General features: G+C 48.5%; 7 protein-coding genes and 2 pseudogenes across 8 annotated transcripts; 7 read left to right on the top strand and 2 right to left on the bottom strand.

Moving 5' to 3' along the window:
- The first annotated feature begins 27057 nt into the window (after positions 1 to 27057).
- Positions 27058 to 44815, top strand: LOC136492216 (malate synthase, glyoxysomal-like; annotated as a pseudogene).
- Positions 44816 to 51871: 7056 nt separating this feature from the next.
- LOC136492215 (protein TORNADO 2-like) lies at positions 51872 to 52572 on the top strand. Its single transcript, XM_066488309.1, has 2 exons — positions 51872 to 52255; positions 52567 to 52572. The coding sequence occupies exons 1-2, from the start codon at positions 51872 to 51874 to the stop codon at positions 52570 to 52572; spliced, it is 390 nt and encodes a 129-aa protein (XP_066344406.1).
- Positions 52573 to 55775: 3203 nt separating this feature from the next.
- LOC136493419 (uncharacterized) lies at positions 55776 to 60056 on the top strand. 2 transcript variants are annotated; one of them, XR_010768356.1, is made up of 5 exons: positions 55776 to 56526; positions 58081 to 58321; positions 59221 to 59297; positions 59475 to 59607; positions 59693 to 60056. XR_010768356.1 is itself a non-coding variant. In XM_066489506.1 (4 exons), exons 1-4 carry the CDS (start codon positions 55825 to 55827, stop codon positions 59768 to 59770), a joined length of 1098 nt encoding a protein of 365 aa, XP_066345603.1. In that variant the 5' UTR covers positions 55776 to 55824; the 3' UTR covers positions 59771 to 60056. The 2 variants fall into 2 exon arrangements, 1 of the variants encoding a protein (XP_066345603.1); XM_066489506.1 differs by lacking the exon at positions 59475 to 59607.
- A 4146-nt stretch (positions 60057 to 64202) lies between these two features.
- Positions 64203 to 99769, top strand: LOC136493417 (uncharacterized; annotated as a pseudogene).
- LOC136494680 (uncharacterized) lies at positions 78855 to 83366 on the top strand. The gene is made up of 9 exons (XM_066490853.1): positions 78855 to 79168; positions 79457 to 79698; positions 79800 to 79953; positions 80043 to 80186; positions 80266 to 80522; positions 80616 to 80828; positions 80905 to 80997; positions 82481 to 82582; positions 82674 to 83366. The coding sequence occupies exons 2-9, from the start codon at positions 79489 to 79491 to the stop codon at positions 83055 to 83057; spliced, it is 1557 nt and encodes a 518-aa protein (XP_066346950.1). The 5' UTR covers positions 78855 to 79168; positions 79457 to 79488; the 3' UTR covers positions 83058 to 83366.
- A 132-nt stretch (positions 99770 to 99901) lies between the features above and the next one.
- LOC136493418 (NAD(P)H-quinone oxidoreductase subunit M, chloroplastic-like) lies at positions 99902 to 100994 on the bottom strand. Its single transcript, XM_066489505.1, has 2 exons — positions 100412 to 100994; positions 99902 to 100221 (listed from the first exon to the last, which is right to left on the bottom strand). Exons 1-2 carry the CDS (start codon positions 100883 to 100885, stop codon positions 100045 to 100047), a joined length of 651 nt encoding a protein of 216 aa, XP_066345602.1. The 5' UTR covers positions 100886 to 100994; the 3' UTR covers positions 99902 to 100044.
- Positions 100995 to 101668: 674 nt separating this feature from the next.
- LOC136494935 (glyoxylase I 4-like) lies at positions 101669 to 102894 on the bottom strand. Its single transcript, XM_066491098.1, has 3 exons — positions 102613 to 102894; positions 102387 to 102504; positions 101669 to 102283 (listed from the first exon to the last, which is right to left on the bottom strand). The coding sequence occupies exons 1-3, from the start codon at positions 102804 to 102806 to the stop codon at positions 102050 to 102052; spliced, it is 546 nt and encodes a 181-aa protein (XP_066347195.1). The 5' UTR covers positions 102807 to 102894; the 3' UTR covers positions 101669 to 102049.
- Positions 102895 to 112275: 9381 nt separating this feature from the next.
- LOC136491221 (kinesin-like protein KIN-7F) lies at positions 112276 to 117425 on the top strand. Its single transcript, XM_066487465.1, is given in 16 exon segments — positions 112276 to 112909; positions 113474 to 113563; positions 113671 to 113771; positions 113873 to 113986; positions 114104 to 114185; positions 114274 to 114341; positions 114451 to 114516; positions 114600 to 114724; positions 114845 to 114899; positions 114902 to 114970; positions 114972 to 115172; positions 115356 to 115463; positions 115546 to 115581; positions 115583 to 116392; positions 116560 to 116876; positions 116950 to 117425. Coding segments are annotated over 16 exon segments (2817 nt in total). The 5' UTR covers positions 112276 to 112659; the 3' UTR covers positions 117275 to 117425.
- Positions 117426 to 125714: 8289 nt separating this feature from the next.
- LOC136493416 (autophagy-related protein 13a-like) lies at positions 125715 to 130395 on the top strand. Its single transcript, XM_066489504.1, has 3 exons — positions 125715 to 127117; positions 128010 to 128143; positions 129717 to 130395. Exons 1-3 carry the CDS (start codon positions 126008 to 126010, stop codon positions 130006 to 130008), a joined length of 1536 nt encoding a protein of 511 aa, XP_066345601.1. The 5' UTR covers positions 125715 to 126007; the 3' UTR covers positions 130009 to 130395.
- The last annotated feature ends 12180 nt before the right edge of the window (positions 130396 to 142575 follow it).

Below are 142575 nucleotides of genomic sequence, written 5' to 3'. Positions count from 1 at the left end.
GAACATAGCCATCACTGATGGTCGGGAGGTCGACGCCAAGGTAGTGAGAGGAGATGACGGCCAACGCCCGCTTGACACCCATGTGCAGCGCCCCTCGGAGCCGCTCGCGCATCTAGCTGCTCAGCGCAATCAAGCGGCTCCCAAGGGAGCTGCCTGACTGAACCCCCTTGACCTCCAAGGCCTCGTAGGCAGAAAGGGCAGCATGTTTCAGCGCCTCGTGCTCCCCAATCTCGGTCTCGAGCACTGTCTGCACCGCGCTGGAAGCCTCGGCGGCCCGAATGATCTCCGCCTCTGACTCTGCACCGTGGAAAATGGAATGAGGTCGAGCGAGAGAAAGAACAACCTAAGTTAGGGATGGAAGCCCATGGAACTCACCCTTGGCCTTCTGCTCCCAGCATCGGGTCTTGGCCTGACAGGCCTCGGCCTTCTCCTTTAACCGCTGGGCCTCGACCTGAGAGGCCTCGACCGCCCTGGAAGCTTCACTTCCCAGCTCTGCGTCATACAAGGAAGTCAGGGAGCGAACATAAGGAAAAGGAAACAAAACAAGGGGACTGGAACTCACCCTCGACCGTCCCCTTCAAAACCACAGCCTCGATTTGCGAGGCCTCAACCGCAGCAAGGGCCTTGTTCAAAGTGCCTTTTGTCAGCCGGTGCGCACTCTCCTCTGCCCCCAGCTGCCCGGCGAGGGCCTTGCCCGAGGCCGTCGCTTCTTTGGCCCGGGACCCAAAGGCATCCAGATCGCTGACCGCGCGGGTAAGCTCCTCCTCCAGCTCCTTGACCCGCGCCGCCAAAGGGGCGAGCTGCGTCTGGGCTGTGGCCGCCTCAACCTTCACGTCGGCATAGCAAAGGCGGAGGTCCTCCACCTCCGCGCTTCGCGCCGACAGAAGCTCGTTACCGTCGACAAGAAGGCCCTTCTGCCGCTGAAGCTGGTCCCAGATGCCCCTCTCCCGCCGGAGAAAGACCGACTTCCTGAGGGACCGGGTCTCGAGCTCCTGAGGAAGCAGAACAGAGGTCGTCGATTGCAACAAAACCGAGAAAAGAACGACGTCACGCAAGAAAGGAAAATGCGAACCTGAGCGACTCTGGGCAGTTCGTCGGCCACCACGGATAAGGCCGTCCGCAGCGACCGCTCCGCCAGCTGGCGGTATTGCTCGAAGGTGCCCCAGCGCCCGCCCTCGGCTGCGTCCTCGAGGGCGAACAGAGGCTCCCCCTCAGGGTCGTCCTGGCTCCGCCACAGTACCCACAGGTTGTCCCACTCGCAAGGCTCGGGTCGCGCCCGCACGAGGGCCGAACTTCCCTCGTCCAAGATCAGCGCCGGCTGTTCCACGGCACCGGCATTCTCGGTGTCGACCACCTCCCGCGCCCGGGAGGTATCGTTAGAAGAGATCGGATAGACCTCCGCCTCCCGGGCGCTCTCTCACAACAACGGCGGCCCCTGAACCAAGGGCGCCACCGAGGCCTCCGCCGCCTTCATCTCCACCTCCTGGATGGACGGCCCCGTCGCCATTACGATGGCCTTGATGGTCTCGGGGGCTCCAGCCTCCGCCATCGTGGCCTCAGAGGATGCAAAAACACTGCCCGTGGCCACTGCGGTCTCGGCAGTCTCGGGCGGCCCGTCCTCCGTCGCCTCAGCCTCAGAGACCCCGGGGGCCTCGGCAACCAAGGGCACGCCGACCCCATCCAACTCGTGAGCCTCGCCCCCGCAGGACAGGAGCGCTCCCTCTCTCGCCGGTGTAGGGGCCGCCTCGGCAGTCCCTCCTTAGGCGGCCAGTTCTTTTAGGTCGACCCTCGCCGACGCCGCGCCGCGGTGGATGGCGGCTTGTGCCTCCGCCACCCAGTGGGCGGAGGAGCCGGGGCTCGCCTTAAGCGCCTTAAGGGGCGCCAAGGGAAGGTCGTCCGCAGGCCGCTTCTGACTAAGGAAAATTAACCTACAGGGTCAGCGCGAGACCAAAAAAGCGAACGGAAGGCACTATGACCCTGCCAAGAATACACTTGCCTTGAATGGGGCAGCAACCGCTTTGCCACGGCAAACCTCATCCGCAGCGGCGGAGGCGGCGGCAGAGGCGTCGCCTCCATATCCATCGGCGCCGGTCGGTCTTCAGCGGACCCCGGCGCCCCTTCAGTCCTCTACAGGGGCGGTGGCATCGCCTCCACCGCCACCTACTCCACCACGGCTGCCGAGCCTACCGGGCTGACGACGCGTTTGCCTAACGCCCGCACCTCGGGCGTGTCGGCCTCGGCCCCAGAGCGAGCAACCGCCGGCCCCGGGTCCGCTTCTCCTCCCCCTCCCAGGGGTGCCGGGCTGCTTGCCGACACCCCGGGCGCCACCTCCACGATGTTAGGAAGGTGGTCCAGGGGACCTCGCCCTCCCTCGCCCTTATCGTTCCTGTCCGAGGCCTCTGTCGACAATGACGTCGACGGGGATTCCTCCAACGGGAGACCATCCTTCCGTTGTTGACGGCGACGCTTATCTAGCTCCTCGCACGCGAGGATGTGCTTCATGCGCTTCGCCGCCTTGGCGTCCTTTCGCCTCTTCTGCGCATTGGCATGAGCGCGGTTGATCGCCCGCCGCCCCGCGTCCTCGGGAACGGGCGACGGAGAGGAGCGCACGTCCCTCATCCCCTGAAGGAACAACAAACGCGCATAAGGGAACAAGGGGTAAGGGGAGACTGAGGAGGCTCAGAGGCTACAACGGCACATGACTTACCAGCGATAGGAACCCCCGCGACGGCCGCATCGCGATAGGGGTCAAGTTGCCACCCCTTAGCTTCGCCTCTACTGTCTCCCCCACCCGACGAAGAATTTCCTCGTCGGAAAGGGCAGAGGAGGACATCCGGGTGCCCTCAATGGGCTCACCCGGCTTCATCTCGAACAGCCGCCGCCGCCGAGCCATCAGCGGCAGCACCCTCCGGCGGTGGAAGGCGGCCACGACCACAGCCACGGTGAGGCCATGGCCCCGTAGCCTCGCTAGCCCCTCCAGGAGCGGCTCCAGCTTGGGCTGGTCGACCTTCGGGACACCCCACTTCCATCTCTCCGAGCAACTCCCCACAATCCGCCCAGTGTAGGGGGGAAGCCCTCCTGTCGTCGTTGTGGAGGTAAAACCAACTCGTGTACCACCGGCGGTTGGAGGACGCGAGTTGGGCCAGGATGTAGAGGTGCAGGCGGTCCTGACGCACTTGGAGAGTGCAGCCTCCGGCCCTCGCCGCCTTCCTCTTACCCGACTGTGCCCATCGGCTTGGTAGTATGCCCCCCCAGAACAGATGGAGCCACAACTCCCAATGGGGAGCGATCCCTAAATACCCCTCGCAGACGGCAACAAAGATAGCCGCCTGAGCGATGGAGTTGGGATTAAAATTGTGGAGCTCCACGCCGTAGTAGTGCGGGAGCGCCCGCATGAACCGGTCCGCCAGGGACAGCCGAGGCCTGCGCTCGTGGAAGGAGACGAAGCTCACGATGTAGCCGTCGTGAGGCCTCGGCTCTGGCTCACCGTACGGAGCAATCCACTCCGGCCTAGTGGGGTCTGTCACCGAGCGGAGGAGTCCACCGTCGACAAGCGACTGGAGCATCTCCTCGGTGACGTCAGATGGATCCTAGGGGTCCACCTCGACAACGACGATGTCGCCGGCCATGGGTGCGAAGGAGGAATTAGGTGCGGCGGTGAGTTTTTTCTCTCCCTCCCATGCTCTCGCTTTTTTCTTGCTTTCTCCCTAGGCTCGCTCTTCTCTCCTCTTCTTCCCGGCACCCGCTGCTCTAGCGACAGCTCGACGGAGGCGGTGCTAATGCAGGCAAGGTAAGACAAGGAGGGGCGAGACTCCTCGGGTATTTATGTAGGGAGGAGGCGAAACAAACGGGCGATGAAATAGGGGAGGTTTTCCCCCCATTCGGCGCAGTTAACCACGAGCCGATTTCGCTGGCCCACGCGCCCACGTCTCCCGCATTAAATGCGAGGACAGTTACGTCCCATCCACCATGTAACGCTCGGCCACTACTGGCAGCAGGCGTCGTTTCGACTCCCCATGAAACCGCCTCAAAAGGCGCGCCACCCGTGCCGAGCCAATAGGGAAGATATTCCCTGCGGCCTATTCCTTTCGTATGAAGGAACCGGGCTCTGAACCTATTACGATCCAGGGGTTCGAAGGCTGGGCCCCAAAGGGTTTCGACAGCCGCCCCTAGGATAACAGAGTCAGGGACGACCGCGGGCGAGCCCTATACGGGGCCGAGGCCCAAGCAAGCGAAACGCTTGGGACGCCCAAAGTCGTGTCCGAGACCGGAGGAAAGTCTCCGAATGGGATCCCACCGTAGGGAGGCACCGAGCCACCGAGGCCCAGCGAACGGCCTCGGCACCCACTAGAGACATCCTCTGGTACTCTTGGAGTGTGTCTCTGGACCGCTAGCCGTCCCCTAGCGAACGGGGTTCGGGCCTCCACTCGGACTACCCGATAACAGCTCACCGGAAGTGCCACCGCTCGTGCCCACCGAGGGTAGCGAGGCACATTCCACCCCTCCTTCTGAGCGAAAAGGAAGCGTGAGGGTCGCACAAAAAGTCAGGGGAACCCCCGACGGCCTTCTCGTTTATGCAGAGGCTAGGGGGCTCTTCCTGCAACCTTGCCGAGACCCAGCGACCCCAGCTCGCACTCAAAGGGGCTCGGCAAAACAAACCCTCCTTCTGAGCGAAAAGGAAGCGTGAGGGTCGTACAAAAAGACAGGGGAGCTCCTGACGGCCCTCTCACCCTGTGCAGAGGCTAGGGGGCTCTTCCTGCAAATACGCCGAGACCCCACAACTCGGGCTCGCGCCCAAAAGGGGCCTCGGCAAACAAACCCTCACTGCGCGAGGGGCGTATAAAAAGTCAGGGGAACTCCCGACGGCCCTCTCGCTCCGCGCAGAGGCTAGGGGCTCTTCCTGCAACCTTGCCGAGACCAGAATGGGCTCGGCAAACAAACCCTCCGTCCGAACGAAAAGGATATGTGAGGGGCGGATGAAAAAGTCAGGGGACCCCCGACCGCCCTCTTGCTCCAGGCAGAGGCTCGGGGGCTCCTCCTTGCACCCGAAGACCAAGACAAATGGTCCAAGCCCACGCTAGAGGTTTCATTACAAAACGCGATAAAGGGCACCGAGCCCGTTACGGTCTAGGGGTTCGAAGGCTAGGCCTCCAAGAGGTTTCGACAGTCCGCCCCAGGGCAACAGAGTCAGGGACGACTTCGGGGCGAGCCTACGAATGGCCTAGGCCCGAGCGAACAGTCGCTCGGGGCGTCCTAAGTCGTGTCCAAGACCGGCAGGGAAGTATCCGAATGGGATCCCACCGTAGGGCAGGCACCGAGCCACCGAGGCCCAGCGAACGGCCTCGGCACCCACTAGAGAAACCCTCTGGTACTCTTGGAGTGTGTCTCTGGACCGCTAGCCATCCCCTAGCGAACGGGGCTCGGGCCTTCACTCGGACTACCCGATAACAGCTCACCGGAAGTGTCCACGCTCGCGCCCATCGAGGGTAGCCTGGCACATTCCACCCCTCCTTTCGAGCGAAAGGAAGCAGTGAGGGTCATACCCAAAGTCAGGGGGGCCCCTGACGAACCTCTCGCTCCGTGCGGAGGCTAGAGGGCTTTTTCCTGTAGCCTCGCCGAGACCCCCGCAACCCGAACTTGCGCTTATGGGCTCGGCAAATGCGATAAGAACTACTCGCTCAAACGCGAAAATGGAGAAAGCCCCTGGAGGAGTAACTTCACTCCTCCAGGGGCTCGGGGGCTACACCCTGGCGGGTGCGCTCGCGCGCACCCACCGGAACCTCAAAAAACAAACCCCAATTCCTACGGAGCAGGTATAAACCCAGCCTCGGCAAACCCTCAGGGAGAGTGCACGCACTCCCCCCGAGGCTCGGGGGCTACTGTCGGGTACCTTAGAACGGGGTACCCCAAGCAAACATCAAATGGGTCGCTAAAGTCCCATCTAAAAAATAAAGCTAGAAGGTAAGCCGTGGGCCCCTCACCCGCCACGACCGAGCCCACTGGGTCCTCCTCCTCCTCGCCTCGAGCCTCGAGCAGGAGGTCTCGGCATCCTAACGCAAACTCCACCTCGCGCGAGGCTCTCTAGGGAAGGCCTCGGTAGGGAACGCCGTCTCCGCCTTGCCCGAGGCTCTCCACGGAAGGCCTCGGCAGGGGGTGCATTCTCCGTATCACGCGAGGCATCTCGCGCAAGGCCTCGGCAAGGAGCCCGATCTCCGTCTCGCGTGAGGCCTCATTCTCCGTGTCGCTCGAGGCTAGGTCGTCCACAGCCCATCACCCCCTGCCTCGACCGACCCTTCAGACTGCGCGTCATGTCTCATTAATGCTTCAACCACTCCCGCGATCTCAGCCGGACGATGGCTCAACGCCACAGAATGGCCGACGGGACCCGAGGTCACATCAACGCCATACCGGCCAGGACAGGGCACGGCGGGGATTACCGGCCACTGTGTCCTAACGCTGTGTCCACGATCAGCGCCATACCGGCTGGGACAGGGTACGGCGGGGATTCCCAGCCACTGTGTCCTAACGCTGTACCCACGATCAGCCGCCCACTCGAGGCCTCGGCACTGTACACCAAGGTCTCGGCTATCTTGGGGTTCATGCCTGCCGAGACCCCTCCACCGCGGTGCAGCCTCGGCACCGACCAAGTCTCGGCCTCGCGCACAGTCTGTCCACAGTGGCTTGCACGTTCACCGCCGCACCCACTCCGAGGCAGTCTCGGGGCTCCCATGACGCACAGGATCTGATGGGACGACCACGCCGCCCCAGTGCTCCAAGGACGGACCACTCCGACGACCACGCCACCACAGGAACAGGCTACAGGTCCCGGACACGCCGCCTCTATTCACACGACACCATATAGTTAGCTCATGTACCATCCTTGTCCTCCCTTCAGGCTATAAAAGGAGAGGACTTGGGCCGTTTTAGGGGGAGGAGACCCGGTAACACATTGTAACGCACGCACACATCCCTAGCCGCCTGAGAGCAACGTCTCAAGCGGCCCACACGACACCTTGCCAAGACCTGGGACTAGTTCCCTCTCTCCCCTAGCTTGTAACCCCCTACTACGAGCACTTCGGTGCAAGGAATACAAGATCGACCTCTCAGACTAGACGTAGGGCCTCGATTGCCTAAACCAGTATAAACCTTGTGTCTCTTTGCATCACCATCCGGAATTGGGAGCACGCAGAACAAATTCACTGGTTGGTTGAGGACCCCCCCGGTCCGAAACACCGACAGTGTTGTTACGGTTTCTAAACCTTAAACCGCAAATGAGAATGCATCAATGTGACGTGCATTTTTCTACTGAGCAGAAGCCAACGAACTACCATTTGTTCAACTCAAAGCTTTGTTCCTATGATGGGATTCTGCTACCCATAAAGTAGTATAAATGCCCCATTTGGCACAACTGTTTTTTTACTTTACGAGCATCTTTCTTGGTGAAGCTAAGCTATTTGGAGACCCGTTTACCAAAACAGGTCTCTACATGTAGATTTTCTTAAAACATACTCTCATAGAATCCCACAAAAGCTATTATTTTCAGCTTTGTCCCACTCTATTCCAAAGCTGTGTATTAAAAGAGGTCTTTTCATCAGCCTTGGCTAAAGAGGATAGTATAATTATACAATGTAGGGTTAGGTTTATTGTTTGGTATTCTTTTTTCAATAAGTCATGGTGTCATCATACTATACTCCATTTTCTTTTATACGCAATTGGTGCCTTTTCAGCAAATTTCACCAATCTATAAATTAGTTTGAGTTCTTAGGGTATAAAATCTTTCAAATCCTATATTCAAGGCCTTAAACCTGTTATGGACTTAGGTACAAGAAGGTAAAAATAACCTTGGTTGATTATGTGTCATGCCATCATAGTGCTCATGTGGTCGAAGCAAGAGTCTTAGGGTCCATTTGGTTGTCGGCACAGCTTGCCACACCGTAGGTATGTTTGGTTGCCATATTGTTCAAGCGTGTCGAGAGATCCATGTCACTACCTGTCGATGTTTTGTAAAGTAGACTAGTAAATTTATACGATTGCCGCGCTGCTCTAGAACGACGATGGTAGTATCCAAAAAACACGAGAATTTATACTGGTTCAGGCCAGAGTCCTACGTTCAGTCTCAGAGATGATCGGAGTGCGTGTTCCTCGCTTAAATGCTCTGAAGTTCTTACAATGGGGGTGCAAGAATGGTGGAAGAGGTAGTAGACCTAGAACTAGGAGATGGGCTGCCCAAAAAATGCTTCAGGAGCCCTTCTACCGTGTAAGAATGAGTGAATGAGAGATGGATCCCCAAGATGGGTGCCCTAGCTGCCCTTATATAGAGTTCAGGGCCAGGGCTTGTACAAACCAGTAGGTTCTCCCGACCAAAGTGTCGTGAGCCTGAGGGAGGTTCTAACTAACTTGGCTTGTAAGCTACATTGTCTTGTGGAGGACATTTGGGCATGGTTGTCGTCATGGTCTTGTGGCCATGTCATGGCATGGTGTGATGTGGTGCCATTGTGCCAACCATGGTGGCATTGTAGGCATGGTGGTGGTTCGCTAGCCATCCTGTGCGACGTGGTCTCCGCCATGGTCTTCGTCATCATCTCTTGGTTTTCTGGGCATCGTACGAGAATTGGTAACTGCCCCTAGGTCGTCGGTCGTCTTGTTGGCTGGAGGAGTTGAGGGCCATGATCCCCGATCATTGGGGCATGGCTCTCGCCAGTCTGGATGGCCTCTAAGTCAAGGTGTTCTGGTTGTGGACCCCACCCTATAGCAGGTGAAATCGTACATGCATCTTGTCTGGCTGTATTTGGCCGGTGGTTATCATACTGGTCATCACCGCTGTGCGGTGTTGTCTTGTCTAACCTACATGGCATGGGGATGGCATCTGACCGGACCGAGGTGGTCGCTGTCCCCTCGATCCTTGTGGGGTCAGTGCGGCGTGCTTATCCTTATCAGGGCAGGCACGCTTGGCTAAGCTCAATCTCTTCCTGTTCCTCCTGAGTGTTGGGATGGTGAAGAGGTCACGAATCTTCGTGCAGCAAAGATAGGAGGAAGGGGTCGTGGCTGACCCTGGCCTTGGCGTCTGGCCTGGTTTGCTAGGCTTAGCTGGGCCTTGGTCGTTCGGGCCTTCGCTAGCGGATGTGTCGTGGGTCTCTTGGCCTGCTAACTAATCGGTGCCTTGAGACACCCCGGGGTTATAACCCCGATAGTAGCCCCTGGGCGTTTTTGTGATCACGAAGAGATTGCAAAAGCACTGAGATGCGTGCATATCAAATGCGGGTTCGTAGTTTGCGGCTTGTTTGAGCTTCGTCGCTCGACCTCTTGTGGGCTTGTGCGATCAATGCGGTAGGTGGCCATTGTACTCAACCCCGTCAAGACGCCCTAGCGATGTGGTACATGACTGCAGAGCCCTGCTGTGTTAGTGTGCTATGTACCAGGGTTTGTGACCCAGGCGGGTCTGAGTGGTCTAGTCGGCATTGTACCGGGCCTGCCTTTGAGAAGGTCTCGATTTCCCTGACCTTATGCAGGCATCTAACATTGGTTGTGGCCTCCCATGGTTTGCCATGTGGTGCGGGGGTTTCAGGGTGCTCAGTCCGTTCCTGGCCTACAAATGGAGACCCTTCCATCATTTGAGGCACTCATGGCTGTAACTACAAATCGCTCTCTACTTTCCTACTGAGAGAGTGAGGGAATGGGAGAGAGAAGTTCAAGGAGAGCCATGTGGCTCCCATCATACATCCATCTAGGGGTCATTTGTTGTGGCTGGAGCCAGCATCGCCTCTCTAACAACTAGTGCTAGAAGGGGACTTGCGAGCAGGGGAGGATTGAGGCGGTGTTCAGGCCAACCACAGGCCCTCGTGATTCTTGCGCACCCCCGAATCCATAGGTTTGGGTTCGCTGAAACACGAGCACCAAGGACTACAACCAATTCCTCCTAGAGCTTGTAGGCCACCCTTAGGGGCTACCTAAGGTTTGGGGGAGTCTTGTTGTCCCTTGGTGTCTCCATCATGCCTTCCGAAGCATGATGGTGGTGGCCTATGGGCTTAGTCCTACCCCCTCCCCCCATCCTTTCCTCCCTGCGCCTTTCCGCCCAGAGGTTGTACTTCTACGATAAGGGAGGTGAAGCGATTGATTGTCTTCTTCCTTCCGCTCTTATAACAGGCGCCTCTAGGGACCTCGATGTCGGCGCCTTGGTGGCAGCGCCGTGGCTCAGTACTGTGGCAGAACCACCTGAAATAACATGCTTTCAGAGGCTCTCGTCTTCCACTAGACACTAACCACCATGAAAGTGAGCTACATCGGACAGTTCTGTCGAGCACACCCCAAGGGAGAACTCGAAACAATCCATGTTTTACATCCAGAATCTAATAATGAGTTTGAGCTTACAATACTTAGTTCATTTCATGCAACAAGAGTTCTTGGAAATTGTTTATTACAATACTAGAGTTTAGAGTACGATAATTAAACAACAGAATAAAAATAAACATCTTGCGGAAACGATACAAGGACCCTTCTGTGCCCACCAGAAGAATCTTCCACAGAAGAGCTACTACTCAAGCTCACCTACAACAGGGGTAAAATAAATCTTGAGTACACAATGTACTCGTAAGACTTACCCAACTAGTGGAAATAGTTTCCTGACTCTAAGGATATGATAGGCAATATGGGTTTGTTATTTTCTTTTTGTTTGCGAAAAACATTACTAATAGTTCATCCTTACAGTCAAGTTTTATTAGCAGTCATGATTATTTCATTAGTTAACCATTCTAGGTAAGCACATGTTCTACTTTCAAGCAATGGTTAAGCAATCAGAACCATTTCACCATCTTTCATCTTCCAGTTCTTACTACAGTGCTAGACCATAGCCAAGTTGTACCGTCTCACAGAAACAGCGATTCACGAACCAATGTATCCTAGCTTGATATCCCAAAACACATGCCCCGTTTGTACCCTAGGCACAAAAAGACCAACCCATTCCACTCCGGTCAACGGATCTAGGTCCCCGTCTAAACTTGGACTCTATGCCCCCACACTTAAGACTCGGTCTCAGTATGGTATTTAGACCTCCACCTTTCCCTGCCTCCAATTAGTCGGCCCAAAAAGAGCCAGAACCCACAATAAGAGCGTAACGAGCCTTCCCGCTCCCATAAGCAAATATGTGCTCAGGATAATAAGTCTATGACCTGACTACCATCCACAGCAATGGACAGTCCTTAATCGACACAAACAGAAAAAATAGTGTAACCAAGCTAAGCCCCATTGGCCATGGGACACAACTTGTTACACCCACCAATACTCATACCATATCCCTGCCCTGTCTCCATTTTTTCTTTCATCATTTTATCATGAGAGTAATTATAATAATCACCTAATGTGAGTAACGGCAGGTGACTCACGCTACCAAACACCTAAGCATAGCAGCTACTCTAACCTATACTAGTAGGACTCTTAGGATAGGTATATCTATGCATGTAGTTTCCATAAAATTCTTATAACATAAATGCACATAACATATATAAACAATGATTATCCAAAAATAAGGGGTTATGCACCAGGGCTTGCCTTAGGCAGGCGCGGTGTTAGGTCAGTCAGTGACGGCTCTGGGACCTCCTCCTGCACAAGAATATCCTCCTCATACTCCTCGACTATCTCCTCAAACTCAGGATCACTAGTGGCCATGATCTCTGCCAACTCATTCTCTACATGCTTGCGATGATGATGCAACACTTAGCATTCAAGCAACAGCAACTCTTAACTAAGAATGCGCATACCAAGCTATTAAACTAGCTCTAATGACTAAGATACTAAGCTAACTATCATCTTCATCTAGCAAGGTGTTGGATTCAACTAATAAACACTCAGTTTTGAAATTTAAGGGTATATCCTTATTTCTACTAATGATTTAATGTATATTGAAACAAAGAGCATTTAACTACCCTAATGCTTAGACTATTCTAAGGCTACAAAAATTATAGTGGGCACATAATAATATAATGAAGCTACTATAAAAATTTTAGGACTAAAGCTATCACAAATTTTACCACAAAAATTTCTACAATAATTATCCTAACAATATTAAACATTTTCAAATGGTTTAATAGCTCTTGGTATCAACATGTACATATATGAACTAAATATGCTAACAGATAGAGCACAATTTTAGGAACCTAACAAAATTTGTTTCACAATTTTTGGACACCAACATGATTTTATATCATTTACCAAAGACCAGCTCAAAAATTAAATTAGAAAACTATTTCTAATTCCTTAGGAAAAGAAAAACAAAACCACCCGCGCGGCCCACGCGAAGCTGGCCCATGGCGTAGAAGCCCCCACGTGCGCTGGTGTTTTAGTAGAAAAGCCCCCACGCTTTCTGCTATTAACGCGACCACTATGCGCCCTATTCCTTTAGTCAGCGATTATGCACGAAGGCCCCTGAAGAGACTCATCTTTGCATCGAGGAGGTCACCGAAGCCTCGCGCTTGCCAGCGCAGTGGTGGCCAACACAGAGCCACTATGCTAGCCAATTAGGACCTATGTAGACCTAGCTAGGGGGTCGATGTTCACCTATGGAAAGACACACAACGTTGGGCAGCGGTTAGAAGACCGAAGATGAAGTAGGGCGACTTACCCACATCGGTGGGCAACCTGCGGTGGCGATGACAACATTTTGTTGAGCCATGACGCTAAGGAAGTAGTAGAGGTAGCGGGTGAGCATTAGTGACTCACAAAGGACTTGGCCGAGGCGATGGTTCGGCCGGAGATGCCCTGAGCAAGGCTGGCCACGTACGTGCGGCGAGCTCGGCGACGAGCCGCGGCAGACATGACCGTGTCAGTAGTGTCGGGACAATAGTAGGGGTATGGTTTAGGTGTGCATGGTGAGGAGGGGTTTGAGGTGAGTCTAGCGGTGCAGCCAATTTGGCTCGAGGTGGTCAGGTGGGAGCTACCCTCGGTGATGGGCGGACTTAGCCTTATCGACACGGTGGCAGAGAAAAGCTCCAAAATTGAAGCTCGATCAGGCGCCATTCAAGGTGGGGTGGGGCAGGTAGCTAGGCAGCTGGGTGATGGAGCCAGCGACACGATGAATCGAGCGATGGCAACTCCTCCCTGCTTGTTTTAATGGTGCGGCTCAGTCCACCAAGGCAGCAGCGAAGAGAGAGGGGAGGGGTAGGTTAGAGCTCATCTCGTCCTCACCTTGGCAGGACGCGAGAGGCGTGATCATGAGGCACACACATAGGCACAACAGACAAGGCGTGCGCACGTCTGTGATCGACATGGCATGAGCGACTGCCGTGACCTAATAAGCGAGGCGACAACGGGTATGGTCATGTGCCGATGCCGTGGATACACTAAGCGCGCGCAACAGCGGCAGGGTCATCGGTAGGGCAAATAATGATTCAGAGCCGCAGGGGGGTGCGGATGCAATGGCGAGGTGATAGCAGCACAACGTGGCCATGGTGGCACCAATGGCAGGAGCGTGAGGTAGGACAGCAGGGCGTGGGGCCAGCAGCTCGTTGCGGCCGGCCTCGGCCAAGCCTAGGCGGCTCGATCGACCCAGCGTGGCAGCATAGGGTGACCGCACGGGACACGGCCATGTGCTCGGCGTAGGGTGGCTGCGCGGTGACTATGCGCACGGCGCCAACTGTCCTGAGGCTATGTCGTGCATGAATTCTAAAGCGCCCAAAATGACTAAACGGTTGCTTCAGGAGCCAAACCATCTTCGCATTGCTCAAGATGGCATATGAGACTACCAAATCAAGCTATAACACTACACCACCCCTTAACCCAATCTCTCAAAATAATTTGCTAAATATAGCAATGTCTAGCTGTTGACAAACTTGGAAATTTTCTAAGTTTTTGAGCTGAACTTGATTTCAATTTGTAATTTTATAGGCCAGCAGAAATATTAGCTAGTAATATCATTTTTCGACAACAAGTATTTCACTGTCATCTACAAAGTTTCTCCTTCAAACTTTATTTAAGTATCACACACATGTTCTATAGTATTTTTGCTTAATAAAAATTGGTTTTCAACCATACTTGATATACATGAGCTATTGAATCAACTTTTATTTAGCATTTTTATTGATCATTTTAAGTTAAAAGAAATTGATCTACACACTTTACCACATGCATTAACACACAAACATGATGCTCATGACATGTTTTAGTAAATGATTTCGGGTATAACAGTGAGGGTGTTACAAGTACCTTTTCAAGCAACTCGACTGCTCTTGTACTTCTAGGGATTTAAGCAAAAAGAACGCTCTTTTCTATATGTTTGGATTTCCTTTTGTGCCTGTCGCGAGCCCCTGGGTTGCAGGATCAGGGTCACAACTTTTTGGCTTGATGCGTGGGAACATATCCTCGACCTCTTCTAGCGCGTTCATGAGGTTTTCTGTGATCTTGCGTTGGCTCGTTGGTCTCGGACCTTTTATTTTTTCCACGTGACCGAGCCATGATCACACTTTGGGCCCCATATCGCTTCACACGGAAGACTCTGTTGTGTTACAATATCCATCTGCTTCATCGATCTCTCCCAGAGAGGTCGTACACTTCTAACGGTATGTGAGCCATCGAAGCTAACCTTAGGTCTTTAGACCTAGAGATGCCGGGAGGAGTTTTGGTTGCGGTTTGGCCTTGACCCTTTTAGTGGGTCATGGGGACCTGACTCCTATTTTTCATGGTGTCCTTGTTGACCTTGAGAGGTCGTGATGCCCTATTACAGGCGAGTTTGGTTTCGCCCCGCGTGGGGAGAGGTATGTCCACCGTAACCACGTGGTCAGAGCGGTGCGCCTCGTCAGGGTCAATGGGTAATCCGAGCAGGACCTAATATCCTCCCCATTCGACATGGAGTTTGGTTGTGCCTCATCGAGTGACGTCCCATAAATCATCGGTCATTAAGCCTGTTGGTCCCTGATCGCCTCTGCAGCGTCTAGAGGGCAAGATGCATCCCCCTAAAGGGGTCAACTCGGGTGACTTTGAACCGGACAACTCAAACATAGAGAGAGATGGTCATGTGGCTCCACACCACTGATTAGAGCCATAGGGGCATGTCTCCTCCCTGCCCCTATCCCTTTTGTGGCCTCGAGCCCTTCTAAGGACCAGCCCAAGAGTGGCTTTCCTAAGCACGACACGGGGGCATGGTCGTGGTGGGTCATTCTGCGCACGATCTCAAGGGGCGATTGGCCTCCCCGGTCACCTCATGGAATTATGGTGCCCACTCACAAGCAGTCATGCACCGTGGAACGTGGGTGCGCAAATCGAAATGATATGGAAAAAGTGGGGATGTGCGCTGCTTACTTGGTTCACGCCGCCACATGAGCAACCATCCTTTTGCCTTCCCTTCGATTGCCTCACCAACTCTACGGTGTTTTTCTAAGCGGTTAGTAAATGTGAATGAACGCGCGTGTGCCTTGAATGTCCTTAGTGACTATAAATACGCTTGGAGAGGTACGACGGGGAGGCATTCGCTTTGCGTCGCTTGTTCCACTACTTCCTCGCTCTTGCTCTTGCGCATCTAGAGTTCCTTCCTCGCCAACTGCAACGCACAGTGGCAAATGGCCGTTGGAGGAGTCGTCGGGTGCCAGAAGGGCGCCGCCGCCTCTTTGTCCTTGCCTGCGTGATCAGGGGTATGTGGATTCGGATGATGTTCAAGTTTGAAAGTTCAACCTGTATCGATTGTGCCTGTTTGTAGGGCTGCCTCCCACGCCGCATCTAGAGGGTTCACCAACGCTACTCGTGCCATGACCCCGCCCATAGGAGGGTCACACTCATCATGATAATCGCCGTGAGTTCCGTGAGTTCATCCATGAGGTGGATGAGGCCTACCAGCGCTACTCCAACACCACCTGCAAAGCGAGCTGGCTAGAGCACTGCCTTGACGCCGTTAGGGTGGCCCTCGAGACCTAGGAGAGGGAGACCGCCACCACACGGGCGGCGGCCATCGACGCCTAGGCCCATGCCATGGGTAAGGGTGCTTCTTTGTCTTGTCATCCCACTCGTTGCTTGCCATTCCTGATCTTCTCTGATCCTCCTATCTTCTTTTCATCAGCGTTGGAGGAGCAACTGGTGGCCTCCCGCCATGAGATGGAGGAGGCTCGCCGCTGGGAGGTTCTCCTAATGGAGGACCGTGAATGCGCGGTGGTGGCCAGAATCCAATAGGGAGCCAGCGTCGCCCTCGCCACCCTACTGCTCTACACCGGCCAAGACTTCCGTCTAGTGGCGCTTGGGTTCCTGGACCATGCTAGGCAGGTGGAGCAGGTTGAGCAGGTCGGCGTCTTTGCCACCGCCGTGGCCATCGTCGTGGCCATCGTAAACATGGAGGACATCCTCCATGGTAGTGGCTGGGGACCTTTTTAATGAATAAATTCTATTAGTGTGGATCTCACAGTTCTTTTTCTTTCACGTGCTCGTCGATGATCCGACCACTTGAATGCCGTAGTCGTGTGACCTTGCCCGGGGATTGACCCACAGAGGTTAGCTTAGAGCATCTTTGTTTTCATGACTGAGGTGTCGTGGGGTAGATCTGGCGGCAGCGTGCCTCTAGCCTTCCCCTTTTTGATGGGTCAAGGTGATCTTTCTTCTGGTGAGCGCCAGTGCGTGGTATGTCACGGTGTAGCCCCCACGAGTGGACCGTGTCAACTGGCACGCGTCGATCGACATGGGCCACTTGGGGTCACATGTGTCGTTAGAGTGTCACTTTGACATGCGCTTACTGATGCGTGTTGTGATCTCTGGGCGCATGGATGATTCATTGATCATTATGTACAACCTCTTGGTTGGCTGAGAGTAGCTTTGATGCGAACGCTGAGTTTCTACGCCACTGGTTGTGGCTTTTGTCACCCACGGTGTTCGACGCGGTGAGGCCTGGAGCGCATGACTCATCAAATCGAGGAACACGCTGTGACATGAGCCCTCTGGTGCTCGTTGTTCGTGTCATCCTCGTGCCATGTCATCGCCTGCCTCGTCGCATGCCATGGCCGAGGTTGCAGAGCGTGACCTCCACGTGCTTCCCTACCATGTATGGAAGTCGTGTTCGGGTTCAGCCCCCAGGGGTTAGCACGCGGTTGTCGCGATGTCGTAATTTTCCTATTCATAGAGGTGGGCCTGCTGGAGGTCACCTCATACAGTGATGATCCCATGAGGACCAGGCATCTTGAGCTTCAGGTAAGTGTAGTTGGGGACAACCATGAATTTGGCGTAGCATAGTTGGCCTAGGATGGCGTGATAGGCACCGGGGAAATCCGCTATTTTGAAGGTGAGTGTTTCTATGCGGAAATTGGTTCGACCTCTGAATGTCATGGGTAAGTCGACCTGCCTAAGGGGAATAGCCTGGAGCCCAGGTATGACTCTATGGAACGGAGCACAAGATGGTCATATCACCGCTCATGATAGTCCCATGGCACTATACGTCTCAACATAGAAGAGGTTGAGGCCGCTCCCGCCATCCATGAGGACCTAAGATAGGCGGGTCTTGCTGATGATTGTGTCCACGATGAGAGGGAAGCATCCTGGTTGTGGAATGTGGTCGAGGTGATCCTTTGTGTCGAAAGTGATCATAGTTTCCGACCATTTTAGGAAAACTAGGATAGCTTTGCCTAGGGCGGCCGCATTGACCTTCCTAGCCGTGAGCTTCTACCGGCGTTTGGACTCATATGCCACCGATCCACCAAAGATCATGAGGCACCCTTTTAGGTCAGGATACGCATCCCCCTTCTCCTCATTGCCTGGGGGCCCAAACGGCACGTCTGCGCTGGTTGGCTTGTAATCGCCACTAAAGTAGCGCTTCATGAGGTCACCCTCCTTGAGGGTGTGCTTGACTGGATAGCCGTGATTGTAGCACAACATCTTGACTATCTTATCGAAGTTGATGTGGTTGAGCTTGCCAGTCTTCTACTTATGGACCCTATCGACCGCTGTGACGAACTCGCTGTCACAGTGCCTCCAGCTATCCTTCTTGCCCTTTACCTGTTGACTACGGTCTTTAGCCTCGTCTGTGGGATTAGCTTGAGCGTTACCCTTGTATTTGTAGAAGATAGCATAGATGGCCTCCTCGCCGAAGGCATGGCTTATCGTGAGGTCGAGCAACTCCCGCATCATCTGCGGTTTGCAGCGTCCGAGCTCGTGGACAAGTGCTTTGTTGGTCATGCTAGAGATGAATGCTCCGATCATGTCAGCATCCACGATATCGGGAAGCTCGATGCACTACTTGGAAAAGCGGTGGATGTACTCATGTAGAGTCTCTCCCGCCTTTTGTTTGTAGGCCTCAAAATCCTAGGAGTTTCTAGGGTGCACGTACGTGCCCTGGAAGTTCCCTACGAAGATGTGCTTTAAGTCTGCCCACGAGTGGATGTTGTCCGCTGGGATATGCTCGAGCCATTCTTGGGCGCTTTCCACCAGGTAGAGAGGCAAGTATTGGATGATGAACAGATCATCATCCGCCCTGCCCGCTCGACAGGCGAGGCAGAAGTCTTCCAACCATATGGCGGGGTTGGTGTCCCCAAAGTACTTGATGATACTCGGCGGCGCATGGAAACGCGCCGAGAAAGGCGTCTGCCGTAGGCATCTAGGCTTAGGCTACGTCGAGCGTCCTGAACCCTAGGATGTTGGCCATGATTGTCTAGGTCGCTGTCACCAAAGTGTAGTTGATCTTTGCTTGCCTAGTCTGGCCCAGGGCGCCTAACGCTTTGAGCTAGACGGGCATTGTGGTTTCTAATGTAATGACTATGCGCTGGGGAGGGTTCCCACCTGTGCATCCTACCATCATCACCTAGTCGGACCACGCTTGGCATGTGGGGCCCCTCGGGGGCACCATGTGCTAAGGAGATGTGAATGAGGCTAGCCTCAAGATGCCGCCGCTCCATGGAGCATTGGGCCTACTGCACCGCTATAGTTTCTAGCAGGTCTCGTAGCTCTTGATGGATGCGCTTTCCCTCATCAATTGAGGGTTCGGGGACAATTCGCTTGATCATGGTGGCTGCTGCGACATTCTGGCTGGCTCAAGTGAAGACGAGCGTCTCCCTTTTGCCTGTTGGATTTGATCATACACACGGTGTGCTCGCACCCTCATGCCCTCAGCATCGAGGTGTTGTGGGCTAGGGAATCCGTCGTCGCGGCGCTTGTTGGCCTCATCAGCTTCACAAGCCCTAGCTCATTCTAGGTGCTCTTTGTCTTACTCGGCCTATTGTCTAGGGGTGCGAGGAATCAGATAGGCATCGTCCTCTGTGTCCTCCACCGGCGCCGCCCCATCCTCCGAGAGGTGCAACATGTTGCATTCTCTTAGCGGATGGCAGCTCCCCTCAGAATTAGACTTAGAGTCCGTGTTCTCAAGGGTCACCGGCAGGAGGTCATAGATGGACTCCGGATTCCACTCCATCACCCCACAAACACAGAGGATTCTAGCATCGTCGAACGACCATTGTGCCTAGCGGGCTCCTGCTCAAAGAGTGAGATCGCGTCCCTCATTTCGGGGGGCAGTGTGGTGCTGGGGTCCCAGAATTCAGCCTCTGGCAGCAGGGGCCCGCTTTGGGAGAGTTGGGCAAAAACATTCGCCAACACATAGAAAACACATCGGCTTAGCTCTGGCTCATGATTCGCCATGAGAAATGCGTCGAGTCTGCATGCTAGCGCATTAGAGTCGACGATCACAGGACTGGCTCATGTCGGTTCGTGATCAGGCGTTGAGATATACGATGGAGTCACATTCTCTTTACTGAGTCATAGCCGACCTAGGTGGTCGGCCATGAAGTCTAGGTCCCCAAAGCGCAGAGGTTGGCTAGGGAGAAGACCGTTGACGAGAGCTAGACCATTGATGTCAGCGAACTCAAGGCTTCCAAAGCTGATGCAGCTGCTGGGGGTGCACTAAGAGAAAGTCCAACGTAAGTGTAGGGAGCCATCGCTTCCTTCTCACTAACGAGAGTGCACGACTGCCTCCTACCTGGCGCACCAAATATCGGTGTTTTGTAAATCGGACTAGTAAATTTATACGATTGTCGCGTTGTCTAGGAAGACAATGGTAGCATCCAAAAGACACGAGGATTTATACTTATTCAGGCCAGAGCCCTATGTCCAGTCTGAGAGATGATCGAGTGCATGTTCCTCGCTTGAATGCTCTAAAGTGTAATCACATTTTCCCCTTTTCTGGCTACTGTTTCGAATCTTGGGATGAGATTTTGTTTTAGGGGGTAGAGCAATAACACCCTCAGTGTTATGCCCTAAACAAACTACTAAATCATATCCTGAGCATCATGTTTATGTAATAATGCATGTGATAAAAGGTGTTGATAAATTTCTTGTAGCCTAAAATAACCAATAAAAATGTTAAATAGAAATTTATTCAATAACTCATGTTATGTCAAGTAGGGTGAAAAATCAATTTTTATTGAGCAAAAGTATTATAGAACATGTGTGCGACACCCAAATAAGGTTTGAAGTACAAACTTTGTAGAGGGCAATGCAACTCTTGTTGTAGAAAAATAATATGACTAGCTAGTATTTCTAATGGCTTGGAAATGGAACTTGAAGTCAAATTCAGCTCAAGACTTGGAAGAAATTTTAAGTTTGAAAGTAGTGCGACAATGCCATGTTGGTGAATTAATTCTAGAAAATATAGCTAAAGGTCAATGCTGTGTTTTTGCTCCTTAAGGTAGACTGATGTACCCTTGTTAGCATGGTCGAGGTAGTTTAGATTTAATTGTGTTAGGTTAGTTTTTATACGTGCTTTAAAATTCGTGCTTAGCACGTGTCTGGCCATTCGACCGGGAGTGCATGGTCACCGTGTTCGGTCTATGCCATGGCTACCTCTGGCCACATGCATGCGTTGGCAGGCTGATGGTGGCTGCCCTCAGCCTAGTTGTGGCATGGCCGTGGCTTGGCTACCTTCGACTGCGATGCCTATTGCTGGCCGGTGGCCTCGGCACTCGCCCCTTGGCCGCCACTGCTGCCCTGCTGCGTGGCTACCCCACCTGCTGCCCTCCTTGTCTCGAGCTGCGCCGCTGCTTGTGGCGCTGTCCCACGCCCTCTGACTCAATCGGCCGCTGTAGCATTTGTTCCCAGCCGCACAACCCATCTACCTAGCCTGATTTTGACGTCATACGTGTCTATTGCATCATGGCGCCATGCTACTGCATGCGCATGGCCGCACGTAGGCACACCTTCAGTGACTCTGTCCAAGCGCTAACCAATGCACCACCTATCCCTTGATTGTGTGGTCATATCGCTGCGCTGTTGTGCCTCCTCGGGTCATGGCCGGGCCACCTCTGTCGGGGCCACTTCCCGTGACGTGGCGGTGGTAGTGCACCACTCACCCTTCCCCTTTCTTAATCACTAGCCTGAGGCTTCCTAGTCCAATTCCTCATGTCAGCGAGTAGCAATGGAAATTAGCTAGGTGCCCCGTTCACACCGAGTCCAGTCGTTGTCTGTCGTGGTCGAATTTGGTTTCTCCTCACCGCCGGTCATGCGCGCCACCAAACCGGTAGGTCGGGAGGTAAGGCTTGTAGGAGTGGTAGCAGTTCAATTGCTTGTAACCCTGAGCTTGCCTTGACTCCCTCCATCCAGTGCTCACGCTACTTTGGCTAGGATGCTCGACGATGGTGTGGTGACGTGTCGGTGCCATGCTTGGAGCGCCGCCACGCACTTCGGGCGCGTGTGGCTAGATCACCTCGGCACTCCCCGGTTTCAACCGTCACCGTAGCACGGTCCTCTATGAGATCCTGATGCTTCCCCGCCGTCTCTACCCCTCTATTAGCGCTCTAGGTTGTCGGAACGGCCACGCTACCACCGTGGATAACCGCTCGCCGCTGTGGTTAGTGTTAGTACATCCCGAGCCCCGAACCACCACCTAGTCATGCGCGTTTAGCCATAGATGGTGGTCGACCCCTTATTCTGGTCTTAGCGAGCCTAGGTTGCTTGGCGTAGCTACCCTAGGCCGTCGACCGCCGTGCCAGCGAGCGTGGAGATTCTAGGGACCTGCCCATGGTGAGGACAAAAACAACCGAGGGCTTGGTCGCAAAGCCACTGCCGATAGAAACAGTACACATAGTAGTCGTACTATTACCTCGAAGCTCGAGGGCTTCTCTACAAAACCATCATCGCGCGCGGGCGCCCCTAGCCTTGGGCCATGCTAGGCCACCGCGACGCGCGCGCAGCCACGTCCGCGCTGGGCTATTGGGCCGATTAAGTCGCCACCGGCCCTTTGTCCTTTTTCTAATGCATTTTCTAATTTAGTTTCTAGGGCAAACTTGTAAATTCAATAGAAATTTGTGTAGTTAGCCAAAAATTCTAAAACTAATTTTGTTAGGTTCATAAAATCATGATCTATCTGTTAATATATTTGTTCACATAGTTTTATAATATTCTTAGGAGTTATATAATTAATTTGAGATGCTTAATATTGTTAAGATATAAACTTATTAGAATTTTTGTGATAAATTGGCAATAGTGTTGGATCTATAACTTTCACAGTAAATTCCTAACATTATTAGGTGCTCACTGTAATTTTGTAGCTCCATAATAATTAGTTTGCTATGGTAGCTAAATGAGCCCTAGTTCGAAAATATATATTTAATCAATAAAATATTGAAACACCTTGGGATTTTAAAACTAGAACATTTTCCGGGAAACAATGCCTTATTCGACAACATGGATACGTAGCCTAGCACGTTAGTTATTAGAGTTATCTCGTTAGCTTGGGAGGCGTAATTATATTTCTAAGAGTTTTCGTTGTCGTTGATTATTTACGTCTCTATGTTGCATCCACGTATATCGTAATAGGAACAACGATGGATCATGGAGATGATCGGAGTAGCGGAAAGGATGATGCCTTGATGATCGTGTCACCAAGATGGAATGCTAACTTTTGGTTATATCTTACCCAGGCAAGCCCTGGTGCATAACCTCTAATATTCTGCACTTTATTTTATGCTTGTATATTAAGTTTTGAGGAGTTGAATGAAACTCACTTATATATATATATATATATATATATATATATATATATATATATATATATATATATATATATATATACTTATCCTATGAGTTCTACTAGTATGTCAGGATCGTGTAGATTGCTATGCTATAGGATCCGGTAGAAGTCGAGTGATTACCTATCACTCGCGAGAGATAGGAAATATATTATTCTTGTTATTATATTACTATCACATGGAATATATATGGAGGATAATTGGAGACTGGGCGGGACTATGCTTTGGATTTGGACTTGGTTAGGCAACCGAGCGAGGCTCAGATTGCATTTGTTCGCCTGTGTCGATTAAGGACCGTCTGTTGCTGTGGATGATAGTCAGGTCATAGACTTATTATCCTGAGCACATAATTGCTTATGGGAGCAGGAAGGCTCATTACGCTCTTGTCATGGGTTTCGGCTCTTTCCAGACCGACTGATTGGAGGCGGGGAAAGGTGGAGGTCTAAGCACCATACTGAGACTGGGTCTCAAGTGTGGGGGCTTGGAGTCCAAGTTTAGATGGGGACCTAGACCCCTAAACAGAAGTGCAATGGGTTAGTCTTGCTTGTGCCTGGGGCACAAGCGGGGAGTGTGTTTCGGGGTACCCAGCTGGGATACATTGATTCACGAATCGCCGTTTCTGTGAGACGGTACCAACTTGGCTATGGTCTAGCACCGTAATAAGAACTGGAATATGAAAGATGGTAAAAGGGTTATGATTGCTTACCACCTGCTTAAAAGTAGCACAGGAGCTTACATTGAATGGATAGTTAATGAACTAATGATGACTGCTAAAAAAATTTAATATAAGGACGCACGTTTAGTAATGCGTCCGCAGATGCAATAACTCACTAGCCAAATAAGCCTTGCATATCCCTAGTCTTTTATTTTCCTCCTGTCGGGTAAGTCTTGCTGAGTACAATCGAGCACTCAGGGTTTTATTCCCCTATTGCAGATGATCAGAGGATATATAGAGCTAACTCTTGTGTGTGAAAACCTCCTGGTGGGCTCAGAGATGATTCCTTTTACACTATGACCGTAGTGATTATTTATAACCCTCACTAAAGGTTTTTATAAGAAAAGATATAAAAATTTGCTAGCACCTCTCGTATATAAATGTTCACTATGTTAATACTTCACCATGTCATTAAATTAATCTTTGTTCCTCTGTAACTCTGATAACATTGTTATACTCCGCTATTATAATCAATTAAGGTAATATTATGTTACTGTAATAAAGGGATGTAAGAACTGGCTTAAGAATGTTGTAAGTTTTATTCTCTCATTTATGACCCCGATGGAAAAAGTAGATTTTTGAGTTTTCCCTTGAGGTGTGCTCGATGGAACAACACGATTTAGTGCACTCTCTTGGGTACTTAGTGTCTAATGGAAGACAAGTACTCTTGGAAGGGCATTAGAGTAGGCGGTTCTGCCACGGTTCGCCAGCCGTCCTGTGCGACGTGGTCTCCGCCGTGGTCTTCGTCATCGTCTCTTGGTTTTCTGGGGCGTCGTACGGGAATTGGTAGCTGCCCCTAGGTCATCGATCGTCTTGTTGGCTAGAGGAGTTGAGGGCCACGATCCCGATCGTTGGGGTCGTGGCTCTCGCCGGTCTGGATGGCCTCTAAGTCAAGGTCGTCGTCGTGGACCCCATCCCGTAGCGGGTGGAATTGTACATGCGTCTTGTCAGGCCGTATTTGGCCGGTGGTTATCGTACCGGTCGTCACCGCCCGTGCGATGTTGTCTTGTCTGAGCTGCGTGGCACGGGGATGGTGTTTGACCGGACCGAGGAGATCGTTGTCCCCTCGGTCCTTGCGGGGCTAGTGCGGCGTGCTTATCATTGTCAGGACATGCACGTTTGGCTGGGCTCGACCTCTTCTCGTTCCTCCCGAGGGTTGGGATGATGAAGAGGTCGCGAGCCTTCGTACGGCGAAGATAGGAGGAAGGGGTCGTGGCTGACCCTGGCCTTGGCGTCCGGCCTGGTTCGTTGGGCTTAGTTGAGCCTCGATCATTCGGGCCTTCGCTAGAAGATGTGTCTTGGGTCGCTCGGCCTGCTAACTAATCGGTGCCTTGAGACACCCTGGATTATAACCCCGACACTACCTCTATGCTTTTCTCCGCCAAAGCTCACGAAATGCGTGACATGTTTTTTGCAGCTACATCTTGAGTACGCCAAAGTGGCGGCGTAAGGACCAAACATGCCCAAATTATTCCATAAAAAAACTAGTACATCTAAAATTCAAGAAACATTGCACCCAATCATCAACCCATGTGAGTGTCACGATGACACACGATGACACAACACGTATGCCGCTAGGTTTGTCTAGACATACTTCGACCTACCTAGACACTTGTGACAAGTCTAAGATCTCTAATATGCCATTTGAGAGCTTACTGACCTAAACAAGATTTTAGGACAAATTTAGCAAACCTTGAGTGATATTCCCTCATATCTTTTCAAGACATGAAAGACCAGAACTTCCAACAGTAGTCCATGCGGGTGTTGCACATTGGAGTATATATGGAATCGTATCGGACTCTAAATTGATATACTGTAAAAATATATTTCATAACGAATCTAATAATGCTTATGTAGTATGATAAATATTAGCATTTTTTATATAAATTTGGTCACTTGAGTTTAACACTGATATATAATTGCATCATTTTTTTGATAGTGGGGTGTCAAAGAACAAGAAAAGGGCACAAATTCTCACAAGTGAAAATCAGTGTATTTTTAGGGTCTGTTTGATACAATAACTAGTTACTAATTGAGGCTAAAAATTAGCCTAAATTAGGTATAATTGGCTAACAATTAGTTATTAACTTAATTAAAAAATTAGTTCACCTATTAGCTTTTCTGTTTGGATGCATTAGACCTCATTTTAACTAATTTTTTTTTAACTATCTACCAATTAGCTCATGTACCAAACAGGCTCTTATAGCAGCTATTCCCGTGCCTATTTGTCTATCTATCTATCTTCGTCTTGGAAACGTTCGGAGAAACATTTTCATGGAAAATTCAACAAATCAACGGTAGGGATTAGGGAACACGGGCAGAGTCAGACAAGGAATGACAGACTGAACTGAAGCAGGCAGCCGCACAGTTTTTTCCCAGTCACAGCATCGGATTTAATGTGATCCCGCACACCACGTGATGGCGGTGGCCGGTGCCGGTGGGTGTCCCAAGCTCCATTATAAAGGACGAAGGGCCCATTTGCCCGTGATATGCATGGCATGGGCTTCGAGCCGATGGGTTCACGTTCAGTCCGCGATCCGCGAGGCCTTCGTCGACTGAGGCGTGGACGCGTAGTGGAGGCGGTGGTGGTTGGTGGCGCGGCGGCGGGACATGGCCGGCTGCAACGGCCGCGCGCCCCATGCACGCAGCCGCCGTCACCGTCACATGCGCCTGCGCGTACGTAGCGGCACGGCAGAGCGGAGCCCGCTCCCACACCGTCGCGGGGCACTGCCAGCCATGCCATGACCATGCATGACACCGAAACGAAAAACAAAGAGCCCGGCTTGACAACGGTGGTTTGTCAGGCATTTCGTCTCTCTTTCAGCCGTCCTGCTATTTGTATTTGGAGATTGCAAGAGACGCCCTCTCGGAACCGGATGGCTGCAGGACCGATGCTCCTCGTCAGCAAAACAAGCGCATATCTCGTCTCAGCTGTCGATCCCTGTGACTGTGAGGTGCTGCCGAATGGATCATCTAGATGCTTTGCATGCGCCCCGTCGTTTTCTACGTTGTGGTCGACTGGTCATCGGATCCGATACTCTCCCGAGGTTGCCAAGTTATGGACACTCGCTTTTGTTGCAACTTTGGTGTTGTCTCCATCCAAGTATCCACGCAACAGCTTTGATTCTGGTTCTGATCTGATCCGGTCACCCGAAAGAGCTACTGCATCTGGTTACAGCCTCAACGAGACGGCGTGCTCTGAAGTCTGAGCTGACGACCGTAGACCGGTGCAGGTATGAGATGTTGGTTACATAGGAGGAAAAGCTGGCAGATAAATTGGTAATTTTTAAGTGTGCATTTGGTTCACGGCCACACCTCGCACACACTCCATGCCACGGTTTCGGTGGCTGTTTGGTTGGGTGCCGCGCTTGCGGCATGCCGCGGCGTGACCACATAGCCGTAGTTCATTTCCGGCACCACACCTCGCCAAAAAAGCAGCTTGGCGAGCAAAATGGCCGCCGCAGCATTGGTGCTGCCTCTGCTGGGGTTCGGTGCACTCAGGCACAGGTCAAACGCGCTCTTAGAGAAACTTTAAGGGACTCTTTATATTCTTCATAATTTCTAGGAATCAAGATTTTGATTAAAAAATATCCCTCAATAATTTTTTATTTAGCTTGAAAGGATTAAGTCCAATTTTGGCCTTTCAACAATTGCGTTGGTCTAATTTTAACCATCAACTACAAAACCGTCTAGTACCGGTACCCCAACTGTCAAAACCGTTCACTTTTAGCACCTGGGCGGGGGCAAGCCTGTTTTGACCGACGTTGAGCGGTTTTGACCACGCCTCCGTCTCCACGCTGCACAGCCTGACAAACCGATGTTGAGGCCTCTGTTCTTCCCTGTCAGTTGCTCGAAACCCAGAAGTGCCTGAATAAAGGTTGTAGTTCTAAGTGCAAGCTTGGGGCTAGTAACTTGAACGGGCCAGAGTGCCACAGTGAAATCTAAGAAACACGCACGCCAAAAATCGTGGAACACTCTGTTTCGGCCGGTGTCCGCGGTCACCGCGTCCGGTCGTCGAGGGCCGAGCGCCTACTCGCCCTGCACCGTGCTGCCTCGCCGCGGCCGGATGAGGTCCTCCTCTTTGACGCTGGCGCCCTCGTGCCCCGCGGCGTCGTCAGGGCCGGTACGACCGGGAGTTCGCGTCCATCCTCACCCGCGACGCGCTGGCCTTCATGGTCGGCCTGCAGCGCGAGTTCTGTGGCGTCGTACGCTACGCCATGGAGCAGCGGTGGGAGGCCTAGCAGCGGTACGACGCCGGCGAGCTGCCGCGGTTCGACCCGGCCACGAGGCTCGTGCGCGACGGGGACTGGACGTGCGCGCCCGTGCCGCCGGCCGTGGCCGACCGCACCGTGGAGATCACGGGCCCCGCCGAGCCGTGGAAGATGGTTATCAACGTGCTCAACTCCGGCGCCAAGGTCTTCATGGTAAGCATACACACGTGTGCGAACTTGGCTCTGGCCTGCATACATACGAGTGAATGGATGGATGGATGAAGCACATGTGATGTGTCGACCGTTCTGAGCTGAGACGACGAGAAAAAAACGTGGCAGGCTGACTTTGAGCATGCACTATCGCCGATCGTGGGAGAACCTAATTGTCGGTGTTTCGGACCGGGGGGTCCTTAACCAACTAGTGAATTTGTTCTGCGTGCTCCCAATTCCGGATGGTGATGCAAAGAGACACAAGGTTTATACTGGTTCAGGCAATCGAGGCCCTACGTCCAGTCTGAGAGGTCGATCTTGTATTCCTTGCACCGGAGTGCTCGTAGTAGGGGGTTACAAGCTAGGGGAGAGAGGGAGCTGGTCCCAGGTCTCGGCAAGGTGTCGTGTGGGCCGTCTGAGACGTTGCTCTCAGGTGGCCGGGATGTGTGCGTGTGTGTTACCAGGTGTCCTCTTCCCTAAAACGGCCCAAGTCCTCTCCTTTTATAGCCTGAAGGGAGGACAAGGACGGTACATGAGCTAACGGTATGATGTCATGTGAACAGAGGCGGCGTGTCCGGGCCCTGTAGCCTGTTCCTGTGGCGGCGTGGTCATCGGAGTGGTCCGTCCTTGGAGCACTGGGGCGGCGTGGTCGTCCCATCAGATCCTGTGCGTCGTGGGAGCCCCGGGAATGCCTCGGAGTGGGTGCGGTGGTGAACGTGCAAGCCACTATGGACGGACTGTGTGCGAGGCCGAGACTTGGTCGGTGCCGAGGCTGCAATGCGGTGGAGGGGTCTCGGCAGGCACAAACCCCAAGATAGCCGAGACCTTGGAGTACAGTGCCGAGGCCTCGAGTGGGCGGCTGATCGTGGACACAGCGTTAGGACACAGTGGCCGGTAATCCCCGCCGTACCCTGTCCCAGTCGGTATGGCACTGATCGTGGACACAGCGTTAGGACACAGTGGCTGGTAATCCCCACCGTGCCCTGTCCCGGCCGGTATGGCGCTGATGCAACCTCGGGTCCTATCGGCCATTCTGTGGCGTTGAGCCATCATCCGGCTGAGATTGCGGGAGTGGTTGAAGCATTAATGAGACATGACGCGCTGTCTAGAGGGTTGGTCGAGGCGGGGGGTGACGGGCTGCGGACGACCCGGCCTTGAGCGACACGGAGAACGAGGCCTCGCGCGAGACGGAGATCGGGCTCCTTGCCGAGGCCTCACGCGAGACGCCTCGCGCGATACGGAGAATGCACCCCCTGCCGAGGCCTTCCGCGGAGAGCCTCGGGCGAGGCGGAGACGGCGTTCCCTGCCGAGGCCTTCCCTGGAGAGCCTCGCGCGAGGTGGAGTTTGCGTCAGGATGCCAAGACCTCCTGCTCGAGGCTCGAGGCGAGGAGGAGGAGGACCCAGTGGGCTCGGTCGTGGCGGATGTGGGGCCCATGGCTTACCTTCTAGCTTTATTTTTTAGATGGGACTTTAGCGACCCATTTGATGTTTGCTTGGGGTACCCCGTTCTAAGGTACCCGATAGTAGCCCCCGAGCCTCGGGGGGAGTGCGTGCACTCTCCCTGAGGGTTTGCCGAGGCTGGGTTTATACCTGCTCCATAGGAATTGGGGTTTGTTTTTTGAGGTTCCGGTGGGTGCGCGCGAGCGCACCCGCCGGGTGTAGCCCCCGAGCCCCTGGAGGAGTGAAGTTACTCCTCCAGGGGCTTTCTCCATTTTCGCGTTTGAGCGAGTAGTTCTTATTTCATTTGCCGAGCCCATACGCGCAAGTTCGGGTTGCGGGGGTCTTGGCGAGGCTGCAGGAAAAAGCCCTCTAGCCTCCGCACAAAGCGAGAGGTTCGTCAGGGGCCCCCTGACTTTGGGTATGACCCTCACGCTTCCTTTCGCTCGGAAGGAGGGGTGGAATGTGCCAGGCTACCCTCGATGGGCGCGAGCGTGGACACTTCCGGTGAGCTGTTATCGGGTAGTCCGAGTGGAGGCCCGAGCCCCATTCGCTAGGGGACGGCTAGCGGTCCAGAGATGCACTCCAAGAGTACCAGAGGGTTTCTCTAGTGGGTGCCAAGGCCGTTCGCTGGGCCTCGGTGTCTCGGTGCCTCCCTACGGTGGGATCCCATTCGGATACTTCCCTACCGGTCTCAGACACGACTTAGGACGCCCCGAGCGACTGTTTGCTCAGGCCTGGGCCATTCGTAGGCTTGCCCCGAAGTCATCCCTGACTCTGTTGCCCTGGGGCGGCTGTCGAAACCTCTTGGAGGCCCAGCCTTCGAACCCCTGGACCGTAACGGGCTCAGTGCCCTTTATCGTGTTTTGTAATGAAACCTCTAGCGTGGCTTTGGACCGTTTGTCTTGGTCTTCGGGTGCAAGAGGAGCCCCCGAGCCTCCGCCTAGAGCAAGAGGGCGGTCGGGGGTCTCCTGACTGTTTCATCCGCCCCTCACATATCCTTTTCGTTCGGACAGAGGGTTTGTTTGCTGAGCCTATTCTGGTCTCGGCAAGGTTGCAGGAAGAGCCCCTAGCCTCTGCGCGGAGCGAGAGGGCCGTCAGGAGTTCCCCTGACTTTTTATATGCCCCTCACGCATGAGGGTTTGTTTGCCGAGGCCCCTTTTGGGCGTGAGCCCGAGTTGTGGGGTCTCGGCGTATTTGCAGGAAGAGCCCCCTAGCCTCTGCACAGGGTGAGAGGGCCATCAGGAACTCCCCTGTCTTTTTGTACGACCCTCACGCTTCCTTTTCGCTCGGAAGGAGGGTTTGTTTTGCCGAGACCCTTTGAGTGCGAGCTGGAGTCGCTGGGTCTCGGCAAGGTTGTAGGAAGAGCCCCCTAGCCTCTGCATAAAACGAGAAGGCCGTCGGGGGTTCCCCTGACTTTTTGTGCGACCCTCGCACTTCCTTTTCGCTCGGAAGGAGGGCTGGAATGTGCCTCGCTACCCTCGATGGGCACGAGCGGTGGCACTTCCGGTGAGCTGTTATCGGGTAGTCCGAGTGGAGGCCCGTACCCCATTCGCTAGGGGACGGCTAGCGGTCTAGAGACACACTCCAAGAGTACCAGAGGATGTCTCTAGTGGGTGCTGAGGCCGTTCGCTGGGCCTCAGTGGCTCGGTGCCTCCCTACGGTGGGATCCCATTCGGAGACTTTCCTCCGGTCTCGGACACAACTTTGGGCGTCCCAAGCGTTTCGCTTGCTTGGGCCTCGGCCCCGTATGGGCTCGCCCGCGGTCGTCCTGACTCTGTTATCCTGGGCTGGCTGTCGAAACCCTTTGGGGCCCAGCCTTCAAACCCCTGGATCGTAATAGGTTTAGAGCCCGGTTCCTTCATACGAAAGGAATAGGCCGCAGGGAATATCTTCCCTATTGGCTCGGCACGGGCGGCGCGCCTTTTGAGGCGGTTTCATGGGGAGTCGAAACGACACCTGCTGCCATAGTGGCCGAGCGTGACGTGGTGGATGGGACGTAACCGTCCTCGTATTTAATGCAGGAGACGTGGGCGCGTGGGCCGACGAAATCGGCTCGTGGTTAACAGCGCCGGACGGGGAAAACCTCCCCGATTTTGTCGCCCATTCGTTTCGTCTCCTCCCTGCATAAATACTCGAGGAGTCTCGCCCCTCCTCATCTTACCTTGCCCACATTAGCACCGTCTTCGTCGTGCCGTCGCTAGCGCAGCGGGTGCCGGGAAGAAGAGGAGAGAAGAGCGAGCCTAGGGAGACAGCGAGAAAAAAGCAAGAGCGTGGGAGGGAGAGAAAAAACTCACGGTCACCCTCGATTCCTCCATCGCATCCATGGCTGGCGACATCGTTGTTGTCGAGGTGGACCCCTGGGATCCGTCGGATGTCACTGAGGAGATGCTCCAGTCGCTTGTCGACGGTGGACTCCTCCGCCCAGTGACAGACCCCACTAGGCCAGAGTGGATTGCTCTGTACAGTGAGCCAGAGCTGAGGCCTCGCGATGGCTATGTCGTGAGCTTTGTCTCCTTCCACGAGCGCGGCCTCGGCGTCCCGGCAGACCGGTTCATGCGGGCGCTCCTGCACTACTACGGCGTGGAGCTCCACAATTTTAATCCCAACTCCATCGCTCAGGCGGCTATCTTTGTTGCCGTCTGCGAGGGGTATTTAGGGATCGCTCCCCATTAGGAGTTGTGGCTCCATCTGTTCCGGGCGGGGCATACTACCAAGCTGACGGGCACGTCGGGTAAGAGGAAGGCGGCGAGGGCCGGAGGCTGCACTCTCCAAGTGCGTCAGGACCGCCTGCACCTCTACATCCCGGCCCAACTCGCGTCCTCCAACCGCTTGTGGTACACGAGTTGGTTTTACCTCCGCAACGATGACGGAGGGCTTCCCCCCTACACCGGGCGGATTGTGGGGAGTTGCCTGGAGAAATGGAAGTGGGGTGTCCCGAAGGTCGACCAGCCCAAGCTGGAGCCGCTCCTGGAGGGGCTGGCGAGGCTTCGAGGCCATGGCCTCACCGTGGCTATGGTCGTGGCCACCTTCCACCGCCGGAGGGTGCTGCCGCTGATGGCTCGGCGGCGGCGGCTGTTCGAGATGAAGCCGGGTGAGCCCATTGAGGGCACCCGGATGTCCTCCTCCGCCCTTTCCGACGAGGAAATTCTTCATCGAGTGGGGGAGACGGTAGAGGCGAAGCTGAGGGGCGGCAACTTGACCCCTATCGCGATGCGGCCGTCGCGGGGGTTCCTTTTGCTGGTAAGTCGTGTGCCGCTGTAGCCTCTGAACCTCCTCAGTCTCCCCTTACCCCTTGTTCCCTCATGCTCGTTTGTCGTTCCTTCAGGGGATGAGGGACGTGCGCTCCTCTCCACCGCCTGTTCCCGAGGACGCATGGCAGCGGGCGATCAACCGTGCTCACGCCGATGCGCAGAAGAGGCGAAAGGACGCCAAGGCGGCGAAGCGCACGAAGCACATCCTCGCGCGCGAGGAGCTGGATAAGCGCCGCCATCAACAACAGAAGGATGGTCTCCCGTTGGAGGAATCCCGTCGACGTCGTTGTCGACGGAGGCCTCAGACGGGAACGACAAGGGCGAGGGAGGGCGAGGTCCCCTGGACCACCTTCCTGACGTTGTGGAGGTGGCGCCCGGGGTGTCGGCAAGCAGCCCGACACCCCCAGGAAGGGGAGGAGAAGCGGACCCGAGGCCGGCGGTTGCCCGCTCCGGGGCCGAGGCCGACACGCCCGAGGCGCGGGCGTTAGGCAAACGTGCCGTTAGCCCGGTAGGCTCGGCGGCCGTGGTGGAGCAGGTGGCGGTGGGGGCGACGCCACCGCCCCTACAGAGGACCAAAGGGGCACCGGGGTCCGCTGAAGACCGACCGGCGCCGATGGATACGGAGGCGACGCCTCTGCCGCTGCCTCCGCCACTGCGGATGAGGTTTGCCGTGGCGAAGCGGTTGCCGCCCCGTTCAAGGCAAGTGTATTCTTGGTAGGGTCATAGTGCCTTCCGTTCGCTTTTTTGGTCTTGCGCTGACTCTGTAGGTTAATTTTCCTTAGTCGGAAGCGGCCTACGGACGACCTTCCCTTGGTGCCCCTTAAGGCGCTTAAGGCGAGCCCTGGCTCCTCTGCCTACTGGGTGGTGGAGGCACAAGCCGCCATCCACCGTGGCGCGGCGTCGGCGAGGGTCGACCTGAAAGAACCAGCCGCCTAAGGAGGGGCTATCGAGGCGGCCCCTACACCAACGAGAGAGGGACCGCTCCCATCCCATGGGGGCGAGGCTCACGAGTTGGATGGGGCCGGCGTGCCCTTGGTTGCCGAGGCCCCCAGGGTCTCCAAGGCTGAGGCGACAGAGGACAGGGCGCCCAAGGCCGCCGAGACCGCAGTGGCCGTGGCCGGTGTTTCTACGTCCTCCGAGGCCACAATGGCGGAGGCTGGAGCCCCCGAGATCACCAAGGCCGTCGTAATGGCGACGGGGCCATCCGTCCAGGAGGCAGAGATGAAGGCGGCAGAGGCCTCGGTGGCGCCCTTGGCTCAGGGGCCGCCGTTATTACGAGAGAGTGCCCGGGAGGTGGAGGTCTATCCGATCTCTTCCGACGATACCTCCCGGGCGCGGGAGCTGGTCGACGCCGAGGACGCCGGTGCCGTGGAACAGCCGATGACGAGGGAAGTTTGGCCCTCGTGCGGGCGCGACCCGAGCCTTGCGGGTGGGACCACCCAGGGGTACTGTGGCGGAGCCGGGGCGACCCTGAGGGGGAGCCTCTATTCACCCTCGCCTAGGTTCACGTTTTCTTTTCTCGCGTGACGTCGTTCTTTTCTCGGTTTTGTCGCAATCGATGACCTCTGTTCTGTTTCCTCAGGAGCTCGAGACCCGGTCCCTCGAGAAGTCGGTCTTTCTTCGGCGAGAGAGGGGCATCTGGGACCAGCTTCAGCGGCAGAAGGGCCTTCTTGTTGACGCTAACAAGCTTCAGTCGGCGCGAAGCGCGAAGGTGGAGGACCTCCGCCTTCGCTGTGCCGACACGAAGGTTAAGGCGGCCACGGCCCAGACGCAGCTCGCCCCTTTGGCGGCACGGGTCAAGGAGCTGGAGGAGGAGCTTACCCGCGCGGTCAGCGATCGGGATGCCTTCAGGTCCCAGGCCAAAGAGGCGATGGCCTCGGGCAAGGCCCTCGTCGAGCAGCTGGGGGCAGAGGAGAGTGCGCACTGGCTGACAAAAGGCGCTCTGAACGAGGCCCTTGCTGCGGTTGAGGCCTCGCAAATCGAGGCTATGGTTTTGAAGGGGGCGGTCGAGGGTGAGTTCCAGTCCCCTTGCTTTGTTTCCTTTTCCTTATGTTCGCTCCCTGAATTCCTTGTATGACGCAGAGCTGGGAAGTGAAGCTTCCAGGGCGGCCGAGGCCTCTAGGGTCGAGGCCCAGCGGTTGAAGGAGAAGGCCGAGGCCTGTCAAGCCGAGACCCGATGCTGGGAGCAGAAGGCCAAGGGTGAGTTCCGTGGGCTTCCGTCCCTAACTTGGGTTGTTCTTTCTCTCGCTCGACCTCATTCCATTTTCCGTGGTGCAGAGTTAGAGGCGGAGATCATTCGGGCCGCCGAGGCTTCTAGCGCGGTGCAGACGGTGCTCGAGACCGAGATCGGGGAGCACGAGGCGCTGAAACGTGCTGCCCTTTCTGCCTGCGAGGCGTTGGAGGTCGAGGGGGTTCAGTCAGGCAGCTCCCTTGGGAGCCGCTTGATTGCGCTGAGCAGCCAGATGCGCGAGCGGCTCCAAGGGGCACTGGACACGGGTGTCAAGCGGGCGTTGGCCGTCATCTCCTCTCACTACCTTGGCATCAACCTCCCGGCCATCAGTGATGGCTATGTTCTGCCTGATGATGACGAGGAGGCCGACACGGCGGTTGCGAAGCTGATGGAGGCGGCGGAAGGCCCTGGCACGGCGCTGGCGACGCTCTTCGAAGAGGAAGTGGTTCCTCCCCAACCATCTGCCGATGCTGAAGGCCCTGAGCCTTGATCTGGGCCCCGGGGGCTATGTAAAAATAGAATAGGGGTTATTTTTTGTATCGTAACGCTTGTGGCCGTCGAGGCCTTTATTTTTGAAGTACTTGTGTTTCTTAGTTGTTTTTCTTATGTTTCTGAGCCTCTGCCCTCTATTGCTCCTGATCAGATTTCGTTTGCAAAACACCCCCTTAGGGCCTAAGCCATCCCTTGAGCGAGAGGTAGCGAGGGAGTGCCGTAGCCCAGAGGCGTAGGCCATCTCGTGACTCTACCGGCCTCTTGCTTAGGAAACAGACCTTGGTCCGAGGAGTTTTTACAACTGATTCGTAAGAGCCTGCTAGGGACTTGACGTAGGAATTTTTGCGAAAAACAATTGAAGAATGGTGCGTGGGATCTTGGGGACACCTAGGGGGGTCCCCTATCTAGCCCCCGAGGGAGGCTCGGTTCTACCGAGGCAGAACCGAGTCTCCCTTGCCATGTTACTGTATTGCTGAGGCCTACGATGGGCTCGGGGGGTTTCTCGAAAAGTTAGACCAATTAAAGAACGCTTTTTAATTGTATTTCAAGAAACAACATATACAATGCTTAGAAATTTAGGGATAAAAGCGACGTAGCTGTTCAATGTTCTAGGCATTGGTGAAGACTTCGCCCTTCTCGTTGGCCAGCTTGTAGGTCCTAGGCATCAGCACTTGGGTGATGATGTACGGTCCTTCCCATGGCGGGGTCAGCTTGTGGTGACCCTTGTTGCTCTGTGCTAGCCGCAACACCAGGTCGCCTATCTTCAAGTCTCGGCCTCGGATGCGTCGGGCCTGATAGCGCCGCATGCTCTGCTGGTATTTGGCCGAGTGTAGTAGCGCGACGTCTCGGGCTTCCTCTAGTTGATCAAGGGTGTCCTCTCGGGTGGTGCGGTTACTTTGTTCGTTATAGGCTTGCAGCCTCGGGGAACCATATTCCAAGTTGGTGGGGAGGATGGCCTCGGCCCCATAGACTAGGAAGAAAGGTGTGAATCCCGTGGCTCGGCTTGGAGTGTTCCTCAGTCTCCAGATGACCGACAGGAGTTTGGCGAGCCATTTCTTGCCAAACTTTTTCAACCGGTTGTGAATCCTTGGCTTGAGGCCTTGTAGGATCATGCCGTTGGCACGCTCTACTTGGCCGTTGGTCCTTAGGTGTCCTACGGCCGACCAGGCCACACAGATGTGGTGGTCGTCACAAAACGTCAGAAACTTTTTGCCGGTGAACTGTGTCCCGTTGTCGGTGATGATGGTGTTGGGGACCCCAAACCTGTGGATAATGTCAGTGAAGAACAGCACCGCCTGCTCGGATTTGATTCGATTGATCGGACGAGCCTCGATCCATTTGGAGAACTTGTCGATTGATACTAATAGATGGGTGAAGCCCCCGAGGGCCTTCTGCAGAGGCCCGACCATGTCGAGCCCCCATACGGCGAACGACCACGTGATGGGGATGGTTTGCAGGGCTAGGGCCGGGAGATGTGTCTGCCGGGCATAGTACTGGCATCCTTCGTAGGAGCGTACTAGCTTCATAGCGTCGGCGACTGCCGTCGGCCAGTAGAACCCTTGGCGGAAAGCGTTCCCTATGAGCGTCCGGGGCGCCGCATGGTGTCCGCAGGCGCCTGCGTGTAAGTCCCGAAGCAGGGCTTGGCCCGCCTCGGCACTGATACACCATTGGAGGACACCTGAGGGACTTCACCTGTACAATTCGTCATTGTAGAGGGCATAGGTCTTGGCTCGGCGCGCAAGCCATCGCACTTCGGTTCTGTCGTCAGGAAGCTCCCCCCGATCAAGCCAATCGAGGAACGGGACTCACCAATCTGCATCCTGATCAGTCTGCGGAGGTTCGACGTTGACTTCCATGACCTCGGGCTCGGTCGAGGTGGTCTCGGCAGCAGAGGGGGCGTCGAGCTTTGCCGTGGGTTCCACGGGTGGGCCCTCCTCTATTGCCGAGGTATAGCCAATGGAAGATTTGTGGAGGTCTCTGGCGAAGACGTTCGGGGGGACCGGGGCCCGTGCCGAGGCCATCTTTGCTAGCTCGTCGGCGGCCTCGTTGTATTTCCGCGCGATGTGATTTAGTTCGAGGCCGTCAAACTTGTCTTCTAGGCATCGTACCAACTTGCAGTAGGCCTCCATTTTGGGGTCGAGGCAGTTTGACTCCTTCATCACTTGATCTATGATGAGCCGCGAGTCACCTCGAACGTCGAGGCACCGCGCCCCAAGTTCGATGGCGACTTGTAAGCCGTTGATGAGGGCCTCGTATTCGGCCACGTTGTTGGAGGCGGCAAAATGGAGCCGCACCATGTAGCGCATGTGTACTCCAAGGGGCGAAATGAAGAGCAGACCTGCGCCTACCCCGGTCTTCATCAGGGATCCGTCGAAGTACAGGGTCCAGCACCCCGTCTGAATTTGAGTAGGTGGCAGTTGGGTATCTGTCCATTCAGCCACGAAATCGGCTAAGACCTAAGACTTGATCGCCTTTCGAGGTGCAAAGGTCAAGGTTTCCCCCATAAGCTCGACAGCCCACTTGGCTATCCTGCCTGAGGCCTCCCGGTTATGAACTATCTCGCCCAGGGGGAAAGATGACACCACAGTCACTGGGTGCGACTCGAAGTAGTGACGTAGTTTGCGCCGGGCCAGGACCACGGCGTAGACCAGCTTCTGGATGTGGGGGTAGCATGCTTTGGTCTCGGAGAGCACCTCACTGATGAAATAAACATGTCGTTGGGTGGGCAGATTATGCCCCTCTTCCTGCCTCTCCACCACTACGGCAGCGCTGACCACTTGGGTCGTTGCGGCGACGTAGAGTAAGAGGGTCTCATCTATGGCCAGGGGTATCAGGACGGGAGGATTCGTGAGCAGTGCTTTGAGTCCGTCGAGGGCTTCTTCGGCCTCAGGAGTCCAAGAAAAACGCTCGGATTTTCTCAAGAGTCGGTACAGAGGCAAACCTTTTTTGTCGAGGCGCGAGATGAAGCGGCTCAGGGCCGCAAGGCATCCCATGACCCTCTGTACTCCCTTGAGGTCTCTGATTGGTCCCATGCCGGTTATGGCCGAGACCTTCTCTGGGTTGGCTTCAATGCCGCGTTCTGAGACTATGAATCCCAAGAGCATGCCTCGGGGGACCCCAAACACACACTTCTCGGGATTGAGCTTGATGCCCTTCTCTCTAAGGCATTTGAAGGTTATCCTCAAGTCATCGACGAGACCCTCGGCCTTTCTGGTCTTGACCACGATGTCGTCTACGTAGGCCTCGACGGTCCGCCCAATGTTGTCGCCAAAGACCTGGGTCATGCACCGCTGGTACGTGGCACCTGCGTTTCTGAGGCCGAAGGGCATCGTCACGTAGCAGTACATGCCTGAATGGTGTGATGAAAGAAGTCACGAGCTGGTCGGACTCTTTCATCTTGATTTGATGGTAACCTGAGTACGCATCAAGGAAGGACATGGTCTCGCACCCTGCGGTGGAATCAACGATTTGATCGATTCGAGGTAATGGGAAGGGGACCTTTGGATAGGCTTTGTTCAAACCGGTGTAGTCTACACACATCCTCCATTTCCCATTTTTCTTCTTGACTAACATGGGGTTAGCCAACCACTCTGGATGGGACACTTCCTTGATGAACCTGGCCGCTAAGAGTTTCTGTGTCTCCTCACCGATGGCCCTACGCTTTTCCTCGTCGAAGCGGCGCAGGCATTGCCTCGTGAGTCTAGATCTGGCCCGGATGTCTAGGGCGTGCTCGGCGACCTCCCTTGGTATGCTCGGCATGTTCGAGGGACTCCATGCGAATATGTCGGCGTTCGCACGGAGAAAGTCGACGAGCACAGCTTCCTATTTGATGTTGAGGGTGGCGCTGATCCTCAGCGCTCGGTCGTCGGGGCAGGCGGGGTCGACCGGGATGAGTTTGATGGTTTCCGTGGGCTCGAACGCCCCCGTGCGACGCTTGGAGTTAGGCACCCCGCCACTGAGTTGGTCGAGGTGGGCGATGAGGGTCTCGGCCTCCGCAAGAGCCTTGGCGTACTCGATGCATTCAACGTCGCAGTCGTATGCATGTTCGTACGTGGACTCAATCATGATGACACCGCTAGGGCCTGGCATCTTGAGCATGAGGTAGGTATAGTTGGGACACTGCCATGAACCTGGCGTAGCACGGCCGCCCCAGAATGGCGTGGTAGGCTCCCCTGAACCCGACTACCTCGAAGGTGAGGACTTCCTTGCGGTAGTTGGAGGGGGTGCCGAAGCAGACAGGAAGGTCGATGCGCCCGAGGGGTCGCGTGCGCTTCCCTGGCACGATGCCGTGGAAGGGTGCGACGTCGCCTCGGAGCCTCGACCGGTCGATCTCCAAGAGCTCCAGGGTGTTGGCATAGAGGATGTTGAGGCCGCTGCCTCCGTCCATCAACACCTTGGAGAGTCGGGTGTTGCCGATGATCGGGTCGACAACCAGTGGGTACTGCCTGGGATTCGGAACATGGTCAGGGTGGTCATCTCGATCAAAGGTGATCGCCTCTCAGGACCAGTCGAGGTACTAGGGGGTGGCCACCTTGACCGAGAAGACTTCTCAGCATTCCCTCTTGCGCTGCCACGCCGTGAGGCATGCCAAGGGCCCACCGAAGATCATGACGGCATTGCGTACCTCGGGGAACCTGTCGTCCTTGTCCTCGTCCCGGTCACCGACGCCCTTCTGCTTGGCGTCGTCGTCGGGGAGCCCGAGCCTGGCGTAGTAACACCGCAGCATAGTGCAATCCTCGAGAGCATGCTTGACCGGGCCCTGGTGGTAAGGGCAGGGTTTCTTGAGCATGTCGTCGAAGGGCCTAGGGCCTTTGAAGCCTCGAGGGTTCTTGCGTTCCGCGGCTGCGACCAGATCAGCTTCCAAGACCTGCTTCCCCAGGCGCCCCTTTTTCTTTCTCTTGGGGAGGTGGGAGGCTGAGGCCTCGGGGGCCTCGTCCCTCCGCTTACACCTGGTGTCGGTGTCGGGGAAGATGGCTCCAATAGCTTCTTCACCCGAGGTGAAGCTGGTGGCGATGTCGAGGAGCGCGGCAGCAGAGCGCGGCACGTTTCGACCTAACTCTCAAACCAAGTCCCGACAAGTGGTGTCGGAGAGGAAAGCCTAGACGATCTCTGAGTCGCCGACACTGGGCAACTCGGTGCACTGTTTGGAGAAGCGCTGGATGAAGTCTCGGAGAGACTCGTCCAGCTTCTGGCGACAGCTCTTAAGATCCCAGGAGTTCCTAGGGTGCACGTATGTGCCCTAGAAGTTCCCGACGAAGACCCTAACCAAGTCGCGCCAGTCGTGGATTTGCGAGGGAGGAAGGTGCTCGAGCCAGGCTCGCGCTGAGTCTAACAAGAGCAAGGGGAGGTTGCGGATGATGAGCAGGTCATCGTCCACGCCACCTAGCTGGCAGGCCAGGCGGTAATCGGCAAGCCAGAGTTCAGGGTTGGTTTTGCCGCTGTACTTCGTGAGATTGGCTGGTTGCCGAAACCGGGCGGGGAAAAGAGCAGCGCGGATGGCCCTGCTGAAGACCCGAGGGCCTGGCGGTTTAGGGGAAGGACTGCGGTCCTCCCCGCTGTCGTAGCAACCGCCTCGGTGTGGGTGGTAGCCCCGAGCGGGCCCCTCATTGTCGTGGCGTCATCGCCTGCTGACCACCTCATGGTCTCCCTGTACCTCGCGTCGATTGCCGAGGCGGTCCAGAAGCACGGGGGCCCTGTGGGCTATCGACGCTCGGTCGGGCTCGGGATGAGCTGGGGCTTCCCTGTCCTACTGAGGCGGTGCCGTGGGCAGGTTCGAGGCGCCCTCGTGTCGTCGGGAGGCGGAACTCTCAGCCTGCTGAACCGCGGCGGTCTCTAGGAGATCCCGGAGCTCACCGCGGACCCGCTGCCCCTCCGTGGTAGAAGGCTCGGGCATTGCGTGGACCAGCATTGCCGTAGCTGCGACGTTCTGGCTAGCATGATTGAAGACTGGGGGCTGCTCACTCCCTTCGTCGTCATGGATGCGGTGATACACATCGCGGGCCCTCCATCGGGCTCCCCCGCCTTCGCCGCGACCTCGCTGTTCCTGTTCGAGAGAGTCTTGAAGCTGCTGTAGAAGGAGTTGGTCTTGTTCGACCTTGGCCTAGAGCTCACGGAGCTGTTCTAGGTCTGGGCGCTGAGGTCGCGCAAGAGCGAAGTTCTCATTTCAGTGCGGCTAGCAGGGCGGCGCGTGGAGGTGTGGCGGCGCCCGTACCTGGGCGAAGCGGGGAATGGCTACCTGCCGCCTCGTCCTCCTTCGCCTACCCTCGGCATCCCGAGCCCGACGTGAAAACACTCGTGAGTGGGGTCGTAGGTGCCTTCGTCGTCGGAGTCGGAGTAGCCGAAGCAGTAGTCGCTTGCGGCCAAGAACTGGCGCAAAGCCCTAGGGTCATGGAGTCCAGAGAAATCCACTCTGGGCCATGCCTCGTCCTCATCCGAGGAGTCGGCGTGGGTGCTCAGGTCGAGAGCGAAGCGCTGGCGGCGTTCCGAAGGGATGCTCGTGAGCGGCAGTGTAAGCGTAGGCGTAAGAGGCGGTGGCATTTCTCAACCCAAAGGGGTATGGGGATGGTGCCGTCGCTAGATTCTGCCCCGGTGGGGTCGGTTCTTCAGGGAGTGGTGGAGCGGAGCTTGACGACTAGGCATCGCCGCGTGCCCCAGGCGACTTTCCTTTGTCCAAGCTCAGGCTAGACAGGTCCCCAGCCAGGGACCCTGTGCCAATAGCTGGTCGTAGGATATCGGCGGGGGGTGGCGTGCCACCCCTAGATTCGCGTAGTGTCGGGGTGGCCTTGTTCGTGTCGTGCTTGGCGAGCGTGGCGAGAGCGGCCGCCCGGGCGCCACCTACGCCTGGGCTGCCGGTGCATAACTTCATCGTCGGACGGTGGGGCTCGAGGGGTGAGGAGTACCATGTCATACTTATGCCCTAGAGACATGAACTCTAGGCTCCCGAACCAAACCACAGTGCCGAGACGCAATGGTAGTACGGGGTCTGCCATCCGGAACCTGCTGGGATGATGAAATTGACACACAGACACCCCTACCTGATGCGCCAACTGTCAGTGTTTCAGACCGGGGGGTCCTCAACCAACTAGTGAATTTGTTCTGCGTGCTCCCAATTCCGGATGGTGATGCAAAGAGACACAAGGTTTATACTGGTTCAGGCAATCGAGGCCCTACGTCTAGTCTGAGAGGTCGATCTTGTATTCCTTGCACCGGAGTGCTCATAGTAGGGGGTTACAAGCTAGGGGAGAGAGGGAGCTGGTCCCAGGTCTCGGCAAGGTGTCGTGTGGGCCGTCTGAGACGTTGCTCTCAGGTGGCCGGGATGTGTGCGTGTGTGTTACCAGGTGTCCTCTTCCCTAAAACGGCCCAAGTCCTCTCCTTTTATAGCCTAAAGGGAGGACAAGGACGGTACATGAGCTAACTGTATAATGTCATGTGAACAGAGACGGCGTGTCCGGGCCCTGTAGCCTATTCCTGTGGCGGCGTGGTCATCGGAGTGGTCTGTCCTTGGAGCACTGGGGCGGCGTGGTCGTCCCATCAGATCTTGTGCGTCGTGGGAGCCCCGGGAATGCCTCGGAGTGGGTGCGGTGGTGAACATGCAAGCCACTATGCATGGACTGTGCGCGAGGCCGAGACTTGGTCGGTGCCGAGGCTGCAATGCGGTGGAGGGGTCTCGGCAGGCACGAACCCCAAGATAGCCGAGACCTTAGAGTACAGTGCCGAGGCCTCGAGTGGGCGACTGATCATGGACACAGCGTTAGGACACAGTGGCCGGTAATCCCCGCCGTACCCTGTCCCAGTCGGTATGGCGCTGATCATGGACACAGCGTTAGGACACAGTGGCCGGTAATCCCCGTCGTGCCCTGTCCTGGCCGGTATGGCGCTGATGCGACCTCGGGTCCCGTCGGCCATTCTGTGGCATTGAGCCATCATCTGGCTGAGATTACGGGAGTGGTTGAAGCATTAATGAGACATGACGCGCTGTCTGGAGGGTTGGTCGAGGCGGGGGGTGACGGGCTGCGGACGACCCGGCCTCGAGCGACACGGAGAACGAGGCCTCGCGCGAGACGGAGATCGGGCTCCTTGCCGAGGCCTCGCGTGAGACGCCTCGCGCGATACGGAGAATGCACCCCCTGCCGAGGCCTTCCGCGGAGAGCCTCGGGCGAGGCGGAGACGGCGTTCCCTGCCGAGGCCTTCCCTGGAGAGCCTCGCGCGAGGCGGAGTTTGCGTCAGGATGTCGAGACCTCCTGCTCGAGGCTCGAGGCGAGGAGGAGGAGGACCCAGTGGGCTCGGTCGTGGCAGATGTGGGGCCCATGGCTTACCTTCTAACTTTATTTTTTAGATGGGACTTTAGCGACCCATTTGATGTTTGCTTGGGGTACCCCGTTCTAAGGTACCCGACACTAATGCACGGGCAGGTCAACCTGCGGGACGCCGTGGCTGGCACCATCAGCTTCTGCGACGCGGCGCACGGGCGGGAGTACAAGCTCAACGACCGAACTGCCAAGCTCTTCGTCTGCCCCCGAGGCTGGCACCTCCCCGAGGCGCACATCCTCATTGACGGCGAGCCAGCCATCGGCTGCCTCGTCGACTTCGGCCTCTACTTCTTCCACAACCAAGTTGCCTTCCACGCCGGCCAAGGCGCCGGCTTCGGCCCATTCTTTTACCTGCCCAAGATGGAGCACTCCAGGTACGTGCGTGGCAGTACGTGCCGCACGCCCGGCCCATATGAACACGTGCCTCGGTGGTGCGTGCACGGTGCACCACACATGTACATGTGCGCAACAGTGACGTGACTTACTGGACGCTCGCTCGTCGTCTCCTGCAGGGAAGCGAGGATTTGGAACGGGGTGTTCCAGAGAGTCGAGAAAGCTGCTGGGATCGAGTCGGGGAGCATCCGGGCGATGGTGCTGGTGGAGACGTTGTCGGCGGTCTTCCAGATGAACGAGATCCTGCACGAGCTGCGCGAACACTCGTCGGGGCTCAACGAGGGCGCCAGCGTCAGAGAGGAGGACCTCATCCAGATCGGCAGCGAGCGAAACCTCCACGAGAGCCTCATGATCGTGGACCAATACATGACAGAGGCCATCGCGGCGTGCAAGGCGATGCCGTTGGACGACCTGCTCTCCAGGTTCATGAAGAAGCGCAACGACAATGGCAGGGCGTTCCCAGAGGACGTGCTCCATTGGATAGCGCTCAACTTCATGCTCGCCACGGGCCGGAGAAGCGGCGACTGCAGGGCGAGGCTAGAGCGGTTCAGCCATGGCACGGGCGCGACAGCGGGTCGGCCAGGCGAACTGCTATGACAGCGCGGCGAGGCAGCACGGTGCAGGGCGAGCAGGCGCTCGGCCCTCGATGACCGGACACGGTGACCGTGGACACCGGCCAAAACAGAGTGTTGCACGATTTTTGGCGTGCGTGTTTCTTAGATTTCACTGTGGCACTCTGGCCCGTTCAAGTTACTGGCCCCAAGCTTGCACTTAGAACTACAACCTTCATTCAGGCACTTCTGGGTTTCGAGCAACTGGTAGGGAAGAACAGAGGCCTCAACATCGGTTTGTCACGCTGTGCAGCGTGGAGAGGGAGGCGTGATCAAAACCGCTCAACGTTGGTCAAAGTAGCATTGCCCCCGCCAGGTGCTAAAAGTGAACGGTTTTGACAGTTGGGGTACCAGTATTAAACGATTTTATAGTTGAGAGTTAAAAATAGACCAACACAATAGTTGAGAGGCCCAAATTAGACTTAATCCTTATTCAAATATAGTAATCTTCTATTTCGGATTTTTCGCTAGCCAAAGATAGAAAACAAGAATGACTCTATAGAATATAAACAAGATATAGAAAAAATGTCGAAGAGCAGAAAAATATAGAAAAACTGTTGAGGATGTGTACTCCCTCCATGTCCTAAAGAAAGTCGTTTTGGACATTGACATGGTCTCAAAAACAACTTTGATCACTACTTTTTGCTATAAAATATTTGTAGAATATAGTCAATATATATTTTTATAAAACTATATTTTAAGATGAATCTACTTACATCACTTTTATATTTTTAAACTTAATCTAAAAGAATTTATAAGTTTAGAATATTTAGCTTAAGACAATCTCAAAACAAATTTCTTTAGGAACATAGAGTGAGCACAAGATAACAGTAGTATCGCTAACGTAAGGCTTGAGCTGAGCTGTGTTTTCAGCAATATGTGACGTCTCGAGCCTGGGAGTTGCCATTAATATGTGCTTTATTAATCGAGGCTTAGTTTAGTTCCAAAATAACTTTTCAAAAAGTGTTATAGTACCTATCACATCGAATCTTGTGATACGTGCATGGAACATTAAATGTAGACGAAAAAAACTAATTATACAGTTTGGTGGGAAATTGCGAGACGAACGTTTTGAGTCTAATTAGTCCAAGATTGAACACTAATTGCCAAATAAAAACGAAAGTGCTACAGTAACCAGATTTCAAAATTCCCACGCGCCGAGAGTCTGTCTCTCGTATACGTACGACTGCTACAGCTCTGTTTAGCTGGGTTCCTAGTGAACGACTTTAGTTACTCGTCCAATCTAATCGGCTGAGACTCAGTGTGTCAAGACAACGCGACGGCATGTTTCTATCCTAGGCTGTCTACAGCAACTGTGAGTAATTTGCCCAGAGGTGGTAACAGGACGAAACTGCTCTCGATATGACGGATTACCTGACTCTGACAGACGTGAAGCAAGGAAAAAGATCCATGACGAGGCAAGCCAGTAAAGAATAGTCACCGCCTCACCGCACGAAAGTCATTTTGCGGTCGAAATCGACACGACCGTGCGCAATTTTCGCCGTTCTTGTGATGTGTCACGCAATAATAGCTCGGCAGCTGCATTATCTGCTGGCTTTTGGATGAAAGCTAACCGGACGAAACGATCGGGACGACGCGATGGTGCGCGTGTGATGGTGGGCGGGGGTGACTATCCACTCAACCCGGCCGCGAGATCCGAAACGCTGAGGACGCCCGAAAGGCCACCGAGCTTTTTTCCCCCGGAAACGTCTCTGCCCACTCGGGCAGGTTTCTGACGCTTTGTTGCTCGCAAGGCACGCTATCTCTGTCTTCTTACTAGTGGAGGACGGGTCTACTCCCTTCGTCCAAAAAAAATCTCTTTTTTTTGAGAAATTAAATATTTTAAACTTTAACTAAAATTATATAAAAATATACTAACATTCAGGATACAAAATTAGTATTATTAGATTAGCTATAGAATATATATTTATAATAGATTTATTTAGAGATATAAATGTTAATATTATTTATTATAAAATTGGTTAAATTTAATATAGTTTGACCGGTACGGATCCATGATTACACCAGAAACATAGGCTTGCCGCGCCATACTGGACCTGGCCAGTTCATTTGTCGCGGCGCCCGTTACGTCTTTGAAACAATGAGTATGAGTTACTATGTATGATAATGCCAGTTTTTATATTAAAAAACGAGTAACTTTGTAGTAACAATTATTTTTGCAGAATGTTTTAAATAGATACTAAAAAAAGGTTAATCGATGTGATTCCGACCTTCTAAAAATGATGGATACCATGAATTGCAGCAAAATTGATTGTAATTCAAGTGTTGCGCTCATATTGGGTTGTGTGCCGGTGGATCAATCATGTTTTGTTAGACTAGTATATGTTCATTATGTATCCTAGCAATGCTACTTTATAAGGGTGAATTTATGTGTCGGTGCGAAAAGTGATCAACAAGTAAATATTTGTAATTTTGCCGTGCGTTGTGATCGGATGTGAACTAGCACTTAGTGACATTGGATTTATACCGGTTCAGGCAACGTGCCCTACGTTCAGTTTCAATCGGTCGAAGACTTTATTCCTGAGCCCAGGTGCTCGAAGTTTGCTGTAGGATTACAAACGAGTAGGAATAAGAAGGGGGTGTTAATGACCCGATTGGACTCTGAACCAAAGGGTCGAGAGTGACGGGGGCTCTATCGTGCGCTAAGTATCGGAGCGCATGCTCTGTGTAACTTTAGAGTTCTAGAGCTATTGAGCTATTCGAGTTTTCAGGTCAAGTGCTCTAATCGTCTAGCTTCTCTTTTTTTAGGAGAGACAGAGAGCCAGAATGGCCAGATCCTTTTTTATGAGAGAGCTCATCCCCTTTTATAGTCGAAGGGGATGAGCTCTTACAAGTCAGAGAGAGAATATATACGTGTGCTACCTAGTCTTGTTGCCCATACTATCGGGTACAAGATGGTCGTCGACGCCCACAATACTATTTATGTTCAGATGCATATGGCAGGCTCTACCGTGTTCGCCTGGTTTGGTAAATATCGGCGCCTATAATACTGTTTGGGTTCTGACACATCTCAAAGGTTGCATAGTGCCTTTCTGGCATGGCCTGTTGGCACCATCCTGTAGGTGCGCAGGGTACTAATGGGAACGGGGATTCTAATCTTTCATCAGGTAGAGGTAACTATCGTTGTGGCGGAGAATGACACACCTATCCGGCTTCAGATCAAAAGATCAAATTCTACAATCTTAGCACCACAACTCCTCTGGTTATCAACCGAGACACGGATCCAAAAAATTCAGATCGATTTTGATATATGGAACGTCAAAATCCGAGTTCGTATGCGAAAACTAGACCAGTTTTAAAAATTGGCTCCGAATTAGAGGACAAAACATGAACAATATGCGCAAAATTGGTCATGACAGCAAGGATTTGATGGAAACGATGGGGGAAAACACATGAACTGGACTCTAACACGACCTAACCAGCAACAAGATCTCGACCAGGACACAAACTCAACACGACGGACTCTGAAACCGAAATATGCAAAGGCTATGGCGCGGAAGGTTCTAGGACAGGAAAAAAACATGGCATTGGACTATGGGACGAATGCGAAACACTCAAAACTAGGGGATAAATGTGAACCTGACGGTATACCTTAGCTCTGATTACCACTTAATGAGAACAGGGATCCCGATCTTCCGTCAGGTAGAGGTAACTATCGTTGTGGTGGAGAATGACACACCGATCCGACTTTAGATCGAAAGATCGAACCCTGTAATCTTAGTATCACAACTCCTCTGGTTATCATCCGAGACACGGATCCCGGTTGACCTCACCAAGAAGGCTAATCCCTGCCTACGCAACGAAGAACACAAGCAAGAACAAGAAAGAAAGCAACTAAATTGCAGATGAATGATTAATCTCACGAAGTTGGGGTTTCACAAACCAATGAACGGTGAAACTGTTCTTGACATATTAATCTAAGCAAAACCTCAAAACCTAATGACGGCGGTGGCAATGATTATAAAGGTCTTAGGGTCATCGCCTACCCTGGACACGCCCCTAATGGGCCCAAACACGATACACGGTCCAACGGACCAAAAGACGGTGTCGCAGCACCCTGGCAGATTCTGGATGCTGACTTGTTTTGACGATTCTTGTTGATTATGAACGCCTTTTGACGTGAGACCACTTGGATTGGCTTCCTTATCAAATTATCTTTCCAACCATACGTGGATCGTCGAAAACGGAGTCCGGATGCATCCTGGGTGATCAGTTTAAAGCAGACTGGTCCTGGAGGCCGAGGCAGACTCAAAATTATGTTGAACCGGGCCTCCGGTTTCTGTTGAACGTCCTTGCTGATCATCAATGCCTCCACCTCTTCCTCTAAGTCCCTCATGGCCCTCTTCAATGTTCCTAAGCAAGATAACATCATTAGGTAGTAGTCTATTCTCAAAAGTATAAAAAGGATCGCTTAAGAACGAGCTTACCTCTAAATTGAGTTGACGCATTCGAGCTCGGGTCATTGGACCTTGCATGACGGTTGGAGGATCAGCGGGTACATCCGAAGGAGTGATGTCCTCATCAGGTACGGTCCTCGGTACTGCGGTTTGACTTGAGCGTCTTACCATATCTGCTCCGCCTGATCCCCGGGCCCTCACCGAGCAGGCGTCCCCGGTCGGTCGTTTCCAGTCGGCCCCGACCGTGTCGGTCGGGGAAGAGCTGCAAGCAGAGGTCCGGCGTATCCCCGGTCTCAAAAGGAGGTCAGAGTCGGACTATGTCCCCTCCTTGGCTAGGCCTTCTGGTCGGGGACCAGATCGTTCTCTCGGCCTGTCATTAGGTATTCGGGCCGGCCCGGGAGGCGCGCGTTGTTGCTACGCCGTCTGCTGTGCCGAGTTTTTGCTGGGAAGCGGGTCCATTGGGGACCCCGGATTTATGAACCCGACATTATGGGTCATAGTAGTACGAGTTGCATTGTATCGATTAGATTCTGGCAATTGTAAACTAAGTTTTTCTTTGTTGTGCTTATTGTCTCTTGGTAGAAGTGCAGCATTTGTATTTTTCCGAAGATAAAGGAAAATTGTTCTCTGATTGAGTGAATACTTTTTAATTTTTATCAGAAGCCTTTTGTGTCTTGTGAAGATTTAGGTACGATATAGTTTTTGTTATATTTTCATAGAGAACATGTTATGGATCTTTATCTGGTCTTTTTTTTTCCTGAGAAAGCAAATATTGTAGTCTATGAAATGTGATATATCAGTTAAATGTGTGTAGATTATGAACACATGGCCATATGAAGTGTTCATATGACATAACAACATCATGCAAAGGTAGTGGAAGCATCTTTTTCATTTTTTACATACTTAAATTGATTGTAAACTATTTAGCAAGCATAAATATAGGTAAATCAGTAACTCAGTGAGATATGCACGAATGGAGCTAAATTTTTACCACAGGTCAAGCATCACATGAATAGGCTACCATACAATTTTCATAATAATTGAAGCAAGATAACTACAAATATCAATTTTACACTAAAAAAGCATAGGCAAGTATCTACAGCAAAAAAATTGTACTACAATATGTGATTTTTTGTGTTTACAGCATGGATCTACGGGGCTGAACAAAATTCGTTTTGTCATTTTTGGATTTTTCTACGAATTACTGCACATTTATCAATTTTAGACGATTTAAAGAATAAAAAGAAAGGTAAACCTAACAGGACATACTTTGCACCTAGGTCCCTGTACTTTTCCTTATTCTCATCGTGCTCTGATGTATTGTCAACAACTGTTAATAATATGTATGAGTCAGGAGATTTTGCATGGAGAACCTTGGAAAAGCTTCTAGTCTCTTTTCCTCTTCCACGAGCGTTGAGCAGAGCAGGGGACGGGCCGATTCAGGACGATTCGGTCCGCGTGGTCGCCAGCGACGATGATGGAGGGCTGTGTGGGCAGCGGGGTGCTCGGCCGCACCAGCAGGTGGGCCCAGCCTTGCCGTGGGCGGTTCATGGCCACCGGGCCACGCGCGCAGGCAGCTCAGCAGAGCAGAGCACGCACGCAGGGTGCGGACTACGGACGCCGACGTCGATCTGGACGGGGACGGCCACGACGGCGACGGCTGGCCGGCCAGCGAGCTGCGACGGGCCCGTGCGGTCCCGGGGCCGGCCCTCCCGCCGAGCCACGGCCTACGGCTGCCGGGGATGGCCGGGATCGCCGCGGCGGGGGCGGGGCCGGGGCTAGGGCTGCCTGCCCGACGGCCGATGGGAGCTGCGCGGGACACGTGGCAAGAGAATAAGCCAGAGCCGATGGTGCGGATTTCATAACTAGCATCGAGTGGTGACAGTTCATGGTGCAGCCCTTTCGCCCTGTCCTCAACGGGGGCGATTGGTTCCACCGATCGATGCCTTGCCATCTGACCTTACGTCCACACAAAGCAAACGGGGTCCTCGGATCTCAGCTGCGAGTGTTGTCAGTGTACGTGTTGACGTTTTGTAAGGCGTACGACTGTAGAGTGTTAGAGCATCTCCAAGAATTCTCTAAATATTTCTCCTAAAAAGTCTATGTTTATCAACTTCTAAAAAGATTTTAGGAGAAAAAAAGAAGTTCATATCCAATAGTTCCTAATATTTGACTTCTAAAAAATCAAATACAGATCCCATTTGACTTTTTTTTTTCTATAGTCTTCTTTTTTTCCACGCAAACCTCTTCGTCGCCGCGCATATCCATGCCACCGCCGCCTGCTGCTGCTCTTCTTCCCTTCGCTCCTACTCTTCCATTGCGGCACGCCGCCGCTGCCGCCGCCCAGTCCCAGGTGTGCATTTTGATTTGATGGACTTGGATGAGGATTCTGGTTTCCAACAGTATGTTGCTGTGAAGCTTGATTGGCACGTTCTACTTGATCGATTAATGGCGTGGTGAACAAGTGTTACCACACGGCAACGGGCATGTATAGGCCCTGTATGTATGTGTTGGTACCGTCCGCAAAGGAGGCTGGCCGGCCGGCCACACTTTGTAGTATGTATGTATGTATGTATTGTCGTATTTCATTCTGAGCTGCTAGGACTAGGAGCGGTAGCTAAGCCATGGCGCTCAACTACATGGGCGTCGCCGCCATCAACGTCGTGCCCGCGCTGCTGTCAATCCCCGTGATCGCCGCCGGCATCTGGCTGTCGACGCAGGCCGACAACGCCTGCGTCCAGATCCTCCAGTGGCCAGTGATTGCCCTCGGCGTGGCTGTCCTCGCGGTCGGCCTCGCGGGCTTCGTGGCCGCCTTCTGGCGCCTGCCGTGGCTCCTCCTCGCCAACCTCGTGGCCATGTTTGTCGTCGTCGTGGCGCTGGCCTGCCTCGCCGTCTTCGTCTTCGCGGTGACCATGGGCTCGTCGGGCCACCGGGTGCCGAGCCGGGAGTTCCTCGAGTACGACCTGGACGACTACTCGAACGGCGTTTCCGAGCGTGGCTTCGTCCGCGTAAAGTTACGCGGAAGGAGGAGGAATTTCCTAAGTTCTAAAAGATTAGGAGTTGTTGGAGAGAGTTTTTTTCCCATCTTTCTAAAAAACAAGGATTAGGAGAATGTTTAGGGAACTCTTGAAGATGCTCTTACTGGCTAAGAATGGTCGGGAACTCGGAAATAGGCGAAGGACATAGTACAAGGAACAGTGCCCGAGGTAGGCTTTGGACATAAGAGCGCCGTTCAAACCGGCAACGATCACGCGTGATGAAATACATACATAGCGAGAGTATACATAACAACAAAATAAACGTTTGTGTTACGATACAGAAGTAATTTGAAAAACTTAAAAAACTAAGTATAATAGGGGAAAAGAGAACACAATTAATTAGCATTGGGTCTCTAACCTTCACGGGATCAATCTAATCTTAGGTCTGGAAAAGACCCACGGTAATAATAGAAACAAAGGAGACAATGAAGATAATAAGAAGTCTGATGGCATTTTTTTCTTTTTTTTTGGTGTGTGTGTGTGTGTGGGGGGGGGGGGGGGGGGGGGATGCCATGTTTCTTTTGAGTTTTTTTTTTCTCAAAAGCTGGCTTTCTCCCTTCTGGCTTATGTTTGGTGGCCTTTTGCTATTATTATTTTTAATAAATGCTTAGCTTCTTGGTGCATCAAGCTTTTAGTTCATTTCATCATAAGCAAGCTTTCAGCTTTTGGTTTTAGCTGGCAAAAGCCAGACAAAAGCTCAAACAAGTAGATGCCAATAAAGATTAATTGGAAGGGAGCTAACAAGGAAACCACTAATTATAATAACTAGCTAGTCATAGGGTGTACTATGAGGATGAACCAGATGTTTGGTAGACAACAATAAAATTACAAAAAAGAGATCGAGAAAATAATAGGAAGACTTAATTCTTATTTACATGAGATACAAGGGATTAAATATGGAAGGAGGACAAGAAATCAAAATACAAAGAACATATTATTAACTAATTAGATTATGGAAATCTAATTAAGGAGGCGTACTATGGGAGCCAGGCTGCCAGCCCCGCTTCCCTTCATCGTTGACAAGGACCAAGAGTATCACTGCACTACTATTTTTCTATAGAAAAGAAAAGTCATCAACAGCATTGATCCTAGCCACAAAGTAAACAAAACCATGTGATTTGCCAAGATAAGAATGGACTTCGACCTAAGGATGAATTCACTTAGTACTGGCAGTTTAGGAATGAATGGTCTAAAAACATAATCGGGAATACTAATTTCGGGCGTGCGCCTGCAGTCCCAACGCCCGCACACCCCGAGCCCCCGATGCACCTTATCCTTTCCCCACCCGTACTCTCTTGCTCGCTCGTGCTCTCTCTCTTTCACCGGCAACCGACGCACTCCTCTCCCTCGCCCGCGCCCCAACGCCTCCCCCGCGACCACGCCCGCGCCGGCCATGGCGGATCCGCTGGATACGGCGGCGGCGACGACGACGGTGGAGGTCGATCCGCGCCAGGTAGGCCTCCTCCTCCTCTCTCCTCTCTCTCTTCCTCCAACCCCGGCGAGCTAGGCAAGCTCTCCCTATCATCTCTTTTGAACTTCGATGGGCTATAGAATTGCCGGCCGGGGGAGGCAGGTAGGCCAGGCGGTGGGGATGGTCGATGGGCGGTTTAGGGGAGTTGGCGGCGGCAGGGGCGGTCGGGCCAGGTCGGGACGGGGGAGCTCCGGCCATGGTGTTGGTGGCGGCGGCGAGGGGGGGGGGGGGCAGGGGAAGAAGGTGGCGCCGCGGGCGAGCTAGGGTTTCGATTCTATCAACGCCATGAAATCATATTTGCCTTCCGGGAGAAACCGTGAATTACTTTTAGCCCGGTATAGACGTACTAGCAGAGACGAAAGTACCATGGGCCGGAGAATCATGGTCGTTCGGCCCGGCTTGGGAACTACAGTGTTTCGATTGATTATATGGCCTAAATAAAAACGAGAGCCCATAGGAGTTAAGAAATAAATACATTGTACGACTGTATTGTGTACCGCCATAGATCATAAAGTCACTGAATAGTTTGCGTGACTGTCACATTCACGAGACAAAAATACTTAACATGTAATTGGTCTTCGCAGGCTGCAAACTACCTGGACATCAAGGGGCCTGCTGAACCTGACCTGCCTGAGCGTCACAGACATGATGAAGGGGAAGACTCCAGAGGACAACCGTGAAAAGTTCAAGAACGACTTCACAGCTGAGGAAGTGGAGGAAGTGATGAGGGTGTAACAGTGGACCTTTCGATGACAACAGCAATATCCTATAACCAGGCCAGAGGGGAGGTGCTTGCTCAGGATGTTGAGTTTGGAGCAGGTATAGACTGTCTCGGGTTTGACAAATCTCTTAGAAGGTATAGGTTGGTTTGGTTGGTCGTGAGCAGACTATTTTGCTACTTCGATGTTATTTTTCAACCAAATTTCAGAGCATTTGCTTAAGCAAAAGATGTGGACGATAAATGGAGTGCTGGGTTGTTTCATGTGAGCTATCTCCTTTGAGTAACATTCACCTGGTGTCTGTTTTGACAAGAAATTATGGCACATACATTTGCAGTTGACAGTGGTTTCTTCGGCCTCCCACAAGCATTTTGTTTAGTGGTTGAAGCAAGTTAAGCTGAGCACTAGACCAATTTGGCTTTTCTTGAGCTGTGAGTACATAATGTCGTGGTTGGTTGCTACGGTTTGATCCGAAGTCATCTATCTGTTTGCATAAAAGGTGGGTACATAGAAACGGCTTGAGCTTTTGTAACTTAATCACATAATCTAATAATCTATCATTTTGACAATTTTGTTTAAGTCTGTTAATTGTATGCATTGCTCTAATCTTTAGCTCCCGTAGCAACGCACGGGGACTAAACTAGTGAACTAAAAAAAGAATCATGTTTGTCTTCCGGAGAAACCTGTGAATTACTTTCAGCCCGGCATAGGCGTACTTGCAGAGACAAAAGTACCATGGGCCGGAGAATCATGGTCGTTCGGCCCAGCTTGGGAATTACAGTGTTTCGATTCTGCCACAACTGATTAGGCTATCTCCAACGACAACACCCAACATACAAGACCCATTCATCATTTGGATAGCGCTACAGGCAAAAGGTTCAATACCTATTTGGCATCTTCTTCAACGACAAGACCTAAAAGAGAATCATTTCTGCAAATGAGTTTCCAGGAGAGATGATGACCATATTTAAGTTGTGCCTCTCAGGCAGCCCAAAATAGATCTATACTCTGTTGAATGCTGATTTTAAGTCTCTTGCTATCTATTTTAGATTTATATGTCCATATGATTCATCGTTGGAGACAGTCTTGTGTGGCCGAAAAACAGGAGAGCCCACAGGAGTTACGACACCCAGCCTATGGCCCCGTTCGACTTACTCCATATACAACTTGTTCAGTTTTTTTTTTAACCGAAATAATATTTTTCTCTCACCGTTTTTTTTCAGCCAATTTCAACACATATTCGGCGAGCCGAGGCCTATAAAGCCAGCCGCTCCCAGCTGCCACGAGGCCAGACCGCCGAGATGCGTCGAGCCCACTAAAACCCTCTGCGCCCCCAAGGCCCCCAACCCATGCCGGTCCTCCGCTCCCCGTTCGCCGGGGGCGACCTCCCCGCCGGCGACGCCGACCCGGACTACCTCTATTTCCTCGAGCACATCCGCCTCGACGGCGACTCCTACACCCTCGAGCTCCCGGCCCACGGCGACTCCCCGGCCTCGCTCCTCAAGTACGAGGCCCCGCTCGCCAGCTCCTCCGACGGCGAGTGCGTCTCCGATCCCTCCCCGGGCCGCCTCAGCAGCAACCGCCGCGCGGTGGAGGAGAGGGAATCGTCGGAGTCGGCGTCGTTGGAGACGGCACCCGCGTGGTACGATTCTCTCGACGACGTCGACGAGGACTACCGCCTCTTCCTGCAGCACTCGAGCCTTGTGGATGGCCAATTGGTCCTCGAGATCGGGGGCGTCGTCGTCAACTACGATGAGCCGGTTGCGGCGGGCTCTCTGGGGGAGAAGGATTCGCAGCGGGGGGAAGAAGCGGCCTTTGCTTCGCCGGGGGAAGGGGTCGGTGTTGCCGCGGGGTGCGATGAGGTCGCCTCCGGTGCTCCGGCGACAGTTGTTCCGGAGCAGTACGCGTGCGATTGGCGTGCGAATCCATCGCCACGGCGTGAGGTGAACGATGGCGGAGATGAGGGGCTGTCGGATGCAAACACGCTGAAGGGCGCGTATCGGGAGGCGAGCTCAAGCGATGGCCGTCGTGCAGGACACCCTACTAATTCGGTGAGAAACTCTGATACTTACAATTGCGTGTCGTTGTCAGTTTGGTGTTTGGCTGATATTAAAGCTGGCTGAAACTGATTTGTTATGAGAGAAATAAAAAATTTATACAGTATCTATTATACAGTATCTATTAGCGTAAAGAATTTCCATTTCTGTACATACTTCTCAGCGAACTGTACTGGTTGGTTGGGTGATAGGTGTGACAATGCACCCAATCACTCAAGTTTAAGTCCCGTCGTGGACTGAATCTGGATGTTTATTTCTCTTCTTAATGAAAAACTATAGTTCCTCCTGGGATCTCATTTTTGTCCTCAGCGGACTGTGCCAGGAGCTATATCAGATATTTAGCCCAGTACGTTTCTTTTAACAAATTTTTTTATTATTTTTAACCTTTTTTTAAAAACAAATTTCAAATCTAACGTCGTTGTTTTTTTACTTTCAAATCTAACCCGTTTGGCCATGTCTAAGTTCGTGGCGTGGCACAGCACTGAACGTGACTAAGCACGTACAGTGATTAATATAGAAAGTATCTTCATTTGACACCATGAGATACGATTTTTCCGAGGCGATAAACACTTGTACGTGATTAATACACAGTTGAAACTTTATTTAATTTTTGTGAGTATCTTAATGATGTCAAATTAAAAAACTCAAAACTATAAAGGTGTAGATCTCATTGAGAGCTATAATTTTCATATAGCTAGTATATCATCTGACACTATATATTAGAGGTACGATTTTTCCAAAGCGATCAACACTTGTACGTGATTAATATACTGCTAAAATTTTGTTTAATTTTTTTATGCATATTAATGACCTCAAATTATAAAACTCAAAACAAGAAAATTATAGATCTCGTCGAGTGCTACAACTTTCATATAGAAAATATCTTCATTTGACACCATATAAGGGAGATACGATTTTTCCAAGGCGACAAGCACTTATACGCGATTAATATACTGCTGAAATTTTGTTTAATTTTTTTGAGCATCTTAGTGACCTCAAACTGAAAACATCAAAACTAGGAAGTTGTAGATCTCGTCGAGGGTTACAATTTTCATACAAAAACCATCTTCATCCAAGATCATATGAAAAAGATACAATTTTTCTAAGTTGCACCTTGCCACGTCAGTCTGGTTGGCGCGGCGCTACAGTGCTGCCACGCCAACGGGAGTGGCGCGGCTAAAGATTTCCACGTGGAAATCGTTGTTCGACATGGCAGATCGTGCCACGTCGATGCATGTGGCGCGGCAACATGTTTTGGCCGCGCCACGGACTTAGGCGCGGCCAAAAGGGTTAGATTGAAAATAAAAAAGCAACGGTGTTACATTTGGAATTTGTTTTAGAAAAAAGATTAAAAATAAAAAAAATCCTTTTAAGAATAACGTGCGCCTTTCTCAACTTACTTTCAGAACATGGATCGAAATGTCTCATTCAAGTTGTTTGAAGAAATATATATATATATATCTTGATTTATGTATTCTTCTAAAAGAGATGATGTTTGACATACTTGTTGCATCTGATTTGTGCTTCCTTCCTATTCATCTGACACAGGGGGGGAAAGTAGAAAAGGAAGGTATTATATGGCCTACACATATAACACGAAGGCCAGATTCAGATTTCAAGCGAAGGTTGATCAAGGCTCTTACAAAGCCAGTTGCTCCGAAGGAGTATTATAGATTGTTTGAGACAGTTACTATCCGTACTCCGTTAATGAAGCTGCGGCAGGTCCGCAGTGATACAAAATCATATCCTGCGGAAGAGATGGGCAAATCATATTTGGAGCATTACCCCGGTACAGTTTTGCAGCGCTTGCTTACTGTCTCCATGTTTCTTCTCCCATCACACACTATTTACATTCTTGTTGATGAAAATATTCTAATAAATTTCTCGTATGATGTCCTTTATTGTTCTTGTCTGTGTGACTGTATCACTGCAATTAATGTCCAGTTTTGTCCTCTCCTTGTGACAACTTTGTTATTGTCAATGATATTCAAGCATTTTGTTTGCCTATTCTTTTTTGGTGCATCATATATAGTATGACATCGTTGAATCACTGGTATATGGTTGTGTACATAGTCTTTCTGAGGCACATCTTGATATCCTTGGTTATTCCTTTAGAACTTGTAATGTCAACAGGAGTTAAACGGAAAAAAGACTCAGTTACATAAACGGAAAAAAGACTCAGTTACGGAAGTTAGCTGTTATCATTGGAGGATTCATTTTCAGCGTCAATTACTGAAGCCAATAGTAGCCCATGCACAATATTTCTATAGGTGTTTGATCAATTTGATTTGCCTTATACAACACTACAAATGTCAGACTTGTTTGTTGTTGAACTGAACCCTATAACCGAATAATGGCTCATTTCAGCTAAGCAATTGATTCTTTGGAACTTCGAGTTTATATGATGAGATCATAGTCATAATGGAATGGTAAATAAACACACGAACTAGATTCATTCTCTTGGATAATAATATATTTATTTCCCATGAGAAGGTTTTTCTTACCTTCCGTTTGGTGACTAAACTATTTTTGGGACCACCGTAGTAACACAAGAAGCACCCACAAAGCACTTCTGTAGTTGGTGCTGAGCAATATATTGTTGAGAAAGAGTGCTGTTTATTCTTGAACTGGCCAGATTTGCTTGTAGCTGTAGTAGTTAATGCATTTTCTTTATTTTATTTACGTCAGATGTGGCGGACCAAATTATGAAAAGTGGCAGTCGCAATGGTCTAGCTCTGATGCGGGGGTTTCTCTTCTGGTTGCAGGTATCCTTGTAGTATCTCGTAATTATTTTGGCAGTGCCTGTTGTCTTTATCTTTGTATTTTGTTTGAAGAAAGTTTTCATATATTAAATCCGTATGTTTCCATATCTTTTGTTCAAGCACAAGTGTCGAACCCTAAAGCTGTCATTCTCTATATTAAACTACATATTTTTTGGGTAGAGATTTTCATTTTGTTTTGCTGAGATAGGCATTTTCTTTGCCTGCAAGGCTCCAAGTCAATATAGGCGCCATTCGGTCTGATTAAGCAGACCTGATGTCAACCACACTGGAACCAGTTTTGTTTGCAGCATCAGTACATACTGTCTTCTTATTTCCAGGCTGTTGCATACCTAAGCAGCAATGTGAATCTGCTAACTTTGAGCTTCATTCTTCTGCAGAACAATGTACATGGAGATCAGTTCAAGCCATGGGTAGATGATTCTAAAGAACAGGAGGTTATTTGTTTGGTGGACTGAGCTCACACTGACTAGGTGGCTATATCCTTCGTTTGCTTGATTTAGCCCAATGGTGATAATAACTCTGCGCGTGTGCCGAATTGTCCTCAGCGGAGAATGTATGGATTCCAATATGCGATGGAAACCTCGATCCTGGAATACAGTTCAGCTGTTGAATGAATAAATGGTCCTCATTGAAATAATATATAAACACTCTATCTTATGTCATTATGTGATTACGATCCCTGTAGAGTTTTCCCCAGACTGGAGTTAGGACTCTGTAAATCTGATGAGTTGTTGCACTTGATCTCCCTGTCATTTAGGATGATGAAACCAGGATGCAGAACAGAATGGTTAAAACTGGAGGACCTCGTATGCAGAATTGCAAAAACTCAGTCCAGGGGTGCTTAAAACATGAACATTATCAGTTTATCACACACTTCTTTAGCTACACCAATGCCCCCTTTGTTCTGCCTGTCCCGCCACGCGCAATAGCCAGACGCCACCGTGAGCTGCCGTGCCTGGCTCTCCTATCCTCTCATGAATCTCATCAAAACCAGAAAGACAAACTGATTGAACCTCCAGACCTGCAAGATCCGTGAGTTTTAACCTCCTGACAACAACAGAAGAATTTTTAATACATGAGCCTTTTCTTTTACCACTACATAAGACTAAGATTATGCTAACACGAATGGTGTACTTTTTTTGTTCTAAATTATATTTTATTTTAGCTCTATCTGAAGTCAAATTTGAAATCGAAGTTCTGGTCTTAAAATTCCGTTTGAAGATCTTATATTTTGAAATTTAAATTTTTTGAATTGCTCAAACGAACTCGGATAGAGAAATGAACAATATGAAAATTGTAGATCTCGATCAAATCTACAATTTTGTTTTAGTTGAAATCATTTATGGTCCCAAAAATATGTTTGAAGTTCTTATATTTTGAAATTCAATTTTTTCAATGAACACGAATGAAGAAATTACCAAAACTAAAAGTTGTAGATCTTGAAGAGAGAGATTATATATATTTTTAAAATGTACCAATTTCATATTTTTCTAAATTAAAAAGAAATATTTATGAATTATAGAGATTTACCTATTATTCTATTATTTTTAGAAAATACATATATAATAAAACAACCTTTGAAACCAGAAGTAATCTCTTCCTTATTACACAACCATGACATTCAGTGTTTTCCTTATTTGGACACCACAAACATTAATGCTTTCTTATTTGACACCATATAGTTCTGATAGACAAGGGCAAATAGGTGATTTTGGTGGCCACTTAACACTGTTAGTGAAGGAAATTGACGATAGTTGCCAAATATGGAAGAAAATTTCAACTCAGTGCTAGATAAGGAACTTTGATTTTTAAGAGTGCCTTAGAAGGAAGACCGTTTTTTTCAGTGCCAAATAGATAGTTCTCCCTTAACCTTAACTAATTCTAAAAATTAACATGTACAAATTCAAACAAAATACATCACGATGACATATTTCACAGAAAAAGTAACGAGACTAATTTGATATTGTATATTTTAATGCATTTTTCTATAAATTTGATCAAAGTTAGATAAGTTTGACCTGTTAGACAGAGTTTCTTTGTAACCGGCTTCACCCAAGACACCGGAGAAGATACATTTATGTGGCTTCATCCTTGTAGTATAAAAAAATCTTCTCTCCTCTAGAGCTTCTTTTGGTGCTGTTTCTTGAACTAGCATTTATCAGGGTTTCACCCATGATGCCAGAGAAGTCAAAGCTGATACCCCTTAAGGCCCTGTTCGCTTTCGCTGAAAAAACAAGCCGAACCACTGTTCCGGCTGATTTGTTGTGAGAGAAAAACACTGTTCCAGCTGAAAAAACAAACTGAAAAGTACGGATTATAAGAGAAGCGAACAGGGCCTTAGGGTACGCCATTGATGATTATAGAAGCTGGGTTGGAAGGTTGTTTTAGATCCATAGATTGTGAAAGCTAAAATAAGATGTTTTTTAAGTACCAAAAGACCCTCATGCTTCGGTTTTTATTCCAATGCTATTGTAAAAGTGAAGGGCCGGATTGCCTTTTCAAGTTTAGAAGCTAAAAAGCTAGATTGCCTAGCATTCTAGACTTCATCTATGTTTTTCTAGGTTTTATAAGATGACTATAAGCTATGCATAGAGTATGGTTAGAGCCTTAGGTGGATTTTAGAAGCCAGCTTCCACTATTCCTATAATGAGAGGCTCTCCTTGGTCGTGTTTTTTTCTTGCTATGGTTGTAGTTGCTAGCTGTTAAATTTCTTAGTTATAGCTACTATAGTTGTCGAGGGCTCGTAGATTTTCAGGACGTTAAGCAACCTTGCCATTTTGCGCTAATTCGTTGCTAAGCTTAGTAACGAATGAAGTCCATTAGCTATGCAAGAAAACTAATTAAGAGGATAAACTAATTAGAGATATTTATGCCAATCTATGTAAGGAAAGAGAGAGATTAAGAAGTTGATATGCAAGGAAAGGAGACATATTCATTGGAGAAAAGAAAAGTACAATAAGCTATGAAAAAACTAAAAAAAAATACAAGAGTCATAGTTAGAGAATCTCCAGAAGTCTTTATAAAGCCCACTCTCTAAATGTTTAGAGAGTCATTTACATAAGCTTTCTATATATTTTCAGTTTCCAACAGTTTTTATATCTTGTGCGCACTCTAGAGAGTTCTTCTCGTTTTTTATCTTTGGCTAGCGAGAAATCTGAAAAGATGACTATATTTGGGTAACCAATTAAAGAAGTTGTTGGAGGAATTTTTTTTCACCAAAATCTCTATTCCTAACAATTAGTAATGATATAGAGAGTCTCTTGGAGTTGCTCTTAAAAAACCCTACTAACGATAGTACTATCTATCCATAAAAGAATGCAATTCTAGGTGTATTCTTAGTTAACATTTCTAAAATTTAACCAAATATATAGATAAAAATATTAATATTTATGACATCAAATAATTATAGTATGAAAAATCTGATAATACTTATTTGATGTTATAAATATAAATATTTTTATTTATAATTACTCAAACTCAAGATAATCTAATTTGTATTGCCCTAGAATTTTATTCTTGTGGATCGAGGAAGGAAGTAACATAAAACAATGCATGTGAGTTAAATAAAGATCGTGATAAATCCTCGCTGCAACAGCCAACAACAGGCAGAAGAGCAAGGACTTCTGACTAGGTCAAACAGGGGCAAAATAATTAAGGCCCTATTTAGATCCACCTAGCTAATAGCTAATAATTAAAATCATTATTTTGGTACCTAGATAATAATTACATGCTCTATTAGCTGCACCTGTTTGGATCCATCTTTAGCTAATTTTAACAGCTAACTATTAGCTAGGCGGATCCAAACAGGTGCAGCAAATAGAGCAGGTAATTATTAGCTAGGTACCAAAATAGTGTTTTTTTCTATTAGCTGTTCTAACCCAGCTAACAGCAACTAATAGAATAGCAAAAGACCGTTCTATCCTTGTCTTCCCAACCTTACCCACTCTAGTAGCACAGGGGACCCTTCAACGATGATAGTTGTGCCTGCCCCTGCATGTGTGCCTGCTCCATCGCGGGTTGTAGCCTAGCCACCGTGAGCGCTTGGGCAACAGCACCAGCGGCGAGTAGAGCGCCGGCGGTCATGGGGCCGTGCTACCACTTGCGAAACTCAAATCTCCGACAACACGCTGCACTCCTCGGGCGCGGTAGCCTCGGGCAAGGCCTCAGCCAAGATCTCCTCGCATGGCGGCGACCATGGACAGGGCCTTCTTGTGTGGCCGCGACCTCAGATAGGGCCTCCGTCGTGAGCTCCTCGTGCTGCGGTAACCTCGGGTGGGGACCTCGGGCGGTGGTAGCCTAGGGTAGCTCTTCGGGCGGCTACAACCTTGGACGAGGCCTCAGGTTGGGGCAGCCTTGGACGAGGCCTCCGGTGGGTTCTCACGGGGAAGATGATTGCTGAGGTGGTGGCATTCTTGGTAAAAGTACAATTCGTCCACCCATTATCTGACGGTGGCATTCTCGGTAAAAGTACAGTTCATTCACCTATTAGCTGGTAGGATCCAAACAATCCACAACTAATAGTTTGTGAACTTAAAGTTAGCTAACTAATTTTTATCTTAGAGCTATTAACCAGCTAACTATTAGCCGTTAACGAATCCGGTCTTAATAAATCATGATCATTGGGCGAGGGAACAATATACTGACCATAAGTCATAACATGATTGGACACTGATACTCTTCACTCTTCACGATCACACCTCCTAGAACCTGGCTCAGACTACCCACTGCCACTAGGAAGTGGGGACTATCACTGTGCCAAATAATCGTTGTAGGTCAGTCCCACGATATAAGAGGCGCTGGCGCGGATACAGTCACACCGCGTCTCCTGGGCTCCCGGCGGACTTCACCCCACTCTCCAAACCAGGCCACAGCCGAAAACCCCTGATCATGCCGCCATCAGCCGAACCCTACATTCCCTCCGTCGCTGCCGGCCTATCCGTGCAAGAGGCCACCAATGCCGACAAAGACTACCTCTACTTCCTCCGTCACGCCTGCCTCGACGGCGACGCCTACATGGTCGTGATCCCGTCTGAGGATGGCACTTCCTCCCCTCCCCGGGTCATCAGGTACGAGCAACCCGTCCCTGATCACAATGCCGAGACCCCCGTCGTGGGCTCTAATTGCAGGGGGCAAAGGGCCCCTCCCTCATCGGAGGAGAGCCCTTGGGCAACGAGTGAGGCCCCGCACGGCGTGAAGCGCAAGGCTCCAGAGGCGAGCCCCGATGGCGAGGTCCACAACAGTGCTGTCCCCATGGAAGAGGACACGCCGCCGCCGGTGGCGGAATCCACGTGGTATGACTCACAACCCGACATTGATGAAGACTACCGCTTCTTCCTTCGGCATGCTCGCGAGGTGGAAGGCAAATTGGTGTTCAAGACAGGGAATTGTTCAATAACTATCAAGGAGGGATCTGTAGATCATAGCGATGCTGAGGATGACGACGATAGCGAGGAGGAGGAGGAAGGGGAAGTGGAAGAGGATGATGAAGTGGACAATCCTTCATCTAGGCATTCAGGGGAGGATGGTATTGGTATGGAGGAAAAGGATGATGAAGAGGAGGCCATCCCTACATCAGTCACAGAGGATGGGGTTGACTCAGATTTGCTGATTTTGGAAATCTTTGAGTTACTTTAGTAAAATTGTGCTATTTCCATCTCTTATGAAATGTTGTTCTAAACACCTGATACCAATTGTGGGGGTATGGCCCCCAAGACATGGGCCGCACCATCGGAGGTGGCCCGGCCCACAAGATCAAGACGTGCACGGCGCTGCTCGGCGTGCACCACAAGACATTGTATAGTACTAAATATGATACTTTACTTGTAACCCTGCCCCTCCAGAGTATATAAGGAGAGGCAGGGGTCCTCTACTCGACATCATGTATTCAATACAATACACCAAAGACACAGGACGTAGGGTATTACATCGATCAGACGGCCTGAACCTGTCTAAATCGCTGTCTCTGCGCCTTGTGTCACCATCCGGTTCCTGATCACGCGCATCCCCACCGACAAATCTACCATCGCGGGATACCCCTCGGTGGACTGCCGAGCATATTCTGTCGACAGTTGGCGCACCAGGTAGGGGTGTGCGCTTGATCCATGGCGAGCCAGATGGACCTCAAATCAACAACGCGTTCTCATCGTCAATCTCGTGGAGATCCATGCCGGTCCACGACGACGATTCATCGCTGCTACACCAGCCCCTGCGACAGCAGATCCAATCTCGCAACCACCTCCGAGGTTGTCTTCACCAACAACTCGCCACCGCTGCCCTCATTGGCCCTCGTCGATGACTCGCCGCCGCTGCCCTCGTCGACGACTCGCCACCGCTGCCCTCGGCGGCCTTCGCCGATAGCCTTCGCCAACATCTTTCGCCGACGTCCCTCGCCATCGACTCGTCGTCACCGCGTGGCGGCCTTCACCGACATCTTTCGCCGACGTCCCTCGCTGTCGACTCGTCGTCACCGTTCGACGGCCTTCACCAACATATTTCGTCGACGTCCCTCGCCATCGACTCGTCGTCACCGCTCGACGGCCTTCGCCGACATCCTTCGCTGACGTCTCTCACCGTCGACTCGTCGTCACCGCTCGGCGGCCTTCGCCGACATCCTTCGCCGACGTCCCTCGCCGTCGACTCGTCCTCACTGCTCGGCGGCCTTTGCCGATGGCCCTCGCCGACATCCTTCGCCGACACCCCTCGCCGTTGTCTCATCGTCATTACTCGGCGGCCCTCACCGACATCCCTCGTCGCCGCCGAGCTGCAAGCAAGCTGCCCGCGTCGTCGACCAGATAACGCCATATGCCGCTGACCGGACATTCTGTCTAAAGCTAAGTCACGTTTTAATATTCTTCTAAATATTCTCCAATCTACGTATATCGTCATAATGTTTCTCTGAACTGTTTTCTCCATATTTGTTCTCCAAACGATTTTTCGAACCCCCGAACAGTCGCGTTGATGCTCGGACGCCTCCAGAGATGGCCCCGTCTCCGGCTCCTCCCTACACGTGCTACGGGCTCCGCGCTCTACGTTATGGGTGGTCGGCAGTGGCTCCTTAGCGACGTCTGTTCCTCCTACACGTGCACGGGCTCCGCGCTCGGCGTTATGGACTATGGGCTAGCTAGGGCTGGAGACTCAGCTACACACTAACTGGTCGGGCGGTTTATATTAAATATAAATATATTTTCATGGCAACTAATCACCGAACTGCATACGTCGTTTCATCACCATTGCTGATTTTTCTCCGAAGTTTATTTATTTTTACATCATGTACTACCCGTTCTACATGTTTGTATTGCAGGATCATCGTCCAGGTGATCGGACCACTTGGTGCTCGGACTTCTCCACCGATCAACTGGTCGGACCGCTTGGTTCATGGACTCCGTCGCCGACCAGTTGCTCGGACTGTTCGCCGCTCGTGCTTCATCGCCAGCTACGCCGGTTACTCCTCGGCCCTTGGATTCTTCGTGCTCGAGGACTAAGTGGGCACACTTCACTGCACGGACGTCGTCATCTACGTCGGTGCTCGGACATCGCCGCCTATGCCGGGGACTCCTCGCTCCTCGGTGCTCGGTCATCGCCAGCGACGCCGGGGACTCCTCGCTCCTCGGTGCTCGGTCATCGCCAGCGATGCCGGGGACTCCTCGATCCTCGGCGCTCGGACATCGCCAGCGACGCAGGGGACACCTCGCTCTTTGGTGCTCTATCATCGCCAGCGACGCCGGGAACTCCTCACTCCTCGCTCCTCGGTGCTCGGTCATCGCCAGCGACGCCGGGGACTCCTCGCTCCTCGGTGCTCGGTTATCGTCACCTACGCCGAGGACTCCTCGGTGCTCGGTCATCGTCAGCGACGCTGGAGACTCCTCGCTCCTCGGTGCTTGGTCATCGCCGCCTACGCCGGGGACTCCTCGCTCCTCGGTGCTCGGACATCGCCACCTACGCCGGGGACTCCTCGTTCCTCAGTGCTCGGTCATCGCCAGCGACGCCGGAGACTCCTCACTCCTCGGTCATCGCCACCTACGCCGAGGACTCCTCGCTCCTCGGTGCTCGGACATCGCCGCCTACGCCAGGGACTCCTCGTTCCTCGGTGCTCGATCATCGCCAGCGACGCCGGGGACTCCTCGCTCCTCGGTGCTCGATCATCGCCAGCGACGCCGGGGACTCCTCGCTCCTCGGTGCTCAGACATCGCCAGCGACGCAGGGGACTCCTCGCTCCTCGTTGCTCTGTCATCGCCAGCGACGCTGGGAACTCCTCGCTCCTCGAGGCTCGGTCATCGCCAGCGACGCCGGAGACTCCTCGCTCCTTGGCGCTCGGACATCGCCAGCGACGCCAGGGACTCCCTTGCTGCTCGGATCTTGCTACGTCTCGTCGGTGTGCTATCAAGCTGCTCCATGCTGTTCGGATCAGGGTGCTGATCTTAGGAAGCACGTCTAGGGTCTTGATACGCGCATGTCAGACGACGTCGGCAAGCTTTCAGACTTATTTGACCCTGCTACAAGATTCATTCTTCATCTTCCAGTAGGCTCGGGGACTAAGTGGGCACACTTCACCTTGCGGTGAATGTGCTTGTTCTCATCTCGAGGCTACGCCCGGGGACTGGCTGCCTGCTCGGCTGGTCTTCTACTTTATGATCCTGGCACCACGTGACTGTGTCACCTACTGTTAGGCTCGGGGACTAACTGTGGGGGTATGGCCCCCAAGACATGGGCCGCACCATCGGAGGTGGCCCGGCCCACAAGATCAAGACGTGCACGGCGTTGCTCGGCGTGCACCACAAGACATTGTATAGTACCAAATATGATACTTTACTTGTAACCCTGCCCCTCCAGAGTATATAAGGAGAGGCAGGGGTCCTCTACTCGACATCATGTATTCAATACAATACACCAAAGACACAGGACGTAGGGTATTACGTCGATCAGACGGCCTGAACCTGTCTAAATCGCTGTCTCTGTGCCTTGTGTCACCATCCGGTTCCTGATCACGCGCATCCCCACCGACAAATCTACCATCACGGGATACCCCTCGGTGGACTGTCGAGCATATTCTGTCGACACCAATCCTTTCTTTGCCTTATGATTTTTGTAACATGTCTTCTTGCTTAAAAAGGTGAAGGAGGAAGAGGTGAGCAAAGAGGATGATGATGACATGGGGCCTCGATCAGATATTCATATTGTTAACGAACTAGTGTGTTATAAGGTAACACCATGTCATTCCCATTTGTTGTGAAATGTTATCATGTTTCAAGCAGGGAGCATAGGTTTTCTTGTGCCCGTCACCACTGATTCCATACCATTCTTTTCTTGTCATGTCTATGTGGTGCCTTGCCTAATAGACGTGTCAGTGTTTCGAGTTACCACCAACGAGTAAATTTCTAGTATTACGCGTCTGGCTCGGATGGTGTGCTTAGAGGACACGGGGTTTATACTAGTTCGAGTAGAATGTCCCTATGTCCAGTTCATCGCTGCTACTCATGTTACTAGCACTAAAAGTGTGTAGTAGGGGTTACAAACGAGTGAGAGAGGGACAAATTCCAAGTCTCTGATGAAAAGAATGAACGGGTGCCGAGAGCTTGGTTGCTGCTCAACCATGCGTTTGTGTTGTGTTCCGATCGGTTCGAGGTTCGATGGGTTCATGACGGTTCGATCGGGTCTGTCCTAAATCGATCCCCTTCATGGGGCTCCTTGCTTTCCCTTTTATAGGCCAAGGGAAAGCATGGGTTATAGCGGAGGAAAGGAGAAGAACGAGAGAGAGAGAGAGAGAGAGGAAGTCCTTCAGGATCGCTGGGTCCTTGTCCTTCATGCGGGTCCCACCGACCCTATAAATGTCAACAGGGACGGCTCCACGTCGTGGCCCTATCCATCACTGGCGCCATGCATAGGCATCGTCTGCCGGTCATGGCGCTCCACTCCGTCCTGTGTGGACGTCGTGGTGAACTAACGCACCTGTCAGTGTTCGTACGAGGGTTAGGCAGAACAACACCGGTATGCCCGGTGCTGTTCCTGATGTGAATCCTCGAGTATGGACCGTCGTGGCCATGGGTTACATCAGGGCATGTCGGTCTCTTCTCTGGTGTCAGAGTTTTGACCCTGGCCCATACGCCTGGACCAGGCATGGTTGGCGGTGGTATGGGACCCCATCGGACGAGATAGAGCCCGCACCCGAGGGGTCAGGCGAGATAGAGCCCGCGGCCTTGGGGTCGGGCGAGGCGGAGTTCGTGGCCTCGGTGTTAAGCAAGGCGGAGCCCACCCCCAAGGGTCGGGCGAGGTGGAGCCCGTGGCCTTAGGGTCGGGCGAGGTAGAGACCATGACATCGATGTTGGGCGAGGCAGAGCCCGCCCCCAGAGGTCGAGCGAGGCAGAGCCCATGACCTTGGGGTCAGGCGAGGTGGAGCCTGCCCCTAGGGGCTCCCTAGAGGTCGGTCGAGGCGGAGCCCGCACACCTAGGGGCCGGTTAGAGTCGTAGTCATGCTCTTGACTGCTCGGATGAACTAATGTTGATGACCATTAGCCCCTCCTCTTCGAGTACCCTAGTATTGGTCCCCAAAAGTAGCCCCCGAGCCTACGAAGGAGTAGAATACTCCTTCGGAGGCTTTTCCGAGCAGGAGGACTCTGAGAGCCTTGGCCTTCTTTTGTCACCCACGATGTGACCTAGGGACGGTGATTCCCTTTCGTCGAGATCAGACCCCTCGAGGGTATAGCCATGAGATTTTGGTGGGTCGAAAAAGGTCTTTCTTGATTTTGACCCCTACGGGGGTCTATCGTTTTGCGACCATGTGCTCGGCCTTCATGCGAGTCCAACTTTCCTCGAGCCCCCTGCCCATAGCAGGGGTCCGATCGAGGATTGGCTCATCTTCGCCATTGTCTTCCCTCAAGCATTTTTTTGATAAAAATGGAGGGGTTGAGTCATGTCATGATTTTCCTCTACGGATGAATCATGGTGCTCAATGAGCTATTAATGGGCTAGTCTGAGTGGGGCCCCGACATCCCATTCGCGGGGATCCGACTTAGGTTAGCTGGTGACCGGCTCTAGATTCTCAGCGGTCAATCCATATAGTTCTTGGGTCTGTTCGACCGGTCCTGAGGGCTCTCAACCTTTCTTCGAGGAAAAACCATGGATCAAATCCGACCGAGACTCAAACGTGGGCCAGGATGCCTACGGCGCTCGTGCGCTCAGGTACTAGCCGCTAGCGGGCCCATCTTTTCCTCCCCTTACTATAAAGCTGCACAGAGCGGTTGTCGAATCCATCGGTGGTCCAACCTTCAAACTCCTGGGCCTAGATGGGCCGTAGAGGCGTTTTCAGCTCCATATCCCTCTTACCCGTGGCAGGTCATGGCCTGTTTGGAAAGGCAAAACATCCGGCGAGTTTTATGAGGGAACAGACATAGGTTGCATGTGCATGCCCTGCCGTGAGACATGGTGGTAGGTCATGGCAGGCGCGAAGATCTAGGTGGACGGTTGGTTTCCTCGCACCCGTCTATAGGGTCGAGATGGCGACTAGAGGGGGTGAATAGTTGTTTCTAAATTTAATCGTGCTGACTAACCAAAACAAATGCAGAATTAAGATAATCGGTCTAGCCAAGACTACACCCCTCTATCGAAGTTCACAAGCACCTTGCAAAGATCATAATTAGGCAATAAAGGTGCCAGGCTAGCTAGAGCTCACCTAACCAATTCTATTAGCAAGGTCACACAAACCTATGCCACTAGTACTTTAAGCAACGAGAGAGCTCCTACACATGCTAGTAAGCAAAAGCATAAAGCTCCTAAGCTCACTAGCTATGCTCAATAACAAGGCAACCATTGTCAAATTAGAGAGCGCAAATACTTAGCTACACAAACTAAGCAATATGACTAACAAGGTTACACAAACCAAATTAGCCACGTAAGGGAGCTACTTCTATGCTACACAAGCAAGAAGGTAACTAGTGAGCTACATAAGCTAATTAATTACAAGAGCAACTACACAAGCACAATGTATATGAAGTAAATACAAGCTTGTGTAACGAGGATGCAAACCAATAGGAAGACAAGGATGACACGGTGATTTTTATCCCGAGGTTCACGTGCTTGCCAACACGCTAGTCCCCATTGAGACAAGCACCAAGGTTGCCGCCGGTCCTCTTGCTAGTGATGACCCGCAAGTCACACTCTCCCACATGGAGTGCTTACCACAAGCTCTAGCACTTGACCCGTCCGGACGACTTGTCGCCCTTCGCGTCTCACTCTACTAGAGTTGTTCTTCGTGGTTCCCACGGGGCAAGCACAATGCCCCTCATAAAGCTCTTCTCTGGAGCACCGCACAAGCTTCTTATGGGCTTCGACGGAGACCACCACCAAGCCGTCTAGGAGGTGGCAACCTCCAAGAGTAACAAGCACCACAGGCTTGCAACTCGATCACCTAGTGCCACTCGACGTAACCTCATGATGCAATCACACTAGAATCGCTCTCTCACACAATCAAATGATCAGTATCAAGCATATGTGAGATGGAGGGCTTACAAGCACTCTCAAGCATGGACACAAAGTTCCCCAAGGTGCTTGACCATAGCCATGGCCGAGACCCCCTTCTATTTATAGCCCTATGGGCTAAACTAGCCGTTACCCCTTCACTTGGTATTTTTTGAGACGATCGGACGCGCAGGTCGTGTGCACCGGACGCATCCGGTGTGGCGACCGAACGCATCCAGTCACTGCGTCTAGTCACTCCTTGACCGCCACGTGTCTCATTCAAACAAAATAGTCGTTGCCGCCCAACGGATATCAGACGCGTCTGGTGTGCCAACCGAACGCAGGAGGGGCAGCGTCCGGTCGAGTCCAGAGAGCTCCTAGAGCCACTCTACTATGACCGGACGCGTTCGGTCACACCAGATCGGACGCTCCCAGAGTCCGATCAAATATAGCGCTGAAAACCCGACTTGCTGGTTCACACCGGACGCGTCCGGTCGCTCTCTGCAACCCTGTATCTAGCTATATCACTTTGACCTGACGCTAAATAGTAACTCATTAGCGTCAGGTCACTCCACTGAGCCAAAGTCCAGTCACCTCGGCAACTCTGCCTGCGCCTGGCTAGAATACCGGACGCGTTCGGTATCGATATCGGGCGCGTCCGGTCACGTCGAGAAATACCGGAAGCGTCCAGTACTCATGTCGGACGCGTCCGGTCACCCCATGACCAGCGCATTTAACACCTTTTCTTCACCAACTTCAGCGCCGCCTATGTCATCATACGTCACACGTGACTGAATGTAGTCCCTGCGTGTCCGGTCACTTCTTCGCCCGATGTCCGATCGAAGACCGAGACCGCGTGCTCAACTGCTGCCACTGACCGGATGCGCCGGTCCTGCCGAGGCTAGCGTCCGGTCAATCACAGTGACCCCTTCTCACCTCAGTTTCATCATCGAGTTGATCCACATCAACTCCAACTTCTTCTCCTTTATAAATGTGCCAACACCACCAGGTGTACACCACCATGTGTATGTGTGTTAGCTTTTCACAAACATTTCCCAAAGGATTAGCCACTCAACTTGCCACGCCACTCGATCCTAGCAACGATGCAAAGTTAGATCACTCGAGTGGCACTAGATGACCGATATGCAAACAAGTTTGCCCCTCTTGATAGTACGGCCATCTATCCTAAACCCGGTCATCAACTTCTCTACACGCCTATGACCGGTGAAATGAAATGCCCTAGGTTATACCTTTGCCTTGCGCATTCCATTCCATCTCCTCCATTGTTGATGCAACACATGCACCAACCAATCACCAAATGATATGATCCACTTCATATCATCACGTGACTATATTGGTTCATCGATCTTGACTTCACTTGCTTTTCACCATTGCCTTCGTCCATCGGCGCCAAATCTTGCTCAAGCTTCACCGCCATGCGGTCCATCGCTCCAAAGCCTTCAACTTACCCTTCACGCTTGCAACCAGTTCATCAAGCCAAGTCATGTCTTGATCTTCTCCACCTTGATCACATGACTCAATGTCATGTCTCATGTGCAATGAGCTCCTCCATCATCACATGTGTGAGCTTTACAACATCTTCAAGCCATTTCCACCTCCATGGCATATGTTGCTCACACACATGTACCTATGGACTGATCACCTGTGTATCTCACATAAACACAATTAGTCCACCTAGGTTGTCACTCAATTACCAAAACCACACAAGGATCTTTCAATCTCCCCCTTTTTGGTAATTGATGACAACTCTACAAAGATATGGAAATTAAGCTCTTTTGGATTTATGTTGCTTGCCCAAGCAATTTTACCATGTGTAAATGATTTTGGACAAGTACCACAAACCCGAAATGGTAGTATTATCTCCCCCTACATATGTGCTAGAGTGTTTGGTTTGAAGCTCACACATATGCATAGATTGGAATTGTGGGAGAGTAATTACTACCAAATGATGCTAAAGTGTATAGAGTAAACCTTTGAAGTGTGATACCAATCGGAGTTGCACTTTTAACACCATCCTTAGCACCATGAGTAGCTAGACAATAAAAATACTAGAAACCCCATGAGATCAACATTATAAGCAAGGTTCTAGTACCACGTGTAAAAATACAAGTCTAGCTACCATTCTATGCATGCTAGTTATCAAAACATTATTCAAGTTCTAAAACTAGCATACACCACACAAGCATGCATATCAAATTTAAAAATTTATGCAATGCAAGCAAGCACATGACTGTATATATCAAACACAACCAATCAAAGTTCATGAGCTTGCTCCCCTTACTTGTGTGCTTCTCTTGTCCAAGAATGATGATCCATCTCTTTTCTTTAATGTTGCTCCCTCTTTGTCCATATCCATGTCCAACCTCTACTTCTTTGTCTCAATCTCTCCTCCCAAAGCTTTCATATCTTTGTACAATCTCTCCCTCTTTGTCATCAATTTCTATAAAAGGTGTGCTTCTCATTGATTCAAAGGTTTGCATTTGGGGTAGATGGTTGAGGCTTGAATCTTGCATTTTTTATGGATATCACTTGATTGTTGGAATGACACCACTTGTATAGCTTCTTGAGATACCACACATAGGATCTTTGACATACCAATTTGTGGGACACCTCCCCCTATGTCATAGCATGGGTCATCCATTTGATAAACTTGAGCTCTTGTAGGTGAGGGATGCATTCTTCATTTGATGACCACTTAAAGTTGAGGATCACTTGTGAAACCATCATCTTGCATGATCGATACCACGTATAGATGTGATACCACTTGAAAGAATTTTCTAGTATGGAACCACTTGTTGGATTTGTTAATTTTAACCATTTCTTGAACATTTGCCATCTTCATGAGTACCATTTATAGGATATTACTTGTGAGTTGATCTAGACATCACTTGTGAATTCTTGATGAAATACTTGAGTCTAGATACTACTTGAAACAAACAAACTAGATATCAATTTGCATTGTTGTCTTGTGCTTGTACTCTTATCACTATCATGAGCTTCTATGGTTGACTTGAACTAAATTGATTTGCCTAAGCTTCCAAGTCCGGTTTGAATCAATGACAAGCTTCTTCACACCTCTTACAAGGGTTATCTTGCCAATGTTGTACTTGTCACTTATTGGAAATCCAAATTAAATCAAGTACTTGGGTTCACTATCTCATGAACAAATTCATATACTAACCACTAGATCAACTAATCATTCAAGCAATAGTGGTAGGCTATGAATTTAAACATTTCATTTGTTATGCATGATCCTATGAAGCATGTACTATATGCACTAATCGCATACTAGTAAGGGATGAAATGATCATGCACATTACAATGATACCTTTGCTATGTTGGAGTAGAGGATAGTCACATAGATTCCAATTCATTACTCCAATAGCAATGTGAAGTCCAATTATAAGCTTGGTGAAGACCAATCATGAATAATGAAATCCACTCTTCACCCATATGATTTGAGAACCACTAATATGATCAAGTGCACTATCTTGTTGTGGTTAGCTTGCTTCATCTTTTGATCAATGCTTGGATGAGAGCATCAATGTGAGAATACCACTTGAAATGTCATGACTAGCTCTCTTTTGGGTGTTGTTTTCTTTTCTTGATCAACCCTTTTGATTGCTTCAACTAAGCATCTCAAATGTTCCTCGGATCACCACTTCCATGTTAGCCTTCCAAGAACCACACTTGGTTTACCTATACATAGGCGGCAAGCCCCTACACTAGGGAGAAGTGACCTCTCTCCAAGAACCATTCTTGACACTCACTTGAAATAACTTGATTGATTGATCCAAGTGATAGACTTAACTTGATGAATAACCTTGAATCCTTCTTTAAGTCCTTTTCTTTCTAATTGTTTAAGTCCTTTTCTATCTACCAAATAATTTCCAATAGTCACTAGAACTTAAACTTCATCTCCATCTTGAGTTTGATCTTGATCTTCTAATTTAAGTACCAAATGTGTGTCAAGTACACTCCACAAACAAATGGTCTTGTACTCTTTGCTTGTTATGCTTTTAGATCATCTCAAAACCAAACTTAGGTGCCTCAATTACTTATAAACATGTTTTCAACTTAAAGACCTTCCAATCAAAGTGACTTTAGATCAATCCAATATTTGTCACTTTTCTAGCAGATTTTATACTCTTCAAAGAAAAATACATATCTCCCAAAGTACAAATCCAAATACCATAAAATTTGGTGGAGATGTGCTTAACTAAGTTACATATCAGATGTAAAAATTTGAGCTTCATTTGACTTCTATATTGCTATCATATTTCAATTCTTCTACCACTGTTACATGCTAAAAACTGCTGCACTATAGATGACAAGATCCACTCCAAAACCAAAGCATTTCTTATTCAATTCTCATGAAATTTGTACATCATCTTATACCATAAGTCCATAGCATGCATACCAATTTTCAAGCCAATACAAATAGATTTGGTCACTTAAGCATGGCTAAGATCACAGCTAGCTCAAATTCTCAATTATAGGACAGATTTCCTCTCATAAGCTATACTTCATCAAGAATGAATCAAACTTGAAATTAACTTGTTTGAATACTTTTACAAGACATAAATCCATTCAATCCACTTACTAAATGTCATATTATGAACTTATCCAACATAAATCAATCCAAACTTGATTACTAAGCATTTATCCATTCAATCATCTCATAGCAAGCAACATTGCATATATTTTCAATTCAATCAACTCATATGCATCCAAATGAAATGATCAACAAGAGATATACCTTGGTTAGCTCATAATAATCCAACTATCAAGCTTCAACTTGAATATTTTTGCAAGCCATAAAAAATATCCAATGAATCACCAACAACTTGAATTATAGCACTTGTATGGTGTAGCACATTTGGACTTCACTTGAATCAACATATGATGATCAATATAAAATCAATTGAATCAAGTCTCTAATGCTGATGGTACCTACAATCAATCATCCACTTTTTGATGGTACCTAAATAATTTTGGGTCCTCTCAAGTTAGGAGCACCATACTTAGGCATAACCTTAGTATGAGTAGCGGGATGTTTTGCAATAGCAACCATAGAGATATCATTATCATCCTTCCTAAGCATAGAATCATCATCAATTGAAATAGGCTTAGGAGTGTTATCTAGGGGATATGAATGTGCCATGTGTCCCCTTTCCCGGCATGAGTAGCACTTTCTCTTTGATTGAGCCTTCTCTTCCTTGCTCATGTGGTGCTTCCCATTGCCTTGCCTCTCATGGATTGCTTGAGCCTTCTTCTCAAGCTTAGTAGGACACTTAGAGGCAAAGTGTCCCATATTTCCACACTTGAAGCACTTGATGTGAGCATAGACTTTCTTCTCATCTTGTCTCTTGCTCATCATCTTGGCATCATGAGTTTGCATTGGATGCCTTCACTACAAGAAATTTGGCTTTACGTGACGGTTTAATTGTGACCTTCTAACAAATCATCACAGAATGTAGTCATCTATGACGGTCCAAATTCAAGGTGATGGATATATGACGTTTGGTTAAATTATCGTCATAACTGAACGTCACGGATCATTTTAGTCATCAATGACGGACTTATTGGAAGGTCACAGATACAACATCCAACGTGTCATTGTGATGTGAGCGTCCACATCGTTCCTACATGTCATGCTGAGTGGCAGGGGGGCTGGTGGGACCTACCTGTCGGTGAGAGATGTAAATAGGGAATGTGGGAGGAAGGTAAATGGGGGAAAAAATAAATAGGGAAGGTGCGAGGAAGGTAAACGGGGAAAAAAATGACGCTGCTAGGAATTGAACCTTGGACCTGTCGATCACAACAGCAGGACCTAACCACTTGGATACTGATTCACGTGTGTATACTAGTGATATGTTTATTCTTTTGGCCTGTGGCAAACAAATTAGGATAGTTCTGAAACAAATTAGAGACCGTGTCCAGGTCTCCAGACCACGCGACCGTCTCCAGACCACGACCCTGTCCTCGCCTGCCGCCGGGTGCGCGTCGCCCCTATCCACGCCGGCCACCGGGCGCGCACCGCCCGCCGCCCCTGTCCTCGCCGGCCATCCCTCTCCGCGCGGGCTGCCCCTGTCCTCGCCAGCCGCCGCTGTCAGTGCCAGCCTTGTGGTCCCTGTCCGCGCCGGCTTCCCCTATCCACGCCGGTCGTCCCGGTTGCTGTCAGCGGTGGCGCGGTGGCCGCGGTGAAGGCGATACCGAGAAGCAGCCACGGCAGCGGCTCCGTCAAGCGCCATCGCCGCCCACCTCCACAGATCTTGCCTCAACTGATTTCGATTGGTACGGATCTGGCAGTATTTTATTATTTCGATAGCTAAGAAAAAAATAACAGAAGAAAAAAAGAGGCACCCTGAACACAGACGCGCGCCCTGGAAAAATTACGCGCGCGCTCTAAAAATTTCGCGGCAAGCGGCCTTCCCACCTCCAATATTTGGCTACGAATTTACCATTATGCCCCGCCATCCGTGCATCCCACAAATGAAACAATGGGGATATTTTGGTAATATTGCAGCACCATATATAATCTGGCTCCACCGTCTCGCAGGCAACGGCGCCACCAAATCCCCCCAAATCCTCCAATTCGCCCAGCCAACGGCGCCACCATCCCCCCAATCCATCCTGCAGCCTCCACCATCCCGCAGCTCCGCCGTCCATCAGCCCCGCTCCACCATCCCGCAGCCTCCAGATCCACCGATTCCTCCAACGCCGCTTCGCCATCCCGCTCCGCCGTCCAGCAGCCTACAAGCGCGGCCTCGATGGTGAAGGTGACGAGCGCGTCGAGTGCGACCGCCACCATCCCGGAGGCACCACCGATGTCACCGAAGAAGAGGGGCAGGAAACCAGCGAAGGGGCCACGGCGGGGAGAGCATGTTGAAGGTGAATATCTCTCCTGCACCTTCTATTTTGGGCGATCTAATTTTGGCGGAGGGGGATGTGGTCGCATGTGCCCCATGAGATGGAGCTGTCCCTCCTCTTCTCCGTGTTTCGGTGACGTACATTGCTGTAGAGTCAGTGTGCTATTGGGGCAGGTGATGGACATATAGGAAATGGTTCACCACTGGCTAAACTCTTTCTATACATTAGCGAAAATTGGGGGAAATCAGGGGAGGGATGTTTGCTGGGTTACCTCACTAGTATTTTCTCCTCTTGGTTTATTATGTGGAATTGTGGATGTGCTTGAAAAGCTTGGGATTGATGCCCTGAACTAAATTGCCACAAGATCCTCGTCAATTTCTGCTGCTACTACTAGCAGTGCCTTCTCAGAGTGATAACATATGTGGGGTTCTTTAACCTGAACTGTTAATTTGTTATAGCTGCTGCTGCTGTGAATTCGAAAAGGCCACGGCAGGGAAACCCGATTGAAGGTAAAGTGTCTCTCATGCAGCTTCTATTTTGGGTAAAGTGTCTCTCATGCAACTTCTATTTTGGGTGATCTCTGTTTCTGGGAATCACCACTGTTTACTGTTCTGCATTCTCCTTTAATTAAAAATAGTCATTGTCAGCTTAAGGTATTTGTCGGTGTGAGATTAGTAATGGAGGGTCCTGGTAGGAAAGATAATCTGCATGCTCCTCACAATATAAATTAGTTTACAAGTGAGGTCTTTTCACTATAACATGCTGACATCTGCACTCTTTATTCCTTCTCATTGCAGAAGCTCCGATCAATCCTTATTTACTCCTACGGATGAGAAAGTGTATGCGCAACAACGCATACATGCAGAATCTAGGACTTCCTGTGTTAGCTCAACTATGTGCGAACACTACTATTTCCCCAGAAAAGCGGCAGCAGCAGGACAGAGAAGACTCTGGTTTGGAGTACAATGGTGAGGATGAGGCTAACAGTGATGCCCATCTAAGTGATGATGACCTGGAACCTCCTACTTTATCATCTAAGGTGCTAGTTATTCCATAGTGTCAAATCTTAATATGTGCTTTGCTTGCTAATTGCATCTAATGTTTATCTCCCATTCTATATGTTTGATTGGTTCTTTGCAGAAGAAGACAACAACAAAGAAGAGGAAGACAGGTGCTAAGAAGGAACAACCTGGGATGCAATCCAGTGTTGTCACAAGGGGAATGAAGAATCGTCCAGCTGATGTTAATGCAATGAATAATCAAGCTGAAATCCCTAATCAGGCTACAGAGGAAGGTTAACTGACTACATTCTTGTAACAAATCGAACTCAAATTTAGAGACAACATTCCAAAGTACTATTACTAACTCTATATTGCATTGTAGCTGATGCAGGTGAGCAAAATGGCTGCCTGGCTAGAGATCAGCATGTACGCACTGAGCTGAACCTGGATGGACACACTCCAAATGGCGCCACAATGAATGATGTCAATGAAAATGGACAAACACAGGTTGCCAACATCGCTGAAGGTGTGTATTTCTAAGTCTTGCATATTGTAATTCCATACCCAACATAGGACAGCAGTATACTAACACAACTCCTTCGTAGATGACCTATTTGATGAGGAGAACAGGATGAGGGGACCTAGTATTGGGAGGGAACTTGTTCAGATGACTCGCTCGAGGAAGAAGAGACTTCCTTTGGTTATTGAGCCAGGGAAGAGAAGACCAAACTCAGTGATGATCGCTGCAAAATTTGCAACTGAGTGCAACATTGTAGTAAGACAAATTGTTCCAATATTTCCACATTGGAAGGAATACAAGAAGTATCCTAAGATGATCGACGCGTACATATCGAGAGTTGTTGTAAGTGTTCAAACTTGCCCCTTTCCATTGTTTATTTGCAACATTAAGATTGTGCATTCAATAACAATTGGCAATGTTGTTTACTGTCACCAGTCAAAGTTTCATACGGATGCAGATTCATTACCTATGAAAAAAGCATGTGTGGCTATGCTGAAGAAAGCTGTTCGCCAGCAGCGCTACAAGCTGAAAAAGAGGTATTTTGATGCTTTGCCACTACATCTGGTGCCCAAAACATCTCCTGTGGACACAATGACTAATGAGCAATGGGATAAACTTGTGGAACACTGGAAAAATGAGCAAAAAATGGTAAGATCATCCAACTTTTCCAATTTCATCATGTTTGATGTCATGTGTGCTTAGCAACAGAACCGTATTGCTGTAGGTGACTTGTGAGAAGAACAAAGAGAACAGAAGCAAAGTGCAGTTCCATCAGACCACTGGTTCTCGCAGCTATGAAATGCAAATTATAGATTTGGTGAGTACAAAGCTTAGTAATAGTTGACAAAAAACTGCTGTTGGTTGTGAGGTCTTTTCACTAGAACATGCTGTTTGTGAGGTCTTTTCTTCTCTGCATATTTAAAAGAGCTTTGTATGTAGCTATGGCACAAAGATTAGTAATAAGGTTGTGGTACAGATTTCGCTACTGCATTTATGATTTTCATTCTATCAATTCCTGTGTTTGACCTTGCTTCATATAACACTGCAAACTGTATGATTAAAGTTCCGAGTTAGAAACCATGTCCAATTCCAGATAATGAACAAAGAGAACAAAATACTTGTTCAGAATATTTGTTTGGGTGTTATAGTTTGTCTGGTTATGTTTCATGCACTTCATTGGATGAGAAAACACAGAAGTATAATTGCAGGGTGATTCATATTAAGGAGCATGACACTTATAAACTGATTCAGATGGGGAGTTTATAAGTGTGAAAGCAACTCAATATTCTGTATCAGCAAAGAAAAACAAATTGTTTAAGCTGAAGTGTACTGATCTACTTATACATGAACACTCAGTGATGTTGCAACAAGATTAAATCTAGTATAAAGTGATTTGTTAGATACAACAATAATCAACCTCTAAAGTCATGCCTGAAACAATTTTATCCTGTACAACCTAAATTTAAATTTTGAATCTGAGCTAGAGAAGATTATTAAGCACGAGAATATTTGATTGCAGTATCCTAAGGGTCACTATGGGACTTGGATCTACAGTATAAATTTGTATGATAATAGTAAAAGGATGGACAAGTCTACAGTAGTTTAAAAGCATCCCTAAGTTCCTATGCTGAAGGCCCTGCTTAATAAGAACAAAATTTAGAAAAGATAAATGGATCAATCAATCCTCAACTATGGAGAAAATGCTAGAAACTTCAGTTTATTCTTTGGTATAAATTATATGCACTATACCATAACAGAGGAGCACTGTAGCAAATATCTTGAGCTGTAACCACACCAGAAAGCAAATATACCTTTTTCCTGTCCCCTATTTCTTTCAGGTCCTCGTCAATTAAATCATCAATATTTTTTTCACTAGACTCTTTTGGTTTATCAGTGGACTCCTTTAGTTCATCAGCAGTTTCTTTTTGCACGGTCTGCTCAGAAACTGGAGGATCTTCCACACGTTGCTTCTTTTCTTTCGGTTCATCAGCAGTGACTTTATCTTTTTGTTCAGTGGCTTGTCTGGAATGTTTTTAGGCTTCTCATCCGATCCTTTCCCATCAACTAGGTCTTCGTAGAACTTTAGAAACAACAATGCAACAAAAATCTGCTGCTGGTTGCTTGGTTTTTAAAATTATATCACTGCATACTAAACTTGGGGCTGCAAAATTAGTTATGCCACTAACACTAGAAAATCTAGAAAATGTTCTAACTTAGTTTGTTTAATGCCTTTTATCTGTGTTAGTAATACATAGAATCAGCAACAGTTTTTAGAGTGTCATTTTCTATTTTTTTTTCAGGCGGACAAGTACAAAAACGAACCACCAAATGCACTGGAACTATTGAAAGAGATGCACTACAGCAAAAAGAAAGGATTTGCTCCTGCAGTTCAATCTCTTATTGTAAGTAAAATCATACTTAGTTCACAATCTGATGATACATTAGGTTCATATATCATGATCATTGACCTATCTATGTCTCTTATGCTGCTAGGCTGAAATAGAGGAGAAGCTGAATGAATCTGTAGATGATGGTCTTCAACCAAAGGATGTGACTGATGTGGTCTCTCAGGCTCTTGTTCAGAAAACTAAGAAGAACAGGTTTCTTGTAAATGTGGGGCTCCAAAGCAATGCCACACATGTTAGTGCTGAGCATGACCTAGAAGAGGAACTGGTGGTGGAGAAACAAACATCAAGTGATCTTAGGGAGGTTGTCAAGGCTCAACAACAGCAAATGGAAGAAATGATGAAGAAATTCCAGGAGGCAGAAGCAGCTAGGGCTAAGCAAGAAGAGGAGTCAAAGAAAAGGCAAGCTGACATTGATGCACTGATCAAGACTTTGATGTCCATGGTTCCAGGATGCCAAGCAACACAGTAAGGTTGTCTTGGGTTATCGGCTGGTGCACTTTGCTGTTGGTTGCTTATTTTGGTGATGGATGCTGCGCTGTGAACAAGTGGCTGCGTCTTTTGGTTGAATTGATGCATGGCTGTGAACTTATGTGTCTGTGAACGACTGCAGCATGGTCTTTGACCTGTGCATGCACGGCTTTTGGTGATGGATGTATGTTCTGTGAACTATATTTAGATGTATGTGTGAACTGCAGCTGTTCTGTGAACTACAACATGGTCTTTGACCTGATGCATGCTTTGTTGTGCCAAACTTCATATGTAACTATATTTAGATATACGTGTGATGATGGGACCTGGCATATTTATGTTTATCTGTGATGATCTGTGGTCATCTATGGCGATGTGAATCATGTGAATTTAAATTTGAATGTGTCATCAATTTAAATGTGAAATTGATGTCCATTTAAATTTGAATTTGGTGTAATTTAAATTTGAATTTTTGCTGATATGTTACGGGCCACAATGGGCCAATTCTACTATGCAATTGGGCTAGCCCAATAGTGTGTACTAAAATATGGGCCCAACTAAATCTAAAAAAAAATACACAAAACATGGGCCTAATTGAAGAAAATAGGCCATAAAAAGCCTACTGATGATGTGGCAAGGTGACAGCCTAATGACATGGCAATAGCTGAAGTGGAAGCAAAACCATGACGGTTCAGTTCATCACCATAGCCTCTTCCTATAGTTGCCCTCCGGTTTATCCATGACGATCCAAAAACCAACCTGTGACGTTTTATTTTGGTCCAAAAAAATGTATGACGCGGGATAGGTGACGTTTCACTGGACCGTCATCGATAGTTAACTGTGACGCGTTTTCGCTTGTCCGTGACTAAATCAAAACGTCACGTAAAGCCAAAATTCTTGTAGTGCTTGCCTTTCCATCCCTTCTTGTTTTCTTCTTCTTCGTCATCAAGTCACCACCATCTTCATGGTTGATCTTGATTTGAGTTTGGGGTGTCTTCGCTTGCTCAACTTGTGGCTTTGGTTGAGGCTCTTCTAGTTGCTTCACTAATTATTTGGTTGGGCACATAGAGGTGAGATGACCCCAAATGTGGCACTTGAAGTACTTCACATGCTTGAGCCTCTCTTCTTCTTTTATCTTCTTGAGCTTCTCAATGTTAGGGCAACCATTTGCAAGGTGTCCCGCTTCATGACACCGGTAGCATATGGTATGAGAGAGCTTTCTTTGTTGTAGCTTCTTCATCTTTCTTTCTCTTTTTCTTTCGCCCTTTGTCATCTCCTTCTTGAAGCCAAGGCCACACTTGTCATCATAGTTTCTTTGAGTCTTCAACATGTGCTCAAAGATGGCTTTTGAGTTGTAGCACTTCTCTAACTTGTTGCTCAAATTCTCCACTTCATTTTTGAGCTCATTGTTCTCTTTCAAAAGGTTAGTCTCACAAGACATAGAAGTAGAACAAGCATCTATATGTGAAGAACATGGCATTTCTAATAAATCATCATAAGAGGTGGATAATGCTTCTTGCCTACATCACAAGGGTTAGCAACAATATGTGATTGATCAATTGACCCATGTGAAGAGCTTTCACTAGTTTTAGTTTTTCCATTGGAAAGCTCCTTAGTGAGAAAAGCATGGTCTTGTACCAAGTTATCATGAGCAACACTTAGTTCTTCATGAGCCAATTTTAGCTCCTCATGTGAACAAGTAGTAACATAAAGTAGATGCTTTTGTTGTTCACATGTGTTCTTTAGAAAAGAGTTTTCATTTTTCAATTTCTCGGTTTTAGCCATCTCTTTTTTCTAAAGCTTTGATCATACAACCATATCTATCTAGAAGCTCCTCATATGAATCAAGATCAATCATATTTGCATTAGATACCTTAGTGTCACCTTGTGACATGAAGCAATGAGATGTAGTTGGAGAGCTTGAAGAAACATCACTCTCATAGCCCGAGCATGATCCATCATTATCACCATCAAGTGTGCATGGAGTAGCATCATCATTGGCATCACTTGTAGCATCACCATCAATCTTGTCAAGTGATTTTATGGTAGCATCATCATCATTATCACTTACCATGAGGTGGAGCAATCTTCCACAATTACCGAATTGTGGCTATGCTCAACATCCTTATGTGCCTCCTTCTTGGGCTCATCATCATCATCGGAGACCAACCCATATTTCTCATTGAGATAACTCCATATCTCATGGTCGGTCTTCATGTCTATAATCTCTCCAAAGATGTTATCATGCAAAGATCTATACATGATGTTAGTAGCTTGGATGTCGAGATCTAGGCATTTCTCTTGTGCTTGAGTTAGATTATCTTCATCCAACACATGAGAAAAGCCTACATCTACCATCCACCATATTTGAGAGCAAATAAACTTAAAATCACATATCATCCAATTTTTCCACCGTGCAAAGTGTGTGCCATAAAAAATGTGTGGACAATCAACATCTAGCCCATAAGTCACCATCCTCTCAGGTCGGTGAAGACCACAAATGATAGACCTAGCTCCGATACCACTTGTAGGGTCGAGATGGTGACTAGAGGGGGGTGAATAGTCGTTTCTAAATTTAATCGTGCCGGCTAACCAAAACAAATGCGGAATTAAGACAATCGGTCTAGCCAAGACTACACCCCTCTATCGAAGTTCACAAGCACCTTGCAAAGATCGTAATTAGGCAACAAAGGTGTCGGGCTAGCTAGAGCTCACCTAACCAATTCTAGAAGTAAGGTCACACAAACTTATGCCACTAGTACTTTAAGCAACGAGGGAGCTCCTACACATGCTAGTAAGCAAAAGCACAAAGCTCCTAAGCTCACTAGCTATGCTCAATAACAAGGCAACCAATGCTAAATTAGAGAGCGCAAATACTTAGCTATACAAACTAAGCAATGTGACTAACAAGGTTACACAAACCAAATTAGCCACACAAGGGAGCTACTTCTATGCTACACAAGCAAGAAGGTAACTAGTGAGCTACACAAAGCTAACTAATTACAAGAGCAACTATACAAGCACAATGTATATGAAGTGAATACAAGCTTGTGTAACGAGGATGCAAACCAATGGGAACACAAGGATGACACGGTTATTTTTATCTCGAGGTTTACGTGCTTGCCAACATGCTAGTCCCCATTGAGACAAGCACCAAGGTTGCCGCTAGTCCTCTTGCTAGTGGTGACCCACAAGTCACACTCTCCCACGTGGAGTGCTTACCACAAGCTCTAGCACTTGACTTGGCCGGATGACTTGTCGCCCTTCATGTCTCGCTCTACTAGAGTTGCTCTTCGTGGCTCCCATGGGGCGAGCAAAATGCCCCTCACAAAGCTCTTCTCTAGAGCACCACACAAGCCGTCTAGGAGGTGGCAATCTCCAAGAGTAACAAGCACCACAGGCTTGCAACTCAATAACCTAGTGCCACTCGATGTAACCTCACGATGCAATCGCACTAGAATTGCTCTCACACAATCGAATGATCACTATCAAGCATATGTGAGATGTAGGGCTCCCAAGCACTCTCAAGCATGGACACAAAGTCCCCCAAGGTGCTCGACCACATCCATGGCCAAGACCCCCTTCTATTTATAGCCCCATGGGCTCAACTAGCCGTTACCCCTTTACTGGGTATTTTTTGGGACGACCGGACGCGCAGGTCGTGTGCACCGGACGCGTCCGGTGCGGCGATCGGACGAGTCCGATCACTGCATTCGGTCACTCCTTGACCGCCATGTGTCCCATTCAAACAAAATAGTCGTTGCCACCCAACGGAGATCGAACGCATCCGGTGTGCCGACCGGACACAGGAGGGGCAGCGTCCGGTCGAGTCTAGAGAGCTCCTAGAGCCGCTCTACTGCGACTGGATGCATCCAGTCACACCGGACTAGACGCTCCTAGAATCCGATCAAATATAGCTCTGAAAATCTGTCTTGCTGGTTCACACCGGACGTGTCCGGTCACTCTCTGCAACCCTGTATCTTGCTATATCACTATGACCTGACGCTGAACAGTAACTCATTAGCATCCGGTCACTCCACTGAGCCAGAGTCTAGTCACCTCGGCAACTCTACTCACGCCTGGCCAGAATACCGGACATGTCTAGTATCGATATCGGACGTGTCCGGTCACATCGGGAAATACTAGACGTGTCCGGTACTCATGTCGGACGTGTCTGATCACCCCGTGACCAGCGCATTCAACTCCTTTTCTTCACCAACTTCAGCGCCGCCTACATCATCGTACGTCACACATGATCGAACATAGTCCCTACGCATCCGGTCACTTGTTTGTCCAGCGTTCGGTCAAAGACTGAGACCGCGCGCTCAATTGCTGCCACTGACCGGATGCGCCGGTCCTACCGAGGCCAGCGTCCGGTCACTCATAGTGACCCCTTCTCACCTCCATTTCATCGCCGAGTTGATCCACATCAACTCCAACTTCTTCTCCTTTATAAATGTGCCAACACCACCAGGTGTACACCACCATGTGTATGTGTGTTAGCTTTTCACAAACATTTCCCAAAGGATTAGCCACTCAACTTGCCACGCCACTCGATCTTAGCGATGATGCAAAGTTAGATCACTCGAGTGGCACTAGATGACTGATATGCAAACAAGTTTGCCCCTCTTGATAGTACGACCATCTATCCTAAACCTGGTCATCAACTTCTCTACACACCTATGACCGGTAAAATGAAATGCTCTAGGTTATACCTTTGCCTTGAGCATTCCATTCCATCTCCTCCATTGTTGATGCAACACATGCACCAACCAATCACCAAATGATATGATCCACTTCATATCATCACGTGACCATATTGGTTCATCGATCTTGACTTCACTTGCTTTTCATCGTTGCCTTTGTCCATCAACACCAAGTCTTGCTCAAGCTTCACCGCCACGCGGTCCATCGCTCCAAAGCCTTCAACTTGCCCTTCACGCTTGCAACCGGTCCATCAAGCCAAGTCATGTCTTGATCTTCTCCACCTTGATCACATGACTCAATGTCATGTCTCATGTGCAATGAGCTCCTCCATTGTCACATGTGTGAGCTTTGCAACATCTCCGAGCCATTTCCACCTCCATGGCATACGTTGCTCACACACATGTACCTATGGACTAATCACCTATGTATCTCATATAAACACAATTAGTCCACCTAGGTTGTCACTCAATTACCAAAACCACACAAGGACCTTTCACCATCGCCCCTATAAAACCAAAGGGTTAGCCCCCCCAGGTTCCATACATTGCATCCTTGCCTCCACAGCCACACCGCCACCGCCATCGATTAGGTTTCCTACCTCTGCATCTCCACCACCGTCGAGCCCGCATCCATCCACGCCCACCTCCAATGGATCCATGGTACCATTTTGACATCACCTTCTAGCATTGAGGGCCTCGTCCCTTGTGGTCTTCTCCGTGCATGGACCTTGGCCGAGGAGTGGCTGCTGCTCGACGAGGAGGATTTGCCGTCGCTGCCCGATGGCTATGTGGTGTCATTCACCCACTTCCATGAGCATGGGTTTGCGACCCCCGCCCACAAATTTCTTTGGGGCTACTACACTACTACAAGATCAAGCTTCAACATCTCAATCCCAACAGGATCCAGCACATGGCGACGTTCGTCGCCCTATGCGAGGGATTCCTGGGGATCAGCCCCCACTTTGACTTGTGGAGGCACTTCTTCGCCATCACCCTCTAGAAGAAGAGGGAGAAGAGCGGCAGGTAGGAGCTGCACATGTCGATGGGGTGCGCCGGCATCCAACTTTGAAACAATCGGGTCGGCGAGTATCTGTCCAAGCTGTTGTCAACGTCCAACAAGGGGTGGCACTCGTAGTGGTTCTACCTCAAGAATGCCGCCACCACCCCTCTGCCAGAGTTCACCGAGCGCCTGATCGAAGAGGCCCCAGAACAGTGGAGGAAGTGGGGCATCCCAGAGAAGGATAAGAAGATCCGAGACCACATCGCTGCCATCCACATCTTGAAGGAGAATGGCTTGAAGGGGTCAGGCATCATTGTGGCTTACCATGCAAGGAGGGTGGCACCATTGATGACGCGCATGCTTTTGTTGTATGCGATGGCGCCTGAGGCGTCGTTTGATGGAACGGCGCTCGCCGAGGGGACGCTCCTCAACTCTGAGATCACGCAGCGCATCAAGGAGGTGATGGAGCCTTTGTGGGATGATGTAGGTGCCTCCCTTAACTTCATCTACCTAGTGCCAGGGCATCCTCCGATGTGGCTAGAGTTAGGCTACATCATCTTCATAAGTCCTCCTTTCTCCTGCCTTTTCTTTAATCGATTTCCCGGCCCCTTGAGACTAACTTTGAGAGGGGCGGGACAAGCCAAGGGACCTTATTTTCATGGATCACCCGGTGCCGCTACCGAGGGATTTGGCTATGAGGACAGCGAATCATGCCAAGGGCGAGCAGCTGAGGAAGGCGAAGGAGGACAAGAAGAGGAAGAAGCAATGGAAGCTGCAGGCGTAGGAACGGGGGTAGGACACTGATAGTGATGACGATGGTGACGATGATGAGGTAGCCGATGACATTGAATGGGACAACCTAGAGAACAAGGATGCGCTGATAGGTATCGGTTCGTCCTTGTAGGCGTTGGGACCCTTCCCATTCCATAGAGGGGAGGGTACGTCTAGGGAGCCAATGGAGGCGGGACATACCATCAGCCTGCCCTAGGAGCCAATAGAGGTGGGCAGCTCTGCCGTCGTGCCCGAGGTGCCAGCAGAGGCGAGCAGCTCCGCCGTCGTGCCTCAAGAGCCAAGGGAGCGGGCCCCTTTGCCCAAGAGCAGAGGGCGGCTCGAAATTGCCTTGTTCTGATGAGGTGGAGCGAGGGTTGGGGGGTTCGCCCCCCAAACGAATCTACTGCCCGACGGCGCTGAGGTGAGTTATCGGTTCCTCTGTGTTTTTTTTCTATTTTGGTCGGATTTCATCGTGACTTATGCTTTTCGTCCCTTGCAGGGTTGGCAGGTAGCGTAATCCTTTAGCACTGGTGCCAAAGAAGAGCATCACCCTCCAATTGAGGCGGCAGCCATCGGCTGGTGTCCCGCCTGTTTTAGGCGGAAGCGATGCCAGTGTGACCGTGTTCGCTCAAGGGGCGCCTTCAGAGGTCGCGGAGCAGCCAGTGACGGTCGTGATACCACTACCGATGATGGGACAGATGGGGCTTCTGACCAAGCTCATAGTGCTGACCGTGGTGGGCACGACGTAGTCGGTCATGACCCTATCGATGCTAGTGGAGGTGGCGGTGGCCTTGATAGATGGGTCATAGCCAGGCACAACCGTAGTGGCGCCTGAGGTATCGGCACGACCCGTGACATCGGCGGCCCAAGCAACGGCGCCTAGCGTGGGCCGAACGGAGGGGGACATGGCCGAGGGGTCCCCAGGAGTTGTGGTGCTAGGAGAGAGGTCAGCGTTCGCACCGCTGATCCCTTCCATCGCCTGGGGGCGTCCCGATGGGGACGTCATGGCGAGAGGGGTCGGCAGCGCTTGGAGCTGGTGGGGAGTCATCCCTAGCCCTGATGTCGGTGGGCAGCGGCTCGCCCGCGTGGGGTGAGCCCCTACTCCAGTGGACGAATCCGCAGGATCCGACGTCGATGCTCTTCACCCTTGACGATGCTGTCGAGAGCATGGAGCGGGAGAAGCACCGGATGTACCCATGAAGGGTTTCCCCGGCCTTCTGTCGGCAGTTTTTGAGATCTCATGGGTTCCTAAGACGCTTGTATGTGCCCTAGAAGTTTTCCACGAAGATCTATTTTAGGTCCGCCCAACTTTGGATTCTATTGGGGGAAGGTGCTCCAACCATGTTCGCACCGAATCGGCCATGAACAATGAAAGGTTGCGGATAATGGAATCATCATTATCCGCTCCACTGGCTTGGCAAGCAAGCCGATAATCCTTGAGCCACAGTCCGGGGTTTGTTTCCCCAGAGTACTTTGGGATGTTGGTCGGTCGTCGGTACCACGGTGGAAATACGACGTTGAGGATGTGTCGCCCAAAGGCCTGAGGTCCTGGCAAGTCGAGGCTCGGGCTTTAGTCCTCAGCGCTGTCGTAGTGTCCGCCACGACAAGGGTGGTAGCCGTGGCTAGCCCCTTCCCTCATATCGTCGCGGGTACGTCTGTGGGCGTCGAGGGTGTTGCGCGCATCACGGTGGCGGCCGAGATGCTCATGCACCAGGACCCCGCTGCGTGGCCTGCCGCCTTGCGGCGCCTGGTGGACTGACGCATCCTTGTTGGGTCGCTCTGAGGGCGTGCGCTGGCTGGCGTCGAGCTCACATTGTCGGGACAGCGAGCTCTCGGCTCGCTACGCCGCCGCACGCTCGAGTAGCGTGCGAATCTCGTGGTGGGCCCAATGGTCCTCGGGCGTCGTAGGCCCCGAAAGCCCTCGGAGCAAGGCCACCACAGCGGCGATGTTCTGGCTCACCCGAGTGAAGCATGGGAGGGCTTCATCATCCTCGATGATCCTTTGGTTCATATCGTGGGCCATGGCATACGCACGCCCACCGTCTCTATGGCGCTCGATCTCTCGATCGAGCTCCACGCGTTCTTGCTCGAGCTAGAGTCGTGCTTCCTTGAGCTCTTGGTGCCGGGCCTTTAGCTGCTCCATCCGCAGGCGAGGTGGGCCCCCGTATCCCCCTCAACCTCATCGTTGAGGTCGTTTGTTGGGTTAGCTTCTCCCTCATGGATGCTTTTTGATGTGTCCCTCAGGGGTACCTGCCATGAAACACTCACGAGGGGGGTGATGGCTCCCCCTGCTAGAGTCAGAGCTAAAGGGCGACTCTGATTCTTCTGCGAGGAGGTCATGGAAAGACTTCGTGACATATTCGGTCATCCCCACGAACTCATCGTTCGTAGGGAATGGAGGAGTGCGTTGTGCCACAAGGTGGCCAACGGTCTCTGTGACATTGCGCAGACTGAGCGGGAGCACCGTCGGGGCGCTCCGGATGAGCTATTCTAGAGAGAGCGGCTCTCCTCCGGCAAGGTGTGCCATGACGCTGGCGAACGAGAAGGTGAGGTGGCGAAGGTCCTCCCGGGACGGTTGAGGTCCCAGGAAGGCGCCGAGCTGGCGCTCTAACCTCCCGTAGCCGAAGTCGAGGAGCTGGTCACTCCCGGGGTCGCGGGCCTCCTATGCGTGCAGCTGTAGTTCCTCAAGCGCCTTGGCGATCGCGTCGAGGCCAGTGGGGTGGAGAGGTTGGACGGCAGCGAAAGCCCACGCCAACTCTCCCTCGATCGTGACGATGAAGTCCAGGTCCCCGAAGCGCATGTGCGCGCCCGGGACCTAGCTGATGTTGTGACTAGCCATCCAAGGCCTGGTGTGGATGTCGAGACACGCAAAAGGCCCCTACCTGGCGCACCAACTGTCAGTTTTTCGAGTTACCACCGACGAGTAAATTTCTAGTATTGCGTGTCTGGCTCGGATGGTGTGCTTAGAGTCCCTATGTCCAGTTCATCACTGCTGCCCATGTTACTAGCACTAAAAGTTTGCAGTAGGGGTTACAAACGGGTAAGAGAGGGACAGATCCCAAGTCTCTGATGGAAGGAATGAACGGGTGCCGAGAGCTTGGTTGCTACTCAACCGTGTGTTTGTGTTGTGTTCCAATCGGTTCGAGGTTCGATGGGTTCGTGATGGTTCGATCGGGTCTAGCCTGAATCGATCCCCTTCATGGGACGCTCTGCTTTCCCTTTTATAGGCCAAGGGAAAGCACGGGTTATAGCGGAGCAAAGGAGAAGAACGAGAGAGAGAGTAAGTCCTTCAGGATCGCTGGGTCCTTCTTGTCCTTCATGCGGGTCCCGCTGACCCTGTAAATGTCAACAGAGACGGCTCCACGTCGTGGCCCTATCCGTCACAGGCGCCATGCGTAGGCGTCGTCTGCCGGTCATGGCGCTCCACTCCGTCCTGGCAGACGTCGCGGTAAACTGACGCGCCTGTTAGTGTTCGTACGAGGGTTAGGTAGAACGGCACCGGTACGGCCGACGCTGTTCCTGATGTGAATCCTCGGGTATGGCCCGTCGTGGCCATAGGTTACATCGGGGCGTGCCGGTCTCTTCCCCGGTGTCAGAGTTTTTACCCAGGCCCATATGCCTGGACCTGAAGTGGTTGGTGGCGGTATGGGACCCCATCGAACGAGATGGAGCTGGAGCCCGCGGCCTCGGGGTCAGGCGAGGCGGAGCCCGCGGCCTCGATGTCGGGCGAGGTGGAGCCCGCCCCCAAGGGCTCCCCAGAGGTCGGTCGAGGCGGAGCCCGCGCACCTGGGGGCCGGTTGAAGTCGTAGTCGTGCTCTTGACTGCTCGGATAAACTAATATTGATGACCATTAGTCTCTCCTCTTTGGGTACCCTAGTATTGGTCCCCGACAAGACGGAGAAGGTGGAAAGAGGAGGAGAGAAGCCGTTGAATGCTCTAGTCAGGGGAACAACAGATTTGGATCCTTTGGGCAAGAAGGAAGCAAGCTCAAGGGACATCTGGCCATGCTTCTCAATGTTTCGGTGAGAAATTACAATACATGTCATTATTATTATTGTTATTTAATTCTGCACTCCTACATGCTATATTTTTTTAACACTGCACATGTTTTGTGAAATGGAAGAACGACCCTGCTCCCTAGCATACGTATACATGGATTCAAATCCGTTGGATTTACTAATTCTTGGAGCCCTCTTAATAGTTAATACAAATAGGGGTTCAACATGCAAGAAATTTCTCTTGTTTATACTTGCACATGACCTGATTTGTTAACATGTTCGAAATAGCAACGTGCCTCTTATTGTCTTGCCCCGTACCTTGACTGCTCCTATGGCATGTTTACAGTATGTAATCTGTCACAGTAGTTTTAGCCTTTTAGATAATTTGATACTGTAGCATTCATGCATAATACTGTTATTTTAAGGCTTGAAAGTGATTTATTACTCAGTCCATTCCAAATTGTAAGTCATTTTAGTTTTGTCCTAAGTCCAATTTATCTAACTTTGACCAAGTTTATAGAATGCACAAACATCTACAACATAAAACAAGGTTCATTAGATACACCGTGAAATATATTTTGATATGTATTTATTTGATATTGTAGATGCTAATATTTTTTTTCTATAAACTTGATCAACATTAGACAAGTTTGACTTACAAAACTAAAACAACTTAACATTTGAAACAGAGCGAGTACCTACTGTTTTTCTTCATTTAGCCAAGGAGCTTAATCCACTATTTAAGTTGCAATCAATGATAGTGTAGTAGTGTGGTATTACTTGATTATTCTGTTGTATTTTCCCTAATAAGGGATCTTTAGTGACTTTAGTTATGAGCTAGCTTGATAAGAAACAACACTAATATCAACTCAAGATGATTACCGATAATTTTTTTTACTAACTTATCAATGTTAGCAAGAAAATTATGAAATCTAATATTATGTCAATCCAAAGTTTGAACCATCTTTCCTGGTTATGTCAAACTAGACGTGCTATGATCACATGGATGATTTTCATGATACCCCAAACAACCTAGAAGCATTGGTTGCAGCCATGCCCCTACAAAGCACCCTCTTGTTGCAGACTACAAAGAGTGAAAGGACAAACACCAATGAAAGGGATGTGCATTCATCCATGCTTCAGAGTAATGGCAGCGGTGGTGGCAACCATGGACAAGAGACTTGCAGCGCGTTCGGCTGGTCAGGTGGTGGCTTATTTCAGCTTGTTTCAGCTTATTCTCTCTCACAGAATACTATTGAATCATCCAAAACCATCCGAAAATTACTGTGCAAGGCACCAGCCGAACGCGCTGTTGGAGACGGAGTGAGACTATAGGCGGGGTCCCTTCTTCCCTTTTCTTGAGCAATGTCAAAGTCGAATGGTAGCAACAACATGGTAGTGGCAACCAGAGATGGGAGACAAGCTTGGCTAGTTTGTTTTTCACATTGTGCATCCCTCACCTATAGCAACTTCAAGTTTGGGAAGACATGCTATCGACTTTTGAGGCTAGGGATTTAACTCACAATGTGTAGTTGTTACACAGACAAAATAAGTACCATCGGATGCATGCGCACCTGTTTGAATGTCCGTATATGGAAAACTAATCACAATTAAGTGATGATTAGCCCAACTAGCATGCCAAGTCGAGTCGAGGCATCTGGTCAAATCCCAGTTACTACCAACGACCAGCACTAACAGGACAGTTACAACGTCATCACTCAATTTGTCTGCTGTTATTGAGGGGATACTTGGGGTGGACAAATATGGTGGCTTACACCAATATTGGTTTTTCTGTCTCTGCATTTCCTTTTATGACATGGTAATCTTAGCTAGCAGCATTTTATTGGATCACATCTCTCAGGGTATAATTGCTTGCTGGCTCTTTCTATCTCGATGATTGAAATCTAGTGTATATCATGTTTGTTAACAGTTCACGTAGATTACGATTTAAAACATCAGGTCATGTTATTCTTAACACATTATACTTATTGTGCAAACTCTTGTGAAAGAATAAATTGCAAACACTATATTTGTACCTTTTTTATTTTCCATTTTATTATTTGTAGATGTTCTAATATTATTTTTTATCCATTGGGAATTATTTGAGGATGTCTTTTAATGTGATCAGTACTGTCATTTGTATCTCTTGGTTTGTTTACTTTATTCAATATGAGGCAAAAGCTATGTCTTACGCTGTATTCTTGTTTCTGCAAATGTTTACTCACATGAATTACAAGGCGTTATATGGCCCCCACATATCAATGAGAGGCCAAATTCAGTTTTTAAAGAAAAGTTGATTGAGTTTCTCAACAAACCATTTACACAGGAAGAGTATGATAAGTATTTTGCCCTGGCTACTGATCGCAGTCCACTGCTCAAAGAACGAAGAACCCGTAATAAGCGCCCTGTTCGTTTGGGCTCGTTTGGCTTATAAGCCATGGCTGAAAGTACTGTTGGCTGGTTTGGTGTAAGAGAAAAATACTATTCGTTGGCTGATAAGCCATGGCTTATAAGCCAAATACGACCAAGCGATCAGGCTGATGGTGGCATACTACCCCTGGACGCATGTGATGAACAAGTCATACTTTGATAGGTACACAGGTATGCTTTTGTATCATGCACACATTAATTTTTTCACAATCAACTCTTGTTGTTTGGGCTTTGGCTGTTTTTGAGTCTCATTGTTTTTTTCCTTTTGTAAATATCTTTGTACTGCTTATTGCAAATTTTCTTGGTAAAGGTATTTTTTATGATGTGTACTGTGTTAATACTGCTGTTGATGCACTTCATGAAACCTTCTACGTGCCACCGTTTCTAATTATTGTTTTCATTTTGAGCCTTAAATCCAATCGCTGGGCTGTTTTCGAATTACATATGCCCCAAATAGATGGTTTGCTTGAATCTCTGATTGTAGTTGTGGACATTCTTTCCATACCATACCTGTGGTCCATAATTTGTAAAGTTAGCATTGGCTGTATTAGAGATGAAAAAAATGTTACTTTAACAATTGCATTGGTTCATTTCACTCTTGTAGAATTTTGGAGTTCTAATGCTCATATTAGGCCTGTTTAACTTGTCTTTTGACCTGTATCTTTCTCCCGGTGGTGTGTCAGCCTTCTTTTTGGTTCTGGATTTAGTTGTTCTAAGTTCTAAGTCAGGAGATTTGTCAGATGGTGTTTGTGGTCAGAGGTGGTAGTGTTTCTCCATAGCTGCTTGTTTGGACCAACCTGTGGTGGTTTTTTTACCAGTGGTGTTATTGTTTTCTCAAGGTTTTTTCAGTTGTCTGTCGTTTTCTGTTTTAGTAGTTGACTGGTGGTCCTTGTAGTTTCCAGTGATCTTGTAGTTGTGTTTAACCTTGTAGTTTCCAGTGATCTTGTTTTTTTTTGTTTTTGTGACTTAGTGATCTTGTTGTTGTGTTTAAGTTTTCCTAGTTGTCAGCCTTTCTGTTTTCTCCCTTTGCAGCTGTTGTGTTTGGCTCGTCTTGTTTAGACTGATCTTTTGAGTGAGTTGTCTAGTGAGTTGTCTAGTTGGCTGATAGCATGTGTTTAGTTGTCGTCGGTGAAGCAAATTTGTTAAGTTGTTTGTTGAGTAGTTTTAATCTCGCACTTATAAGGGTTATGGACTTATGGGTCCGCTTTTTCCCTTAAAAATTGGACCAATCTCTTCTAATAAAATTGCGACAAAGCTTTTGTTGTCCTTTCAAAAAAAATGTGTATTCATCTGAGTGCAAGTTATGTTTGGAACTTGGAGCACTTTTTTTATCGAAGATTGCAGGAGCTCTGCCTTGCAGAAGCAAAAAAAAAAAAAAAGGGCAGACCCAGTGCCGGAGGCTCCCACATGAGTGGGGTCTGAGGAAGGGATAAACCGAGACAAGCATTTCCCCCGTAAAATCTGCAGAGAGACTGCTTCAAACCCACGACGTGGTGAGTCTGTGAGACAGCTCTCACCACTGCACCAGGCCTACCCTTCTGCCTTGCAGAAGCAAACAACAGAAAATTCTGCCCTTGCAGGCTATATGAAGAGAGAGTGCAGAGAGCACAGCCTGCCTAAGGCAAAGGTCCTCCTGCTACTGGTTGCCGAAAGCATGATGTCGTTGTGTGATATCCTCTTTTACCTGCAGCTCCACCACCAGCGCTGTAGAGCTCTCGTTTTCGAATACTCGCTTCTTTTCTTTCCTCAAATTCCACATGGCATAACTGATTAATTAACCAGTTGAAAACGCTTCTACGCGCCTTTGCTGCGATCTGTCACCACTTGGCAATGGAGGCGACATTGGCTGCCTGGATGTTTGGAGGTAGCTAGAGAGAGTTTCCCAATCCAGTACCCTCCTCCAGATGTCATTAGTGAATGGGCATATGGTAGGGACAGATGTAGTCAGATTTTCTGTTGCCCATGACAGAGTGCACAAGATGCTTGGTGTGGTCATCCCCTCCTTGCTAGGTTGTCTGCTGTCAAAACTTTGTTTTGAATTAGAATCCCAGGCAATGAAGTTGAACTAGAATCGTGCCAAATGCGCTCTGTGAAGTGTGCAATGAAGCGGATGAGACCCCGGAGCATATCATAAACGGTTGCCACATTGCTAGGCAGTACTGGGCAGCAATAGGGGTGCCCATGTTGCCTGGGCAGGATATGAGTGAGCTTCACAAGCTAGATCGCCCCAACAATCTGCCGCGGGAAGAATTTGGGACGTTCGTTGCACTATTCTGCTGGCAACTCTGGAAGAGGCGCAATGCTGTCATCAGCTGCTAGGATCCAGCCGGAGTGAGGCAGAACAATGGCGGCTATTGCCCAGAGGGAGAAGACCCGTAGTGGATAAATGGTGTTTGCTCTTTGAAGAGGCAACGTCACAGCTTACTTAGCTAGACTGAAACAATCGCCATGTATTTCCACTTTTGCTTTCCAAAATAGGCCGTGTTTTTTTTTTTTTTGAAAGGCAAAGTAGGTTGTGTTAGCTCAAAAGAAGCGGCGAATTAGATTTGATATGCGGACTTAGCGGTTTGTATTCCCTGTTAGCCATCCATCTCCAAGTGACGGTTGCAGATGAACGTCCTGAGTCATAGCCAGAGGGAAATAATTTCCTCGAGTGGCATCCGTGATTCTTTCCTGTTGGCTTCTAATCGACGCATTATTCCTCAGCTCCTGGCTAACTGATTTGTTCTTGCACTTAACTAAACTGTAGAAGTTAGGTGCCAACATTCTTGGGGCGTCTCCTTGCAACCAGCTACTGTGCCAAAATTTGGCCTTGTGGCCATTACCCATTGTCACAGTGGTGCACGCACTGGACAGCAGACGGTCTGTGGCATCACAAGGGGTGTCCATGCCCACCCATGGCTTCGAATCATTAACCCGCTCAGGCCAAAGCTAGGCTTACCCAGAAGCCGGCTTGTTCGGTTTCTTTTTTCAATCGGAACAGTGTTTTTCTCTCCAACAATTCAGCCAGAACAGTGTTTTTCAGCCAAAATTCAGCAAGCCGAACGGGACCAATCTAAATCGCTTCGCTCTTTTGCGTGGGCTTTTCTTCTGGTTGCAGGTAACCGCAATACCATTTCTTTGTTGTTAATAATGTGGGCAAACTAAGTGTCTGTTAGCACACATCTGAAACTCATAGCTCCATCTCTTGTTAAAACAAGTAACGACTGTAGCAGAAGCGTATTCTTGGTAGAATTAAAACAAAAGCTTTATTTTTTCAGTGGAGACAGTCAATTTACCTATGTAGCTCAGCATAGTTACAGATTGGGCTGGGAAATATATCTACCATGAATTCATGATTAATCAGTTTATTTGCAACATTAATGTGTACTCTCTTATTTGAACCAGTACATGCTACTCAGCAACAACATAGCATGGTGCGGTGTTCCCTAATTTTTATTATTTACTCTCTATCTGTATGCTTTTATACGCCATGTTCGCTTGGGCTTGTTTGGCTGATAAGCTATGGCTGAAAGTATCGTTGGCTGATTTGGTGTGAGAGAAAAATATTATTTGTTGACTGAAAAATTATGGCTTATAAGTCAACAAGCCTAAGCGAACAGGGTGATACAACATTGGGCAAGAAGAGCAATTCAGGCCATGGAGCGATGAATTTAAAAAGTACCGAGTTGTCGTGGAATGATGGGAGAGGGTTACCCATACTAGCCATTACTCCATCCAGTTCAGAAAGTCGTTTGGTAAGTTAGCGTGGTCACAACTTTGACCAGTGATACTCATGGGGTCTTCGGTGATATCTATTAGCAGAAACTATGGAAACTACGGTATTGTGTAACCCAATTTGAGTGCCCTAGAAACAGAAGGGGTGTCTAAACTGGAGCAAACCCTTATTTTGCCCAGACTCTCGTTATGTGGGTATTACTGTGCAGGGGTGACAAAATGCTGCCAACAGAATCGGTATGACTTTGCATCTGTATAATCTGAATTCTGGAATGCTCTGGTTCGTATCTGGAACTGCAAAGTATACATCTTATTCAGCAATCGAATGGAGAAACCATTCTCTTAAGGGTGTTGGATAAGTACATTCTATTTTGCTTCTGGGATCTGGCTGCTGTTGAACTTCATCCGAGGCTTGCCCATGCTGAAATTGAGGACTCTGGACCTCATGTTGTACTTGAGCACCCCGTCATACAGCATTTTGCGGATGTAGTGCTCAAGGTCTGACCCGATCAACCGAAGTGTGTACTCCGACAGCTCAGCCCCCTGTTTCAAAGCAGAAACAAGTCCAGCAATGAGCTACTTATGAGGCATCCAGTAGCGTACAGCTATCCTCATACTGAGCACTTCTTTTGCCATGACCGTATGATTTTTTTAAAATGAATTTCAGACATTAAGAGAATCAACTTTTATCTATCGGAGCTAGTATTGGAGTGGGAGCAACTACAGAGGTTACCTCGTAATGATCGACGAGGTCCTGGAACTCGTTGAAGACCATCTGGCAGGCCTCGTCGGTCCAGGCGAACTCGTCCTGCGGGTCGAGCATGAGCGTCAGCTTGTCCATCTGCGTCTGGTCGAACGCGTTGGTCTCCGGGTCGATGTACGCCGCGTAGATGCGGATGTGCCGCGTGGTGCAGCTCAGCCACTGCCCGCCGTACTCACGGCTCATGTTCTTGCTCTCCGCCAGCGGCTGCCGCGGCAGCGACTGCGCGTCCCCCTTCCTCGCCTTCGCCTGCTCCTCGGCGCCCTGCGTCGGCGGCAAGGTCGCCACCTCGGCCTCCTCCTCCTTCACCTGCTGCTCTTGCTGGGCTCGCGCCGGAGGGACCCTGACCCTGACGCTGACGCGTCCCGCTCCCGCCGTTTTGGCGCTCGCGAACCGGCGCCCTTGCAGCACCAGCTTGGCCGGGGATAGAAACGCCGTGGTCGCCATGCTGTGGTGGCCGGCCTCTCTCTGCTTCTTCGCGTCTGCTACTACTCTGCTTTGGCTGGTGCTGGTTTTTGCTCGATCCGCGCCTGCAGCTGCTGCCGTGCATTGCAGCCACAAGCGTCTTACCGCGGAGAGCGTGGCTTGTGCCGCCTACTTTTTCTCTTTTTTTTTTGGATAAGGGCTGTTTCTGCCACTGACTTCGGTTTCGGCTTGCACTTTGCACAGCGCACGATTGGGCCAGGCAGGCTTCTCATTGGGCTGTGAACGGTGGTGCGGTTGCTTTGCGATTTCGGGTACGCGGTGGTTTGTCGCCACTCACTCACACAACAGATGACATCCCTTTAATCCTTTGATTCAAAGGTGAAAAAATGCATTGCGTGACATTTTTATTGATGATGCTAGCTGTAGCTTTGCATGTGGCGCATACTTAGAGTAGTAAGACTGTCTTTAACAGGTGATCTATATGGACACCCAAACCTAAAATAGGTAACAGGAGATCTAAAATCAGTCTCCAACAGAGTACCTATACAGGAGATCTATTTTGGGTTGTCTGAGAGGCACAACCCAAATATGAGTATTCTTTCTTCTAGAAACCCATTTGTAAAAATGATTTTTTTTGTCCTGATGTTGAAGAGGATATCGAATGGATATTGAGACTGTAGCGCTACCCAAACATTAAATAGTTCTTATATTTTAGGCGTTCTTGCAGGAGATAGTCTAAGCCACTTTCATCGTCACTGCCAAAGCGGTACGTACGCAGCAGCTGGAAATGTGTTTATCTCTCTCTACCGGCTCTGACGATCGCGTCACATGGAAGGCAAAGGGAAAGGTGCTTGCGCTTGCTACACGGGCTTTAGCTTTCCCGGTAGGGAACCGACTGTTCAAAAGGTCGGCCGTAGATTCAGCTTGGAAGACGCGTAAACTCGAAATCTCCCCAACTTGTATATACACTACGGACACTTGGCATTTGACAACACAACAGACGTACTAGTACAGTGCAAGCCAAACTATTAGCGTGCAGAACTGCCTGTTATTACCGTATATATTATTACAACTCACATAGCTAATCAAACGAATCAAATAATCGTGCTAAGCAACCGGAATTCCTTCCGTAATTTATATAGCTGCCTTCACCGGGAACTATTCCAGTCGAGAACCACCCACGAACTAACCATGCACGTTCGTTTCCACCAGCAGCAGCAGATTGGGAAGGCCGGCGGCGCCTGCATCGGCGAGGGGTATCACGGGGAGCTTCTCGCAGTCGCAGACCTCGATCACATTGCCGTCCGGGTCGTGGAAGAAGAGCTGCTCCACCACCGTCTCGCCGTCCCGCACCCGCGCTGCGACGAACTCCAGCCCCATGTCGCCCAGCCTCGCCTTCATGAGCGCCATGTCCGTGCACTGCATGCCATTCGCAAACGATCACAGCCGATCAGCGGGGACTTGCTACTACTGAGTATACGGATTAAGCACGTCAGTTCTGCGCGAGAGCTCTGGCGGTCACCTGAAAGGAAATGTGGTTGCCCTTGGGGTTGATCGCCGGCGGTCTTGCAGCCGCCGCCGGAGCGCTGGAATCCGAGCCGCGCTGCAGTAGATGTATCCCCATGCCGTACTTGTGCAGCCTGAAAAGCACGCAACGAGTTAGCCTCACCTTGCGAAAATAAACAACAAAAATTTCGAAGGACAAGTACGTAACGGGCAGTGGTATGCTGTGCGAAATGGCTGCTCACCATGCTCCTCTGAAGTCGAGGGACGCCGGGCGTTTGACGAGCTCGAAGCCAAGCACACGCTGGTAGAAGCCGACCGATGCTTCCACGGACTCGCACTGGAACGAGACGTGGTTCAGGCGGACGAGAGGGATCGGAGCAGGGTCATTATGCTCATCAGAGCTGTGCCTGTGCGCATCCTTTTCATGGAAATCCATAGAGGTTTCACAGGAGTCCCACCTACGCAGGTACGTAACGCTGTTGTTTGGACGGGAAACAGAGGCTTGATCGGTGAATCAACGACACTTCTCGTTCTAGGCTTCTGGCCAAGAGACAGAAAGCTCTTGTATATATATAGGGTCCCGTATATATATGATGCGAAATAAACCATCCAATCCAATGGATGAGTAGATTCAGGGATGACTTTGACGTCCACGTAGACGTAGGATTCATACCAATCCCCTTACTCGTTCACCGACGTGCATATTGCTGACTTTTTTTAATGACTAAATTGCTGGCTTATCGCTTCGTCATTCGTTTGCCTGATCCGTGATCCACAAATCGATCTGAATTTGTCAATGCCTTGCTGCTTCCACAACAGCTCTTGTTTGCTGGGAAGCAATATCTGTTTTTATCAGAAGGAGACACTGCTACGTAGTACTCCTACGTCAATAGCCTCTAGAAATTAATGGCATCCTGTTCTATTACATTTTGATGTTCTCTGCTCACGGTTTCAGGATTGGGATGCCGACTGGACTAGTTTCGTCTCAGATCTGGTACACGTTTTTGCAAACGAGGAGTTTTATTTGAGAAACCAACAAGGAATTTTGAGCACGTCGACTCATTCTGGAACAAACAGCTACGTACATACGTAGCCTACAGCACAGCAATTTCTACGTATACATGAATACGCAAGATATATGTCATGCTCCCAAATGTCTCAAATACTGTAGTGTTCAATTTTCAGTTCGGCAATCAAGTTTAAAAAACTCGGTTCCACATCCGCTCGGCAGCACCACACACGCGATCTGTGCTCGCTGTCGTCAACCACAGCCACCGCCGCCACCGTTTCCCAGCTTCATGCCTCCAGCCACGCACGCGAAGAGGGTGGCATCTGGAAGGGGAAGAAAAATGGAGGAAGCAGGAAGGAGATCTGAGTCGAGCTCCGACGTGGTGGAGAAGATACGAGTGGCAAGACGAACGAGTGGATGAGAGCCTATCTGCGCGTCCGCGTGTGAGGTAATGTTGCGCTGATTTTTCTTTTTTCTTATTAACAGGGTGGCACCATTTTTCTACGTGATGAGATGGAAGGCAGTGGTTTTAGAGATGAGTCCCATAAACTCAGACCGTATGTCTGTTATCTATCTATATATATGTGTTTTTTTATGTGTGTGTTTCTTTTAAAAAAAAATAAATAAATCACACAATTGTTGTCTTTTGGAGACCGACACGGTACTTCAGGAACTGCGGAATGTGTTTTTTTTTTCAGATTGCCCGTGAGTACCTTCTGTCGTATATTTGATATATGTGAAATTTTCTTTATGAAGATATGTATTTGATTGATAGGCATTCTGTTAGTGTTTACGAAAGATGGCTCATTGTTTTCTTTATGAATATTTCTCCCATTGTGAACATATACAACGCTACAAAATCCCTACAACAACGCACGAGGTGTCATCTAGTTTTTAGTGTATGTCTAGGACCGGGAGTGTAGCCAACTGCCCATGCATGTTTAGGGCTGTTCGAGGGAGCTTAACTCTCTGATTCTCAGCTCTTAGCTCTAGATCCTTGATTATTTGGTAGAGTGATTTTAATTGATTTTGGTGGGAGAGTAGGGTGGGGAGCAGCTAAGAATTGATTCTGAAGTGATGTTGGTGAGGATTGAATAGGGAACTATGAGAAACATTTTGCTGAAAACAATGAAAAAAATCAGACGTGGCTAAAATAATCTTGTCGGGTACCATAAAACGGGGTACCCCGAACGTTTACCGAATGAATCACTTAAGCCCTATCAAAGACGAAGCCAAAAGGTAAACCATCGGTTGACCTCCGGCATTGTCCGAGCCCACTGGCTATCCGCCTCGCACAAGGCCTCGCACGGGAGGCCTCGACGGCCTGCCAAGTCTCCGCCTCGCGAGAGGCCTCGCACGGGAGGCCTCGACGAGGAACCAATTTCCCGTCTCGCCCAAAGCCCCGCGCGTAAAGCCTTGAACGAGACAGCGATTCTCCGTATCGCTCGAGGCCGGCTCGGCAATAACCCGTCGCTTCTGCCTCGACCGGGCTCCCCGACAGAGCGTCACGTCCCATTAATGCGTCAACCACTCCCGCAATCTCAGCCGGACGACGGCTCGACACCGCAGAGTGGCCGACGGGACAAGAAGTCGCATCAACGCCATACCGACCAGGACAGGGCGCGGCTAGGATTACCGGCCACTGTGTTCTGGTGATGTGCCCACGATCAGCGCCTGCGCTACACTGTGCCACGTAACCCCCGCCCCAGAGACAACGCGGCATGGGGAGTCTAGTCTAGGTCACCATAGCCTCGGAATCAGCGTACGAGACCAACTGTTCCCTCCAAGCCTCGGCAATTTACATCAGGGTCTCGACAACCTCGGGATTCACGTCTATCGAGACCCCACGATGGCTCGGCCTCGGCACCAACTGAGCCTCGGCTTCTCGCGCAGTCAACACACAGTGACCAGCGCGCCGACCGCCACGCCCGCTTCGAGATAACACTGGAGCTCCCACGACGCACGGGATCGGATGTGACCGGCGTGTCGCCCCAGTACTTCAAGGACGAGACCACTCCGTCGCCCACGCCGCCACAGTAACAGGCTACAGGGCTCGGACATGCCGCCTCCGTCCACATGACGCCGTGTAGCTAGCGAATGTATCACCCTGGTCCCCCCTTCAACTATAAAAGGGAGGCACCTGGGCCGTTTCTAAGATCAGACACGGACGATTAGGCCTATGCCCATACAACAAACTCACGCATGAACACACAGACGAACGCTCGAGCTTCCCCGCTGCCTGAGATCAACATCTCAAGCAATCCACGCTGCTCCACGTAGAGACCTGGGACTAGCTTCCTCTCTCGTCCTGCTTGTAACCCCCTACTACGAGCACTTCGGTGCAAGGAATACAAGATCGATCTCTCAAACTAGACGTAGGGTGCTCATTACCCGAACCAGTATAAACCTTGTGTCTCTTTGCATCACCATCCGGGATTAGAAACACGCAGTACAAATTTACTAGTTAGTTGAGGGCCCGCCGGCCCGAAACACCGACAGTTGGCACGCCAGGTAGGGGCCTCTGCGTGTCAGTTTCGTCGTCCCAACAAGTTCCGGATGGCAAACCCCGTACGACCGCTATGTCTCGGCACGGTGATCTGGTTCGGGAGCCGAGAGTTCATGTCTCTAGGATGTGAGTACGATATGGTACTTCTCACACCCCGAGCCCCGTCGACCGATGACGATGTCACGCACCCACAGCCCAGGCATAGGCGGCGCTCGGGCGGCCGCTCTCGCCGTGCTCGCCAGGCACGACACGAGCGGGGTCACCCCGACACCACGCGAACTCAGGGCGACACGCCGCTCTCCATCGGTGTCCCACGCCCAGCTGTTGGCACAAGGTCCCTGGTTGGGAACCTGTCTAGCCTGAGCCTAGACCGGGGAAAGATGTCGGTGGCGCACGACGACGCCTCGGCATCAAGCTCCGCCCCGCCACCTCCTGAGGAGCCAGCTCCGGCGAAGCAGAACCCGGCGATGGCACCATCTCCGTACCCCTTTGGGTTGAGAAATGCCGCCGCCTCCTATGCTCACGCCTACGCTTCCGCTCACGCAGAGCCCTTGGGACACCACCAACGTTTCGCCCTTGACCTTGACACCACGGCTTCGACCCACACCCACACTGACTACTCGGAGGAGGACGAGGCGTGCGCCAGAGCGGATTTCTCCGGAATCCACGACCCTAAAGCCATGCGCCGCTTCTTGGCCGCGAGCGACTACTGCTACTCCGACTTCGACAACGAAGGCACTTACGATCCTGCTCGTGAGTGCTTCCACGTCGGACTCGGGATGCCAAGCATGGGCGATGAGGACGACGGGGTAGGCAACCGTACCCCGCTTCGCCAGGGAACGGGCGATGCCACGCCCTCACGCATTGTCCCACCAGCAGCGCAGAATGAGAACCTTGCCCTCGGACAGCTTCGACGCCCGGACCTAGAGCAGCTCTGAGAGCTTCAGGCCAAGGTCGAGCAAGATCGACTCCTTCTGCAATAGCTCTGAGACACTCTCGAGCAGGAGCAGCAGGGTCACGATGACGGCGGAGGAGCCCGGCGGCGGGCCCGTGACGTCCACCACCGCATCAACGACGACGAAGGGGGCGAGCATCCCCCAATCTTCAATCGCGCTAGCTAGAATGTCGTGGTTGCGGCGATGCTAGTCCGCACGATGCCCAAGCCCTCTACCACGGAGGGGCGACGGGTCTGCGGCGAGCTCCGAGATCTCCTAGAGACCGCCGCGGTGCAGCAGGCCGAGAGTTCCGCCTCCCGACGGCGTGGAGCCGCCTCGGACCTCCCCTCGGCACCGCATTGGCAGGATAGGGAGGCCTCGGTTCATCCTGAGCCCGCTCGGGCACCGACAATCAATAGGGTCTTGCGTAGGCGCGCCTCTTGTTTTTTGTCTGGCGATTGGTTGCTCGTGTAAATAATCAATGAGCACCATCTATCCTTCTCGCACAGACCACAAACCAGCCACCCTTTTAGCCGTGTCAAAATCAAGCAAGCTCAAAATAGCAAGCAGCAGCTAGGAGGTAGTACTTGATGTCTGCTCGCGATACAGGCCCCGTTCGGTTTACCCCATATTTAATTTGTTCGGCTTATTTTTTCAGCCGTAACAATGTTTTTCTCTCATAACAATTCAGCAAGAACAGTGTTTTCAGCCAAGATTCAGATCAGTGAACGGGGCCTAGTCGACAGGCTACTTTGATTAGAGTTGAAGGTAAGGTAAAGCATGCGCGTGCTCGGCATCAATCGATCAGTGGCCTCCCCAGCTCTCTCAGCGCGCTAGCTTTCACCTTTCAGCATCAGATAATCACCCTGTTCGCTTGTTGGTTTCAGTCAGTCTTATTCAACCAGCCAACAATGTTTTTCTCTAAAAAAAACCAGCACCAACCAGCCCAAATCAGCACCAGCACCGACCAGCGAACAGGGTGAATGACAATTGACAAGTGAGAAGAGACAAAAGGTGATCTGATGATGTATGTCACAAACTTTATCGCAACAACATGTCTAGTTGTCTAGAAATCTACTACTAGTAACGAAAATAATAATCGCAGTAGAATTGATACACATTCCTGGTGCAGCAGTGCTGATTCTTTAGTTCTGGTCTGGAATTCTGGATGAAGGAATTGCAGTTGCCTGAACAAGCACTCAAGCAGGTTGCGCCAACGGCCTACCAAACCTGAATTGTAAACTGAACCAGGAATTTTGAGCATCCGTAGATTCCATGCGTAACAGCTGGACTGGACCACATCAATGGCCCACTGTCGCTGCCTCATTGGAGGAAAGAATTGTTGTCACATGTTTTTACTGCCAAAAGTAGGCCCCACTGGGCCCCGGGCCGAAAGGACAGGAATTTTTCTTCGTCTGGAAGGAGCAGTGGCCTCCCCAGCTCTCTCAGCAGCGCTAGCTTTCACCTTTCAGCATCAGACAATCACCATGTTCGCTTGTTGGTTTCAGTCAGTCTTATTCAATCCAGCCAACAGTGTTTTCTCTAAAAAAAACCAGCATCAACCAGCCTAAATCAGCACCAGCACCGAACCAGCGAACAGGGTGAATGACAATTGACAAGTGAGAAGAGACAAAAGGTGATCTGATGATGTATGTCACAAACTTTATCGCAACAACATGTCTAGTTGTCTAGTAATCTACTACTAGTAACGAAAATAATAATCGCAGTAGAATTGATAGCACATTGCTGGTGCAGCAGTGCTGATTCTTTAGTTCTGGTCTGGAATTCTGGATGAAGGAATTGCAGTTGCCTGAACAAGCACTCAAGCAGGTTGCGCCAACGGCCTACCAAACCTGAATTGTAAACTGAACCAGGAATTTTTGTACTCTAGTCCATTGGAGAGCATCCGTAGATTCCATGCGTAACAGCTGGACTGGACCACATCAATGGCCCACTGTCGCTGCCTCATTGGAGGAAAGAATTGTTGTCACATGTTTTTACTGCCAAAAGTAGGCCCACTGGGCCCCGGGCCGAAAGGACAGGAATTTCTTCGTCTGGAAGGAGGACGGAATTGCGTGCGGCCAAGGGCTCCAGGCATAAATGCAGCTTCTCATTTACACCCCTTATCTCTCTCAATAACAACAAGCAAGCCCTCGATCATGCCCATGTTACAGTCCTGTGTATATACTTACACTCGTTGTTACTCTACTGGTCAAAGTTACCATGGCACACACTACATGAGGGCAAATTCACCGGATTGAAGCGCTTGTCGGTTTGTCGTCGCGGCCAGTCTTGCCCGCGGTGCCGGCCGCGGCCACCGACAAAACCGCGCACCTGCGCGGTGCTCCTCCCTGCCGGCCGGGCGATTCCTCGCGCCGGCTTCGCTTCGGTCCAAGCGGTAGAAAACACGCGGCCCTCGTCGGCGTGACGCACTTTTAATTCTTCTGGTGGTTCTACCATACTCCGTGCTATAAATATCAGAGACTAATGAGCTCTAGTTTAAATATAGGGTGTCACGTTTGGTGTTACAGGAAGATGTCGTATGAGGTGTTCGGATACTAATAAAAAAATAAATTAAAGAATCCGTCGGTAATCTAGAAAGCGAATCTTTTAAGCCTAATTAATTCGTCATTAGCACATGTTTACAGGATCTTTACTGTAGTATCACATTATCAAATCATGAACTAATTAGGCTTAAAAAATTTATCTCACAGAGTAGTCGTAATTTGTATAATTAATTATTTTTTTAGTCTATATTTAATATTTTATGCATGTGTCATATATTCGATGAGACAAGGAGTAAAATTTTTTTGAAGTAAGGCCCTGTTTAGTTGCCAAAAAATTTTGCATAGTAACTGTCACATCGAATCTTGCGGCACATGCATGGAGTACTAAATGTAGACGAAAAAAAAAACTAATTACACAGTTGGTCGAGAAATCACGAGACGAAACTTTTGAACCTAATTAGTCCATAATTAGACACTAATTACCAAATACAAACGAAATGCTACAGTGAGCCAAAATCCAAAATTTTTTGGATCTAAACGCACCCTAACTAAACAAGCCTGACAATCTTTCTTTCCCTCGTCGCGCGCCCGAAAACAGAAGTCTCGTACAACACTGACTGCTGCCCATGTCCCATTCACCTGCCAGCAGTGCCTGCGACTCATCGAAGATATCGGCACTCGGGGTCGGGGGCCGTCCCGGCGTCCCGTACGTCGAGGGTACTGCCGTACTGGGCACGTACAAAACGATGCTGGACATCTCCCTGATGAAACTACCGATGCTCAATTTGGTGAAGCAAAGTACTCTTAGCTAATTTATTGTGAGAGAAAAATATTATTCGTTGGCTAAAAAAGTACGGCTTATAAGCCAAGCGAACAGGACGCTATTTGACAGAGCTCTCGACGCTTTCTCCGCTGAATCCAGTAGGAACGTGGCCGAACAGTTTTTCAGAGAGAAATTCTCTGTTGATTCCGTAAGGTGATTCTCTGAAATGAACTAAGAGACTGAGAGCTGAAAAAAGTAGCTTCTCCTGATTCTGTGAAGTAATTTTCTATCGTAATTTTAAGAGTTTATGCTAAAGAATCAAAGAGAATCACTTTCAGCCAAGAATCAATTCTCTTAGAGAATTGGTTTCCATAAAGAATCAGAATATGATAGAGCTCTATCAAATAGGCCTTAGAACAAGACTAGGCTTTGGCTCAGGCTCTTCTTTTGGGTGACAACTTCTCTAGTAGAGGTAAAGCTGTTTATGGGAAAACATTTAGCAAAATCAACTCCAATGTTAAGTTTTGTGACAGTTTGTGTCAAGTTTACGAGGAGAAGTAGGAAGAAGTCATATTTTTACACCTCCGGCTTATATCAGTATAAAAACGGCTCCGACTTGGACTCCGACGGGCTCCCTGCAAGAAGCTATTTTTAATTCGTTTGGCACGACTCCATGGCATGAGCTGCTGAAAGTGATAGCGAAAGCTGTGACGAAGGAGCCCTATAGCAATATCGATAATCATCATAACAAATTAACAACTTGCCATCACATGCATGCATTGAGAGTTTAGTTTATACCAGATCGAGATCCAGACAATTCGCATGCGCACAACGGCACAAGAGAACAGCTGAGCGGTCGTTAATTTCGCGAGATATAAGATACAACTGCGATTTCAAAAAGTGAAAGTAAGGTAAGTGATGCACGGCTAAATGAGTGACACTCGATCGATTATATATTTCACAACACCTCGAGAGTGAAACCGAAGTAACCTCATAGCGGCACCCAACAAACAGCATTTGCTTAGCCACCAAGGACATTGTAATCGCCATTCGTATCAGCGTGAATCTTCACCCTTTTCTCCAAAGAATTCCTCAAATGCAAGATCGTGCATCATTCATCCCACTAACTGAGCCATGTCGATTATCCTATCCTATCCACTAGCAGCAAATCTGCCTCGGCAAGACACCTTCTATTTAATCCCTCAGTTCAGAAAAAAAAAATACAATTCTAGCTTTAAACCACAGACGGAGGGAGTATGCGTTAGTTCTAGCTAGAGTTCGTAGCCTAAAGTAAAGTCATTTAGATATTTATTTATTTTAGTCTATAAAAACCCGGAAATAAAATAATTTAGCTATGCCAAGCAAGCAGGGCCTGGGAGACGCGACGCGAGTTGCACGCAATACGGCCAAGCGCTGAGGGCCTGCACGCAAAACGTGCGGCGAAGACGGTAGGAAAAAAGACGACAGGGGAATCAAATTTAACGGTCCCCTCTCCCTCTCCGTGCGGTACGGGGTAAAATTGAAAAGCAGGCGAGGAAAAGGAGGAGAGGCAGGGAGGGGGCGAAAAGGGTCGCCACCGTCCTGTGCGATCCTCCCAAGAGGACACGACCTGCAGTGCAGATCGTGGGGGAGGTGGTGGTGGTGGAGGTCGCTGGTCGCCCTCGTTCATCCAACCGCCAGGTGCTTGCTAGACCAACCCCTCTCGGCCTCTCCGCCTCAAACCTCTTCCCAATTCTGCTAGCTGCTCAAACGACGCCCGGCCGCCGCGAACCGACCGACTGGTGCTGCTCCGCCATGCCCGCCGCCGCCGAGCTGAGCCCCCGTGCCGTGGCGGACGCCGTCAGTGCCGCGGGCCCACATCTAGGCTTGGTAAAATCCCGCTCCCGCTCTTGTTCCCAGCTCCTTCGGTGTCGCTGTCGCTTCAGCATTACAGGTTTGCCGTGGGGATTGCGACTTGAAAGCTTGGTGGCACAGTGATGGCTGGTGGTGAGGCGCGGGGTAAAATTACGAGCAGCAGGGAGACTGTCCTGTCATGTGATCCTGCTCCCGTCGCCCGTCGTCGGTGGGTGGGATCGTAAAATATGTCTCTCTCTCTCGGCGTCCTCGGGAAGCAGGAAGGTCAACATTGCCATGAGTGTCTACGCTGGTAGATTCGGGCTCCTCCTCGTCTTCCCCGGCCTAATCAGTGTGATCCTGATGTAGGAGTAGACGACACTCTAACCACCATCCTAATCAGCGCTGTAGCAGCGCCTGGGCCGGGACCCGCGACGAACGCCCGCCCGCCCGCCTGCTTGCCTCCTCCGCCACCTACTAGAGCAACCACTCACTTGCTCGACAGCGTGGCTAGCTAGCTAGCTCCGCTCCACGTCCAGATCACTCGAGTAGGCCGGGCGGGGCGCTTCGATTCCTCTCCTAGTCCCGTTCGTTGGTTTTGTTTGTTTTCGATGGTGGTGCGCTTTTTCTGCTGCTTATAATACTGTGTGATCTTGGCAGATGGTGTAGGGGAGGCAGGGAACTGCGGAGAGGAGGGGGAGGGAGAGAGGAGACAGGAGAAGACAAGGAGCGAGAGATGGGGGCGATTGGAGGCGACGCGCCGGTGCAGTGGGACAAGGTGGATGGGGCCGAGGTGGCCAATGGCGGCGGTGGAGGCGTTGCGGGAAGGCTGGAGAAGATACTGGTCTCGGTGAGGCTGAGGCCGCTCAGCGACAAGGAGATTGCAAGGGGGGACCCGGCGGAGTGGGAGTGCATCAACGACACTACCATCATCTCCCGGAGCACCTTCCCGGACCGGCCCACTGCTCCGACTGCGTATTCATTTGGTTAGTCCTTTGCAAATCAGGCTTCTTTTATTTATTCAGTTGGTCTTCTGGATGCAGCATTTCATTATCTCTGCATGTTCTGTTCAGAAATTGGCTGTCCAACCGCTAAATTCAATTTGAATACTCATGTTCAGTTGTATTTTGAGTGGGAAATGTTCAAGTTTCATAGTCTATCCTTTTGATATTGTTCAGAATTCGGAATATTTGTCTTACCTCCATTTTCCCAGATCATCAGTTGTTTATCACTATAATTATTACTGTCGTTTGTTACTAGCAGTGAAAACACCTTGGCTAAGTTGGTTTTGGAGTAATGGTATGAACAACATGAAGTGACTCTTTCAGTGTAGCAAGATGGTCCCCTAAGAGACTATTTTATCATAAAGAAACTCCCCTGAAATTTAACCGTAGAATTTCATTGTAGTTGGCAGATTTTTATCTGGCTAGAGTACAGATAGTCAGTGATGCTTTACTTTGCTCTTTTCAGAAGTATGCACCACAAAGTCCCTTACTTTCCAGCTATGTTGTTGTGTGCAACTTCTTTGACACAACTCTGTTCATTTGCAGATAGGGTATTTCGTTCTGACTGTAATACCAAAGAAGTATACGAGGAAGGGGCCAAAGCAGTTGCCCTCTCTGTAGTTAGTGGCATTAACTGTAAGTCAACACCTGCTTCCTATCTTACTCCAATTTTTTTTTGAATCAAAGTATTCCATGAAGTCACTGAAATGTGTTTTCTTTCCCCCTTTATTTGTTTGTTACAGCAAGTGTTTTTGCATATGGTCAAACAAGTAGTGGAAAAACATACACCATGACTGGAATAACGGAACATACAGCAGCAGATATCTATGATTACATTGCCAAGGTAACCAAATAATCATTCCTAAGATTAAATTCATAACAAGTCTTCAAAATGGCACCATTTCTACTTGCCAGCTGATACACGTGGCCATTTCTTTCTTGCAGCATGAGGAGAGAGCATTTGTATTGAAATTTTCAGCAATTGAAATATATAATGAAGTTGTAAGGGATCTTCTTAGTGCAGAAAGCACATCACTTAGACTTTGGGATGATGCAGAGGTCAGAGCAACAAATAGCTATATTTTTAATTTTTTAGAGAAAAGAAAGAGAAAGACGAAAAGGTATCCTACTGTCCCCATGCACTGATTATGGTTTTGATGCTGTTTATTTCTACAGAAGGGAACATATGTAGAAAATCTTACAGAGGTGATCTTGAGGGATTCGGACCACCTGAAAGAACTTATTTCTGTGTGTGAAGGTGTGTACTTTAGTAGTTTGGAACTCCTTTGTTTAATACATAATTGGTGATTATTATCATCTCAGTGTACTTTGTGTTCTTGTACCAGCTCAAAGGAGGACCGGAGAGACATACTTAAATGAAAACAGCTCCAGATCACACCAAATACTTAAACTGGTTTGCCTACTGCTTGGTTGCATGTAGAAAAGAAAAGGGCTTGGTAGATTCATGTAAAATAGCCGCTGCCTAATTCCATCACTTATGATTTGATAAATGATTCTTTCAGACTATCGAAAGTTCTGCTCGTGAGTTCTTGGGTAAGGACAAGTCAACAACACTTGTTGCTAGCGTGGTGAGAAAAAATAGTTTACTCATATTTTTTTCATGGCACAAAATGGGTAAGTAAGTGTAAGCACGTTTGACTGTACCATGCAGAACTTTGTTGATTTGGCTGGAAGTGAACGTGCGTCTCAGGCATTATCAGCTGGGGCTAGGCTGAAGGAAGGTTGTCATATTAATAGAAGTCTACTTACCCTAGGAACTGTGATTCGGAAACTAAGGTGCAACCTTAACTCAGTGTTTCAGTTCCAGTTTAGCATGCTCCTCATACGATAAAAATATTCTTTGTTTTTTTGGAGCAATCAGAGCATTTAATTGTTTACCTATTTTCATTTGTGCAGCAAGGTAAGAAATGGACACATACCATACCGAGATTCAAAGCTCACACGCATATTACAGCCTTCTCTAGGAGGCAATGCAAGAACAGCTATTATTTGTACAATGAGTCCAGCCCGAAGCCATATGGAACAGTCAAGGAGTACCTTATTGTTTGCAAGTTGTGCAAAGGAAGTGGTGACAAATGCCCAGGTTAATGTGGTTATGTCTGATAAAGCACTAGTTAAGCAACTACAAAAAGAACTGGCAAGGTTGGAGAGTGAATTGCGATGCCCAACTTCATATGCCGGTTTCGAAGCATTAGTGAAGGAAAAAGATAATCAAATCCGGAAGGTAACTGCTACTTATGACTTTTTCATGTGTATTCATCTCACCATCTTTGTACATGAAGAAACATAGTAACCATAGTGAACTAACTACGCATCTTGCATTCGCCATTTATCATGCCAGTTGTCTTCACTGCAAAAATATGACTACTTCCATGGCATGATGTAAAATTTCACTTGTTCTTTGCAGATGGAGAGAGAAATTAAGGAACTGAAGTTACAACGTGATCTCGCTCAATCTAGACTGCAAGATTTACTCAAGGTTGTTGGAGATAACCACAGTTCGAAGCACCCCCTGGTAGACGCACTTCACTGCTTTCTAGTTGATCAGCTTGACTGTTCCTTCATAACAAAAGAAATTTCTCTCTGTACAAATGTAGGTTTCTTCTGGAAGAAACTTTACTTTTGATGTTCCTCGAGCCATGTGAGGATGAGCAATCGACAACATCAGAAGTTGTCAGCAGTGGCCAAAATTTTAGGCTTCAAGGACGCCAGACAATACAAAGAGATTATAGGTCCCAGCAATCTGAAAACGATGTGCAGTTTTCTACCCCTCTTAACTATTCAGTCAGTAGTCCCCCATTCAGTGGGATGCCCCCAACTAATGGCAGAGATGATAGCTCTCAAATATCTAATGAAGATTCAGAGGATCTTTGCAAAGAAGTACGGTGCATAGAGACCAATGAAACCGAAGAAAATGAATGTTTAGAGTCGTCAGCTGCGGGACGCAATAGTCTGCAAGATTCAAATGTAGCTTCCAGCATACAAGGGGATAATCATCCAAATCGATCTGTGAATTCTAGACAGCATGATGCATCTCCTATTACCCTGGAACAACATTTGGAGAATGTAAAAAAACCGTTTGCCAATCTTGGCATGGATCTGGGATCCTCTACACGTAACTCATCAAGCTCAAGAGTAATTGGCAGAAGCAGGAGCTGTAGGTCTCTGATGGGTTCTACTTTGTTGGAAGACTTGGAGAAAGAAGATTGCACCCCTCCAAGCAGAAGTTTCATGGACTACCCAGGGAGACCCGAAACATGTCAAAGAAGGGTACCTGCACTAAACTATGATGCAGAGAGTGAAACTTTATCCAGAGCAGGATCAATGCTATCTGAAATTATCACCGCTAGGGATGGACTGAAGGAAAACAGCTCTGTTGCTGGTGATACAGAATTTGTTGCTGGCATAGGTGAATTTGTCGCGGAGCTAAAAGAAATGGCTCAGGTACAGTATCAGAAGCAACGTGGTGATCAGGTGCGAAGCAATGGTTTTCCTGCTGGCATGGCTCATCTTATTATTATCCTAATGAGATAAAATTTAGCACACAGCTATGTCCTACAGTTTTTATTAGCTCATTAGAACAATCGCCTTTTTTATGTTATCATTGTCAGGGTGATAATGGAGAATTGGCCGAAGGGACCATAAGGAGCGTGGGTCTGGATCCCACTATGGATGCCTTGCAATCACCTTCGCGCTGGCCATTGGAATTCGAGAAGAAACAGCAAGAGATCATTGGCCTGTGGCATGGATGCAACGTTTCCTTGGTCCACAGGACTTACTTTTTCCTGTTGTTCAAAGGAGACCCAGCCGACGCCATTTACATGGAAGTGGAGCTTAGGAGGCTATCGTTTCTCAAAAATACATACTCCAACGGAAGCATGGGGCGTAACGTGGTAGCAGGCAGCGTGAGCACTTCTCTGGTTTCAAGGTAACTCATCTTTATATTTTTTTTCACAATTTTGCTGTATCGCATCACTCAGACTCAATGACCTGCTGTGCAGTGCAAAGAAGCTGCAGCGAGAGAGGGAGATGCTCTGCAGGCAGATGCAGAAGCGTCTGACGATCCAGGAACGGGAGAGCTTGTACACCAAGTGGGGAGTCTCGCTGTCCTCCAAGAGGAGGCGGCTGCAGGTCGCTCGGCGCCTTTGGACGGAGACCAAGAACCTGGAGCATGTGAGGGAGAGCGCGTCCCTCGTGGCCAGACTGATCGGGCTCCTGGAACCTGGGAAGGCGCTGAGGGAGATGTTTGGTCTGAGCTTCGCGCCACAGCAGTTCACCCGGAGATCGCACAGTAGTTGGCGATATGGCCGTTCTTCTCTAGACTGACTGAACTCGAAAAACGCAGCTGACCAAAAATAAGGTTGCTCCCTCTTTTTTTTTTGTTCTTGTGTAATAGATTGGCGTTGCCTTCTTGGAAATAGAAATTCCTGAACATTTTGTGACTAGTCCGCGAGGAAATTTGGTAGCATTTTCAAGATTTACACTTGTTTACAGTTACAATTTGCAAACCGTCAACGAAAAATCGACTCGGGCTAAGATAAAAAAAAACAGATAAGCAACAATGGTGGCACTGTTCCTTGCTGACGAATAACCAATGCCGCGAAGATGACGATCAATGTGGCCGAGCTAGATACCAGCCAAGATCATGGCGGTTCCCGCTGTCTTTGCCGGAGTCGGCGACGGGAACGACCGCGGCCCCGTGGGCCGTCCCACCCTGCATGGCCTCCTCGACCGCAGCCCACACCATGGCGTCCACGAAGTGGCAGGGCCTGCACGGGACGCGGATCACGTCGCCTTGCTGCACGCCGTACTCCGCCTCCGCCTCTGCCATCAGCGGCGCCAGGCGCTGGTGGCCGAGCAGCGACGCCGGGAGCACGTACTCGCGGCCGACGTGGCCCGGGACCTCGACGCGCACCGTGACGAGCCGCTCGGGCGACACTGCTGGCCCTCGGCGACGCCCCTGCTCCTGCTTCTTCTTGAATAGTAACATCGCGGCGGAGTCGTCTGCAGAAGCCGGTGACGACCTGGGAGAGTACTATTTATCTCCACTTGTCCAAAATCCGAGTCCGTTGCAATGCCTTGATCTGACTGACTATGGGACGGATAGTGCTTTGAACGTGTCCCGCAAAACGGGCGCAGAGGAAAATGAACAGAGCAAAGCAATCGTAGTTTTCCGAGTCCGTGGCAGGCAAGCCCGCCTTGGATGGCCGTCGTGCGCGACTAAATGGGCCACAAACAAAGGCGTCCCGAACGGGCCGCTGAAGCATAGTCCTTCTGAAGAGTTGTAACGGCAAAAGTTCATTTTAGCTCGCTGAACATTATCTCTAGTCTAATTCTTTTTTTTAACTTCAAAATCAGAAATATTAAGCCCTGAACTTTTCAAACCGTTCAAGTTACCTCCCTGTCCTAGTTTCAAAGTGGTTTTTGAAGGTGGTTTTCTCATCTTTTAGTTAAAAATTTGATAAATACTTGACAAGGCTATTAAACCACAAAAAATGTCTCTAAGCTTCTAGAAATTTTGAAAAAAAAATCCTAGCTATAGATTGGAATATGATGAATTCAAATAAAATATTTTGAACTCATGTTTTTAGCTCTAGGAAAATAAAAAATCTCAAAATCTAGAAAAATCCCAAAACATTTCCATTGATGTCTAAACATGTTCTTAAAACTTGCCACAACAAAAAAACATAATACACAGCCAGCATAAATGCATAGCATGAATCCATTCAACATTAATATATGTTGCATTCATGTTGGTTGCATCTCATATTTTTATAGTGCAAAATTTCTAAATATGTTCAAACAGTGATTAGAAAATTTTGGAAGTTTTCTAGTTTTTTGGTATATTTTTATCATTTTTCAAGAGCTAAATCTATTTTTTGAAGTTTCTAGATGTATTTTTCATGAGCTCTAAATATTTTACTTGGATTCTTCATATCCCAATCTATCTCTACGTTTTTTTTGAAATTTTTAGAAGGTCAAAAACATTTTTGTAGTTGAAAAAACCTTGTCAAGTATTTTCTAGATTTTTTTAACTAAAAAAAGACAAATTCCGCTTTTAAAAACACTTTGAACCATGGCATGGAGGTAATTTGAACCGTTTTAAGAGTTCAAGAGTAAGATGTCTGATTTTAGAGTTTGATTTGAGAAAAAAATCCGACTACGATAATAGTCTAAGAATGGATAATAGACTTCTTTTTATTCTAACTGCCTTCCACGATTCCACAGGTTAGGTCTGGCAGATGATGGGTTGTGCTCCATCCTCCCTTTATTTCCAGATAGATACCTTAGAAAGATCTCGTTATAGTTTTTTTACAAATACCAGTGAAGATGAAAATCAATAATTTTTTTTATCAAATCAAATCTTAGGTCCATTTGGATCCTTAGAATTGAATTCATTCTAATAATTATAATTTAGGCATAGATTAATTAAGCTAATATAGTTATATATGGAATATATTTGTATATTTATTGTTAGGCATGTAAGAGACATACTTATATGTTGCGTTTTTATTGTAGAGAAATGAGTTAAAGAGTGTGCTATAAGTTGAAGAGTAGAATTATAGCATAGTGATCTATATAATCTATTTTCATCTCCTACTCTATGAATTTGAGATAGACTTATTTGTAAGCTTGAGAAAGTTATGAAATATCAAATTCCAATCCAAATAGCCTAATCTATTATGTAGATTTTAAGTCCTCCAAAAAAAATGAAGGACGGATCCTTAGAGAAAATTTAGATTCAACTTACTGATACAAGGGAGAGCACATTCTACAATCTGTTTGCCAGAGCTATTAAGAGCTTCCAACTTTGGGTTTTAGTAACATATAAAATACGGCCTATTTCCTGTGCAGTAGGACCGAGTCACGAAACGGGGAAGCAGCGAGTGGATACGAGTATACGACTATACGGTTGTCCAGAATTCTAACATGTCACACCGTGTGCTCATCATTGATACACCCACGTGAACAGTGAGCTGTTCTGAACCACTTGTGATAATGTGATCTTCCGGGATCAGATAAGGACGATGTAAAAAGCATAGAACATGACTTCACCGGAATGCTGTCCCAGCAAGTAATGTTCAGAGTACTCGGTAAACAATTAGTATAATGCTGGATGACAAAGAAGAGGATCAGCACTAATGGGCTTGGGTAGTTGAGTGTCATAAACGGCGGTGGAACGAAGGGAAACATCTGATAGTCGTCTGGTATTATATGCGCAAGTGCGCTGCATTTTCTTCGCTCTACTAGCTCGTTGTTGTTTCTTGCAGGTACACACGGCAGTCGACAGAGAGGACTTGAAGTCGTCATTTGAACAAGGCAACGGTTTCAGGCGCCGACGGGGAGTTTCAGTGTGGTCGATCGTGTGTTTAAAGACCTGCTAACTGGTGGTTATGGATAAGCGTCTTCTCTACCAGTGAGTCAGGCACATTTGCTTCCCTGCTAGTAGTTTATATGGATATATATCATTTGAGCAGCAATCAACAACAACAAACTTTGTTTTGTCAAAGAAAAAAGCTCACATGCAGGAGAGAGAAACTCCCTGCGAAAAGGAAGATGATAGATTAAAAGTAATAGGATGATCAATCCTTCGTTTCAAAGAAAAGACGAAAGTTTGCTAAAGTAGAAAATTAGGTGCTGACATAATCTACGGAGCATCCCACAAAAGGCATAAAAGCATCCCAGTTTCATCTACAGCAACTCTTTGTTGTCGCGGAAAAGCACAAAACCAAGACAACGTAAGATGATGATAGAGCACTACTAAAAAGAATGCACGGCACCCACGCTTCTGACGAAACAGCATCATTTTTCTAATCGCAAGTCGACCCATCTTACCTTCTTTTGTTGTCAGAGAACATAATATGTTTAGGCTACTTAAACTCCCAACCCAAATATGATATCTTTTGGCGATACCGACGTTACTTTTTTTTTAGATAAAATACCGGCGCTACCTATGATGAAACACTTAGGTAACTATATTTATTAGAAAAAAAATATCTTTTTTTGGCCATCTAATTATTGCTTGAGTGTCGAGATTACTTTTGGTCATGCAAGGCTAAAACCAGGAAATCATAAACTTGGCCATCTAATTGGTTTTAAAGGTAGTTTTGTGTTCCGATAATAATAAAACTGGGTTTGTTTTCTGAAAACTCCATAACTAGTTTAACTTAAATGAAAAATTGAAACAAGAATAAAATTTATAGAAATATAGTGTGTCGTTGATACTAGATTTAGTGCAATTTGGATTTGTTTATAGTTCTCCCTAGTGTTTTTTTGGTGAATCATAGCTACAAATACCAACAACTCACATGCATGAACACACATTCACCTCCCTATGAGCATCTCCAAAGACACTAAACTGAAAATCTTGAGATTGAGATTGACGAGGTCACCATAAGCATCTCACTGTCAACGGGTAGATCGCCTACCATTGAAAGAATAGTACCATTAAATTATAAAATAAATTCATGAAAATACAAGCACCTACATCAAGTCGAGGACTTATTCGGTGGTCAGGTACCACCACACAGAATCCTAACCGGTTGAGTTACACTCAATTTTGAGTTCCTAGGGTTTTATTGCTCATAGTCTTGCCCTTTATTCATTTAAATCATAATTTTGTGTTATATTAAATTGAAGATGAACCAAGGGAATCCATATTCCGAATGGCTTTGTCACTATTGTCATTATAATAGTAGCCGCTATGTTTGTCATCATCGAAGGCTTCATTGCTTTATCCTCTATTGTGATTGTTGTCTTGCTGCATGGGGTTGAATAAAATAAAGCTCCACGCCCACCGCCACCTAGATCTGTTCTGCCTCACCTCGGCTCGAGTTGCCACCGGCTCGGATCTGCTTGCTTTTATCTCATCTCCGGTCAGAGGTGGATCCGGCCACCCCAACCTCTTACAATATCCTATGAGAATGTGAGTACCCAACGATTCTATCTTGGTCTTAAGTTATCTCGTTGGTGCCAAATCCGAGAACGAAGATTGATTTTGAGGTTTCAATGATTGATGGACACAAGTGTTGTGACTAATGCGTGTTTTTGTAGTGGTAATCATATTTGAGTTAGTCATAATTTGAATGGCCACAAATGACTTGGCCCTGAATACTTGGTTTGATGTTTGGTGTATGGTGCAAAGGATATTTGTGAAGACTTTTGACACTATAGTGAGAATGTAGGATGTGTGCATGGAGGACATTTGTTGTAGTGTGTATTAATGCTTTGTTTTCCCTTTGGTCATGCTATGAGGGGAGGGGGTACAAGGCATTCATCTTGAGGGAGTCAAACCAAGGTAATGTGGATGCACAGGAAGCTAATTCTCAGTCAAGATGATGATAGTAAGTGGCCCCATTAAAGTGGTTTCAAGTCAAGAATCTCAAAGAAGTTGGAATGATCGATATCGAACTTGAAAACGCAAAAAATCAGCGCCGCAATATGCACCGGATGATAGGGTTGATCCTTGGCGAATCGTCCAGTGGCATCGTTTCCCAGTCAAAAGTGACTTTGCCGGTGACCAAGTGGTCGCCATATGATTTGGTGGGGACTGTATGACCTCGGTGGATCATCCAGTGAGGCACAACTTGACTTATTAGTGACTCGTTGACCAAACCCATTGAGCCGTATGATTCGGTAAGACTATATGACTCACAATGGATCATCCTATGAGGTACAACTTGACTTAGTGACTTGTTGGCAGGTTTACTAGAGTGCGCCATATGACCTGGCGTTATTTGTGTGACCTCGTAGCGAATCATCCGCTGGGCCAAGCTTGAGTGAGTGATATAAGTTGGTTAAGTCTCTATGGTACACCATATGATCTAATGAGACTATGTTACTCACCGATGTATCATATGGTGAGGAATATTCTAGTACATTCTCAACTAGCCATTATAGGAATTAACCTAGCACAATGCCACTGTATGATTTGGTGTGGCCAGTGGAGGCCAACAAATCATTTGGTGATATCTACGTCTTGTAGTTTATTTCAACGACTACAACCTCTTCATCATGTATATAAGTGGTACCCCTAGCTAATTTAGAGACACTCTTGCTCACCATTCCTACTAACACTTGTTGAGAGAATAATGAAACATTTGGATAGCCACCCAAGCTAAGAAGTGACAAATGAGTGTTAGCCTTGAGTGATATCGTGTTCTTGCCTTGTTTTTTCTTGAGTTGAAGCTTGAAAACTTGTTACTCTTGGTTACTGCCATCACCTAGACGCCTTGTTGAGGACTTGGTGGGGGAAGCTATTATGAGGAAGCTCCAAAAGGTGTATATTGTCTTGAAACCCACCATGTTGAAGTGGCAAACATGTATTCACTAGTGGAGAGGAGCTTAACCGAGTCTTGGTGACTCTTGGGTGCTCTAACATGGATTAGGGGTCGTGGTCTATGGAAACAACTCGAGACAGCATAAAAAGTCAAATTGTGTCTTTGTCTTACTCTTTACTTGCTCTACACTTGTTGATTACAAGTTTTTTTATTGACAACTAGGATTAAATTGTTGGTGTGCTTAACATAGGTTTCATTCTTGCAAAATTACGTACCTTACTCTTAGTGTAATCCTCTGCTAATAAGTACATGACTAGTTTGTTGGCTCTAAGAACTCATTAGCTTGTTTTTTAGAAGAACTTAGGAGTTAAGGTACTAAGGGAGTTTAGTTTTTGCACAGGCTAAGATTATTGCAATTAATTTTTAAAGCCCAATTCACTCCTGTTGGCATTCGACCCTTACACCCTTCATGGTGATGATCGCGCACCTAAACCCTAGTTACATCGGACACCACCCAGGCTCTTTGCTCATGCCAGCTATGTTCGTGTTGTTGTGTTTGTCTATTAAACTTGTTTTTGCTCGTCTTTCTTCCTCTCCCTCTCTCCTGTCTTCCCTATATATAAAATATCATTTTTTTAAAACTATATTATAAATAAGTTATTTTATGTAGAAAGAGTGTATCACAAAATTATTTTTCATGATATACGATTATGCTAATATGGTTGACCTATACAATTTTAAGTTATTAATGGTCAAAGCCAAAAAATATCAAACTTTGTACTCCTTACATTCCAAATTATAAGTCGTTTTAGCTTTTCTATGTACATTGATTTTGTTATGCACCTAAATACATCGTGTCTTGATATATATATATATATATATATATATATATATATATATATATATATATATATATATATATATATATATATATATATATATATATATATATATATATATAACTACTATCCTGTAGCTGGCTACAGAATAACTTATTCTGTAGCCACTTTGAGTTACGATAATTACTAAGTGGTTTAATATAACGTTATGGTAAATATTCCCATATGTTATAGTAACACAACTATTGTAAATATGTACTGACATTATGGTAAATTAGTATATAAAATTATAGTAAATGGAGGTGGCTACAGAATAACTTATTTTGTAGCCGGCTACTGAATAGCCTCTCCCTATATATATATATATAGAGAGAGAGAGAGAGAGAGAGTGTTACGATAATTACTATACTAATTTACGAGATTATGATAACTCTCTCATAAGTGATTTACTATAACATTATGGTAAGTATCATCTTAAATTATAGTAACCCATGTATCGTAAATATGTATTGTCATTATCGTAAATTGGTACAAACATTATCGTAAAACAACGTGGCTATGGAATAAGTTATTCTGTGGCCAGCTACAGAATAACATTACCGTGTGTGTGTATATATACACAAAATGTATCAAAAAAGTTAGAACAACTTATAATTTGGAATGGTGGGAGTATATAGCAAATATTTTATAGAAGCAAAAGTAATATTTATTCACATGTAAGAAGAACCATGTTGTTATATATACTCCATCCATCCACAAAAGATGCAATTCTTGCTATTCGAGAACTCAGACAATTTGTTCCAATAAAAGAGAAGTCATACGATTTCAAGTTTGACTAGGGTTATATAAAAATTACTAACAATTGTAATTCAAAATAAGTATCACTAACTTGATTATTAAATATATTTTTATAATAAATTTAGTTGGAGACATAAATGTTAATACTATCCACTATAAATTTAGTCAAAGTTAAACTAATTTGACACGTACACATCACATAATTGCATTTTTTTTGTGGATTGAGGAATTAAACGGCTTATGTTTCTCTTTAGGATTCCCTATATGGTCCATGAAAGGGAGAGAAAAAAAAATGAAAACTAATGAAAGGAGAAATTAGTTCACACGGTCATCTATACCACAGGAATCGAAGGACCCCACCATACTAATAAGCCAGAAAAAAAAACCCTCAACACTAACCATTTGCTATCAAAAAGAGTTTAATTTGGATGATTGACAGCTTAGAATTTTGAATGTCACGTTTACCAGCGGATAAATCACTTGGGTTCGTCTTCACCGCCAGTAATATTTCCATCGTGACGACACCAAAAGCGCACAACCAGCGATCCTTAGGCTATCTCCAGTAATATTACTCAAAATATAAGACCCATTTCATGTTTAGGTAGCGCTATGTGTAAAGGGTTTCGTACCTATCTTTGATCTTCTTCAACAACAGGACCTAAAAGAGAACCATTTTTGCAAATGAGTCTCCAGGAGAGAGGATACTCATATTTGGATTATGCCTTTTCTATAACCCAAAATAAGTTTCGCATATGGATGTTCTGTTGGAGACTGATACGATACCATTTGAGATCCATTTTGGGTATGGATGCCCATATGGGACAACCATTGGAGACGGTTATATCAACACCGATAAACGCTCGAACAGATAAACACCCTCTCTCCCTCTGCATCTCCAAACCCAAATCCCCAATTCTTCCAACCTCTCCTCTCCCTCCCCATCAGCGCACAGATCTATCGATCGCTACGATCCCACGCACCCAACTAGGCCTCCGATTCCGATCACCAGCGGATCGGATTTATGCAGTCTTACTGCCGCGAGCGCCAGCCATGCCGCGCGGCAGCAGCTTGGACCAGAGCTTGAGCGACGACGAGGAGGGGTCGGCAGGTGCTGGGGCGGTTTGGGTTCGGCGTCGCCGGCAATGTCCGGGATGTCCGACTCCGCTGGGGGCGTGCGCGCGGGCACGGAGCTGATGGTGGAGCAGTTCCACCTCAAGGTGCTCCACGCCGTCCTCGCAGTGCGCACGCCGCGCCCGCTCGCCGCCGCCGCCGCCGCCTCGGCGTCGTTCAGGCCGAGGGACAGGTGGTTCCATCTCCCGCTCCACGACCCGCCGCCGCCGCCCGAGGCGGCCGACCGCCTGGACGAGCTGGCCCCCGGGGAGCCGCTGGTGGTGGACGTCTTCCTGTGCCCCGCCGGTGGTGTGGGAGCCCGAGGGGAGGTGGTCGAGAGGTGGACTGTGGCGTGCGAGCCCTGGCCGGACGCCGCGGGCGGCGAGGAGGTTGCCGTGAACCGGGCGTACAAGCACTGCTTCACGCTGCTCAGGTCCGTCTACGCCGCCCTCCGCGTCCTCCCGGCGTACCGCATCTTCCGCCTCCTCTGCGCCAATCCCTCCTACAACTACGAGATGGGCCACCGCGTTGACACCTTCGCCGAGCTCTTCTCGCGCACCCAGGAGGCCGCCATGCGTTCCCAACGCTTTGTTCCCGTCGAAACCCAGCTCGGTCGCCTCGTCGTTTCCGTCCAGTACCTCCCCAGCCTCGCCGCCTTCAACCTCGAGATCACCTCCCTTTCGCCCTCCGTGATAATCCCAGACTACGTCGGCAGCCCAGCCGCTGAGCCCATGCGCGCCTTCCCAGCCTCCCTTACAGAAGCCGCGGGCTCCGGCTTCCCACCGTCCTATCAGCAGCAGCGCCCACACAGCTGGGCTTCGCCTGCGTTCTGGCCGCACACGCCGGCACACCAGGCCAGGTTCTCGCCGCCTCCAGTGTTTTACGCGTCACCGACGCCATCGCCTCCCCACTTTCCACCACGTCTCATGAGGTGGGAGTCTGCGCCAATGCCCATACCACAGGTGAGCGAGAGGAGGAGCCCCGCACACCGCCAGAATATGCTGCCACCGCCTTCGCCGAGAAGAGGAGACATGGGGGCAGCAGGTGCTCTAGAGTCTCCATCTGAGAGTGGCCGGTTGATTGGGAGGATGGAGGAACTTCGGTTAGCTGATCCATACGCGACCTCATCACCCAGACATAAGGTGATTCATGACTCTACTTATATGTTCAGCTGTCATACTTGTGTGTGAACTTCAATTCTTCAGAGTGCAAGATTGAATCTTTTTGACCAGGAGAGCTTGGACAGTAGGATACCTGATGTCCTGATCAACTAGAATGATCTGTATATATGTATTGGCTCTGAGTTAGTAATGGAATAACTAATCTTTGTTCGTTCAATTTAGTTTAACAGTATCATATTTGACAGGCTCATCGCACCGGTTTATTTTTAGAGCAAGGTGGAACCGATACTTACAAAATAATATAAATTATTATTCAGAGTCCCAATTATCATGGTTTCATGTATTTACATTTAAACTGCAAACCAGTTGAACTTTGAACCTAAAACTTTGGCTCCAAGTTTCTTGCTAAGTTATTTGTACCAAACTTTGCTCATTACCATGTTTGATGGAAGTTTTCTTGGCACATACAAAGACACCTAGTCTCGTATTGAACCATTAATCTATAAGATGCTCAATTTAGCTCTTTTTTGTACATGCTGCGACAATACTGCTTTTGATTTTGTACAGGTCCAGTGATCCTTGATACTTGTAAAAATGCATATTGTACTCCCTCCGTTCCAAATTATAAGTCGCTTTGACTTTTTTGGTTCATCCATTTTGCTATGTATCTAGACGTATTATTATATCTAAATGCATAGCAAATTGGATGTACCAAAAAAGTCAAAGCGACTTATAATTTGGAACGGAGGGAGTAATATATAAGTTGAACTATGAAGAAATGTTTAATGACATGGTGATTTTACTCTTTGCAGTCTATTGAATCTTAATTATCAATTGCAAGGGCACTTTACCAATTTGAGAATGATTAAGTTGATCTGTTTCCCTCAATTGACACTGTTTGGTGGATTTACAGGGCAAGGACAATAAAGATGAATCTGGCAGATTCTCTGCACTCTCCTCATGTGATTCACCACGGCAAGATGATTTGGATGATGTGGATTACCATTTTGACGTTGATGATGTTGACACTCCAGTCTCCCATCCTCGGTATGTTTAAAGTAATATCCTTTAAGGTCACTTTTGGTGTGTGAGTTTCACAAATTCAACCCTGTTGGCTATATCTGGTTCTGACTAGAGAATGCGGATCTCAGAGTTAAATTTGATACCTTTTGAATGCCCAATAGCACAGCGATAACTTCCCTTCATATAGATAGACCGACTACTGTCATGTGGTAGTGCATGAGTGCATTGGAAATCTGAATTTCATGGATTATTCTTTGTCTGTAGAAATTAAAAGGTGGAGCACATTTGAATCAGCCAATTGTTTGTGTACCTAGCTGTTAAGGAATGTTAGAGCTATATTCTTGGCATATGTAAGCTTTCAGCTCTTTCATGTAGACACATGATTGATCTTGTCAAAATTCTGCACATGATGAGATTGATGTTACTATGAGGATTTAAAACCAGTATTTGATTAAGTGAAGTTAATTTTTTTCATTTTATTGTACAAAATAATGTGTTGGGAAATTAGTTTAGAACAATCAGATGGCAATTAATTTGAGACTTTGAGTCTGCTGCTGGAAGCATTTCTTTAATTGCTGTATCTGTGAGGAACCAATCCTAGATGGCCCTGAGCCCAAGTGTTGTGACCAGTCTACCACAAGGGCATGTAGGAAAAGGGTGACGTTAGACAGATTGGATTTCTTATTGCTTGATGAATGTTGATATGCTAGCAGCCCTTTTATAGAGCTTCACTCCCCCTAAGAAACCAGATATAATCTTATCTTTAAGTGAAAACATGTCTAATCATATCTTTAATTGATATCCAATCTAATATTAGCACTTGCAACTGATTCTCTCGGCTAATAACCTATAATTTACGAATAGTTAAGGAGGCTTATCACCCAGCGTTACAGAACTGTGGGTAGTAATCCATGTAAACTGTCTGTAGTGAACAGCCCTTAGGGCCTGCATGCAGCAGTAACTCTGAAATACAAATGTAAGCAGTTATACATTATAGGCAAAGATGAAAAAAGCTATAACTGTCTTTACAAGTTATTCTATATTTGAGTGGAAGGCATTGTGTTTGGTGATTTCATCTGGGAGCAAGTTCTTCATTGTGTTCTAGTGAAGTGGCCTTATTGTTTTGTATTTTTATCTTTTTCGGCTAACTGTGAGAAAACATTTAACTTCATCCATATGCCACATTCCGTGTATGTTGCTATTAAGTTCACTTTAACGATTAATTAAGTTATATATATATATATATATATATATATATATATATTTTAAATCACTTATATTATTGCTAGTGATCTTGATCTGTGACAATGTAGCGGCAAATTTTGCAAGTGAGTAATATTTGGTGTGCAGGCAACACTAGTTGCTCAATAGCCTGTGGTTTATATTTATTCTTAGCAAGATGTTACTGAGTGGATTTTATAGCATCAGGCAGTCCCTTTTGGCTTTTTGACAGCTCCCTACAACAGCAATACACATAATCTGTTGACAAAATTGGCAATTGCTTTGTTGTTTACGGACCACCTCATATTGATATTATTTCCAGTTTTCCACTCTTGAATTTATTAGGAATCTAATTTTATCTGCGTGGATTATACAGGAGCGCTGATGGGAAGGAAACAGGTGATCAGGTTGTTTCATCATCCCATAAATCTCAAGACGCACAAGTCGGTTCTCTAGTCAACCTGCTGAGAAACGCCCGCCCGCTGCGAAATCCTATCAATTCATCACAAACATCAAGGGCTGAGTCCAGCGAAGTAGCCTCAGCAAGCTCGGTCACGTCCCGTAGGACATCTGACGCGCTTGAGGAGCTCCAGTCCTTCAAAGAGATAAGGGAGCGACTGCTGTCCCGGAGCAGTGCAAAACATCAAGAGCCACCGGGAAAGCCATAGGGCCATTCTTTGCTTTGTTTCTCTTAACGTGATCGCTGATAGACCCCCAACCGCAAAACGGGATGCACGATGAGCTAAGCGAGCTATAGTTGCTGTGTTCATGTATATATGACTGCTGAAGTTGTTGCTTTTGGTTGAGGAGGAGGCACCGGTTTCCATTTATTTCAGCGGAAGAATCACTCGTCGTTCTTAAGAGTGATGCCGCTGTTGATACTCTTTTGTGTATATGGGAAGTGAAACCGATACACGTAGGTGGGAGCGAGGGAGCCTGTGACGGACGAAAGCAGGGCCCAGTGTGTGCGTGTGTGTGTAAATTATGTAACTGCTGGAAATCAAATGTTCCTTAGACATCAACCTTTGAAGAGCTGATCGCACTTCACAAGACTAGTTTTATTTGCTCTTCCTATTTGATCTGGGAATTTGTGGATTAGCGAACTGCAGACTGCAGTTGGAAAAAGAACTCGGTTCCGACTTATAACAACTTATAAGATGTTTTGATTTTTCTAGATATATTGCTAGATATAGTATATATTTAGGTTTATAGCAAAAGCTACATATCCAAAACATCTTATAATTTGAAATGAAGTATATGTATATTGTGTGTATTGTATTGGTGTTGTTTTCAACTATCTGCTGTGCAATTCGCATTAGAGTCTCTCGCCGGTACGATTGTTGCTGTGTTTTTTTTTGGACAACATGTACGATTGTTGCTGTGACTGTTATCTTGAGGGACCGACTGGGAGGGGCACTGGTCATTTCCAGCGTCTCTGAACTTCTTATCCACTCGTGTTCGTGTCCTTTGAGCCTCGACTCCGCGAGACGATAGGCAAAGCTTGTGGACCTCAAACTGTAGCGCGATCCCTTGCACAGGCCTAATCCCAACGTAGTGTTTTATAGGTGGGCTGCTCTGTGTTAGCGTGTTTTCCTATCATTTTCATTTTTAAATTGTTTTTGAAAAAAATGCTCAAATAAAAAATTTATAGAAATATATACATTTCTTGCCAACTGAAAAGGAGAGATTAAGATTTCACCATTTCAAAAGGAAAGATTTAATTTTACCATTTTAAATGGAAAGATATCCCTTTCAAGTGCAATACATTAATAACTTCTCCACATGTGCTTTAATGAAGATTAAGATTTATACAAAAATTACAGAGCTCGTCAGAGTTTACAACTTTGTAGCTCATAACTTTTTCGTACAAAGCCATGTTCATATAAGTACACAAACATGTAGATCAGTCTGAAGTCTATAACTTTTATGTAATTTTCCTCTATCCAAGTTCATGTGAAAAATCATGTTTTTTTAATATAAGAGTTTTGCACACAGCCATCCATTATCAATTATTATTATAAATTTGCAGCCTATGGAAAAAAACTACTCCATCCATTCCAAATTATAAGTCTAGATAAATAGCAAAATGGATGAAATAAAAATGTCAAAGCGACTTATAATTTGGAACAGAGGGAGTATCAAAAAAAAGCAATAGAGCTTTGGAAAAAAAAAAACAACTCAAACGGCACCAAGACTATTAGATACATCCACCATAAGATCTCCATCACAGCTGTTTCAAATAAACAGCAGCCCACTTCATCATCGTCCGAATGCTCTCCTTTTGTTTGGGACCAAAAGAGAATATGAGGACTTTCTTTCATTGAACTCTATAATTTCCATATATTTGTTTCTCCAGCAAGGTTGTATAGAAAGAAGTAGGTTTTTAAAGATGTATTGCATAGAAAAATAATATCTACTTGAAATGGCGAAATTAAATCTTGTCATTTCAGTTGGTTAGAAGAGTATTTCTGCATTTTATTTCACATTTGTTTTAGAAAACTATAACTACTAGTATATTGTCCATGCTAACGCTACGGTGACACTTCGTCCATGCACACAAAACAAGCAGAAGACAATAAATGTTTCCATAGTCAAGAATACAATGAAATATATAAGATTCAAGAAAAATGGCAGGGAATTTTAATTTGAACCCTATTTTGGCTATAATATTTGCAACTGCAGCACAACAACCATTCCATTTTGACAGTATTAATTGAAACTGCAGACCACCTTTGATACCTGAGTGATGATCTGAACCACATAACAAATGTGAGAATCTTAGTAATAAATCTAAACCACATATATTAAGAATATTGCCATTTACTGGACATATTATACTCACCGTTACACCAAACTCGTTAGACATACAAAATTCCTTTATCAAACAACTCTATTTCTACCTATGCATCAGTACACCTACAACATTAATTAAACCAAGCAACAATACCTCAGAGAAGCAAATAGAGCAGTTGTAAAATCCGATGTGTTTTTATTTCACATTTATTTTAGAAAACTATAATTAAAACATATATATACATCAAAGGAAAATGAAAAACACTACACGCAAGATGGGCCTACGTGCACTGTGGCAAGCCCAGTCCTCAAGTGTGTGGCACGCGCAGCCCAACTACCCGACCGAACGGGCGAGCGCGGTCAGACTGACGAGATCAAATTTTGCTTCGTACAATCGTCCTTCGTACAATCGTACTCCCCTTATTATCAGGTATATACCTAGAATTGCACAAAAAAAAAAGAATTGCACCAAAAAAATGTGCATTTTTTTTCTAACGGAAGGATTATATCGTTTTCTTTTGCCCCCGTTGGGCCGGGAGGAATTTTCAAAGGAAACTATAAATCACAAAACGGAGAAAAGGGGTTTCTTCGGGAAAAAAAAAGGGAGCCAGAAGCAATCAGTGTCTCGAACGGACGAATTGGCGATTCTTTTTCGCTGAAATATCGTGGCCAGATTTTAGCATATATTTATAGCGCAAGAATTTGACAGGAGTGTATAGAAATTTCTAGAAATCAATATGTTTTCATAAAAAAACACAAAACTCATGATAAAAATCCAGCATTTCAAATAAGACCTTAACATAAATAAAAATTCATTCTTGAATCGTATGTTTTCCGGTGAAATTCCTATGCTCTAAAGGGCTTTTATCTTTGGTCTTGTCTTATTTTTGTAGTTTCGTGTAAACATGAGGCAAACGAGAAGAAAACCGAGAGCCAACCCAGGCAAAAGTAGCCAGCTTGGCAGGGCCCGACTCCCAGTAGCTTTTCTGATGAAGATGAAACTATTTTAGAAAATATTTGGCAAGAGCAACTTCAGTTTAGTTTTATAATAATTTGTGAGAAAGATCCCAGAGAAACCATATCTTCTGGCTCCGGTTCCTTGGTATAAAAGGGGCTCCACCATATCGAGTTGTTTTTGTAGATGGCCGTTTGGCTGGGCTTCTTAAAGCTCTGCTAAAGACCTAGTTGTTTGCCCTATTTTTTTTTTGTTTTTCGATCCCTTTTGTAAAAGATTTTCACAAATATGTCCCTGGTAGTATCCTTTCAAAAAATAGACACTGATTTCGGTGCCGCGACAATTGGCGCCGAGCTTACACGTCTCGGCGCCAATAGGTCTAGGGTCATTTTCTGCGTGTCATTGACGTGGCTGCTTGCGTGGCGCGGACGTGGCATGTTGGCGCCGAGCTCGGCGCCGTAGATCTTGGCGTCGAGCTCGGCGCCATATTTTCTGGCGTCGACCTCGACGACGCTTTCTCTGGCGCCAACCTGTCTGACATGGCTGGGCCCAACGTGCATGTTTCTGGAGTACTATTATGTCTGCAGTAGAGCTATGTCCTGGTAGACTAGAGTGAGTAGTACTAGCCTGGTAGACTGTATGAGTACTAGCTCGTTAATGAATGCCCAAGCCAAGGAGAAATGCCATGCATTATTTGGGCTCACATCCCCATGCGGTTCATGGCGATTTCGAGCTATAGTGTGAACAGTAGCCCTTCATAGTAGTACTCCGTCCTAAAAAATAATGCAATTCTCGATTTCCTAAGGAGTCAAACAATTTCAACTTTGATCAAAATTATACAAAAAATATTAATATTTTTAATACAAAATAAGTATCAATAGATTAGTGATGGAATATATTTTTGGAATAAAACTTATTTTAGACATAAATGTTAATACTAATCACTGTAAACTTGGGCCCTATTAGCTTAAACTCAGTCATGGTACAGTATTTTTCTCTCGCACAACAAATCAACGAATAATATTTTTCAGTCTAGCTTTTCAGCTAAGTGAATAGGGCCTTGATCAAATTTTAGATAAATTGACCGACAGGAATCCTATAGTTGCGTTTTTTTTTTCGAAGATAGTACTCCGTATGCAAATGTCATAGCACAGTTGTTGACATGATGGACGTGAAGGCTGATGGATATTAATACTCCTCTGCTCTCTCTCCGCTTGGGTTCCTCTTAAAAGAAGGGAGTAACAGACCCTGGCCTCCAGGAAATTTGCTGAAACCCGTTCTCAGTGAGGTATTCAGAGTCTTTGAACACCAGGGTTTGAGCTCAGGTGGGCACTCTAATAAACGAACAATTGCTCGGTTCTCAATTCATTATAATGAACCCCATGTAAGTGATATTCTGTATGTGCCACTAGCTGTAGGATGAAAATGGACAACTAGTACTCAAGTTGGCAAAACATTTCAAGTGTATCACCTAAGCTCACTATCTGCAATTTGAACAGGTATTACAGCCATATCAGCTTCGCTTCAACGTTGAGCTGTTTTTTCTTAGTAAACATGAAATAGGACAACGACAGCTTGCAGTATTAGAAGTTACAAGATGACAATTGGAGCAATATTCTTTTTGCATTAGTCCAATTCAAAACTGGGCAGTGGTGTGAAATGGGATCTTTAGCAGATGGGCAGATGTAGGCAATATCTTACTTTGACATGCATCTTTCTCTTTCTTTTTCATCAAAAGATGGAGCTCGTGTTTCAACAGTCTTCTTCCTCCATTCAACGATATTTGTTGACCTGTTATCACAGCCTCGTGTTACATGTCTCTTGGACCACCGGGTCACAGTTACTTGGTCATCAACATGCACGTCCCTAATTTCAGGTTTATGTATATGACTATTTGCTTCTTTTATCAGATGTCCTACTCGTTCAAGGCAAGTAAGACAGAAACAACATATCTGTTGTATGGTTATACCCTACCACTTTTTATATCCTTTTTTAAACCCAACCACCTAGTATATGAACAGAAAGGTTTCTTAAAAAAGACTACCGAAGGAATATTTCAGACTTTTTAGGTTACAGTAAGCAGTGTCTTAAAAATCACTAGATCACTTAGGCAGTGGGGTGGGGTGATTCTTAAAGCAGTGACCATAAGCCTAGGCGACACGTAGGCAGTGACAAGGCGAGGAAAGGCGCCATACCAATATAACAAGTTGCAAAACAACATCATGGAGTGGAAAAATAAAGGAAAAAAAGAAAAAAGAGTAATAAGGGCTTGGTCAGCCCACCTTCGTCCAAAAAAGAACACAACTATGGGATTCGTGCCGGTTAATTTATCTAAAATTTGACCAAGGCCCTATTCATTTAGCTGAAAAGTCAGACTGAAAAATATTATTCGCTGATTTGTTGTGTGAGAGGAAAACACTATATCATGGCTGAGTTCAAGCTAACAGGGCCCAAGTTTACAATGATTAGTATTAACATTTATGTCTGAAATAAGTTTTATTCCAAAAATATATTCCGTCACTAATCTATTGATACTTATTTTGTATTAAAATGATAGTATTTTTTGTATAATTTTGATCAAAGTTGAAATTGTTTGACTCCTCAGAAAATCGAGAATTGCATTATTTTTTAGGACAGAATACTACTCGAATGGCTACTGTTCACACAATAGCTCGAAATTGCCATGAACCGCATAGGGATGTGAGCCCAAATAATGCATGGCATTTCTCCTTGGTTTGGGCATTCATTCACGAGCTAGTACTCGTACAGTCTACCAGGTTAGTACTACTTCCTCTAGTCTACCAGGACATGGCTCTACTACAGACATAATAGTACTCCTGAGACATGCATGCTAGGCCCAGCCATGTCAGACAGGTTGGAGCCAGAGAAAGCGGCGCCGAGGTTGACTCCAAAAAATATGGCGCCGAGCTCATGCCGCGTCCGCGCCACACAAGCAGCCACGTCAACGACAAGCAGAAAATGACTCTGGACCTCAGCGCCAAAGCAATTGGCGCCGAGACGTGTAAGCTCGGTGTCAAGGTCAGGCTCTATTTTTTAAAAGGACACTACCAGGAACGTATTTGTGAAAATCTTTCAGAAAAAGGTTGAAAAACAAAAAAAATCGGGTTGTTTGCTCGTTACGTTTGTCGCGATCTCGTGTAGGTTACCGCACTTGTTTGGGAGGACGTGCCTACCACGCCCACATGGATCAGCGCTAGTGCTAAGTGAGATCACACCACTTTCTGTGTATGGTTGTATGTAGGATCTTTTGCAATTTGGATCGTGGCCTTCTAATCAACACGGGCAGCAAGCTATCTTGGCCTAACGTAGCCTAAGCACCTAAAATCAAACATATCTGGGTCGCCCTAGGCACCCATGAGCCATCTCAGAGCACATCCAGCAGTACTACCTAAAACAAATAACCTATTTGTCTGTTTAGGTAGCCACCTATTTTCAATACTACCTGAACCATGACTCTCAAATTCATTTTAGCAGTCAATGACGTGTGGGACCCATATGTCATCTTTCTCCTGAAGACAGGGACTCGCCCATGGTGGCAGGCTTCGCATCGACGACGAAATTTGCCGCTGTTCTTTCATCTCTGCCCGATTCCTCTAGCCACCGAGTCCGCCACAACCTTGCGCATTTCCTGAACCCGCTCGCATTAGCTATCGTCGCCGGGTTCACCATGCGCGGTCATCCATGGCCACGTGCAGTCGTCCATGGGAGTTACTCCGAGAGCAGACCTTTTCTTCTCGCCAAGCGTCGTCGGCGAGGAGGCAAGCCGCGCCACCAAGGGCAGGGCAGCCACACCACCGAGCAGGGTGCGCCACCTCCGCGCTGCTGCGAAGAAGACCGAGTGAACGAGCAAAGGAGAAGAAGAGCGCATGGGGTAGGGAAAAAGATCTGGTAGTCATATGTTGGCCCAACAGAAATAGATAGTGTGAGGGAGAATTTGTTAGGCCAATAGAGATAGGTAGTGAATTTTGGTAGCCTACTAGAGTTGCTCTGAGCATCTCCAAGAGATTAGCCAAATCGTTTTCTAAAGGTAAATTTAGCTATTAGTAAAGGAAAAACATCTCTAACAGACTCTATAAATGACTCTTTAAATTTAGTAGCTCTCCATCCTATACTTTTGGATAGGCTACCTCACTAGCCATCTAATCTCTTGGTTTTACAGAGTCTGTTGGAGTGAGTACTCTAGTATTTTTTTATCAAATATATTTTAGAGAGTAGCTAAATTAGTGAATTTGGCTAGTCTTTCTGGCTAATCTCTTGAAGATGCTAGCACCTAAGAGTGAACGTAATAGGAGGGAGCAGCCGTGTGGGGTGCAACCAACTGGCCCCGCAACGCCAAGCTCATCAATAATCCTCAAGACTTCAAGAGTCACGGACGAACCGCAGATGGAGCCATGTGATAGATGCCTTTTTATGTTGGCAACATATCAGGTGCAAACCAGGAAACCTGTGCAAACTTGGAAACTATGAATCAGATCCAAAGGATGCCAATCCAATGGATGGGGTGAGAGGTGGGACTATTTTGCGCTTAAACCCTCCCACCTGCCAGCCAGTTTTCCAAAAAAAACCCTGGCCCCTCCCAGCCACGTGCGCCAGGTGGTTTGTTTCCGCGACCAGGTTGTTCCGCGAGCGAGCTCCGCTAGGCGATTCCGGCGCCAGGTCCCCGTCGCCCTTGCCCTCGCCGGCCTGGTTCCCGTCGCCCCCGCCCGCTTTCTGGCCGCCCCACCGTCGCCCCTACCGTCGCCGACCTCCTACCCCCTCCACCCTCGGCGGCCTCCTGGTCAGATGAAATTTGCCAAGAGAGGTGAATCTTGATACAATATGCTCGGTGTGTAGTCACTTAGATGAAGATTGTGGCCAGTTTTTTCTTTCCTTTACTGATTGATGCAGACCGGTTACAATATTGTTGTTGCTCCTACATAAACTTGTTTTTTTATAATATCGATCTAGTACAAAAACTTGTTGATGGAGTAGTTTTAGTTCACAAAGCCTATGTTCTCTACTTCCGTTGTTACTCGGAGTAGTGTTAATAATGTAGAACCTCTACTTACAATTCTGAAATTTAATTAGCATGTGGCATCAGTTGAGGATTAATGTCCTATAATGAGTCATAACTTACTCTATGTTCCACCATGAAGGCTCGCTAAACTCGTTGTGAAAGAAGCAGGCAACAAGGATATGGCGAGCCATGATGAAGGGAAGAATAACAGTGTCCCTGGTCAGAATTGTTACCAGATCTGCTCTCCATGATATGCCATGGACTCTGCCCAATCGACGTCCCTCGCTTTCGAGCAGTTTGCAAGCACTGGAATTCTTGTGGATTCACCATCTACCCCTTTTTCAATGTTAGGTGTGTAGTCACTTGTCCATGCAGAAGTTCGGTAGCAATGTGGTTGAGAAATGACTAAAAGTGTTCAAGGAGGCTGACAAGGCGAAGATCATACATCCACTTGTCCATGCAGAAGTTCAGTAGCAATGTGGTTGAAAAATGCCTGAAAGTGTTCAAGGAGGCTGACAAGTGCTAAAGAAGTGATGAACTGATGACAGTTTGTCAGCATGTAACAAGAGCAATTTACTGTCTTGTGTTATTTTTAGATTTCAAAAGGCATAAAGAAGATCACAAAATAGATGTGTATAAATTAGTATTCTTTGGTCAAGTACTTCTACCTGTACCTGTACTTCACACACTACTTGTTCCTGGTGTTGCATAAGCCATCTGTGATGGAATAAGTTCAATTGAACAAGCCTTTGCCATAAACTATCTTATCTCTGATGTTTTGTTCTCCACACATGGAAAGATGTTGTTGTTGGTTCAGTTCATTATTTGTTTTAACTCCACTGAAAGCATTTGGAAAAGATTCTTAGCATCCAATCTTTTCTACAACTAACACATGTACTGGAAAAGGTTCTTATGCAAATGCACTGATCAATAAGTGTTTACAAGCAACATTCCAAAATGTATTAAAAGGTTACACGAACTTGAAATATCAGCCAACAACATTGTTTGGACAAGTGCGTGCATCATGATCCCCTACTTGCTTACATTTTCCACACGTCCATTTACTTTTACCCTTGCTTGCAGCCTTCATCTCCTTGCTCTTCTTAATTCTTTTGCATCTTCCTTTCGACTTGATATCATTTGGTGGATGTATATCGACTTGATTTGGAATTTTAGTACCAAGGAAAAATACATACTCATCCTGTTTATTAAGTCTCGTAGCAGGCGTGATCTTTTGGAGAGGTTCTATTAGGTTGGATAAACTGGAAAATAAAAAGTCTATCCCTTGTTTAGAGTTCTTGGCCATTTGGATAAGATCTTCAAACTGGTTCCATGAATTTGAAATCTTTTTCTGCATTGCCACCTCCAATAGGATCTTTAGGCTTTTCATCTAGCAAGTTACCTTCTTCATCAAAGAATAGTTCCTTGTAAAATTGAATATATGATCAAGACTATTGTACAAAATAGCCATAGAAAAAAAATCATACAATACAAACCTTTTACATCTTTTCTCCCATCTCTTCATAATATGTGTCAAATCTCAGCCAAAACTTCGATCGTGACGTAGTCCTAAGGATTCCTGCTAGAGGTATGTCCATAAAGTATGCCGAAATCCATGACTGACACATGGCAAACTTTGTGGAAAACGAATCATTTCCCATGAGTGCAAAATCTGTTATGATAGAATTCCACTGTGACTCAAAATCATTTGAAGCCTCGGAGCCCCAAACACACGTGTGTAGTCTATCCTAGAACTGTTCATCCTCTCTTATAGAGGGCACGACCTTCTCAGGTACCTTTTCCATAGTATGCCACATGCAAAGTCTGTGAGTTGTACCCGGTAGAATCTGAGCAATAGCAGCCTTCATGCTCGCATCTTCATCTGTTATGATTAGATGATGTGCTACTCCACGCATAGCCTTCAGAAAGGTGTTAAACAACCATTCATATACTCGATCTTTTCATTTGCCAAAAATGCTGCCCCTAGGAAAACACTTTGCAAGTGATGATTGACTTCAGTAAATGGCACAAAAATCATGTTATACTGGTCAGTTGTGTATGTTGAATCTACATAAACCACATCACCAAAAACATTATAGTTTTTCCTGCATAAGGCATCTACTCAAAACACACGAACAAGTTGTCCTTGTTCATCCACCATAAAGTCATAAAAAGGGTAGGATTTACTTCCTTCTTTCGCTCAAGTTGTGCCACAAACATTTGTGCATCTACATCCTTGATTTTGCTCCTGAGGTCACGGTAATAGTTTTGCAAATCCCTCAGCGTGCACCCAACATTCTAAAACCCACCCTCACTGACATGGAGAAGTCTATATGCTTGTGAGGTGCCAATGCTGGCCTTATGACAACCGAACAAAGTACTCTTTGCCCTCTCACTAACATTACGGTTGGATCTTAGCAAATGCCTCTTATCTGGTGACACAAAACCATGACCGTGTTCCTCAACCATTGAAGCTATCCGATACTTCTTGTCACTGCCAAGCTTCACAACAATATGTGCCTCACAACCACATCTGGTTTCCATCACATTATGTGTCTTTCTCTTTTTTCCAGATTCGTCAATAACATTTTTTACGTTCTCCTTTCTGTACCCTTCCCTTGAACAATAATACAGATTGAATGATATTTCATCATTTTACTTCTTGTGCTGACCAACATGAACAGAGAAACCAGCTTCATGTGCATACGATCTGTACAATTTCTCCACATCTGTAAGTGTATCAAACATCATTCCAACCACAGGCTTCAAATGATCCATGGCGGTGGCCTCCAAACTTGTTCCTGTAAGTCCCGTGACGGTGGGATCAACGGCGACAGCTTCAGAGAGGGCGTTGTTCCCTGTCCATGGTTGCTGCAGCTCTTGCTACAGTTGGCTATCGCCATCGTTCCGCATCGTCGCGCCGTTCGGGTACGTTCTCTGGCAGTCAGATTGACATAACTTGCAATCAAACGAAAAGAAAACCGGGCCACGAAAACGAAAACGGAAACGAAAAGAAAGGTCACGATAAGGAACTCACACACGTCGGAGCAACGCAGGACCTCACAGATGGCCGGGCGCACGCAAAAACGAACTTGCCAAGCACACCAGGCCGGGCGCACGGGCGGCGGCACTCAGCTCGCGACTCGCTCGCGATGGTGATCGTGATGCACGCAAACCGGCAGGGCCTCCTTGTCTCCTAGAGTTCAGCGGTAGGGCCTCCTCGTCTCCTCGAGTTCAGCGGCAGGGATCGCTGGCGCCGGGCGAACCAGGGGGCACATGCGTGGCGGTAGCCTGGGGCGACTCGCTGGCGCCAGGCGGATACGGACTCGCTGGCTTGTGAATTCCCTGGTCGATGAATTCCCTGGCGCCGGGCGATGAATTCCTGGCAGCGCAGTCCCTGCTCGCTTGCGGAAAGCTGTCATGCAAAAACAAACCGGTCGCGATGGGAACGGACGATCGGTGCAGCGGAATCCCTGGGGGCAAGTTTGCACATGAGGGGCCATGGGTTTTTTTGGAAAACTGGCTGGCAGGTGGGAGGGTTTAAGCGCAAAATAGTCCCACATCTCACCCCATCCATTGGATTGGCATCCTGTGGATCTAATTCGTAGTTTCTAAGTTTACACATGTTTCTAATTTGCACATGATATGTTGCCTTTTATGTTTTATCCAAACTAACAAAACATGCCTCTGATCGGTCTGATCGGGCACGCAGACAAAAGTCACAGAGGTGCATCATCATGATGAATGCGCACGTCCTCTCCTCGGCAGCAGTATGGCAATGGGCAGAAGTTGCAACTGGAGAACCGCACGGTTACTGACCAAAACTGATAATAATTCCACCGTTCGTCCACCTGAGTCGAACCGCCGGGCAGCTTTGCTTCCGCATTTGGAATATCAGGTGGCGTGTCACACTGCCGCACCTTCTTATTAGCCAAGCCAACTACTCTCTCCGTTCCAAATTATATAAAGCATCTTAGTTTTTTCAAATATATTGTATTTGGACATAAGTATATATATATCTAAATATATAGTAAAATATATCTCATGTATCTAGAAAAATCAAAACGTCTCCTTACCACCAATTTCAAGAATGCTTTGGATGCGTCTTCGCCTCAGCAAATGGCAACTAGCGATAGTTGCAACCCGACTGAAGTGAAGCACCAACATGACTCATGATGAGAAATGAGAACCCAATCCTTAAAGGGCCGCCCGTTGCTTTACTGGACATCTATAAAACTACCGCATAAATTTTGGTTCATACACAAAACAGCAACGGCCGTTAGAGACGGTATCAATAAAAATTTGCATTATCTTCGTTAAGCTTGCGCTAATGAGAGGTACATCCTACGCAGATTATAGTCTTAAACCCAGCTTATATATGTATCATATATTGCTATAATTATTGCAAAACATAAAAAGTAAGTGACTAAAAAATCTTTATCTTTTCCACTTCTCAACAGCTTGCATTGA

The sequence above is a fragment of the Miscanthus floridulus genome, chromosome 11 (assembly GCF_019320115.1).
Source record: "Miscanthus floridulus cultivar M001 chromosome 11, ASM1932011v1, whole genome shotgun sequence".
Classification (NCBI taxonomy): domain Eukaryota; kingdom Viridiplantae; phylum Streptophyta; class Magnoliopsida; order Poales; family Poaceae; genus Miscanthus; species Miscanthus floridulus.
Note: the sequence above shows the minus strand (reverse complement) of the source record. Positions and strands in the feature narration are given on the sequence as shown.

Bases quoted from the DNA above. Each gene is read 5' to 3' on its own strand.
- LOC136494680 (XM_066490853.1), top strand. From the start codon at position 79,489: ATGAGAAAGTGTATGCGCAACAACGCATACATGCAGAATCTAGGACTT. The intron at 79,954-80,042 runs GTTAACTGACTA...ATTGCATTGTAG, and splicing joins TAATCAGGCTACAGAGGAAG to CTGATGCAGGTGAGCAAAAT. The intron at 80,829-80,904 runs GTAAGATCATCC...GTATTGCTGTAG, and splicing joins GGAAAAATGAGCAAAAAATG to GTGACTTGTGAGAAGAACAA.
- LOC136493416 (XM_066489504.1), top strand. From the start codon at position 126,008: ATGTCCGGGATGTCCGACTCCGCTGGGGGCGTGCGCGCGGGCACGGAG. The intron at 127,118-128,009 runs GTGATTCATGAC...GTGGATTTACAG, and splicing joins CCTCATCACCCAGACATAAG to GGCAAGGACAATAAAGATGA. The intron at 128,144-129,716 runs GTATGTTTAAAG...TGGATTATACAG, and splicing joins ACTCCAGTCTCCCATCCTCG to GAGCGCTGATGGGAAGGAAA.
- LOC136493419 (XM_066489506.1), top strand. From the start codon at position 55,825: ATGCCGGTCCTCCGCTCCCCGTTCGCCGGGGGCGACCTCCCCGCCGGC. The intron at 56,527-58,080 runs GTGAGAAACTCT...CATCTGACACAG, and splicing joins CAGGACACCCTACTAATTCG to GGGGGGAAAGTAGAAAAGGA. The intron at 58,322-59,220 runs GTACAGTTTTGC...TATTTACGTCAG, and splicing joins ATATTTGGAGCATTACCCCG to ATGTGGCGGACCAAATTATG.
- LOC136492215 (XM_066488309.1), top strand. From the start codon at position 51,872: ATGGCGCTCAACTACATGGGCGTCGCCGCCATCAACGTCGTGCCCGCG.
- LOC136493418 (XM_066489505.1), bottom strand. From the start codon at position 100,885: ATGGCGACCACGGCGTTTCTATCCCCGGCCAAGCTGGTGCTGCAAGGG. The intron at 100,222-100,411 runs GTAACCTCTGTA...GCTTTGAAACAG, and splicing joins ACCTCGTCGATCATTACGAG to GGGGCTGAGCTGTCGGAGTA.
- LOC136494935 (XM_066491098.1), bottom strand. From the start codon at position 102,806: ATGGATTTCCATGAAAAGGATGCGCACAGGCACAGCTCTGATGAGCAT. The intron at 102,505-102,612 runs GTGAGCAGCCAT...CGTGCTTTTCAG, and splicing joins CTCGACTTCAGAGGAGCATG to GCTGCACAAGTACGGCATGG. The intron at 102,284-102,386 runs GTGACCGCCAGA...AATGGCATGCAG, and splicing joins GCAACCACATTTCCTTTCAG to TGCACGGACATGGCGCTCAT.